The 144,179-nt window shown below is 45.0% G+C and overlaps 1 protein-coding gene across 4 annotated transcripts; it reads right to left on the minus strand.

Moving 5' to 3' along the window:
* Positions 1–433: 433 nt before the first annotated feature.
* NEMP1 (nuclear envelope integral membrane protein 1) lies at positions 434–57,895 on the minus strand. 4 transcript variants are annotated; one of them, XM_040425709.1, is made up of 10 exons: positions 57,734–57,895; positions 41,037–41,158; positions 38,608–38,824; positions 37,825–37,897; positions 35,745–35,838; positions 34,838–34,952; positions 32,388–32,613; positions 17,519–17,692; positions 6,149–6,211; positions 434–2,372 (listed from the first exon to the last, which is right to left on the minus strand). In XM_040425709.1, exons 1-10 carry the CDS (start codon positions 57,810–57,812, stop codon positions 2,162–2,164), a joined length of 1,374 nt encoding a protein of 457 aa, XP_040281643.1. In that variant the 5' UTR covers positions 57,813–57,895; the 3' UTR covers positions 434–2,161. The 4 variants fall into 4 exon arrangements, with proteins under 4 accessions (XP_040281643.1, XP_040281646.1, XP_040281645.1 ...); XM_040425712.1 differs by lacking the exon at positions 57,734–57,895 and adding an exon at positions 55,129–55,247; XM_040425711.1 differs by lacking the exon at positions 57,734–57,895 and adding an exon at positions 43,752–43,768.
* Positions 57,896–144,179: the final 86,284 nt, after the last annotated feature.

Below are 144,179 nucleotides of genomic sequence, written 5' to 3' on the forward strand. Positions count from 1 at the left end.
ACACAGCCAACAAGGGCATGGACTGCAAGAATGGGCTGAGGTTACCAGCAAGTAACGCAGACCCCAAGTTCCGCTGATGAGCAGTGATACCAGGCGTCAAACAATTCTAATGACACAATCATTGTTATTATATGGAAAACCCTTTAGGCTAGAATCACATACAGTTTTGGGGGCCAAACACAGGAGTATATTCAAAAATAGGAAAAGAAAAAAGGAAAGCCTGATAACGCCCCTCTTTTACATACACTACCATGTTAGGCCCAGAAACAACGTACGCAGTTCCAGCCAAAGGGTCCATTCACACGTCCGTAGTGTATTGCGGATCCGCAATACACCCGGCCGGCACCCCCATAGAAATGCCCATTCTTGTCCGCAATTGCGGACAAGAATAGGACATGTTCTAATTTTTTTTCCGGAGCCGCGGACCGGAAGATCGGCTGCGCGCTCCAGAAATGCGGAAAGCACATAGTGTGCTCTCCGCATCCATTCCGTCCCCATAGAGAATGAATGGGTCTGCACAATTGCGGAACAGATGCGGACCACAATTGCAGACGTGTGACTGGAGCCTTAGAGTCTAACTTCATTCTGTGATTTTTTTTTTCACATTTGTGTTGCCCAATAATATAACAGCTGCTGCATAATGTCCAATGTGGACAGTAATAGATTTTCACATACATGGCTGAAAACGGAGCAAGAAATTAAAAACAGAAATTATAGTTTTTGCTAGGTGTTAAAGGGCATCTGTCAGCAGATTTGCACCTATGAAACTGGCTGACCTGTTACATGTGCACTTGACAGCTGAAGGCCTCCGTGTTGGTCCCGTGTTCATATGTGTCCGCATTAGTGAGAAAAACAATGTTTTAATATATGCAAATGAGCCTCTATTAGCAACGGGGGAGTTGCCCTTACACTAGAGGCTCAGCCCTCTCTGCAACTGCCGCACCCTTTGCCCTTGATTTGACAGGGCCAGGCAGTATAAACTTCATTGCACCTTTCCCCGCAAAGTGCAGAGCCTCTAGGCGCAATGGCAACGCCCCTGTTGCTCCTAGAGGGTCATTTGCATATATTAAAAGTTTATTTCTCTCAGCAATGTGGACACATATGAACATGGGACCAACAGCTATGCCTTCAGCTGCCAAGCGCACATGTAACTGGTCAGCCAATTTCATGGGTACAAATCTGCTGACAGATGCCCTTAAAATATCAACGTTCATTCTGATTGTTATTCACAGCTGAGGTCAACAAGTGGCTGATGTGTCACAAAGATCCATACAAATCCTAACCCCCCCCCCCCGCCCCCCTCCCAAAAAAAATAAAAAATAAAAATTAAGTTGGAATCTGGCAGTAAAATTAGACATTAAAATGTGTAGGGCTATTGATAATAAACATACTTTAGCACAGAACTGAATAGTGAAGACATCCCTCACTCACTGCGCTGTCCTTATTGCCTCCCTCATATATATAAAGCTGTCTAGAATATAAATTTATATATAGCGCCAGCTTTATATATATATGAGGGAGGCAATAAGGACAGCGCAGTATATATATATATATTCTGTGTACTGCCCTGTCTAACATTGGTACATTGTCAGCAGTGAGTGCTGATAGTGGGCATACTCTGACACGCACTCATTGCTGACTGTGTACCAATGTTAGACAGGGCAGTACACAGAATATATATATGGGCATTGCAGTGATAAGGTACATAGCCCTTACGTTAGGGTGTCTCAACTATGGTTTTATTACATGGGAAAAAGGAATCTTGAAAGAAAGGAAAAAGAGTGTGTAGAGACAAGATTTAGCATGTTTGAGAAAAATCACACAAAAAAAGGAAACCAACAGCAGCAAACAAAACATACACCAACATATGGAGCTGCTGTGTTCAAGACACAACAATATACAGTTAAAATAAGATGGGACATGCCTTCTCCCTCTTCACTTTAGTCTCTTCTGCTGGTTGGATATTGCATAGCTGTGTAAAAAGTGCTGAATTTTCTGGGGAATAATCAGGACACTGATGTACTTTTTTTGGTAAACTTCTTTTATGAGGCTCCGGATCCCTGTCAAGTAGCTGGCTCAAATACCTGTGCGGCCAGGAACAGCGCAGACGAAGTGTGAAATAAATCTTAGGGCTTAGGAGCCAGGGATTTCCCTAGAAGTCTCAATGGTGCGGTGACCTAACTATGTTATTAGGCAGTTGTCGATGAAAATTGGAGTAGGACTCGTCACAGTCACCTTCAATGTCTGCATCCTCCTCTTCATCGTCAAAGAGCTCTTCCTCAAAGTAAGATCCTCCAATGCCATACTCATGTTCGTGAAGAGAAACCTCATTTGAGTTCAAGTGAGACGAACCTTCCACAAAATCAGCGAACCTGGGGGTTTCACAAAAACAATACATTTTGTTAGAATTTTCAAAGCTACAAGATAAAGTGTGCTATACTGTAAGAAACGAAGGCAAAAGCTTTTCACAAAGTTTGGTACCATTAAGGAATCTCAGTGTGTCCATAAAACGTAAAACTTTGACAACATCCAGCCCCTGCACCAATCTCTCCAGACCATTCCTGTTAACTGAGACTAAGGCAGAAAGCTTAAAGGGGTTCTCCGGGAATTCAGAAAACAAAATGACTGAAAATACTTAAATATTACTCTATTATAAATATATTCCCAACTACCTTTCATTAGTTATAATGGCTTGTTTTGTCTAGGGAGCAATCATAAGGAAAAATAAAATGGTCGCCGTCCTATTAGTTCACACAAAACCTGTCCTAATCACAGAGCAGGACCAGTTACTTTAGAAACACTAAGCTAAAGAGCTGCCTCATCCTCCTCTCTGTTCTACTTGTCAGGGATTGTGATCCTGAGTACAGATGATAAGATCTTCAGCTGAATCTCTGTAGGAATGGGGTTCATAAAGAGACATGAAATACAGAGAGGAGATTGGGATGTGGCTAATGAGCAGCAGCTCTTGTATGCAGTCTCCATTACCATAGTCTGTACTTCATGTCTCCTCAAGAACTCCACTCCTACAGAGATTCACCTGTTTTCAGTATCACAATGCCTGATAAGCAGAGTAGACAGGAGGATGAGGCAGCTCTTTAGCCCCAGTGTTGGAAAGAACTTGCTCTGCTGTGTGATTAGGGCAGGTTTTGTGTGTACTAATAGGATGACTGCCACTTTAATTCTCCTAGACAAAACAAGCTATTTTAACTAATGGAAGGTATTTGGGAATATGTATTTATAATAAATTCATATTTAAGTATTTTCAGCATTTTTATTTTCTTAATTCACGGAGAACCCCTAATGTATTGTTTTTATCCCTATGGCTTCCTTTGCTGGCTGGATTTATTTTTCCATCACATTATACACTGCTCGTTTCCATGGTTATGACCACCCTGCAATCCATCAGTGAGGGTCGTGCTTGCACACCATAGCAAAAAGTGCCGGCCTCACTGGTGGCCAGAACCATTGGGCGCACATAGGCTGGTGCTTTTTCCTATAGTGTGCAAGCACGGTCCTCGCTGATGGATTGCAGGGTGGCTGTAACCATGAAAATGAGCAGTGTATAATGTGATTGAAAAATTAATCCAGCCATCAAAGGAGGCAATATGGACAATCACAATACATTAGTAAGTGCCTGGTATTAACTTTTTCTACTTAATACATTATATTTACTGAGGTGAGACAAACCCTTTAAGAGAAGCATTCCTGTTTTGACTACTATGGGAGGGGAGGCAGAACTGTGAATACTAAAGGGAGGTGTAGTTGTGTTCTGATTGGATGGGGGACCGAGGCCTCTAAGCTGGGACTGCTGTGTGAGGACAGGAGGGCAAAACATGCTGTCACTACATGGATGGAAGTGTGTGTGTGTGTGGGGGGAGTAGTCTAAGGGGGTACACATTTCTTAGGGTACATTGACATGATAGGATAATGGTGCCGCTGGGAGGTACACCACAGCACAGTGCATGGCAATTGTGTGCCATGGCAAGGACACATGCAAATACAGCAAAAACAAAGAAGATAGTGATCGGCACTGCTGCGAGCGGATATGTCAAACATATACAAATACATAACGGGAATTCACTAAAGATCAGTGTTTCATGATCTGGTCTTAATCTACAGTGCTCTTCTGTAAGAGGCACATCCTCTTAATAAATTTGTCAAGTCTTCAGGCATATCAAGTGCCAAAACAGAAAATCTAGAAAATAAGCTGGTGTGTGAACTATACTAAATCTGTGAGGCCATGAGACACCGAACCTGCTCTGGCTAGGCCTTGGAATGTTCTTAAATAATGTGTGCCAAGATGTGCGGGTTTTTGAATGGGGAAAATGCCCCTGCGTCTTATGGGGTGAATACTAATGAGTGCTTCATTATGGAAGCCGACAGCAGGATGAAGAGGATCGCGATGTAGGTGAGGAGCGGCGGCATCCGGAGCAGGAGAGGTAAGTGTTTATTTTATAAAACATGAGGCAATATGGGTTTGCTGGGGGCTGATCTGGGGCAATATAGGGCTACTGTGGGCTGATCTGGGGCAATGGGGGCTAACATGAGAGGCAATGGGGCTACTGCGGGCTGCTATGAGGCAATGGGAGCTGATATGAGGCAATTATGAGAGGCAATGGGGGCTGCTGGGGACTGATAAGAGGCATATGGGGGCTGATGAGAGGTATGGGGCTCTAATCTGAGATCTGATTGGGGGTCATTCACATTGGGGTCTGAGCTGAGGTCTGATTGGGGGTCTGATTGCTGGTCTGACCTGAGGTCTAATGAAACATTTTTTTTCTTATTGTCCTCCTATAAAACCTAGGTGCGTCTTATGGGCCAGTGCGTCTTATAGGCCGAACAATACGGTAGTTTAAGTCCTCACCTGGCTCAGTAGGTACCTAGATCTCAGATTCACTCATGCCTTTATACTAGGATGTATAGCTACATACATGAATTATTATTGAGGAAAATGCTTCAAGCAGAAACATGACCACTGATAGAGATTTTAGGCTGATCTGCCAGTCTATAGAATATAATGGGAAAATCTGCCTATTATCTTCTTAATGCTAACAAACTGATTCACCAATCCAAAGGAAAGCAGGATCTGCATTAACTCAGGCAACAAAAATCATAAAATGTCATCTCTACTCACCAACAGTATACAGTTTTATAAACCCTTACTGGTTCTTAGCATACTTATGGGTTAAAACCCAGCGAATAAGTGCATGCAGATTCTCTGGTATGGTGAAGACTACTCCGATGGGGCTGAAGTCGTCTTGGCCCAGTGATGGCAAACCTATGGCATGGGTGCCAGAGGTGGCACTCCGAGCCCTCTCTGTGGGCACCCACACCCTGGAAAAAGTCAATTGTGTACCAATATGCCTTAGACTTTTTCTGCCATTCATCAGTACAGGGCATGCTATAAACAGCACAGGCAGTGCATTGAAAGTAGGCAGGCTATTATAGCTAAATGATAAAGTACATGGAAGATGCACTATATTGGACTGTAGTATTCAGGGTAAGTTGCCGCGTTGGCACTTTGCAATAAATAAGTGGGTTATGGGTTGCAGTTTGGGCACTCAGTCTCAAAGGTTTGCCATCACTGTCTTAGGCTTCTCTTCATGCAGGTTCAAGCAATTTGGTTAATTCCCAACACGCACAATTTTAGGCGTTGCCTAAGAAACACATCTTTTTAGGGTGACCTATCACATCTAACTTTTCTCTATACACCCCCCTCTTCTATCTCATCCTTCAAAGTCTGATCCATCATCCAGCACACCCCATGCACTACAGATATCAGCTGGTGACGGGCTCATCCAGCTTTCTATCTACTCCCCTATTGTGTTAAGGTGGCTGGATCATGGTGTGAAACATGCACTTGTTACCTTCTGTATCTCATCTATCTCCTCATACGTTGTAAGCTCTTGTGGGCAGGGCCCTCGTTCCTCTTAATTGTTGATTTGTTTGATGCTGTGTAATGTATGATTTTTTTTTGTACATGGACCCCCTGACCTTAAAGCGCTGCGGAATATGTTGGAGCTATATACGGTTAGGATCATGTAGCATAATAAAGCTACATGTATACATTGGTAGAATGTGCATGATGGTACCGACACATACAATCTAACTAAAGGACGACAAATGCCTCAATTCAAAAAGTAAGTACCATGTCCTCCCTTCCTCTTCTCTCTTTCCAGTGAGGGACATCATGGTCCTTGAATATTCTGACCTAGCGAGCAATAAGATGTTTACAAAGTAAATCTCACTGCTTAGTAAAGATGGTTATTAGTTCTCTTCATACATTTAATATTAAAAATAAAAAATAAAATAAAGATAACACTTGTGGCTATGCTTCATGTAGACTCATGTTCTGGGGACTATGTTTCATACTACTGAACAAAGGATGAGCAAAAGGCTACAAGTCTTCATTGATTCAAATAATGTCTCCTCTTCTTCTCCCCACCCAGAGAATACACATACTTAATGAAAACCGAGAAAGACAAAAACAACTCAGTTTAGGGCTACCCGTACACGACACAGTTCAGCCGCAGAATCCGCAGCAGATTACCAGTCACTGCCAGGCTGCACCTGTACTTGCTCGTACAAGTAGAGCCCAGCAAGTATAGGTGTGACCCGCCAATTAAAATGGTTTTCCGAGAACTTTATACTGATGACCTATCCTCTATATAGGTCATCAGTATCTGGTTGGTGGGGGTCTGACACCCGCGACCCATGACAATCAGCTGTTTGCCGCCTTCTCACAGCTTACCAAGAACAGCGCTGTGCAATGTATAGTGGTTGTGCTTGGTATCACACTCAGCCCCATTCACTTGCCTAGAAAAAGCTGCTCACAGAAGTATTTGTGTCTGATCAGCGGGGGTCTGGATGCTGGACCCCCACCAATCAGATACTGATGACCTATCCAGAGGACAGGTCATCAGTATGAAGATCTTGGAAAACCTCTAACGGTAATCCTTATGCAGATCCTGGGACCAGACCGCACCATGTACAGGCACCATAAAGTGTTAGGACACTTTACTACGAGTACATGCAGAACCTTCCATTTCATGAAAACCAATCCTGGATTTGAGCCAGATGGAAGTATTTAATAGGTTTGATTTTAAACACTTGCTGTCTAGGGACATAGATTTCGATTTTGATATCATATTAAGCCCTGAATCTCAGATTATCTGATATAAATTGAAAAGCTAAGTGCAGCACTCGCTTGAATTTGGGCAGCAGCATGAAAAGTTTTGCTTCCTGGTTCTGTGCATCAGTAGAAGGGAAGGGAAACTGCATGCGACATCAGAAATTTAGACCGCAGTCTGTCACTTTCATCTCTCCTGTACAAAGCCTCCAATGATCCCAGGGGGATACAGGAACTCCTCTTCAGGTTATCACTCGCCTACCATTCAGGGAGGATATGTGCCCTTTGGATTGGGGTATGGGGGGGGTGAATTATTTTTCTACTTAAAGGCTATGTACACCATTGGGTGCAATTTTATTTTTATGATTGTATTTTAAACATTTTGGGCTAAAAATATTTATTTTCAATTGGTCTTTATTAACAATATTCAGAAGTTCAGTCACAAAAGGGTTAACTATTTGTCTAGCTGTGTGAATCCTACTGCTCATCTAATGACCCTTATCTCTAAATTACTAAGAAGTCATAAACACTTATTTAAAGGGAACCTGTCACCAAAAAAACGCTTACTAAGCTGTTAATAGTACCTTATAGTGCTGCATAGTAGTTTCCTAATGCACTTTTTCATCGTTTAGCCGCATCTAGCCTCCTTGAGAAATCAATGTTTTATTCAGCCGCTGCCCCCTGCTTCAAGTTAGGTTTGAAGTCAAGGGGGCAGCGGCCTAGGCGTCTCCAATACTGTTCTCCCCGCCTCCCGTCTTTATTGACAAGCCGGATCTCAGTGCCGGGACCGCGCTGCGAGCCCGCATGCGCAGTAAAGGGCTGCTGTAGCGCGATCCCAGCTCCGGCTCGTACACTCAGCCGGCTTCAGTTTCGCTACTGCGCATGCGCCCGCCAGCCTTACATACTAGCACAGTTACAGAAGATGCCGGGCGCATGCGCAGTAGCGAAACTGAAGCCGGCTGAGTTTACGAGCCGGAGCCGGGATCGCGCTACAGCAGCCCTTTACTGCGCATGCCTAGTTGGGAGGCATGAGGAACAGTGGTTACGTGATGGCATGAATAAACAGCGAACAGGCTCTGGATAGCCGAGACAGACCACCAGTAGGGAGCATTGTTTGATCAGCCAACAGGCACTAGCAGCTCCCAAAGTTTCATTGCCCATCCAGACACGGATGGCACCTTCATTACACACCCCTGTCTCTGGCTGAATCATTTCCAGGCACTTTGCAAAAGGAAATATGGTGTGTCAGCGCCCATTACGTGTCCTTACAGCCAGCCAACATCACCTTTGTTTACCGTGGTGTCTTGAACAATAAACCTGGACTGCTGCGGACTGGAACCGTATGGTCTTTAGTGATTAATCCAGATTCTGCTTGGGATCCAACGATAGTTGGGTTCGAGCATGGAGGCCTCATGGTGAGCCCTTCAACCCTGCCTTCACTGTGGAACGACACAATGGAACAAAACAATAACAAACACAGGTGCACTCTGCAGTCTCACTAAATCCTCAAACTGATTTTAAAATTGAGAGATTAGTCAACATGTCCTACGGTGTAGAACATGTCTAAGCCCGGACACCACGACAAGGTTTCTCAAGTAGCCCGGGACCCTACACTCTCCTACCTGAGCCGTATGGGCGATACCAGGAGCCAGTGGGCAAATTACAGGAGCATAAGGCCGACTCACAAACAACTCACCAGTTACCTCCAGCATGTGGCCATGCTTGCAATGGGAGGAGGGAGGAGTCTGTGAGTCCCACTCAAGACTTGCTGATATGTCCCAGGCCTCACAGGTGCACCTAAATGTGACCTGTAGATGGAAAACAGGCACATTTAAATAGGAGTTTATACACCTCCAGGAATCTATATATACAAACTAAGAAGACAGGTTGGCATTAGCAGGAGGTGCTCAAACCCACATGCAGTTGTGCATATATATAGGGGAGCAAGTCCTGCACTTGTGGCCCGTTGCTAATGGCAATCCCCAGCAAAATGCATACAATGGAGGATGCCCGCGGCGAACCACAAGTGTTCTGTTATATTGTTATATTAATTATGACATCCGCACTTGTTACCTTGTGTAGGATGTCTATTGTGGTACTTGTGGTTTGCCGCGGGCATCCTCCATTGTATGCATTTTGCTGGGGATTGCCATTAGCAACGGGCCACAAGTGCAGGACTTGCTCCCCTATATATATGCACAACTGCATGTGGGTTTGAGCACCTCCTGCTAATGCCAACCTGTATTCTTAGTTTGTATATATAGATTCCTGGAGGTGTATAAACTCCTATTTAAATGTGCCTGTTTTCCATCTACAGGTCACATTTAGGTGCACCTGTGAGGCCTGGGACATATCAGCAAGTCTTGAGTGGGACTCACAGACTCCTCCCTCCTCCCATTGCAAGCATGGCCACATGCTGGAGGTAACTGGTGAGTTGTTTGTGAGTCGGCCTTATGCTCCTGTAATTTGCCCACTGGCTCCTGGTATCGCCCATACGGCTCAGGTAGGAGAGTGTAGGGTCCCGGGCTACTTGAGAAACCTTGTCGTGGTGTCCGGGCTTAGACATGTTCCACACCGTAGGACATGTTGACTAATCTCTCAATTTTAAAATCAGTTTGAGGATTTAGTGAGACTGCAGAGTGCACCTGTGTTTGTTATTGTTTTGTTATATTGTTATATTAATTATGACATCCGCACTTGTTACCTTGTGTAGGATGTCTATTGTGGTACTTGTGGTTCGCCGCGGGCATCCTCCATTGTATGCATTTTGCTGGGGATTGCCATTAGCAACGGGCCACAAGTGCAGGACTTGCTCCCCTATATATATGCACAACTGCATGTGGGTTTGAGCACCTCCTGCTAATGCGAACGACACAATGGCCAGCTGTTGGTGCAATGATCTGGGGAGCCATCGCATACGACAGTTGGTCACCCCTAATATTGATACAAGGGACACGGACACTGACAGCAAGGGTTTCTCAGGATTGTCTCGGCTAGATTGTAACGCTTCCATGGTCTGCCTGGTCGCCAGATTTATCACCAATCAGGCATTTATGGGAGCAGCTGAGACACCAGCTTCAGCAATCTACCATTCTGCAGGATGTACAAGCCCAGCTGTAACATCGGTGGGCAAATGTGCCACAGGATACCATACAGAACATGTATGCCTTCATGTCCAACCATATCTCATCTTGTACCCAGGCTAGAGGCAGCCCAACAGGGTACTAGAGAGTCTTTTCAGTTGTACAGTTTTCTCCAATAAACCTATCCTTCCGCTCTAATATTGTAATCACTTACATACAGTACAGACCAAAAGTTTGGACACACCTTCTCATTCAAAGAGTTTTCTTTATTTTCATGACTATGAAGGCATCAAAACTATGAATTAACACATGTGGAATTATATACATAACAAACAAGTGTGAAACAACTGAAAATGTCATATTCTAGGTTCTTCAAAGTAGACACCTTTTGCTTTGATTACTGCTTTGCACTCTCTTGGCATTCTCTTGATGAGCTTCAAGAGGTAGTCCCCTGAAATGGTTTTCACTTCACAGGTGTGCCCTGTCAGGTTTAATAAGTGGGATATCTTGCCTTATAAATGGGGTTTGGACCATCAGTTGCGTTGAGGAGAAGTCAGGTGGATACACAGCTGATAGTCCTACTGAATAGACTGTTAGAATTTGTATTATGGCAAGAAAAAAGCAGCTAAGTAAAGAAAAACGAGTGGCCATCATTACTTTAAGAAATGAAGGTCAGTCAGTCAGCCGAAAAATTGGGAAAACTTTGAAAGTAAGGGCTATTTGACCATGAAGGAGAGTGATGGGGTGCTGCACCAGATGACCTGGCCTCCACAGTCACCGGACCTGAACCCAATCGAGATGGTTTGGGGTGAGCTGGACCGCAGAGTGAAGGCAAAAGGGCCAACAAGTGCTAAGCATCTCTGGGAACTCCTTCAAGACTGTTGGAAGACCATTTCAGGGGACTACCTCTTGAAGCTCATCAAGAGAATGCCAAGAGTGTGCAAAGCAGTAATCAAAGCAAAAGGTGGCTACTTTGAAGAACCTAGAATATGACATATTTTCAGTTGTTTCACACTTGTTTGTTATGTATATAATTCCACATGTGTTAATTCATAGTTTTGATGCCTTCATAGTCATAAAAATAAAGAAAACTCTTTGAATGAGAAGGTGTGTCCAAACTTTTGGTCTGTACTGTATATCATTACATTCATACATAGAAAGTTAGACAGTCTAACAACTCCTTGGTGCGTTATTTTTTTATTTTTGTCTGAGTGTGTACTTTAAGAAAATATATGGGTTTGGGTGCTATAATTCAATCTTTGCAAGTCAAAAGTGTGAAGATTATTTTGCTAGCTGTTTAATTCCCTGCTACAAGTCCTTACAAAAGGGTATTTGAAGGTAACCATTAGATGAAGTACTAGTCTTCACCACTAGATGTCAATATTCTACAGCCATCTACTTATAGACTGTGTATATTGTACAGGTACTAATCACCACAACCATAGTCCAGCACCTAAAACCACATCGCAATAACGCACCCATTTCTGCATTACATAATGAATGTGCATACCTAACTCAATGTATGGGAACCAGAAATATTTTCTTTTTTGCATCCAATAAGATTTTGAACTTTCTAAGGGCTCTTTCACACCTGCGTTCTTTTCTTCCGGCATAGAGTTGCGTCGCCGGGGCTCTATGCCTGAAGAATCCTGATCAGTTTTATCCTAATGCATTCTGAATGGAGAGAAATCCGTTCAGGATGCATCAGGATGTCTTCAGTTCCGGAACGGAACGTTTTTTGGCCGGAGAAAATACCGCAGCATGCTGCACTTTTTGCTCCGGCCAAAAATCCTGAAGACTTGCCGCAAGGCCGGATCCGGGATTAATGCCCATTGAAAGGCATTGATCCGGACTTAAGCTAAACGTCGTTTCGGCGCATTGCCGGACCCGACATTTAGCTTTTTCAGAGTGGTTACCATGGCTGCCGGGACGCTAAAGTCCTGGCAGCCATGGTAAAGTGTAGTGGGGAGCGGGGAAGCAGCATACTTACCGTCCGTGCGGCTCCCCGGGCGCTCCAGAGTGACGTCAGGGCACCCCAAGCGCATGGATCACGTGATCACATGGATCACGTCATCCATGCGCATGGGGCACTCTGACGTCATTCTGGAGCGCCCCAGGAGCCGCACGGACTGTAAGTATGCGCTCCCCCGCTCCTACTATGGCAACCAGGACTTTAATAGCGTCCTGGCTGCCATAGTAACACTGAAAGCATTTTGAAGACGGCTCCGTCTTCAAATGCTTTCAGTACACTTGCGTTTTTCCGGATCCGGCGGGCACCTCCGGCAACGGAAGTGCACGCCGGATCCCAACAACGCAAGTGTGAAAGAGGCCTAAGTATTTCCACTTCAAACTGGCAAAGTCATAGGTTTTATAGCAGTGGTGTAAGTTGAAGCTCAGGGGCTGCAATGCAAAATCTGTACAAGGTCCCCACCCACCGTGTGCCATTTATGATGGAGTATTCTTCTAGGAAAGGGGGACTTTTTGGGGCCAGTGCCCAGGTACAACTACTACCTCTGCACCCCCTCTAATTACATCCATTTCAGAGAACTGATTTGACCACCTTATTCAATATAGCTTTACATGATAGAATTAATATTGGCGACGTTGCCTTGTGCATTATATCAACTTAAAATGGTCTATGCCTGCAGATTTAGACAGTACATACTTTCTCGTGCATGGCATTGGGGGACACAGCACCATGGGTATATGTCCAACTACCACTAGGAGGCGACACTAGACATAAAAAGTGTTGGCTCCTCCCCGTTGGGCTATACCCTCTCCACAGACACTAGGCAGCTCAGTTTTGTTCTAGTGTCCATAGGACGCAGACCTGACCTGCTTTTTTGTGCAGGTCATCCTGCTACTTTTTTATTTTATTTTTTCTTTAATCATTTTTTCTTTCTCTGCAGGTTTCGGCCTGCGGCAGGGGTGGCTCCATCGTGTTCCACTTTAGTTGCCCCCCTGCGGGCGCGTACTCAGGTACCTGGCAGCCACCCAGTCCCCAAATCTGCTTCCGCAGTGGAATTCCGGCAGTCCCACGGTTCCCGTGTTGAGTCCGCCGAGGGGGTGGTTACTGCTGCGCCTGAAGACGTCTGAGGGTGAGTATGTTAGATTAGGGATCCCACCCTCCTTCCCGGGCCTGGACGCGTTCCCCCCTCATGTTCCCTACCCGGATACATGATACAGCTATTATTGCTGTGTGGGACAATGCCTTGCCTCTGATAAGCTGCCTTGCCTCTGCTACATAGCTTGTGGGTTTTTTCTCTCAGCTGTATCCTGGGCCCTGAAACCCCTGGCCTTCCGTTTTTTTCTCTCCCTGGGGGTCTCTTCCTCAGCTCTCTCCCCCACCTGGCCCCCGTTTGTCGCGGCAATTCTGGGGCACTATCGCGGTCGCGGCCGTTCGCTCCCGGCCGCGCTCCATTACTTTAGTCCCTGGCTTTTTGTGCCTACTAGGCCGCAACTCCCCGCCCACTTTATTCTCTTCCCGGGCTTACTCCGTCTCCTCCCCTCCGTGGGGGGAGCCTGGGAGGGGCCTCTTCTGCCTGCCAAGCCGGCCCCAGGTTCTCTGCTCTCTCTCTGAGGGGCGGTTCTTTCTCCGGCTGTCGGCTCCTGCTATCTCCGGTCGCCAGCTTCTGCGCTGGGTGCGCTGCATAACTCCTGGGGTCCGGTAGGCAGCCTCTGGCTGAATTGCTCCACAGGCCCCTTCCCTCTCTCCCCTCTCTATTGCTGCATTCTCCTGCAGCCCTGCCACCTGCATGAGGTTTCCTGCCTACTATATAGCTGCTGCAGCACCTCTTGGGAACTGTTGTTTCCGGGGTTAGATAGGTCAGCCCTGCTGCTCTATGGGGCCTCCTCTCCCAGCCTCCGTATCGGATCGCCACGATTTTCGTGCGTCCGTTGTCTACGTGCAGCCGTTACACCTGTCGGGCTCTATGGTGTGCCATGCGGCCCTATTTCCCTCTTTTTAGGTGAAATAGAGGGCATTCTTCAGTTGCCATTGCACTTACCTTGTTGTGGTGTGCACCTGTCGTTCCTTGTGGTACCGTGTGGCCCTATTTTTCCCTTCCCGAGCGAAATATAGGTGCCATAGCTAACGTGGCAGCCGTTGCACTTCTCTGGTCCTAGGGTGCTCCATGTGGACCCTTCGCTCTAATCTTAGACCTAGTACCTCGGCCATCTCCAGATGCTGTACCCATTGCACCGGTCTGGTCGTACCTCTGCACTACACAGCCTCATGTCTACCTTACAGGTTGAGGACCTGTACCCTCCAAATGCGGTCGCATTCCTGGATGCTGTGGCTTTGTTTCCACCCTCCTTAGTGTGCAACATGCAGCCACTTTACCTCGGTTTTGGGCGTGTATTTTTAGTACCCACGTGCTGGGCCCTATGGTGCAATCTGTGGCCCATACATTTTCTGTATTACTGGGTGCTTCCTTCCCCGGGCTCTACTCTGTGCTGCGGATGTTGGTTACTTCCCTTTTCGGCATCCTGGTTCAGCACGAATATGGTAGCCATATCTGGCAGGGGTGGGCCAGCCCAACCTCCTCCTTGTCGGTCTACTTCTACTTCTGGTGTACCCAGTATATGACTGATCTGTTCTGATCTGGTGGGTGGTCCACATACAACCACGCTCCCTACACCATGGCCTGGTGGTTGTTGGTTTTTGTGCTAGGGTTGCTATTGCCATCCTTATCAAATACTACTTTCGGCTGCACTCCGCGTTCCACATATTATAAAGGAGTATCCGCGCTGTTTTCTATTACAGGGCGGACCATTCCTCGTGGAGTACAGTGATCTCCACTGGATCTTCTCCTTGTTGGGATACGTAGCTTGCTGAGCTCCGGCCGCTGCGGTAGTTTTTCGGCCATCACTTGATGTCCTCCGCCACACGGAATCCTCCTGGGGTCAGCGACATTTCCTCGCTGGACGTCCTCCCTGATGAGTCAGGGACAGAACCACTGAGCGTCACACACCTGCCTGGTAGGTGAATTTTCTGCTGATTGCTCTGACATAGGACAGGGTTCCGTAGTTCCTTCTGGGTCCGGGTTTTCCCTTATATCTATGCTTAGTTGTACTATCTAACAGAGGGCAGTCCTTTGGGACCTTGCTATTGTCCTCGCCCATCTGGTACTCTCTCCCCCTGGGAGCCTTCTGTATGTCGGTCGCAGCTGGTTTCTACATTTCGTGTAGTCACCCCCGCTTCTTTTATAGCGACTTCACCATTCCTTATGCATATGGGCGTCTGTTGTTTTAGTGGTACAACCCAAGCCGCTGTATTTGCCCTCCCCGGGACAATGTATGCTGATTGCTAGCCACTATTCTTGGAATGGCTAGTTGTCCATGGCCAATTCCTTCCCACAGGGTGGTTCTTTTCATTTTTTCTTGGATATTCTGGTTTTTGTTGTCCTCTGGTGGTTCAGTTCCTGGTTCCTTGTGAGCCCATTGCGGGTAACTCCTTTCTGGAGTCCCTGTCCCCGTTCATTTGATCACACAGATTCTGTAGGATTATCGTTGTTTGGGAGGGGCCTGGGTTGATTGTTCCCCTTGCGGGTTCCAATAGCCTTTTGGACCTCATGGGGTTCATGTCTGTCTTCCCATCCTCCCACTTCAAGTACCTGGTGTTGAGTGGTTTAGTGCTACGGTTTGCATTTCCACCTTATGGTATCCTTCGGGAGGGACTCCCCCTGTTTGTAGAGCCTTCCTCCTTAGACTTTTGGGAGTACTCTCCTTCTCCTCCCATGGCTCTCAGTCCAGTGTGTCCCTGCTGAGATTTCCTTGCCCTGCATTTCCCTGATACTTTATTTGGCCGGAGTTTTCTCCGGTCTTGCGCTTCTCAGCGATTATTTTATTTCAGGGGCTCGTTCCTCGTCTCCTGGTTTTAGGATGCAGGTCTTCTCTTATTTTTTTCTTTTTACCTGGCCTTTACTTCCTACCCCCTCCCTTTCCAAGGGTTGGCGGTTTCCCTTAGCGCCTTTGGGAGTTTTCTCTTTCCAATTGGACGTTTATCTTTATCACCTGCTTCGCGGGGGGGGGGGGGGGGGGGGGGGGGGGGAGTCCTGCTCCCTTCATATGTGAGCCTTGCTATGGCTTCCCTCTCTCCAGTGTGCCCCTGCTGAGATTTCCTGGGCTTGCATCTGGTTCCCTTCTTCCCTGATAATGAGTTTCGCCAGAGTTTCTCCGGTCTTGCGCTTCTCAGAGGCTCGTTCCTCGTCTCCTGGTTGGGGATGCAGGTCTTGTCTTTTCTCTTTTCCTGGTTTTTACCTACAACCCCCTCCCCTTCCAGGGGTTGGCTGTTTCCCTTAGCGCCTTTAGGATCTTTTCCTTTCAATAGGGCGCTTAGTTTTTTCACCTGCTTTGCGGTGAGAGGAGACCTGCTCCACTCACATGTGAGCCTTGCTATAGCTTCACTCTCTCGTTTGGCCTTCAGTGGTTCCAATTTCCCTTGCTCCCCTGGCCCTTCAGGGGTTGACCTCAGGGTGTTTGTGCTTTCGCCTGAGACAATTGGGATGTTGGGTAGATCCGATACGCGATGCTGTCCTACTTTCACTCCAGCCTTCGGCTGAGCTGGGTGTTCCTTGCCTTCTTCTTGCATTTGGGACCTTCTCCCAGGCATTTGTCCTGGGGTGCTGGCAGTCGTCACTGTGGCCTCCTTGGAGTTTCTCCCTTGTTATGAGGCGTCCTGCCTATTCCGTGCTTTTCTCCTGTTGGGTCACATGGTTCTCCCGCACCTGTATGCCCACAGGTGGCATGGTTGTTCTTCCCACCCTCGGGGACTGCTTTGGGACGTCCCATGGTGCTGTGTCCCCCAATGCCATGCACGAGAAAATTGGATTTTTTGTACTCACCGTAAAATCCTTTTCTCGTAGTAGGCATTGGGGGACACAGATCCCTCCCTATGTTGTTTTACTTCAGCTTCTCCGGGCTGGTCTCTTGATCTTTCCCGGTACGGGAGTTGTTGGTTCCTTGCCTTTCTTCTCTCTCCTACTGCTTTTGGTACAAACTGAGCTGCCTAGTGTCTGTGGAGAGGGTATAGCCCAACGGGGAGGAGCCAACACTTTTTATGTCTAGTGTCGCCTCCTAGTGGTAGTTGGACATATACCCATGGTGCTGTGTCCCCCAATGCCTACTACGAGAAAAGGATTTTACGGTGAGTACAAAAAATCCAATTTTCCTGACCTCGCCCATTGTAGCTATTCTTAAATTTACAACTGACTTCATAATGAATATTGTGTACCCCCTGTTGCTATTATGGTACTGTAGGGGCCATTGCCTCACTTTCTAAGTTCTCAACATCCAGACCGTTTACCTTTTTGGGGACTGGATACGTGAAATCACCTTCCAAGCTTGAAAATCTGGGCTACTGCAGTATTCCCGCAGGTCTTCCAAAGCTTTTTTTGTTTCCTCTTCCCCCTGTTTCCTGAATTCTTCCTCCGTCAATAGACGAGGCGGCTCGGGTTTCATTCTGGATTTAACAATGATTCTACATATTTCCAATGAGAAAATTTGCAGAAAATTAATTTTTCAAAATGCTTCTGGACTTCATCATCCACATTCAACTTAAATAAAAAAAACTAAAAAATCTCCATAGTGCTCTTAAAACCTCTTTTATCTATGTGAAGACTTAGGCTACTTTCACACTTGCGACTGCCCGCCAGATCCGCATGTGACTGAAAGCATTTGTGAGACGCATCCGGATGCGGATCCGTCTCACAAATGTCTTGTATCTTTTTTCACATTTTTACCGGAAGGACGGATCCGGCATTTTCAATGCCGGATCCGGCACTAATACATTCCTATGGGGAAAAATGCCGGTTCCGGCAAGACTTCAGTTTTTTTCGCCGAAGATAAAACTCTAGCATGCTGCGGTTTTATCTTTTGCCTGATCAGTCAAAATGACTGAACTGAAGACATCCTGATGCATCCTGAACGGATTACTCTCCTTTCAGAATGCATGGGGATATGCCTGATCAGTTCTTTTCCAGTATTGAGCCCCTAGGACGGAACTCTATGCCGGAAAAGAATAACGCTAGTGTGAAAGTACCCTTAGACTTGAAGCTGCAGACCATGGCGCACATTTACTAAAGAACTACTATGGAACTGAGCATGTGCGACCATCTCAGCAGGTGGACATGCATATTACTATACAGACTAAACACCAGGAGGCACCATTAAATGATGTTGATATCTCACAACTGGTGCATTTTTGTAACAAAGTAAATTACAAAATTAACTAGTTTTTCATGTTGAATTATATGAAATTAACATTTAAAGGAGAGAAAGGAGGAAAATAATTATAAGAACCAACCCACCACAAATAAAAAAAAGAACTACAGAGGTGACAAATGTACAAAAGATTCCAATGATCCCAATTAATAATAGATTTGAAATATTAGAAGAACATCATTTTTTAGATGCAACCCCACCACATCACGGGACACGAATACGACACAGAACACCACAATCACATCGCGAAGGACGATCACGCCAACGGACACCGCGCCAACGGACACCACAATCACCAGTAAAAAGACACAGGTCACAATACAATCACTCATACAATCTGAGACAACGATCACAGGATCGGAATCACAGGGAACAATATACACAGGAGACATACGCACCAAAATCACCGCCATATCGGCTGAGGAACAAGTATGCACAAAGACACCAAATAAACAAACACAAAAAACAAAGAAACCGATACGAAGGTGAGGAAGGAAGAAAACACCACAACAGATAACAGTAGACAGCACAGATGATTCCATCATTAATTTAAGTTCAATCACTCTCACTTCAGCACAGGCAAATCTATTAAACAAGGGACTAAAATTTGCACCTACTAAAAAATTAAATAAATTTGACACCTATATTGGAGTGGAGAAATACATTAGGAAATTGTGTTTGAAAAAATATTTCTTAAAAAATCCCATAAGTGTGGATCAAAAACAGGATATATACGTCCATACAAATCTGAAAGAAAGGTCTAAAAAATATCCCCGTCAAGAGATAAGTCAGGAGATAGCAGCATTTAGACAATGTGTGGAAACAGATTTAAGGAAATTAAATGATAGACCAAAGAGTCAAAATAATCTGAGCAAAAAGGAAATCGATGCGATTAAGGAATTACAATCCCATGAGATTGTTATACACCCGGCAGACAAGGGTGGCGCCATTGTAATCCAGGACCTTTTAAACTACAACAAGGAATGCTATAGACAATTATCGGACACTGACATAAAAAAAATTAAAAGGTAACCCCACGACTCAGTTTTATCAAGAACTATCAATGTACTGTGACAAAGGACTGGAAAAGGATATTTTATCAGACAATGAATATCATTTTATTCGCAATACAGAACAGAGAATACCGGTTCTGTACTGTCTGCCAAAAACCCATAAGGACAAAGACAATCCACCAAGCCGCCCCATTATAATCGGGCATAGGGTCACTAACGGCTAACCTGTCACAGTACATAGATAGTAGATTTTACCCTAGGTTGTAATAACCTATGTCGTATATTAAAGATACAACCCAGATAATTAAAACTATAGAGAACCTAAAATATGATCCAAGTTGGATCATAGGGACCCTGGATGTCCAATCCCTGTATAGATCATAAACAAGGGATTGAGGCCACAAGAACACAGTTGATCCAAGAAGGCAGGTTACATATGGAACCGATTGACTTTATAACAGAAGGTATACAGTTCATATTGGACCATAATTATTTTTACTTTGATTCCCACTACTACCTGCAGATATGCGGAACGGCCATGGGTACCAGGTTCGCCCCCAGCTATGCAAATTTGTTCGTGGCACATTGGGAATCCAACTCCATTGTTCCGAGGCTGGGGGTGGACCTGGTACTATGGCAACGTTACATTGATGATGTTATTTTTGTATGGAAGAGTGGTGAACAAGCACTTCTACAGTTTTTAGAAGAAATCAACAATAACACATACAATCTGAGATTCACCTCAAATGTCTGTTCGGAAACTATAGAGTTTCTAGATATCCAAATAATTAAAAATGAGGACAAATTAAAATGCAATACCTATCAGAAGCCCACAGCCAAAAATGGCTATATATTGTTCACAAGCTGCCATTTGTATAAATGGCTTTCAAATATTCCACAAGGGCAATTCTATAGGATAAAGAGAAATTGCACTGACGAGGAGACATTTGAGGTGGAAGCAGAAAAAATTAAGCAATCTTTTGTGAATAAAAAATACCCAATAAAACTGCTGGATCAATCATTGGCTAAAGTAAGATCCTTAGATAGAAAAACCTTCTTTGAGGATAACTTGGAACGTAAAGAGCAAACACTGGAGGACAACCAAATGAGGATGGTTCTACCATACAATACAGAAAAATTCTAAAGATTATTCAGAACCACTGGCACCACATACAAATAGACAAAATAGGTGCATTTGTCCCCCCAATACACAAGATAACCTTCTCTAGGGCTCCTAACCTAGGTTTAAAGGTGGCACCATCCATTAGAAAAAATGGTAAAGAAAACAAAATAAAAAAGTATTCAAAAATGGGCAGATATAACAGGCTTCTTTAGATGTGGGAAGTGCTCAAATTGCACTATAACATCATTCCCGAAGAAGACCGTAGAAGTAACATCAACTACGAATTCCCATACCCACCCTATTTCTGAATTTCTGACATGTTGCACTACCAGCGTAATATACGTGTTGGAGTGTCCATGCCAGAAGCAATATGTGGGACGCACAAAAAGGACATTTAAAACCCGTATCGCGGAACACATCTCAAATATAAAGAAAGGGTATATAAAAACACACAGTTTCAAATCATTTTAAAACTGTCCATAATTAGGATCCATCTGGCAGCCATAGAAAAGGTAGAAAATGATTGGAGAGGAGGTAATCATGTTCGCAGAATGTCCCGTTTGGAGTCACGGAGAATATTTGAATTTGACTCCATAGTACCAAAAAGCTTAAATGCAGAATTGGAGCTCTTTGGCTTCTTATGAGGAACAAATATAGGGGTGGGTGCCTCCCGTCGACGGGAAATGGATAGCCTATAAGTAGCTCGTTTTTCCCTCAGCGGAAGGTCCCCACCCTCATTACTACCTGTTCGTATGATCCTCCTGTTCTTTGTACATACTGACCAGATCTTCACGTATTTTAGAATCTATTTTATTATATATTTTAATGGATTTTATGATTGTATAAATAAAATGTAGATGCTCGTATGTGTGCATATGTAACTTTTCTGCAGCACGAACATTCGAATATAATTTTCGAATATATACAATCAAATGCTGTGGATACCGATTAAATCATGCTAACATTGCCACAGTACGAACATTCGAATATCATTTTCGAATATTTGAACGATTAGATATAGTCGAAGGTGTATGTTTATTCGCGATTATATTATATTATAGTAGAAAAATCGCAGGTGATTTACATATGATCCATTTCGATGTAGTCCGGGCTCCAGTTTTCGCATCGAGGATTTTTTTGTGTCGAATTACTCGATTTAATCGAGTAATCGTTTCAGCCCTAGAATCCAGGTGTTACCAGCGAGTGCCTGCTACTCCTTTCTTATACAATTACTTACACATACGCTTGGGTGAAGCCTAGCAAGTGCACCGCTACCATTAAGTCAGACGGTGGAGCCACCTTATTCTAGCCCCTATTCTTTATATAACATTTAAAGGGGTTATCAGTGCCTGGAAATGCCTCCCCCATATGCCCAGGCCCCTCATACTGATTTTACTTACCTGGCTCTCCACTCCCTGCGCCGCTCCTGGTCACAACACGGACACCAGTGCTTCTCCCCATGCGCCGATGGCAGCCAATGGTAGGCAGTGACGGGGACGATGCTAGGGAGGCTCGTCCCTGTCTCCCATTGGCTAGGATATGGGTCTAAGTTGGAAGTATAACTTGTAGCTCTCACGAAAATTAACCCCTTCCCGACCTTTCACGTACTGTTACGTCATGGGAACCACTGAGTTCCCGCAATTTGACGCAATAGTACGTCATAGTGATCGCGCGGGCACTGGAGCTGTGCGCGCGATCACTGCAGGGGCCCGGCAGTCAGTGGTAGCCGGGCCCCTGCTGTCCTGCTGTATCCGCTGGCATTGCTGTAAAAGCCAATGCCGGCAGATTAACCCCTTCTATGCCGTGGTCCGCGCTGACCACGACATAGAAGAGGTTTGTGTCAGGTGAACGATCGCATCGAGTCCCCGCGCTGCTGTGGCAGGGACCCGATGCGACACAAGGCAGCCTAAAGCCGTGCAGAGGCTGCCCAATGCCTTGCACGGCATCGGGAACTGCCTTCTACGGGAGCCGAGGAGATCCAGCATCAGGCTGGGTCTCCTAGGCAACCTGTTAGTGTATGACTCAGTGTCATACACTAACAGGCAATGCATTACAATACAGATGTATTGTAATGCATTGCAGAGGGGATCAGACCCCCAAAAGTGAATGTCATAAATAAAGTAAAGTAAAAAAAAAAAGTGTTTTTAATAAAATTAATAAAGTAATAAAATCAGAAAATTTATAATAAAAAACAGAAAAACAAAAACAAAAAAAACACACATTAGGTATCGCCACGTCCATAATGACCGGCTCTATAAATATATCACATGATCCACCCTGTACGATAAACACCATAAAAAATATAAAAACAGTGTAGAAAAAAAGGAATTTTTGTCACATTACATCACAAAAATTGCAACAGCAAGTGATCAAAAAGGCATATGCCACCAAAATAGTACCAATCAGACCGTCACCTCATCCCGCAAAAAATGAGACCCTACCTAAGAGAATCGGTCAAAAAAATAAAAAAGCTATGGCTCTCAGACTATGGAGACACTAAAATGATAATTTTTTGCTTCAAAACTGCTATTATTGTGCTAAAGTGAAAAAAATAAAAAAAAGTATACATATTAGGTATCGCCGCGTCTGTAACAAACAGCTCTATAAAAATATCACATGACCTAACCACTCAGGTGAACACCGTAAAAAAAAAAAAAAAAAAAAAAACGCCATTAAGTGACCAAAAAGGCGTACGTCCCCCAAAATAGTACCAATCAGACCGTCACCTCATCCTGCAAAAAATTAGACCCTACCTGAGAGAATCAGTCAAAAAATAAAAAAAAGCTATGGCTCTCAGACTATGAGACCCTAAAATATTATTTCGGTTTCAAAAATGCTATTATTGTGTAAAACTTAAATAACTAACAAAAAGTACACATATTGGGTATTGCCACGTGCGTAACGATCTGCTCTATAAAAAAAGTCACATGACCTAATCTCTCAGGTAAAAGCTATAAAAATAAAAACTGTGCCAAAACATCTATTTTTTTTGTTACCTTACCTCACAAAAAACATAATATAGAGCAATAAAAAGATCATATGTACCCCAAAATAGTAACAAAAAAACTGGCACCTTATCCCGTAGTTTCCAAAATGTGGTCACTTTTTTGAGTTTCTACTGTAGGGGTGCATCAGGGGGGCTTCAAATGCAACATGGCATCTAAAAACCAGTTCAGCTAAATTTGCCTTCCAAAAACCATATGGCGTTCCTTTCCTTCTGCGCCCTGCCGTGTGCCCGTACAGCAGTTTACGAACACAGGGTAATAAATATTGAATATTTATTTGGCTGTTAACAATTGCTTTGCTACTGGAAAAAATTGATTAAAATGTAAAATCTGCCCAAAAAGTGAAATTCTGAAATTTCATCTCCATTTTCCATCAATTCTCGTGTAACACCTAAAGGGTTAACAAAGTTTGTAAAATCAGTTTTGTATACCTTGAGGGGTGTAGTTTCTAAAATGGGGTCATTTTTGGGTGGTTTCTATTATGTAAGCATCACAAAGTGACTTCAGACCTGAACGGGTGCTTAAAAAGTGGGTTTTGGAAATTTTCCGAAAAATTTCAAGATTTGCTTCCATACTTCTAAGCCTTCTAATGTCCCCAAAAAATTAAATGTCATTTTCAGAATGATCCAAACATGAAGTAGACATATGGGGAATGTAAAGTAATTACTATTTTTGAAGGTATTACTATCTATTATAAAAAGTAGAGAAATTGAAATTTGGAAATTTGCCAATTTTTAAAAATTTTGGGTAAATTTGGTATTTTTTTATGAATTTTTACCACTGTCATGAAGTACAATATGTGACGAGAAAACAATCTTAGAGTTGAGGCTGCTGGAGTTAAGTGGGCAAAAGCCTGAGTATGGTGCCGCACAGTCATAGCTAGATCCTGAAACACATTTAACAGACTATCCATCTGATCACCCAGCTGCTTAGCAGGATCCATAGATTAGGCTGATTATTCTGTAATGTCAATGTAACAAAAAAGCCAAACAGACAAATGTGGTGTACCAGACACACTTTGCACAAGCAGTCACACTATGAACTACGGCTGCAGCTATCGACTATTTTTGTAATTGAGTATTCTATTAATCTAACGATTGACTACAAAAAAAAAAAACCTAATAAAAAGATCAGATCAGACCCCCCGCCCCCTCCAGTGGCATCAGCTGCCCCACCCCCCGCCACAATGCCACCATCTCCACAGCGCCAGTACTTACCTTTCCTGTAGGGGCGCAGCTCCAAAGCTCCTCCATAGTCTTCTCCGCACACTGCACTGTTGTCCTGACGTCACACAGCGTCGGGTCATAGTGCACTATTACGTGCACTATAACCTGACTATGTGTCAGAATACATTACATGCATCAAGGATTTTTTTTTTTTGTCAAATTACTTAATTCAATCGAGTAATCGTTTCAGCCCTACTCTGAACACCCTTGAGGGACGGGGTACTCTTCACCTGCCTCCAGCAGGAAGGGGGACTTTGGCAGAGCCTTTCCTAGGTATTAAATAGCAGGGCAGCTGGTGGCTGGGCACACTGCCCACAGTTGGGCAAAAAAAACCTAAGTAAATACCGTGACACTATGCAATGGTGAATAGGGAAACACGAGAATGGTCAGTAAACGTAAGCCAGGGCACAAGAACAAGAAGACAACCAAAACCAAAGCCAGAGTCAATAACCAGAGAAACCACTCACCAGATAGCTTCAGAGCCAGAGAAGTAACTGAATAATCAGCAGTGAGTGGGGAAAAAAGGAGATTTTTTTGTGAAACTCACCTGTAAAATCTTTTTCTCGTCTTTTCCATTGGGGGACACAGACCATGGGTATAGCTTAGGCCATTACTAGGAGGAGACACTATGCAAATAAGAAAAAACAGCTCCTCCTCCACTGGCTATAACCCCATGCTCCAACAGGAGGACCTCAGTGCGTGCAAAAGCAGTAGGAGAAGGAGACCAAAGACCAAATATTAACAAAGAACAACAGAACCTAGGAATACCGCCGTCAGGGCGTTAACCATAAGGTCCCAATAGAATAGAACCAACCCCTCCTGTAACAGACAAGAATGGGTGGGAGCTGTGTCCCCCAATGGAAAAGACGAGAAAAAGATTTTACAGGTGAGTTTCACAAAAAATCTCCTTTTCTCGCCCATTCCATTGGGCGACACAGACCATGGGACGTCCTAGAGCAGTCCATGGGGTGGGGAAGACCAGCACCTCCAGAGGTAAACGTCCAACGGTTAAACAGGAACCACAGCCTGCAATACCTTGCGCCCTAGGGCAGCATCAGCCGAGGCCAGAGTGCAGCTGGTAGAACTTAGTAAAGGTATGTAAGGACGACCAGGTGGCCGCCTTACAACGCTGTGATGTAGAGGCTCGATTGCGCCTAGCCCAGGAGGCCCCCACCGCCCTGGTGGAGTGCGCGGTAACCCCCGCTGGGGGAACCCTACCCCAGGACCTATAGGCCATGGCAATAGTGGACCGAATCCACCGAGCCACAGTGGCCTTGGCGGTCGCCAGACCCTTACGAGGCCCCTCGGGAACCACAAAAAGAGAGTCAGAGCGGCGAAACGGGGCAGTAACCGACAGGTACACCCGTAAAGCACGGACAACATCCAGAGAATGGAGAGCGCGCTCCTTAGGGTTCGCCGGGGCGGGGCAAAAGGATGGCAGGACTATGTCCTCATTAAGATGGAAGGCGGAGACCACCTTGGGCAAAAAAGAAGGGACTGGGCGCAGTACCACCTTGTCCTTGTGGAAGACCAAAAATGGCTCTTTAGAGGAAAGGGCGGCCAGGTCCGATACCCTCCTGATAGAGGTGATGGCCACCAAAAAGACCACCTTCCAGGTGAGAAGACTCAGGGAAATGTCCCTCAGGGGCTCAAAAGTAGCCGCCTGGAGAGAAGACAGAACCAGGTTCAGATCCCAGGGGGGCAGAGGAGGGACATACAGAGGGACAGAATGCGCCACCCCCTGCAGGAAGGTCCTCACCGGACCTAGCAGAGCCAGAGAGCGCTGAAAGAAAATGGCCAGAACAGAGACCTGACCCTTCAGAGAGCTCAGGGACATTCCTATCTCAAGACCCGACTGGAGAAAAGAGAGGACCACCGGGAACGGAGAAATGAAGGGGAAAAACGCCTATCTTCTCGCAAAAGGCAAGAAAGGCCTTCCAGGTACGATGGTATATCCTGGAGGAAGCCGGTTTCCTGGCTTTGATCATGGTCTTCACGACAGAGTCAGAGAAGGCCCTCCTCTTCAAGATGGCGGTTTCAACAGCCACGCCGTTAAACGAAGTGGTTGTAAATTCTGGTGGAAGAGAGGTCCTTGAGACAGCAGGCCCTCCCTGAGAGGAAGAGGCCACGGAACGTCCGCCAGCATCCGAGTGACCTCCGAGAACCAGGCGCGGCGAGGCCAATAGGGGGCGATGAGGATGGTCGGGATTCCTTCTGCCACGACCCTGCGAAGAACCTTTGGGAGTAGAGGCAGTGGTGGGAAGACAGAGGAGTGCGAAGTCTTGCCACAGAGACACCAGAGCGTCCACCCCGTACGCCTCCGGATCCTGAGCTCGGGCCAGGAACGTTGGAACCTTGTTGTTGAGCATGGACGCCATCAAGTCCACATCCGGGCGGCCCCAACGGCGACAGACATCCTCGAATACGTCTGGATGCAGAGACCACTCTCCTGGATCCACCCTGTTTCGGCTGAGAAAGTCCGCCGTGCAGTTTTCGACCCCTGGGATGTACACTGCAGACAATATTGGAACGTGAGCCTCCGCCCACTGGAGGATCCTCTTCACCTCCTGCATCACCAGCCGGCTGCGGGTTCCGCCCTGATGATAGATGTAGACCACGGCTGTGGCATTGTCCGACTGGATCCTTACGGGGATACCCGCTAGGAGGGGGGGTCCAATGAGACAGAGGAAAATTGCTCTGAGCTCCAATATGTTGATCGGAAGGCGGGCTTCCACTTCTGACCACACCCCCTGAACTGTCCAAGCCCGGAGAACGCCGCCCCAACCCAGGAGACTGGCATCGGTGGTGACGACTGTCCAGGAGATTGGGAGCAAGGATTTCCCCGATGTCAGATTCTGAGGGGACAGCCACCACTGGAGGTCCATGCGAACCCGAGGAGGAAGGCGGATCCGAGAGTCCAGACCCCTCGATGTTCCGTCCCAGAAAGACAGGATCGCCTGCTGCAGAGGCCGAGTGTGAAACTGGGCAAAGGGGACTGCCTCGAAGGAGGCCACCATAAGCCCCAGAACCTGCATGCACTCCCGGATGGAGAGACACGGGGAATGCAGAAGGCGAGACACCGACTCCCGTATCCGTGAGAACTTGCAATCCGGGAGGAATACCCGGGCTGCAGTAGTGTCCATAATCATCCCCAGGAAGGACACCCTCTGGGAAGGTTGGAGAGAGGACTTCGGGAAGTTGATCAGCCAGCCAAACTGTTGCAGAGTCTGAACAGTGATCCTGACGCTGTCTGGTCGCCAATGGCGAAGCGCAGGAACCTGTGGTGAGATTCTGCGATAGGGACATGCAGATAGGCGTCCCGGATGTCCACCTACGCGAGGAACTCCCCTGGAAGAAGAGAAGCAATAACGGAGCGGAGGGACTGCATCCGGAACTTCCACACCCGCAGGGACTTGTTTAACAGCTTCAGGTCTAGGACCGGACGCACTGATCCCTCCTTCTTTGGCACTACAAAGAGATTTGAGTAGAAACCTGCCCCCTGTTCCTCCAGAAGAACTGGGACAACTACTCCCCTGACCAGAAGGGAAGAAACTGCTTCTAAAAGGGCCGAGGCTCGGGCCGGATCTCCCGGAACACGAGACGGAAAGAAACGTTCCGGAGGTCTGGAAACAAATTCTATCTTGTAACCGGAAGTTACAATTTCCAGGGCCCAGGCGTCTTAAATGTGAGCTCTCCAGACATGCTGAAAGGAGAGCAGGCGCCCCTTCAGACGGAGGACTGCTTGGGAACCGCGGGGCGGGCAGAATTCCCCTGGAACTGTGCCCGCGGGCGCCAGGAAGGTTGAGGCTTAAAGGAAGGCTTCTTGCGGGAGTCCTGAGAGCCGCCGGAGGAGGCAAAGCACCAAAAAGGACTGGTTTCTAGAGCCAGAGGGCCGAGCTCTTAAGGCACGCTTGGATCTAGATTGGGGCAGGTGTGTACTCTTGCACCCCGTAGCGTCAGAGATAATCTCATCCAGCTTAGCCCCGAAGAGCCTGGAGCCCACAAAGGGGAGGTTAGTGAGGAAGCGTCGGCGTCCCAGACCTTCAACCAGACCTCCCTGCGCTGCGTGACCGAGAGGGCCGAAATCCGCGCAAAGAGAGTGCTGACATGCAATGAGGCCTCACAGAGGAATGTTTTCGCCTGGGACATCTGGAGGATGAAGTTCAGGGTGTCCGCGAGGTTCTGATGATGGCGCTGCAACCACAGAAAGCGCCCTGGCTACCCAGGCCGAGGCGAATGCGGGCCGCAGACCTGTGCCCGGAAGAGAGAAGATGGCTTTGGAAAGAGTCCAAACACCTGTCAACGGAGTCCTGTAGGGAGGACCCGTCCAGGACTGGTATTGCCGTATTCTAAGGCTACTTTCACACTTGCGTTCAGGGTTCCGCTTGTGAGTTCCGTTTGAAGGCTCTCACAAGCGGCCCCGAACGGATCCGTACAGCCCCAATGCATTCTGAATGGATAAGGATCCGCTCAGAATGCATCAGTTTGGCTCCGTTCCGCCTCCATTCCGCTCAGGAGGCGGACACCCAAACGCAGCTTGCAGCGTTTTGGTGTCCGCCTGGCCGTGCGGAGCCAAACGGTTCCGTCCTGACTTACAATGCAAGTCAATGGGGACGGATCCGTTTGACGTTGACACAATATGGTGCAATTGCAAACGGATCCGTCCCCCATTGACTTTCAATGTAAAGTCAGGAGTCCCTATTAATATACCATCGGATCGGAGTTTTCTCCAATCCGATGGTATATTCTAACTTGAAGCGTCCCCATCACTATGGGAACGCATCTGTGTTAGAATATACCATCGGATTTGAGTTACATTGTGAAACTCAGATCCGACAGTATATTCTAACACAGATGCGTTCCCATAGTGATGGGGACGCTTCAAGTTAGAATATATAAGAACTGTGGACATAACTGCCCCCTGCTGCCTGGCAGCACCTGATCTCTTACAGGGGGCTGTGATCCGCACAATTAACCCCTCAGGTTCCGCACCCGAGGGGTTAATTGTGCGTATCATAGCCCCCTGTAAGAGTTCAGGTGCTGTCAAGCTGCAGGGGCCAGACCCCCCTCCCCAGTTTTAAATTCATTGGTGGCCAGTGCAGCCTCCCCAGTATTATATTCATTGGTGGCCAGTGCGGCCTCCCCTCTCTCCCCCCCCCCCCCCCCAAATTAAAATCACCCCCTCTCCCCCATCATTGGTGGCAGCGGAGAGTTCCGATCGGAGTCCCAGTTTAATCGCTGTGGCTCCGATTGGTTACCATGGCAGCCAAGACGCTACTGCAGTCCTGGCTGCCATGGTTACTTAGCAATTTTAGAAGCATTATACTTACCTGCGCTGTCTGTGGCCGGGCGTTCCTCCTACTGGTAAGTGAAAGGTCTGTGCTATAAGCAATGCTTCTAAAATTGCTAAGTATCCATGGCAGCCAGGACTGCAGTAGCGTCTTGGCTGCCATGGTAACCGATCGGAGCCCCAGCGATTAAACTGGGACTCCGATCGGAACTCGGTGCGGCACCTGAGGGGTTAATTGTGCGGATCACAGCCCCCTGTAAGAGATCGGGTGCTGCCAGGCAGCAGGGGGCAGTTATGTACACAGTTCTTTTAGTATATTCTAACTTGAAGCGTCACCATCACCATGGGAACGTCTCTGTGTTAGAATATACGATGTGAAAACTCAGATCTGAAAAAACTGTTATGCAGATGGATCCGTTCTGAACGGATGCAAGCGTTTGCATTATAGGTGCGGATCCATCTGTGCAGATACCAGACAGATCCGCACCGAACGCAAGTGTGAAAGTAGCCTTAGCAAATCTGGCCACCGGTGGGTCGACCTTAGGACGAGAAGACCACTGCTGCACGTTATCTGCCGGGAAAGGATAAAGAGTATCCATACGCCTTGTAGCAGAAAAACGGTGATTAGGGTGTTCCCAAGGCTTAGAAAGGACCTTGGCGAACTCGCCATGAATGGGGAATGTGACTGCCTCCGGTTTTCTGGAATGGAAGAGGGGGAATTCCTGGCTACTAGTAGAAGGAGGTTCCCCCTGGATGTCAAAGGTGTCACGCACATAGCTAGTGGAGGAGTAGCTGTTTTTTCTTATTTGCATAGTGTCTCCTCCTAGTAATGGCCTAAGCTATACCCATGGTCTGTGTCCCCCAATGGAATGGGAGAGAAAGATCAGGTTTAAATATCCCTCCACAGGTCACCTGACACTGCTGAGGTCACACCCAATCTCCACCCTCAGCCCAGGTAAGCACAGGTGAGGGCTCAGTGTGCGCAGAGGAGGGAACCTCCCACCACATGTCTAAATCAGGAGACATGACAACAGAGGTTCCCTGCCAACAGTTGACGCTAGGGGTTCCGGTTAGGGGTGGGCGATATGGCCTAAAATCTATATTGCGTTATAATTTTAAGCATTTGCGATATGGGATATATATCGCGATATATTGTTTTCTAAATTGGGGGGGGGGGGTGTTTAAACTTTTTTTTTTTTTTTTACTTTTTATTTAACTATAAGCCTCCTTAAGGGCTAGAACCCTTGTCATATTCAGCCTAATAGGGCTCTGTTCCGCCCCCCAGCCCCTGATCCGCCCCCTCTGGTAACTCAAACCCACCCCCCCTCCCTCCCCAGTATTAATCACTGGTGGCAGTGGCCACAGGGTCCCCCCCCCCCCCCCCCCCCCATCATTGGTGGCAGTGGGCAGTTCCGATCGGAGTCCCAGCAGTGTAATGCTGGGGCTCCGATCGGTTACCATGGCAGCCAGGACGCTGCCATGGTAACCGATCGGAGCCCCAGCATTACACTGGAACTGCCCACTGCCACCAATGCTGAGACTGAAGAACATTCCTGGCACCCGACCTCTGACAGGACGGTGTGATCCGCGCGATTAACCCCTCAACTGAGGGGTTAATTGCAGCGGATCGCAGCGTGCAGTCATAGGGGCCGGGATATGGCCGGCACATGAACGCTACGTTGGTATTCAGGCATTCATTGGTGGCGCAGTGGCCACAGTCCCTCCCCTCCTCCTTCTACTCTGTTCTTATTAGTGGCCAGCGGCAGCCGCGCACAGTGGGGAGGGAGGGACTCCCTCCTTCTCCACTGTGCCGGCTCAGGAGAACATGGTGCGCGCCGAGAGCGCGGTCATTCACCACCGGTCATATCGCGGTCCGGCGATATGCACAAAATCCATATCGTGGCACAAATTTATATTGCATATCGCCCACCCCTAGTTCCGGTGTCCTGGGACCCCTGACCAGCACCAGGAGTGACGGAGTCCCGTCTCCCAGCAGCACCAAGATCCGGAATGGATCCTACAGAGTGACGCGAGCGTAAAGCGCAAATCTTTACTAGCTCCGCCCTCCCGGAGGAGACACCCTGCCCCTCGTGGCCAATGAGGGGTGAGGGATGTCCCACCGGAGGGCCTGAGACCCCCTGGGAGAATGAGAGACACGTTATCGCGTGGTGACATGCTTTCGGCGAGACTGTCTGTCTCACTGGCTGCCTGACATATCAATAGTCAAAAACAGATCATCACGCCTTGATTTTTTTAATCATTGAACTACATAGAAAATAATTCTTGCATAGTTACCTGTATAAGCTGTGCACCCATCGCACTGGGTACTCAATCTGCTTGGTACAAAATGCAACTACTATCATAACCAGCGCCACGTTACGCACTTGTATGCCAATGTACATCAGCAGCAATCCAATAAGCTGAAGAGTCCAGTTCAGCAGGTTTATACTCCGCTCATTCTCCAAAGGGCCATATTTATAGCAAACTGCAAAGCTTACAAAGCCCACGATGCCCAAATAGCCTGAGAAACAGAATGGTTGTGGTAAATGGAAAGAGTTAAACTTCTTTAAAGGGGTTTGCAGGAAATTTTATCCTATCCTGTCCTTACCTTACAATAGGTCATCAATATTTGATAGGCAGGGGTCTGACTCACAGCATCTCAAAGGGAGCCATGCTGCAGTAACTAGCTACTACACAGAAATGTGTAATTCCACCGCTGGACCTCATGCACAACAGCTGACTGGCAAGGGTGCTGCTAAGGATAGGTCACCAATATAAAATCCTAGAGAACCTATTTGAAGGGGTTTTGCGGGATTTTGATACTGATGACCTATGCTCAGGTGTTGAACAAACTTGTGTTTTAAGTTCGGAGTACAATGTTCGAGTTATCTAAGAATTCTGTTATGGATTCCGCTACCACGGACCATACCTTATGGTCAGTGGTAGCGGAATCTAGGGATCGACCGATTATCGGAAGTACCGATATTATCGGCCAATATTCAGGATTTTGTACATTATTGGTATCGGCATATAACCTTGCCGATATACCGATAATGCGTATAAAGCGAATACTAGTGAGGCATCAGGTGCCGGGAGCGAGGAAGAAGCGCAGCAAGCTCTTCCGATACTCACCCTCCCTGGTCTTCTTTGATGGGGCCTGGGCTGCACTGTCCTGACCCTGTACAGCGTCAGGACGTAGTGCACACACTATGGCCTGACGCTGCACGGTGATAGTGCAGCGCGGGCCGGAGAACACAGGGGAGCAAGACCCCGGAGAACACAGGGGAGCAAGACCCCGGACACAGAGATGAAGAGGAGTCGTGGTGCAGGAGAGGTGAGGAGTTTATTATTGTATTCATCTGAGGTCTGATAGGGGTTAATAAAGTCAGTGAGGAGGGGGGGAGATGGTGTGGAAATTGGCATTTGGCACTAGTATATTATAAATGTAAATTATAAATTGACTTCCAACTAAGGCTGAGTTCACACAAACCCGTGGCCGTGCTGTGACCCGTGCCCGTGCTGCGGGCCGCAATGCACAATCGCCGGCTGTAGGTCAGCCGCATCGGATCGCGGACCCATTGACTTTAATGGGTCCGCGATCCGCCCGTTCCGCAAAAAGATAGGACATGTTCTATCTTTTTGCGGAACGGAAGTACGGGACGCAACCCCACGGAAGCACTCCGTAGTGCTTCCGAGGTGTCCCGTTCCATGTGTCCGTTCCGCAATTCCGGACCCATTGAAGTGAATGGGTCCGCATCCGTGATGCGGAATGCACACAGAACTGTGGCCGTGTATTGCGGCCCGCAATTTGCGGGCCACAATACGGCCACGGATCACACACACACATTCGTGTGAACTAGGCCTAAGGGCTTTATTAATTTATAATTTACATTTATAATATACTAGTGCCAAATGAAAATTTCCACCACCTCAGTGACTACCAACTAATATAATATATATTATGAGTTATAAAATATCGGTATAAATTATCGGCCTGAATGTTCACAGATTATCGGTATCGGCTCTAAAAAAAAATCAATATCTGTCGATTCCTAGCGGAACCCATAACGTAATTCTTAGATAACCTGAACCTTGTACACCGAACTTGATATACAAGTTCGCTCATCACTAGTCATCAGTATCTGATTGGGACCCCCGCTGATCAGCTGTTTGAGAAGGCAGCCCACAGCCTTCTCGCAGCTTACCAAGCACAGCGCCGTACATCGCGCTCATCCCCATTCACTTTGGACCCCCACCAATCAGATACTGATGACCTATCTAGAGGATAAATCCTCAGTATCAAAATCCCGGAAAATCCCTTTAAAGTAACAGAGGGATGATTTTTTCCTGCTAATAATGGCATTAAAAAGCAAAACATAAAGAAAAGCATCTAATGTGAAAAATGTAAGTGACTGCACCAAGAAATGGGATTGTAATGAACAGGAAAATCCACTTCAGAAACTTTCCTGATTGTAATTATAGTCCACAATCCAGGCATTTAAATGGGTTGCCCAGATTTATTTTCAAAAGCTCCCAAATGTGTTAAAATAATACAAGATTGTATTTCTGTCCCCATCATTGCCAGCAGTCCTCACCTCCAGTCTGTGTTAACATGGCTGCAGTCGTGATGTAGCCATGTAAGACAGGTGACGGCGAAAACCACTGGCATACAGCAAAAGCAGTAAGAGCGTGTTAGCAAAGTTACATGATGATACAGGTCCAGGAGTAATAAAATACTCACATACCTAGTAGATACTGCCAATACTCTTTGCAGATTTCCTGGAAGTTTTTAAACACCAGCTGGATGATATACAGTGAGAAGGACCAACCTCCGACCAGTAACACATAGAAAGGGCTTTTCTACACGAAAGAAAGCAGGTAAAATATTCCTTATAGCACGCCTGGCTTAAAAAGTCAACACTGAACAGAGAAAATATTAAATATGATATGGAAGTGCACTCATCTGATGACCATATTTCAGCTGAACATTTTTAGCGAGCCTCTAAAAAGCAATAAGTCTAGACTACACCTGAATAGGGTCACAACAACCTCCCGCCAATCTTCCCCGGCAGAATGACTATTGGGGCGGAAGAGTCTGAGGTGAGTCCTCTTGTGACAAAGCGAAGCCTCCATGCCCATGCTCATCATTTATTCACCTCCTGCCAGAGGTCGGAAAAACACCTGTATATGCGTCATAGACTCCTGTATAGGCAGATTTACAAGTCATAAAAAGTCCTATGTGTATTTTTCTCACAAGACTTTATTTGGTCTGGAGTGCTGTCATAACGCAGCCAGTCTAGTCTATTTATATGAAAATGAGCCGTTTTGCGTACTAGGGGGCTGACCGGAGCCCTTGGAGCACTCCTTTCGTAATGACCCTATGCTGCACACAAAGTGGGGGAGTGTGTGGGGGGATTTAAAAAGCACAGAACCATTACAAAAGCAGTGCTCCAAAGATTCAGCCCCACCTCCTGGTGCTCCAACATATTCATTTGCAGACAAAAGAAAGGTATCATTTTAATCAGCATGATCAACCCTGCCAGGCAGTTGTCCTGGTTTAATAGGGATGATCAGACTGACAGATGCTCATTAACGCATTTACTTGCAGACAAACAGCAGGTTTTTTTTTTTATCATGAGGTGTTATAAGTACCTTAGGCAGCAGCCTGGAGAGCATGAACACAAGTATCAGTATTGAAGCCACCATTCCCACACTCATTCCTGTGCCATAGTAAAAAAGTTGACTTCTGTGGAAGGACAGGAAAAACAACAGAAGCGTCAAACGACTAATCAGCAGATGCCACCATGCCATGCAATGAAAGTGGCAAACATCTCTTGATACATTTAGTCTCTGTTCTGCGCCAGGGCTACATAGTGCTGCCTAACACAACGCAAAACATACTTGTCTTAGTATTATGTGCATTTCCGAAGTGCAGAAAATTAAATTTTATTCATATGCAAATGTGGTTTCAAGCTGCCCAGCAGGGCGTGCATGACTGTATAGGAGCCCAGGAACTCCTCTTTACTTGTTTCCTGTACCTCCCCATGCTCCATCCAGCCCCCCCCCCCTCCCCTCCACTGCGACATCACAATCCTCTCCTTCAGCTCCAGCTGAGCATTGTCCTTCACCGAAATAAACTGTTGGCACTTGCGCATTAAATGCCCTGCGGTGGGCATCAACCTCGCCATACTTGGTGCGCTTCCGCTGAGCCAGCCGGAGCTGAAGGAGAATAGTGACATCGCAGTGGAGGGGGCACGCTGGATGGAGCAAGAGGAGGTACAGAGAACAAGTAAAGAGGAGGGCTTGGGCTCTGGCAGAAGGCTCTTGAAACCACATTTGCATATGAATAAAAGTTAATTTTCTGCACTTCGGAAATGCACATAATACGAAGACAGGTATGTATTGCATTGTGTTAGGCAGCACTATGTAGCCCTGGACTGGGTCACATAGTTAATTCCCTTTAAAGCACCTTCACATTACTCAATTAACCCTTCCAATTGCAATATGTTGACGGATAAGCAGGATATGTAATAAAAATAAAAAAGTCTAGTGGTGCTGGTTCTTATCCCTAGAAGAGGAGCCTGGCATCTGGGCACAGAATGGAAAGACAGTGGGCATGCAGGTGCACGGTGTCCCTATTCACAGAAACAACCGGGCATGCTTGCTACTCCCATACAAGTGAATGGAGAGAGTCAAGCGCATGCACAGCCACATTTCCATTCTTTTTAAGCCAGGGGGCAGTACGGAGGACCCCTGTTCTGGGGATAAGTGCTGCTCCCAGAGTGGAACCTGCATTTCTCAGACATTTATGGCACATCTTGTGGACATGCTATGATGTGACGAGGGGTTTGGAGCAGCTTATACTGCCAGATGTTATAGAAGGCAGCGCTCAGGAATGGCTTCTTTCTGAGGAGGATATTGCTCAGTTGGAACACCTTTAGGCCACTTTCACAGTCAGTATTTTTATTAAAACATATGATCTTCTGATCGCTAGTCCCATACACCACAACAAAATAATATGGCTAATATTCCAGTCTATGAGATTCTGACACTCTGCCTGCTGAGCCGTGCCTTGTGCATGGCTTTACAGGCAGTCAACCATGACAGCCCTGGGCACCTTCAGAAGGTCACAGGCTGTCATGGTAACTGATCAAAGCCCTGCGATTTCACTGATATTTTCCATCAACGTAGCCCTATGAAGGCTTGTTTTTGCAGAAGTTGTACTTTTTAAAGTATACATAAATTCGGGAACAATTGTATTAAAATCTGTTCTAAATGTCACAATTTTTGTAATATAATTTTTTTTATGTTTTCTTTACAAAATTGGCACCTAGTGCTTATGGACACAGCTGACATGTCAGCAGTGTACGGGTGCACAGTTTCCACTGCAGTGAGCGATGTACAGGCAGGAACACAGGATCACTGGTCTAGGCGGTACTTTGATGCAATTTATCTGAGTACGGGGGTACAGGTCTAGAAGGCTTATATACCCCCTTATGTTTATTTCGCAGGGCAAAAACAAGCCGACAGGTTCAAGGAAGCAGTCTTAAGGAAAAAAGTATGATTTAGACCTACCGGTAAATGGTTTTCCAGGAGTCCGACATGACAGCACCCTCCATGTTGTGCTGTCATGGAGGACGTCCTGGAAAATATATTTCTTTCATGGCCTAATGATATTGTACAACAGAAATAGACATAAGTACAACAATTATCAATTATTATTAAAACCTACCGACTGAGAGAGTCTCCATAGAAAAACAAGAGGAGACCGATAAAGAAGGCGGCAAAGAGCTTGGGATCAAAGCCTGCCAAATAAAAGAAGAACATGTCACACAATGAAAAGTACACACAGATTAGGCTCTGTTCACATCATACAGTGGCAGTTGTCATCCATAAGGTACTACTGTAAAAAACACATATGTTAAAGGGGTATTCCACTCTAAGACATTAATGGCATTTCATCAATGCCACATAGGTGCCAGTCCCAGAGGTAAGAAGTGAAGGAAAGTGTACCGCACATATGCTGCGTGATCTCCATTCATCACTATGGGAGTTCAATGGCAGGCGATGCTAGGGAGGCTCGTCCCCGTCTGCCATTGCCTGTTCCCCCCCCCCCCCCCCCCCTTCCCCGACACCGGATGTTTTTAGGCAGCAGCGGCGGTGCAGGGACCAGAAGAGGCGCAGGGAGCGGGGTAAGTATATTCCCTCTGAGGGGCCCAGCACATGGGGGGGCTGTTGAATGATGTTGGATAACCCCTTTAAAGAGCCTCTATCAGCATGATCAACCCTATTAATCCAGCAGTTACGCTGCAGTTCCACTGGAGAAGAAATAGCAACTGGTTGGTCACTAGCCCAGGGAGAAAGCAAACAGCTACACCCTTGAGAGAACAACTGTAAAACTTTTTGTGTCTAACTTCAGGCGGATATTGATATGCAGAAACTATCTGCAATTATCCATATCAAACAGGTCACATGAAAACAACCAAATGCTGCTTTATGGTTACACGTAACTCACCTTTAGAAAGGACGACACTATAACGTGCATCTGCCTCATTTACATGCACTTTAATGCAGGTTTTGTTGCTCCGGAGGTCCACATTTATGTAGGTATCATTTAATTTCTCTCTAAAGAAGGAGAAGAGATCGAACACACTAAATGCATCCAATTCCTTCAGCTTCTCCTCGCTGTCCACCTGTGTCACTCTGATCATTCTGGTGCTTTTTACCCGAATCTACAGGAAAGAAGAAAAAAAAAGAAAAAAATTATATATATATTTTAATAATAAAATATTATTATATGAGTAGTATTATTATTATATGAGTATTATTATTATTATTATATGAGTATTATTATTATTATTATATTAGTAGCATTATTATATTCAGGAGGTTGGCCTTGAAGGATGATTTCGCGCCAAATGTATTGTAGCATAATATTAAAGGATATTCTCATTTCAGACATTTATGACATATGGCTACTGAAACAGCGTACTACAGCGTAGACCGGGCCACCTCTCGCAGATTTGACTGACTGGGACAGACAGTGGCAAAGTAGCAAGGGAGGCGCTGGCCGCAGAAATATTAGAAGGTTGGGTGCAACAAAAGCAATGGTGATGCCCTCATTGCCCCGAAGGCCTAATTTGCTTATTCAGAAAAAGTGGGGAACGGAGCCTTAAAATAAAAAGAGCATTTTAAAATCAGGAGAACCACAGGTGAGAGGCGCTCTGGGTAACCCTTCTTCACTCTGGCCAACACGTATGGTACAGAGGGGGCTTTTGACTTTGATCGTTATATTTGAAACTAGGGATCAGCGAATCGACTTCGGAAGAAACATCCGAAGTCGATTCGCATGAAACTTCATTCTAATACTGTACGGAGCAGGAGCTCCATACAGTATTAGAATGTATTGCCTCTGATGAGCCGAAGTTATTGCTTCACGAAGTCTCGCGAGACTTCGCGCAATAACTTCATAAATTAATTTGTACTGTAAAAAACCATTTCCCGAACTGGGGCTCGTTTCCAAGGTACCACTTGGAAGCAATAACTTCGGCTCATCGGAGTCAATACATTCTAATACTGCACGGAGCTCCTGCTCGGTACAGTATTGGAACAAAGTTTTATGCAAATCGACTTCGGATGTTTCATCTGAAGTCGATTCGCTCATCCCTATATGAAACCCTTATGATTTGGAACATCTGCAGGTTTCAATGCATTACAGCGTTTGCCCTCAGCCTTTAGCCTGTCAATATAAAACTGTCAGTCCTGGCGGTCACAATGGGGGTAGTCCAGGGAACCCCCCTGGTATGCACTCCTTGGATGCTGAAACGTTCAGTTTTAGTGGGAATTAGAGCAGCCGTTAGAAGTGTGTACAGGGGAAGGTGGTTTACATTTTGAGAGAGGAGAACTGAGCACAGGAGGGAGGTTTTCGGTGGAGAACACAACATTACCAAGTGAAATTCTTGAGAATTTAATTTCCACTTTTGGTGACAAGGCCTGGTATGATATTAATAAATGAAAGCAGCCATTGTACCTAATTTCTTCCCACAGTAAAGCATTATATCATATCTTTTAGCTCAAACCAGAAGACCACTATGATTATGACACGCCAGAAGTTGTCCATCCACGAGCCGAGACGCAACCACTTGCTCCAGCTGATCACAAAGTACACCAAATAGGGGTAGTAGTAGTAGTATCAATTAATAGCTTAATTTCCATACACATAGATGATTATATTAATAAACTGTTTCTTCATGATTTCTTTTCAGTCATCAGAAAGGTCGTTATGTAGCTGGCTGACATTAGCGATGTGCTAATGTCAGCAGAACATAACTGTATGACTTATATCTCCCTGCCTGCCGCCGTTTGCGCTAAATAATGACTTTCATAATATGCAAATGAGCCTCTAGGTGCTATTGGGGCGTTGCTGCAGCACCTAGAGGCTCCGTCCTCTCACCGTTTGGCACGCCCTTGTAAAGGTGATTGACGTCCTTGGTCTCCTCTGTGCCCCGCAAATCCCGCACCGTCCATTTTTGTATTAGGCGCAGGCGCAGTGAGTGAAGGACAGCAGCAGACGAGCGTTCTTCACTCACTGAGCCTGCACATAATACTAAAATGGACGGTGCAGGATTTGCGGGGCACAGAGGAGACCAAGGACGTCAATCACCTTTACAAGGGCGTGCCAAACGGTGAGAGGACGGAGACTCTAGGTGCTGCAGCAACGCCCCAATAGCACCTAGAGGCTCATTTGCATATTATAAAAGTCATTATTTAGCGCAAACGGCGGCAGGCAGGGAGATATAAGTCATACAGTTATGTTCTGCTGACATTAGCACATCGCTAATGTCAGCCAGCTACATAACGACCTTTCTGATGACAGAAACCCTTTAGGAAAACTCTGAGAACAAAAGGAACATTGACAAGGCAATACACAGGGTCAGCGCCTACCTGCACTTTGGTCCACACTTCGGACCACTTTGGATCTGATGTTTTTTTATAGCAGAAATTCTGTGATGTATTGTAGATGTCAGATCTTCCTTCTACAAGCTGGATCACATGTACTGGTGTGCCTTAAAAAAAAATGTATACACACATTTCAGACATGTAAATGAATAAATATTTTAGAGGGTGGTACATAGGAAAATGGCATAAGGGCATTCATAATCCAAATAATGTGTAAGGTGCACCAAAAAATACAACCAAGTGTTGTGTATCCAGCACTCGCACGATCAGGTTATGGCCACAAAGGGGCGAATTGCACAGCGGATTGATCACAGAATTTTGCAGCACTGACAAAGAAATATAGAAAGGCATTCATCTATTAATCACCACTCTGTTCCAGCACTGAGGCTCCCTACCCCACACCTTCCAACCACTGGCAGATTAGTGTGACATCCCTCCCGTGGTCACGTGTACCGCTGCAGCCATTCACGGACGTGTGACTGCTGAGCCTCTGTGGTCACATGACACTTGGGGGACACATCACTGCTGAGGTCAGTGAAAGGCTGCAGCGGTGCATAAGACCACAGAAGGGACATCACATTTCTGATTCACCAGGGACAGGAGCCCCCGACATTGGAACAGTGGCAGTTATTAGGCAAGTGCCTTATTAACTTTATGTTAAACGCTTTCTAGACTAAGTAAAACTGGTTTTGGGGTCAGATGACTCTTTAAATTCAGGAGCAGGTTTCTCTGAAATCCACCACCGCATAAAATACCCAAAATGGGCTGTTTTTTCACAGCTGCATTGCAAGGCTTGAAAGGCACAAGTAAAACCCACAGCATAAACCGACATACTGCGGATTAAAAACCTGCTGCAGTTTACACCGTGGATTTTCTCTGCAGTGGATGGGTGAGATGTCTAAAATATATATATAAAATACACTGCTCAAAAAAATAAAGAGAACACTTAAACAACACAATGTAACTCCAAGTCAATCACACTTCTGTGAAATCAAACTGTCCACTTAGGAAGCAACACTGAGTGACAATCAATTTCACATGCTGTTGTGCAAATGGGATAGACAACAGGTGGAAATTATAGGCAATTAGCAAGACACCCCCAATAAAGGAGTGGTTCTGCTGGTGGTGACCACAGACCAATTCTCAGTTCCTATGCTTCCTGGCTGATGTTTTGGTCCCTTTTGAATGCTGGCGGTGCTTTCACTCTAGTGGTAGCATGAGACGGAGTCTACAACCCACAGAAGTGGCTCAGGTAGTGCAGCTTATCCAGGATGGCACATCAAAGCGAGCTGTGGCAAGAAGGTTTGCTGTGTCTGTCAGCGTAGTGTCCAGAGCATGGAGGCGCTACCAGGAGACATGCCAGTACATCAGAAGACGTGAAGGAGGCCGTAGGAGGGCAACAACCCAGCAGCAGGACCGCTACCTCCGCCTTTGTGCAAGGAGGAACAGGAGGAGCACTGCCAGAGCCCTGCAAAATGACCTCCAGCAGGCTACAAATGTGCATGTGTCTGCTCAAACGGTCAGAAACAGACTCCATGAGGGTGATATGAGGGCCCGACGTCCACAGGTGGGGGTTGTGCTTACAGCCCAACACCGTGCAGGACGTTTGGCATTTGCCAGAGAACACCAAGATTGGCAAATTCGCCACTGGCGCCCTGTGCTCTTCACAGATGAAAGCAGGTTCACACTGAGCACATGTGACAGACGTGACAGAGTCTGGAGACGCCGTGGAGAACGTTCTGCTGCCTGCAACATCCTCCAGCATGACCGGTTTGGCATTGGGTCAGTAATGGTGTGGGGTGGCATTTCTTTGGAGGGCCGCACAGCCCTCCATGTGCTCGCCAGAGGTAGCCTGACTGCCATTAGGTACCGAGATGAGATCCTCAGACCCCTTGTGAGACCATATGCTGGTGCGGTTGACCCTGGGTTCCTCCTAATGCAAAACAATGCTAGACCTCATGTGGCTGGAGTGTGTCAGCAGTTCCTGCAAGATGAAGGCATTGATGCTATGGACTGGCCCGCCCGTTCCCCAGACCTGAATCCAATTGAGCACATCTGGAACATCATGTCTCGCTCTATCCACCAACGTCACATTGCACCACAGACTGTCCAGGAGTTGGCAGATGCTTTAGTCCAACTGGGGCTCAGCTGACCCAACCTCACTGTGACTTCCAGCCTTCCTGAGGACTGTATCATAAGATCAATATGATGCATTGATGATGGGTCAACTGAGCCACAGTGAATCTAGGAAATTCAGCCACGACATGGACAGTATCTCCAGGACCGCACGCATGAGACTGGCCTTAAGGAGTATCCCAATCTTTACACATGGTCTACTTTCCATATACCCATCACTCTGCTCCGTCCGTCCCTCTTTCTGCTGACACCCCTATCCGACAACATACCACCACAGCAGAGGTCGCACTCCTTTTTTTCAGGAATAGCAAAAATACTCCTCTTAGTATTTATCAGGGGTATTTCCAGCCAAGGAGGAGTACGAAATAAGATGCTGGTTGCTGGATTTTTTTTTTATAGCCATAACTTTTTTAAATGTAGCTGTATGAGGGCTTGTTTTTTGAGGGGCAAATTGTTTATTTTTTAGTGACACCATTTGGGGTACATGTAACCTTTATGACCTATATCACTGTCAGCAGTGAAATCAGTGAAACACGTTTCTACTTTCATATTTAACTGCATTACCTGCCATCCTGATTTCTATATCTCCAGATGTAATGGATATAACGCAGAAACTGGCAATGTCTAAAAGCTCAGGATGCCAATATCTCTAGCCGTTACCAAGCCCAAGAGATGAGCAGCTAAAGCAGCCCCCCCAGTCTGGTTTGCTATGGGTACTGGGACCAGTAAACCCCGTCCAGCCGGGCACTTGGGAGCCATTTTTTTCAGCAGAATAAAAGCACTTTTCCTGGACATGGAATAAAGATAAAGGGGGTCATTTATGATCAGAAATACCCCTATAATTAGGCGTATTTCTGGAGAAGATTGGGGAGCAATCTGCAACTTTTCACCACTCACGCCAGGTCTAAGAAAGTGGGCGTGGAAGTGGATGGGCCACAGGTCTGTCGTCTCATTCATCATTTTCTACACGTGTTTTAGGTATAGAAAACATAAATTAGGTAATAGTTTTTCTTGAAACCCATGACAGCACCCATGTTTCTATGCCCAAGTAGTAGCTACTACCCTAGTTGAGCAGGCCCCAAACCCCTCTGGAATGGGCAGACCTCTCGCCGAATAAGCACAAGATATGGCAAACTTAACCCATCTTGCAATCGAGACTATGGAAGCTTTTTTTCCCTTACCAGATCCCTGAAACTGGATCAGGAGATTTTCATCTATTCTCCAATCCTTAGTGGATTCCAGGTAAGTGATTAAACATCTTCTAACGTCTAGACAATGAAAATTGTGTTCTCTAGAATTATTAGGATTAACATAAAGAAGGTAGAATTATGTCCTGGTTTCTATGGAAGTCAGAAACCACCTTAGGCAAGAAAAAAGGTAAAGGCCTTAAAATGACTATCTACCAATGTATTTGTATAAGGAGGGAAGGCCTGGATCTCAGAAACTCGCCTAGCAAATGTAATAGCTAACAAAAAAGTCATTTTTTAAAGTGAGCATCTTGATTGGTATCTCCTTGATAGGTTCAAATGGGGAATAAGTCAAGGCAGATAATACACTTTACTCCTCCCCGGCAGAGACCGGGGAGGAGTAAAGTGAGAAGAAGGCAGAGCAGCCTGGGCTCCTACACACTGAACGCCGCCCCTGGGCACTTGCGAGTGCTCATTTGCATATGAATTAAACTTTGTTTTTCCTGCTGGTGCAAGTCTAGAGAAAAGAACAAAGGTACCGTTACAATCCTGTATAGGTGTGCTACAGAGCCATGTAAGCACTGTATATGGCCATATGGAGGTGACAGACTCCCTTTAAATCCCATGGGGGAGACAGAGGTCTTAAAGAGGGCAGTAATCTGGAGGCTGCTGATAGAAACCTTTTCATCCAAAAATGCTCTGCTAGTTTAAAATCTTAAAAAAAAAAAAAAAAAAAAAACTCAGGGCCGCTACTTGGACTTTTAGAGTTGTACTTTTTAGATTCTTGTCCAGGCCTGCTCGCAAAAAAATTTGTATGTCCGGTACACGAGGTGCCTGCAAAGGGTCAGGAAAGCTTCCCAAAAATTTAGAGAATGTATCCCAAATCTTAACATACTTTTTAGCCGTGACCTCTTTCCTACTGGCCAGTAAAGTGGAAACTACCTCATTCGACAAGCCCCTCCTAGCGCATATTATCCTTTCAATTTCCAGGCTGCTAGTTGTAAAAAACCTGGTCTGGGGTGAAAAACTGTCCCACACTGGAAGCATCCATGGGGGTTCCGTCGCTAGGTTTTGTAACATTGAGAGCCAGGCTCTTTTGGGCCATCTTGGAGCTATTAAAATCAAAGAAGCCCTCTCCTGGATAACTTTCTTCAGGACTTTGGGAATGAGTAAATACGGAGGGAAGGCATATCCGAACTCCTGATCCCATGACTGGGTTACTGTGTCTATCCCTGTTGGGAAGTCCATTCTGTTGAGTGAAAAAAAATAATCTGTCCACCTTTTTGTTTTCCCTTGTTGCAAAAAGATCTAGTTGGTAGACCCCACTTCTGTACTATGAGCTGGAAAATTGAATTGTGAGGCACCATTCTCCCTGCTTTAACTCTTTCCTGCTAAAAAATAAATAAAAAATCGGCCAGGGCATTGTCCTCTCTGAGATGAACTGCTCTGACAATTAACTGGTTCCTCTCTGCAATTTTAAAAATCTCCTGGGATAACGTCAATAGATCTCTTATTCTTGGTGGTTTATACAAGACACTGTTTTTGCATTGTCTGAATATATTATTAAAGTTCTTTCTGCCAATGTCGATGGGATTTTTTAATATAGCCTCTTTTATTGCACTTAGTTACTTGTAGTTTGAGGAACGGTTTCTGGACTGAATGTTCCATCTTCCCTGCCAGAAGTCTCCCCCTGAATGGGCTCCCCATCCCCAAGGGCTTGCGTCCATGGTGATTGCTATCAGATTCTGAGACAGCCAAGGGCATCCCATGGATTCGTTGGGATTGTCCACCATAGTAATGACATCCTTGCTACTGAACTAAGATGGAAGTTGTAGTCCAAAGACAGAGGAGAACCGTGCCAGTTCTTTAGAATGTCTTCCTGCAATGGTCTTGAATGAAACTGAGCATAGTTTACCGCCAGGATGGTAGATGTCATTTAACCTAGTACTGACATAGCCTGTCTCAGGGAACACCCATAAGGGCTCTTTCACATGAGTGGATCCCGTGCTGAGAGAGCCAAGCCCCGTTCCGGACAGCAGAGACACGGAGCATTAACATGATTGATAATGCTCCGTGCCTCTCTGTGATCTTTTTACTACAAAATCACAGTGAGATAAAATTGTCACCGTGATTTTGTAGTAAAAAGATCACAGAGAGGCACAGAGCATTATCAATCATGTCAATGCTCCGTGTCTCTGCTGTCGGGGACGGGGCTTGGCTCTCTTTCACGCAGCGGATTACCCGCACGGGATCCGTTCTTGTGAAAGAGCCCTAACTGAGAAAGAGATCCTGTATTTAACATCACCTTCTGTTCTGGCAGGAAAGATCTCTGATTCTGGGAATCTAGTAGTATCCCCAAAAACACGCATCTCTGAGTAACTTGGATTTTTTCCAATTTATCTTCCATCCTAAAGATTCCAGAATTACACACAATTGATCTGTCTCCTGCTTCAAAGACAATTCTGTCTGGGAAATGATTAAAAAGTCGTCGTCTAAATAAGGGACTAGAATGATTCTTTTTACTCTTACATAGGCTGCTACTTCTGCTATAATCTTGTTAAAGGGAACCTGTCACCAAAAAAAAACGCTTACTAAGCTGTTAATAGTACCTTATAGTGCTGCATAGTTGTTTCCTAATGCACTTTTTCATCGTTTAGCCGCATCTAGCCTCCTTCAGAAATCAATGTTTTATTCAGCCGCTGCCCCCTGCTTCAAGTCAGGTTTGAAGTTAAGGGGCAGCGGCCTAGGCGTCTCCAATGCTGCTCTCCCCGCCTCCCGCCGCCTTTATTGACAAGCCGGATCTCAGTGCCGGGACCGCTCTCCCAGCCCGCATGCGCAGTAAAGGGCTGCTGTAGCACGATCCCGGCTCCGGCTCGTACACTCAGCCGGCTTCAGTTTCGCTACTGCGCATGCGCCAGCCAGCCTAACATACTAGCGCAGTCACAGAAGATGCCGGGCGCATGCGCAGTAGCGAAACTGAAGCCGGCTGAGTGTACGAGCCGGAGCCGGGATCGCGCTACAGCAGCCCTTTACTGCGCATGCGGGCTGGGAGAGCGGTCCCGGCACTGAGATCCGGCTTGTCAATAAAGGCGGCGGGAGGCGGGGAGAGCCGCATTGGAGACGCCTAGGCCGCTGCCCCTTAACTTCAAACCTGACTTGAAGCAGGGGGCAGCGGCTGAATAAAATATTGATTTCTGAAGGAGGCTAGATGCGGCTAAACGATGAAAAAGTGCATTAGGAAACTACTATGCAGCACTATAAGGTACTATTAACAGCTTAGTAAGCGTTTTATTGGTGACAGGTTCCCTTTAAACACCCGAGGATTCTTGTTTAATCTCTTTAAATACAAGATTACTCTGAAGGAGTCTGTTTTTTTTTTTACAAAAATAAAAAGCAGAGAATAGAACCTGTTTCCTTTTTCCCCCTCGGGAACTAAACTTACAACCCCTTTCTGAAGTAAAGAAAAAACTTCCCTTTGCAAAATTAAAGATTTTTCTGCTTCTTTTGGATTCTTGGTTATTATATAAAAAAAAATAATCTTCCTGTGGTGCGAGGAATTCTATTTGAAACCCTCTTAAAATGATGTCTAAGATCCATTTGTTTTTTGTAATTTCTTTCCAGGCCGGGTAAAACTTGGAGAGTCTTCCCCCCCACCTGGAGTCAATCCTGCTTATCCTTGGATTTGGAATCATTTGAGACTCAGAGCCCCCAGAAAGTCTGGGTTTTTGTTCAATCTTTCTTTTCTGGGTGTCGGAACCTCTGTTTACTTTGAAAATTTCTAGACCTTCTGAACCCACTTATTTTCTGAGGTACCGGAAATCCCTTTTTTCTGTCAGATGATTTTTCAAGAATGTCATCCAAGGAAGACCCAAATAACCTCTGACCCTCACATGGTAGGGAACAAAGCCTTGCTTTGGAACCCTGGTCGCCCTTCCAAGATTTAAGCCTGATGGCCCGTCTAGCAGCGTTAGATAAAGTCGCTGATCGAGCAGAAAATCTAACGGCATCAGAAGCGTCTGCCAAAAAATAATAATCGGCCGCTTTTATAAATGTTGGAAGGAAGGCCAAAAGTTCACCTCTAGGGGTTTTATCTTTAATATGTGACTGCAATTGTCCTAACCATAGCTTTAAAAGTTAAAGACCTAGATACCCAGGAAGCAGCAATACTAGGCCTAAAACTAGTAGCAGCAGATTCCCAGACTTTTTTAAAAGGGTTGTCTCATCATGGACAATGGGGGCATATCGCTAGCATATGCCCCCATTGTCTTATAGGTGCAGGTCCCACCGCTGGGACCCGCATCTATAATCGAGAACAGATCCCTGCAAGGTGGTGGTTGGAGGACTCTGGTCCAGCCACCACCAAGCAGGCTCCCCATAGAAGTGAATGGGAGAGTACCGTGCATACGCTGCCCCCGCTCCCATTCATTGCTATGGGGCCGACGGAAATAGTCGTGCAAGTGCTCAGCCTCAGTGCCGGGTTGATCGAAATCTGTGAAAGATCCAACAGCTCCTGCACTCTCCGGCCCCGGCGGTCACATGACTGCCGGGCCGGAACAGGAAGCACATAGCGCTTCCGGCACTGTATACACAGCACTTGGGGAGCGCTGTGTATACAGCGATCTGGAAGGCAGGGACACCTGGGAACTGTCCCTGCCTTCTCTAAGTGTTGCCCTGCTGTCACTGACTGGCTAATCGTGCAGCTGCAATCTCTGAATGGACGTTCCAGAACGTCCATTCAGAGATTAACAGACCGCCCAAGGACGTTTATATCCTATGGGCGGTCGGGAAGTGGTTAATAATGGCTCCGTATCTTCAGTGGGAAAAAGTGCTCTGCAGAAGAAGAAGAATTGCTCCCCACATCACTAGACGCATCAAAATTCCATTTATCTTCATCTGAAATATCTGAATTAGGATCCACATTCTGTCTAGTGCCACATGAAGATTGAGGAAAGAGCTGTTTTAGGGGTTTAAGTGAAGCTCTAACCTCTGATTTTACCAGAGCCTTGATACTTTTTCACATAGATTGAGACTCTTCCAATACTAACTTTTCAATGCAGGATTGACAAATTGTTTTCAGGTGAGAAACAGGCAGCATACTTCTACAAATAGAACACTCTCTGTGCTTAGTCTTTACAGTAGTTTTTTTTTTTTAGGAATTCTAGGCACCTATAATAAATAGCCAAAAAGAATCCAATCAGCAATGCAAGAGAAAAAGGAATTATTCCTACCGTTAATTCAGTTTCCACTAATCCTTCATGACGGCACCAAAATGGAGGTTGCTCCCCTTGTCGCTCTAGGGACAGGAAACAGAGAGGGTTAAAAGGGCCCCGCCCCTCACACACCACAGTGCTTCTTAAAATCCTACCAGGATGTGAGATAACAAGCCCAACACCAAAATGATAGGGTGGGAGTTACGGTGGTGCCGTCATGAAGGATTAGTGGAAACCGAATTAACGGTAGGAATAATTCCTTTTTCCACGGTATCCCCCTTCATGACGGCACCAAAATAGAGCCATACCAGATAAGTAGCTCTAGGGAGGGACCACGGCCTGAAGGACCTTGCGTCCAAAGGAACAGTCCTTGTTGGCCAACATGCCCAGTCTGTAATGACGGGTGAATGTGTGAAGGCTTGACCATGTAACCGCCCTGCAGATCCGATCTGGAGATGCGTCTGCTCTCTCGGCCCAGGAAGAAGAGACTGCTCTTGTGGAGTGTGCTTTTATTGCAAGAGGACAATCCTCCCCTTCTGCCTTGTAAGCCTGTATGATGGCTGACTTGATCCACCTACCAACCGTGTCCTTTGAGGCCTTCTTGCCTCTATTCTTACCCCCATACTAAACAAAAAAGGTTCTCATCTCAGCCGTAGCTTCTAGGTAGCTGAGAACTGTTCTAACATCGATAGTGTGAAACACCTGTTCTCTCTCATTTTTAGGGTTCTGACAAAAAGAAAGTAAAATAATATCTTGGCTTTTCTGAAAATAAGAAGACACCTTAGGGAGAAAATCTGGACGGTGTCTGAGAAGAATCTTCTCATCCGAGACCCTAAAAAAAGGTTCTCTAATAGAAAGGGCTTGGATTTCCCCAGAAACTGCAACTAAAAAAGCCACTTTCCATGAAAGAAATTTAATTTCTGCCGCTGAAACAGGGCTCAAGGGGCTTCTTGTTAGTCCTAACAGCACTAAGTTGAGATCCCAACTGGGCACAGAGGGCCTAGACGTAGGTTTAATAACACTGACACCTTTGACGAACCTCTTGACTAGCTTATCCTCATCTAGAGACACCCCAAGGAAGCTTGACAGAGCCGACACCTGTACCTTGATGGTGTTATAACTAAGGCCCTTCTGCAGACCTTCCTGCAAGAAGTCCAAGAGGGGGATACTAGGGTTGCCTATGTCAAAGGGTCTATCCAGCAGCCAGGAATTAAACCTGCGCCAGGTCCTAGAATAGATGGAAACTGTAGAAGGTCTTCTCCCTAACTGGATAGTCGAGATGACTGGGTCTGACAGACCCTTCTGCTTTATGATCCACCATTCAGGATCCATGCTGTGAGATTGAGTCTTCCTACCTCGGGAAACCAAAGGGGACCCTGCTGGAGCAGATCTGGTCTGGACGGAAGTGGAAGAGGAGGAGCTATTGCAAGGGACTCTAGCAGAGGGTACCAATTCCTCTTGGACCAAGCTGGAGCTACCAGAATCACTTTCCCTTCCCTTATCTTCTTGAGAACTGCTGGGATAAGGGGAAATGGGGGAAAGGTATAAGCCAGGTTCCAATGCCAGTCCTGGCGTGGGGAATCCAGACCTGTGGGGAAATCTCCCCTGTTCAGGGAAAAGAACAAGGGGACCTTTCTGTTTTCCCTGGTAACGAACAGGTCCACCTGAGGATGACCCCAGTTCTGGGCTATCATCCCGAATGCAGCCTTGTGGAGCTCCCACTCCCCTAAGTCTACTCTTCTTCTGCTCAAGAAATCTGCCTGGACATTGTCCACGCCTCTCAGGTGTACAGCTGTGATGGAAAGGACTGTCTTTTCTGCATAGGAAAATATCTCCTTGGAGAGATTCTGAAGATGAGGGTGACACGTCCCACCTTGATGCCTTATGAAGGAGACTGCTGTTGTATTGTCAGAGTAAATCCTGGGATGTTTCCCAACTAGCTGACCCTGAAGGGACCTTAGCTGCTGGTCTAAGGGTACCGGGATGATGGCTCCCAGAGACAAGTCCAAGACCCCCTTCTCTAACTGGGCTGACTCTGCCGGGGAGGGGAAGGTTGTGACCTGAAAATTGATGCGTACTACTTGCAGAGCCCAAGGGTTTGAGGTCACACTGGCCCATTGGGGAGTCTTCCCCCAACCTGATCGTTGTAATTTTTTTTCAGGGGCGGGGTCAGAACTAAAGTTGGAGTTGAGGATAAAATTTTCCCCTTTACCCCCTTTTGGTTTTTCCTTTTCCAGCAGAATTTCTGGAAGGGAGTTTGTTGCCGCAAAAGGACTGGGTTTTCCTAGGAGCTCTCTCAACTGGAAAGCCCTTCTTTTTATCTGCAGCATCTTCCAAAATCTTGTCCAACTCTGGCCCGAACACCAGGGACCCCTTAAAGGGAATTGAGCAAAGTCTATTTTTTGATAAGGTGTCCCCCGACCAAGGCTTAAGCCAGAGTGCATGGCGGACAGAGTTAGACAAGGATGAGGATCTGACGGCAAACCTCACAGATTCTGCAGAGGCATCAGCCAGAAAACCTGTGGCCATTTTAAGGGGGGGAAAGGACTAAGATCCTATCCCTTGGAGTACCCTTCCTAAGATGGTCCTCAACTCTGTTAAGCCAAACAAACATTGACTTTGCAACAGAAGTGGCTGCCACATTAGTCTTAATGGAAATGGCCCTTTTCTCCCATAGTTTCTTAAGTAACCCCTCCGACCTACGGTCCATGGGGTCCTTAAGTTGGGAGGCATCCTCAAAGGGAATGGATGTACGGTTGCCTACTTTAGCGACCATTACATCTATTTTAGGGATTTCATCCCAATTTTTTGCATCTTCAGGACGGAATGGAAGTCTATTCCTGAATTCTCTAGGGACCAAGAACCTTCTATTAACATCCGCCCACTCATCCATGATGAGTTCCTTCAGATTTGGGTTTACAGGAAAAACTTTACGCTTCCTGGCTCTCAAACCCCCAAACATCTGGTTCTGAATTGAGTGAGGTTGTACCTCCTCTTCAATGTCCATGGTATTACAGACGGCGGACAAAAGGGAGTCTATATTAACAGAATCAAAATAGTATTTCACTACTGATTCTGAGTGAGAGTCCTCCCTTTCCCCTTCCTCACATACTATGTCTGAGGAACCACCGACAGCCACAGGGGTGTCATCAGCATCGGAGGAGGATTCAGCAGAGATTCTAGGGCGCTTAGCGGGAGCAGCGCTAGGGCACGGTTCAGCAAGGGAATGTTTTTCGGCCATAGAAGAGCGAATCTCTTCCCTAATCATGGACCTAAAGTCCTGCATCATAGCTGACCGTTCCTCCCTAACTACAGTCCCTATACAGGTGTTACAGATAGGGCGCCTATATGAGTTGGGTAAAGGAATACAGCACATAGGAGGCAGCCCAGGTTTTGTTCTATCTCCTTCCTCCCCCCGCCCCCCCCCCCCCGAAAGGCTCCTTGACCCCCTGGAAAAAGGGACAGAGAGAACCTTATAAGAAAACAGCGATGGGAAGGGGAACGGGTGGATATACCACCTTACTCACTGTTACAGACGTCTTCCGGGTTTCTGCAGGGTCGGCATGATCCGCTTCCATGGTGCCTGTAGTCTGAGCTAGCATGGAGCAAACACAGACTGAAGAGGCGTTCCACGTGTGGAAAGGAATCCCTCTACCACAGCACCGCCCTCCGCTTTAATTGCACCCACCTGCCTGGCAATTAGCTTCATTCAGGCCGGCTGCTGCAGCAAGCTGCAAACAGCGCTCCAAGCCCTGCCGGCCACGTGACTCCCGCAGCCTGCTCAGAGCCCCCCCGAGCAGCCGAACTGGTTCGGGGACGTCGGACCCAGGACAGGGGACTCCCAAACGGTGAGAGTACTGGCCTGGGGGGGGTTAACGCCAGGAGGAAGGAGACCACAGGAGGTCCGATCGACCGGCCCCCTTCATCCGTGCATCCTCTCGTCCTGTAGGGACAGGAAAACACTGGGGTGTGTGAGGGGAGGGGCCCTTTTAACCCTCTCTGTTTCCTGTCCCTAGAGCGACAAGGGGAGCAAACTCCATTTTGGTGCCGTCATGAAGGGGGATGCCGTGGAAAAAAAAGGAATAATCTCACCCTCTTGGTAGCTGTCCCCCACTCCTTAGGCCAAAGTACCGGGCTTGATGGTCTAGAGGGAACAATAGGGTCGGCGCGGACCGCATCTCCCGTCCATTCTTAGGAGGAATCCTGCACAGCACTGTGTGCAATAAGGTTGGCTGGCTGCTGTCCCCCACTGCCCATTTATATACTGCGTGCCAAGCACTCTCCGCTGCTACTACAGGTCCCAGAAGCATGTGTCCCCAGTTTGATCCGGCGCGGGCCTGTGCTGCCGACGTCAAGACGCTGCTCCGTCGTTCTTACTGTGCATGCCCAAACCAGATGCCGCAGCCATCTTTAAAAGTCCTCCACACTGTGATCAAACCGGAGCCACCTGGCACGGCCACAGCGGCTCCAAACATTGGGGAAACTGGGAGGTGAGGTGGAGTAACAGCAGTCTCGATGAGTGGCTCCCCAAAGAGTCTTACGTCGCCATAGGAAAGGTCACCCACGGACTAAAAATCTGGACCCTCCACAGCCATCTTGGTGTGAACTTCTTCAGAGGTAGGTTCCCCAGGAAACCTGAACTGAGGTGTGAACTTTTTTATATCCTCAGGTTTCCTGTCCTGGATGGGAGGTCCATCACGCATGGGTGCTGTCATCGGTGAGGCGGAAAATGGTCTAAATGTAAGCCAGCCAGGAAGCGGTCTTACATTTAGAACTGGTGGAGGATCCATGGAAGTTATGGAGAGGCATGCGCCCCTTCATAACTCCAGCGGATTCACCACCAGCTCAGGGGTTTATTAAGACCAGCATCAAAGTACTTACAGGTTTGGAACACATTTGCAATCTTCTGTGGGCCTTATTTTACATTGAAATGCACTAAAACCGGATCCGCATGTGCAGACCTTTAAAAACTGGAAAAAGATAAATACCGGATCCGTTTTTCCAGAAGACAACCGGAGACACGGATCCGGTATTGCAATACATTTGTGAGACGGATCCGCATCCGTCTACAAATGGTATCCATATATCAAGGGGAGAAAAACCGAACTGGATTGCACATCCACAATGCTATGCTTAGATCTAATTAAACTCGCTTCTCAGCACAATATTAAAGTGTCCAGCCCCCCATACTTCATGCTGTACAAGAGGCATTCGTGTACGTTTTGATCAAAAGGCATAAGCCCACTCACCACGACAAGGTCGCCTCTGAGTGAGACCTACTCTGACAAAAAGGCGCAGCACAATGCGGTGACAAAGCGTTGTGGATCTGCGATCCAGTTCTGTTTTTCTTCCCTTAATATATACAAATGGTATCTGTTTGCATACAGATTGCCGGATCCGGCAGGCAGTACTGCCTGCCGGAATCCAGCAACGCAAGTGTGAAAGTACCCTAACTAATGAGCGCTTCCATTGTGGAGTGCTCATTAGTACAGCCTTTAACCCCCCCTTCCCAACCCCCTTGTAATAACAAAAAAAAAAACTCACCTCATCCATTTGATGGAGCCGGGGTCAGGACTTGCAATCCAGTGTGATAACGTTTCACAGCCTTGACTGGAAGCAGCAGGACCTGTGAGACGTCATCACGCTGGAGCGCAAATCCTGTCCTGAGCTTCCAGTGAGCAGCAAGTGTTCACCGCAGTGACATCAAATTATTATTATTAAATTTTTTTTTGCACAAGCAGAGAAGGGGGCATTATAAATATTGCAGGACACTAGTGGAGGCATTACTATTACTGGGGGGCACTAATGGACACTCCCTGAGGAAGAACAGCGTCTGTTCGAAACGCGTCGGAGTAAGATACCTGGCACGGGTGGTCATTGATGACCGCTGTAAGTGACGTCACTCACAAGCTCCAAGTGAGCGCTAACCACTCCTCTGCATACACCTCCATCTGCGGCAGCAGCGCGCCACCGGCCGGGGCATGAGGCAGCACGCCAAACCATACTACATCTGGACTGTTCCTGACTCCCAGCATCAAGAAAGACCGAGCACAGAAATAAAAGCAAAGAAGAATACACTTCTATATCGAGTACGGGGACGCGAACAGAAGCACACTAATAGAAGCCTTCATCTCAGGTACACTGTTTAAAACCAGCTAAGTACCTGTATATTGATATACCTTTGTGTGCCAGATATTATATATCTGCAATACCTGTACACCAATACTTATCATAATATGTCCTTAAGCGCAGTATTATAATATATTACATTGTCTCCCCTTGTGCGGCAGATTTTTGTGGTTCTGCCGCGATACCGCTGCTTCTACATATAGCATCCACTGAGCGCCACTGTAGCAACCCTTTATCTCCTAGGCATTACTATTACTGGGGGTCACTAATGGAGGCATTACTATTACTGGGGGTCACTAATGGAGGCATTACTATTACTGGGGGTCACTAATGGAGGCATTACTATTACTGGGGGTCACTAATGGAGGCATTACTATTACTGGGGGTCACTAATGGAGGCATTACTATTACTGGGGGTCACTAATGGAGGCATTACTATTACTGGGGGTCACTAATGGAGGCATTACTATTACTGGGGGTCACTAATGGAGACATTATTATTACTTGGGGTCACTAATGGAGACATTACTATTACTGGGGGTCACTAATGGGGCATTACTATTACTGGGGGGCACTAATGGAGGCATTACTATTACTGGGGGGCACTAATGGAGGCATTACTATTACTGGGGGGCACTAATGGAAGAATTACTATTACTGGGGGGCACTAATGGAAGAATTACTATTACTGGGGGGCACTAATGAAAGAATTACTATTACTGGGGGGCACTAATGGAAGAATTACTATTACTGGGGGGCATTATTAATACTGGGGGCACAAATGGGAGCATTAATATTACTGGGGGCTCTAATAATTCTGGGGGGCACTAATGGGGGCATTATTAATTTTGTGGGGGGAGCTCTAATTGGAGCATCAAAGAGGTTGTCCAGGCTTTTTCTATTGATGACCTATGCTCAGAATAGGTCATCAATATCAGATCGGTGAGGGTCCGACACCCCCGCCAATCAGCTGTTTGAGGAGACGGCACGCACCGTCTCCCTTCTCTCATCCTGCTCTGCCGCTGTATGCCTATAGGACAGCAGCAGCAGACAGGAAAAAAGAAGGCGCATCCGCACGCCGTCTCCTCAAACAGATGATCCTGAGAATATATCCCTTTAATATTACTGGGGGGCACTAATAGGGGCATTACTATTACCAGGGGCACTAATGGAGCGCATTATCTAATGGGGCATTACTATTACTGGGGGGAACTAATGAGGGCATTATTAATACTGGGAGCCACACTCTTGGGGTTCAGCTTAACATTGTCAGTATTTTTTGTTGGGAAAGATGGCAACTAGAGATGAGCGAAACGAGCTTCGGATGTTACATCTGAAGTCGCTTTGTTCAAAACTGCGGAATACTACTGTGCGGAGATCCATCTCCGTACAGAACTAGAATGTATGGGCTCCGATGAGCTTTAGTAAATTATTTGCGAAGTCGCGCATGACTTTACTTAACTCCAGTAATACATTTTTAGTGGAAAATCAGCTTTGGTTCCGAGGTGCCAGAGTTCGGTTTCAAGTGATTTTCCACTTTAAAAGTCAATTACCGAAGCTATTCAATGAAGTTATGCGTAAGTTATAACTTACTTCGGCTCATGGCAGCCCATACATTCTAGTTCTGTACGGAGACGGATCTCCATGCAGTATTGGGTGCAGTCACACGACCGGAAGTGTTTGAGGTCCGCATCTTTTGCGGCCCCGTTGAAATGGACGGGTCCGCACCCGTTCCGGAAAATGGATGCAGACCCAGAATTTCGGTCGTGTGAATGAGCCCTTAATCCAAAGTTTTGAACAAAGCAAGTTTAGATGCAACAGCTGGAGCTCGCATGGCTCATCTGTAGTAACAACCCTGCTAGCACCGCATATATCTGGGGCTTGTATGAGGCACGTGTAGTTTTATGGTCTACTTTCCGTCAGGCAGCCATTACCCGGGAGTTGCCCTATTCTTTGAAAATCAGGGACCCTGCATGCCGCCTCCAGTGTGTACAGGACGCAGATGCCGACTCCTCATTACCTGCTGCCGCAGCACATATCGCTGGAGCCAGGAGCAGCACTGTCACCATAACTCCAAAACCAGCCATTTCTCCCGCCATAACTGCAGACTCAAATGTCTCATCCAACTGAGACTTGAAACGCAAACACTTCCAGACCGGTGTTCCGTGAGAGTTCCCTACTCTCGTCACTTCCGGCCGCACCGGACATGACGTGGGGTGCTGCGCAGGCGCACAACGATGGGGTAGGGAAATTTCACAGCCGAGTTAGCTGGACATCGGCCGACACTGCGCATGCGCCATGAGCCTCACCAGCGGTTAGGGTAGGGGAAAATTACGGGCCAGTGCGCAGGCGCGGTGATCGGATGGCTGTTTTCAGCTGGACACTGGCCGACACTGCACATGCGCTGGGAGCCTCACCAGTGGTTAGGGTAGGGAAAAATTCTGTGCTTTATCCCTACCCTAACGGCTGGTGAGGCTCCCAGCGCATGCGCAGTTTCGGCCGGTGACCAGCTGAAAACATCCATCCGATCACCGCGCCTGCGCACTGGCCCATAATTTTTCCCTACCCTAACCGCTGGTGAGGCTCCTGGCGCATGCGCAGTTTCGGCCGTTGTCCAGCTAACACTGCTGTGAAATTTCCCTACCCCGTCGTTGTGCGCCTGCGCAGCGAGGCACACCTCACGTCATGTCCGATGCGGCCACGTCACAGCAGAAAGTGACGAGGTTAGGGAAATCTCACGGGTAGGGAAATCTAACGGAACACCGGGTATTCTGCCAGATTTCTATACCTTGCGAAAACTCTATACCGGAAGTGACGCGGCCGCACAGGAATCAGCTGGAGGAGTGTGTGCGCTGCGCAAGCGCACATACACTGGCTTAGCAAGGAATCATTGCAGCGCCACGAGAGAAGGCCTTAATGCGCATGCGCGAAACTGTACACCACGCCTGCGCACTTAGGGGTAGATAGATTTTCCAGCGCAAAATGTTCCATCAGATCTCCCTACCCCTGAGTGCGCACAGGCACAAATCATCAGGAGCAGTTCATCCTTACCGTAGAGCTGAGTGCTGGATATTGAGGTCACCACATAAGCGGTGTCCCCCAGTATCCAGCACTCAGCTCTGCTATCTGGAGACGTAAGGATGAACTGCTCCTGATGATTTGTGCGTGTGCGCACTCAGGGGTAGGGAGATCTGATGGAACATTTTGCGCTGGAAAATCTACCTACCCCTAAGTGCGCACGCGCTGTGTACGGTGGATGTACGCTTGCTCAGCGCCACACACACCCTTCTCCAGCTGATTCCTGTGCGGCCATGTCACTTCCGGTGCGGTCGCGTCACTTCCAGTATAGAGTTTTCGCAAGGTATAGAAATCTGGCAGAACACCGGCCGCTACGTGTCCATAAAAGTTGTCAAGCAGTTTGATGAGGTCGCGGTCATGTGATCGGGCATAGGGGCGGCTGTTTACACCACGTGACCACACAGCTACCCTATCACTAGAAGGACGTGGAGTTCTGTGATATGAATGGAGCCTGTAATCCCCCAGAGGCTCGGGCATGGAGCTGCAAGACGAAGGCTTCAGGGGGTCTCATAGTAGAAAAACAGACCAAAGGGTCTTATATTTACATTATTACCAGTGTGCCCGTGCCTAGACTTTTCTGTGTACCATCTGTGCCAGGTTTTCAGGAGATCATGTGATCACTACAGAGAAATACTGCGTTATGACCTGCTGTCATTAGTGATGAGCGGGAGGTGCCATATTCGGTTTCGCGATATTTCGCGAATATTCGCATGAATATTCGTGTTATATTCGTCGAAATCGAATATTCGCAATTATTCCAATTATCGCGAAATTATTTTTCGCATATTGCGAAAATTTATCTTGATAGTATAAGGCAACGTTCCTATGCTAATGATTATGGCTAAGCTAATATGTGTATATTACGAAATTTCGTAATATTGCTCTAACTTCGTCTCTTAGAATATTACGAATATTCTAAAAGACGAAGTTAGAGCAATATTAAGAACATTTGCAAAAGTCGAAATTGCGATGCGAGTAATATAACACGAAATAGTCGCATGAAGATTTAAACTTAGCACTGCTATATTCCATATTCTAGCCTAATATGGAATATAGCTGTGTTAAGTTAGCACTGCTATATTCCATATTAGGCTAGAATATGGAGTATAGCTGTGCTAAGTTGAAATCTTCATGCGACTATTTTGTGTTATATTACTCGCATCGCAATTTCGACTTTTGCAAATGTTCTTAATATTGCTCTAACTTCGTCTTTTAGAATATTCGTAATATTCTAAAAGATGAAGTTAGAGCAATATTACGAAATTTCGTAAAATACACATAGATTGTATTTAAGCTAATATACTGCTATAGTAATAATTTTTAATAGTGTACATATTTTACAAAACTTAAGTTCAGAAGAGGCAAAAAAAATTACAGGAAAAAAAAGGGATTATAGCACTATATTAGCTAAATTACAATCTATATGTGTATTTTACGAAATTTCGTAATATTGCTCTAACTTCGTCTTTTAGAATATTCGTAATATTCTAAGAGACGAAGTTAGAGCAATATTACGAAATTTCTAAAAGACGAAGTTAGAGCAATATTAAGAACATTTGAAAAAGTCGAAATTGCGATGCGACTAATATAACACGAAATATTCGCATGAAGATTTCAACTTAGCACAGCTACACTCCATATTCTAGCCTAATATGGAATATAGCAGTGCTAACTTAGCACAGCTATATTCCATATTAGGCTAGAATATGGAGTATAGCAGTGCTAAGTTGAAATCTTCATGCGAATATTTCGTGTTATATTACTCGATGCGTTATATTAAATTGCGATGCGACTAATATAACACGAAATATTCGCATGAAGATTTCAACTTAGCACAGCTATATTCCATATTAGGCTAGAATATGGAGTATAGCAGTGCTAAGTTGAAATCTTCATGCGAATATTTCGTGTTATATTACTCGATGCGTTATATTAAATTGCGATGCGACTAATATAACACGAAATATTCGCATGAAGATTTCAACTTAGCACAGCTATATTCCATATTAGGCTAGAATATGGAGTATAGCAGTGCTAAGTTGAAATCTTCATGCGAATATTTCGTGTTATATTACTCGCATCGCAATTGCGACTATTGCGAAATTTCGTAAAATACACATATAGATTAGATTGTAATTTAGCTAATATGGAATATAGCAGTAAGTTGAAAGCGCCACTGACTGGAGCAGCCAGGAAGCCAGGAATCCAAAGGACAGGTAAGAACAACTTTAGGGAAGTGGGAAAGAAAAAAATATAATAAAAAAAAAAAAGAAAAAAAACGAATATTCTATTTCGCGAATATATAGAACGATATTCTAAATATTCGCGAAATCTCGAAATTGCGATATTCGAGAAAAAAATTCGCAATTCGAATATTCGCGCTCAACACTAGCTGTCATTTGTACTAGACAGGACTGATTACCAAGTTTACACTGGACTGTACACTGACTGCAGCATTTACACTAGACTGTACACTGACCGCAGCATTTACACTGGACTGTACACTGACCGCAGCATTTACACTGGACTGTACACTGACCGCAGCATGTACACTGACTACAGCATTTACACTGGACTGTACACTGACCGCAGCATTTACACTGGACTGTACACTGACCGCAGCATTTACACTAGACTGTACACTGACCGCATCATTTACACTGGACTGTGCACTGACTGCAGCGTTTACACTGGACTGTGCACTGACTGCAGCGTTTACACAGGACTGTACACCGACTGCAGCGTTTACACAGGACTATACACTGACTACAGCATTTACATTGGACTGTACACTGACTGCAGCGTTTACACTGGACTGTGCACTGACTGCAGCGTTTACACTGGACTGTACACTGACTGCAGCGTTTACACTGGACTGTACACTATCTGCAGCGTTTTTATGTTATACTGTGCTTATCCACACTTTGACGGACTGCAGAATTTACACTAGACTGTACTGTAATGCTGCCTTATTTGCCTTCAACACAGTATAATGCCCCCTTATGTGCTCCCATAAATTGTAATGTTCTCTTATGTTTCTCAAGCAGTGAAATGCCAATTTACAGTACCAGTGAAAAGCGTTGACATTCCTTTTCATTCCATGGTTTTTATTTTATTTTTTGCATTTTTATTTTCTGCATTGTAGATTCATATCAAAGACATGAAAACAAACACATACTGTATGTAATTAAGTGGTAAGCGAAAACATGTAAGAGTTGCACGACAATTATTGTGCCCAGAGATTGCAGTATAGCGGTCCTAGCATAGAAATGAATGGAGTTGCAGCGCAACAGTGACCCCAGAATTCATAAAATCCGCAGATGTCGCACGACCAAGATTGCCGTATAGCCGAACCCTAAAACAAGCCAGAATGTTTTATATTCCTCAAAATAGTCCGTTTTGACTACAGCTTTGCACACTCTTGGCATTCTGTCAGTCATCTTCATGAGGTGGTCACCTGGAATGGTTTTCAGTAAACAGGTATGCCTTGTCAAGAGTTAATTTGTTGAATTTCTTGTCTTCATAATGTCTTTGAGACCATCACTTGTGTTGTGCAGAGGTAGGATGGTGCACAGTTCCATACAATGTTCAGCCCTATTCTAATCCACATTATGGCGAGAACCACTCATCTAACTAAAGAGAAACGACAGTCCACCATTACTTCAAAGGGTCACTGAGTTGTGAAACTGGTAATATTTCATAGAGATATATCTAAAGTTTTTATTGGTGGGGGTCTAAGTGCCGAGACCCCAATTAATTGCTAAAAGGAAAGAGAAGCGTGTGTATATAGCGCTGTCTCCTTGTTGATGGAGATTATGAAGAGTCAGTTGCACCTTTGGCGCAAAAACACAACCAGTGCGAGTGAAGGGATAAATTCTTTATTTGAAACTTCTATTTGAAGTATAGACTGGATGTCTCAAAGTGAGATGGTCGTGTTCACCTTTTTGTGTTGTGCTAAGTTAGGCACAACACTAAGGGAAAACGTATTGATGGTAATGGTCGGTGCTACCAATATCATTCTGGTCCGCGCTGCATGGGGGGCTGGCCCTCTGGCGCTGAAGAACATATATAGTGTGGGTGGATGAAGGAGCTTCAGATCCATATGTTTGAAGACTTTCCAAGGCTGTCCTGTCAGGACCAGTGCGAGTGAAGGAATAATTTCTTTTATTTTTAAACCTCTAAGATAACACGTTTCAGAGTATAAAGGCTCCTTTTTCAAATCTAAAAGGTGATAGAAAGCCAGTGTATGGACACTTGGTAAAGAATCGGCATAATAAGCGCAAAATAAAAAGTGATACTTCGGCTCAAAAAGACGGGTTAAGCTGTAGGCAAGCAGTAGACATCTTCATAGGATACAACAAATGTGAAAATATAATACTACAATGAAAACATTATAAATGAAAACAGCCATGAGTATAATGCATGGATTAGGGCACTTTCACACTAGCGTCAGGGCTTTTATTCTCAGAGAAAAGGTGGTGGAACTCACCCCCCCCCTCCCCTGGCCACGCCCCTACCCACCCCTAGGACCGCCCCTTTAGAGAACAGGGATGCAAGTAAAATTGCCAGTGACGGTCGTGACAGCCAGGCTGACAGTGCCCGCGGCAGTGGCGACTCTAGGAACAATATATAGGGGGGGCACAAAGATACCACAGTCAAAAATGGGGGGGCAAAAACAAAAAAAAGAAGATATAAATAAGATTACAAAATACCAGAGAATTGCGGTATGCAGGGATACATTTATAATAAAACAATTTACTTACAAAAGAAGCTATTCAGTCGTCTGCTGTGCCGTCCTCTGCTTGCTTCCGCGGATTCTTCCCCTTCTTTCTGTCTCTCGTCAGTGCGCAGGCGTACTGTTATGGTGGATCTGTGGAAGACACACTGTTATGGGGGCATCTGTGGATGACACTTATTATGCCTCTCATTAGCCCTCATTATGCCTCTCATCACTCCTATATCAGCCCCCATGCCTCTCATTAGCCCCCATATCAGCCCTTATGCCTCATTAGCCCCCATTATAAGCAATTATACCTCATTAGCCCACATTATGCCTCTTATTAGCCCCATTATAAGCCATTATGCCTCATTACCCCACATTATGCCTCTTATTAGCCCCCATTATAAGCCATTATGCCTCATTATCCCACATTATGCCTCTTATTAGCCCCCATATGCCTAATTAGCCACCATTATGTCTCTAATTAGCCCCCTTTATGCCTCATTAGCCCCCATATGCCTCATTAGCCCCCATATGCCTCTAATAGTCTAATTAGCCGCCATTGTGTGTCTAATTAGCCCCCATGATGCCTCTCACTAGCCCCCATTATGCATCATTAGCCCCCATATGCCTCATTAGCCCCATATGCCTCCAATTACCCCCCATATGCCTCCAATTAGCCCCATAGCCCCCATATGCCTCCAATTAGCCCCCATATGCCTCCAATTAGCCCCCATATGCCTCCAATTAGCCCCATATGCCTCCAATTAGACCCCATAGGCCTCCTATTAGCCCCCATATGCCTCCAATTAGCCCCCATATGCCTCCAATTAGCCCCATAGCCCCCATATTCCCCCATAGGCCTCCAATTAGCCCCCATATGCCTCCAATTAGCCCCCATATGCCTCCAATTAGCCCCCATATGCCTCCAATTAGCCCTCATATGCCTCCAATTAGCCCCATAGCCCCCATATGCCTCCAATTAGCCCCCATATGCCTCCAATTAGCCCCCATTATGCCCCCAGCAGCCACATTTTTTATAAAATAAAAAAACACTTACCTCTCCTGCTCCTGAACGGACGCCGCCTGCAATTTTCTTTCTCCTCAGTCGACTGTGCTCTGAACTGGCGCGCACAGCGTGAGGTCACAGAGCGCCCTCACGCTGTGCGCAGCCCTGCACAGCCGACAGCCGAGGACCAGGAAGTGGTACAGAGCGTTCACCACTTCCTTGTCCTTCGGTACACTAATGAGCGCTTCCATAATGGAAGCGCTCATTAGTATTCACCTGGGAGACTCAGCGGTGGGGCACCCGGGGGGGGGGGGGGGGGGGGGCGGAGTCAGAAAAAAAGCCCTGACTAGCGTTATTCTTTTCCGGCATTGAGTTCCGTCCTAGGGGCTCTATACCGGAAAAGAACTGATCAGTTTTATCCCCATGCATTCTGAATGGAGAGCAATTTGTTCAGGATGCATCAGGAGGTCTTCAGTTCAGTCTTTTTGACTTTTCACGACGGAGATAATACCGCAGCATCCGTCCTTCCGGTCTGCGCATGCACAGACCGGTAAAAATGTGAAGAAAATATATAACGGGTCTGTTTCTCCGGATGACAAACGTAAAGACGAATCCGTTCTTGCATTGCGATCCGGATCCGTCTACAAATGCTTTCCGTTTGCATGCCGCAAGTGTGAAAGTACCCTTATATAAACTCACAAACCACAGTGAGAATAGGGTTAAATGGTATAGTATAATAGATGATAATAATGAATAAAATAATTGGGTAGCGTAAAAATATTTAGCTCAATAGGATTGCTAAGGGCACTTTCACACTAGCCTTAAAGTGTTCCGGTATTGAGTTCCGTCCTAGGGGCTCAATATCGGAAAAAAACGCTTCAGTTTTATCCTAATGAATTCTGAATGGAAAGCATTCCGGTCAGTATGCATCAGGAGGTCTTCAGTTCAGTCCCTCTTACGGTATTTGGCCGGAGAAAATACTGCAGCATGCTGCGGTATTTTCTCCGGTTAAAATTCCGGAACACTTGTATTAATGCCGTATCCGGTACCAAGTTTTCCGCAGACCTTTAAAAGTGCAAAAAATATAAATAGGATGACACCAGAGAGACGGATCCGGTATTTCAATGCATTTTTTAGACAGATCCGCATACGGATCCAGAAACAAATGCTATCCGTTTGCATACGGATTTCCAGACTCGGCAGGCAGTTCTGGCAACGGAGCTGTCTGCCGGAATCCTATAACGCAAGTGTGAAAGTAGCCTAAGAAGCATGGGGCCTCATTTATCAAAACTGTCTAACAGTTCTCATTGCCCATAGCAACGAATCAGAAGTCAGCTTGAATTTTTCCAGATAAGTTTAAGACATGAAAGCGGAGCCCTGATTGGTTGTTATGAGCAACACAGAGAGTCTTATTATTAGATACTCTTGATAAATGAGGTCCATGGTACCTATTTTAGGGTCACACTGTTTCCTTTATGATTTAGCATAATTGCTTCTGTTTCCTACTCACCTGGCAACTAATTGTTTTACAAGGGGTTATTCTACAGACTTCTGTCCACTTGTCTGTACTTAATAAGTTTCCGGTTCCTTTGACTAGCCCACTTTTTCAGAACTGTCTTGACACCATGTGTCTTAGCAATCCTATTGGGCTACATATTTTGTATCACCATTTAGTTTTGAGAAAGGAGTTTTTATACTCTGAAATGCGTTATCATAGAGCAGTGATGCCCAACCTACGGCCCGCAGGCCAAATTCGTCCCGCAAAGCTGTGTCATGCAGCCCGTGCGACTCCCTGTAAAAATACACCTTAGACTTTTCCCCCACATTCATCAGCGCTGTGAACAGCACAGGCAGCGCAGCGATGCTGCCTGTGCCTAAAATAACCAATAGCAAAGCGCCTTACAGCAAGGAGCTTTGTTATTGGTTGATATAGGCGCGCGCCGGAGCGATACAGGTTAGCAGGGAAGTCGGCGGAAGCTGGAAGGAGGAGGGGCCGGCTCCAGGGGTGGCTGTTGTAAGGAGAGCGGGGCACGCTGCCCGAGGACCCCGGGAAACATGACAGGGCCGCTGGAGAGGTAAGGAGCTGTGGACTCATGTGACTGGTCCCCGGTGACCCTGCTCCCCCTTCTCCTGTCACCCCACTAGTGACCCTGCTCCCCCCCTCCTCCTGTCAACTCACTAGTGACCCTGCTTCCCCCGCCTCCTGTCACCCCTGATGCAACCCTAGAGTAGAAACTCCATAAAAGTGACCCCATCTAAGAAACTACACCCCTCAAGGTATTTAAAACAGATTTTACAAACGTCGTTAACCCTTTAGGTGTTCCACAAGAGTTATTGGCAAATGGAGATGAAATTTCAGAATTTTAATTTTTTGGCAAATTTTCCATTTTAATCCATTTTTCCCAGTAACAAATCAAGGGTTAACAGCCAAACAAAACTTAATATTTATGGCCCTGATTCTGTAGTTTACAGAAACACCCCATATGTGCTTGTAAACAGCTGTACGGGCACACGGCAGGGCGTAGAAGGAAAGGAATGCCATACGGTTTTTGGAAGGCAGATTTTGCTGGACTGTTTTTTTTGACACCATGTCCCATTTTAAGCCCCCCCGATGCAACCCTAGAGTAGAAACTCCAAAAAAGTGGCCCCATTTTAGAAACTACGGGATAGGGTGGCAGTATTGTTGGTACTAGTTTAGGTTACATATGATTTTTGGTTGCTCTATATTACACTTTTTGTGAGGCAAGATAACAAGAAATAGCTGTTTTGGCACCGTTTTAATTTTTTGTTAACTACAACATTAATCTGACAGGTTAGATCATGTGATATTTTTATAGACCAGGTTGTCGCGGATGCTGCGATACCTAATATGTATACTTTTTATTTATTTATGTAAGTTTTACACAATGATTTCATTTTTGAAGCAAAAAAATCATGTTTTAGTGTTTCCATAGTCTAAGAGCCATAATTTTTTCAGTTTTTGGGCGATTACCTTGGTTAGGGTATGATTTTTGCGGGATGAGATGACAGTTTTATTGGCCCTTTTTTGGGGTGCGTGTGACTTTTTGATCGCTTGCTATTACACTTTTTGTGATGTAAGGTGACAAAAAATTGTTTATTTAGCACAGTTTTTATTTTTTACAGTGTTCATCTGAGAGGTTAGGTCCAGTGCAGTTTCTAGGTAAAATTTCTCTCAGGGCGAGTGTAAAAAAAACCCCCCCCCCCCCCCCTCAAAACTGCTCGATGAAATAAGTGTCTCCCCATTGTAAAAAATGTGGAACCACATTGCACGGACGGTCACAGTGACGCATCCAGTGACCCACTGTCCCACAGACTCAGGCTCTCACTCACAGCAGGCTTCTTTCTCAGCACTGCTCCGGGCGGGCGGTAACAGGCAGGCAGTGCGGGCGGCGGTCCTCACCTCACTACTCTACGTCACGCAGTGCGTGAGGTACAGTGAGTGAGCGCCGCCGCCCGCACTGCCTGCCTGTGGGGGGACATTATTTTTAATAAGGATCACTATGGACATTATTTAGAATGGAGGCTGCTGTGGGTGTCATTATAACTGTATAATGTCTGATAGGCCTAGTCCTGAGTTATATTACCCTGCCCTGTATAATAATGTACCCTAATACCCCTTAGTTATATTACCCCAGCGGGGTAATATAACTAAGGGGTATCAGGGATGGGTACATTATTATACAGGGCATGGGCAGGGTAATATAACTCAGCTCAGGACTAGGCCTATCAGACATTATACAGTTATAATGACACCCACAGCAGCCTCCATTCTAAATAATGTCCATAGTGATCCTTATTAAACGTAATGTCCCCCACAGTGACAGTGGCCCCCATTTTCATGTCTCCCACAGTGGCCCCCCATTGTAATTAATGCCCCCCCCCATTGTAATTAATGCCCCCCCCCCATTGTAATTAATGCCCCCCCAGACCATCACTCACCTCACAGCAGGCATCAGCACTGCTCAGGGGCTCAGGGTGGGCGGTAACAGGCAGGCAGTGCGGCGCTCACTCACTCACTGTACGTCACGCGCCTGCGCCACCTAGTGGGAGGAGCAGGCGCGTGACGTCAGTAAGTGCCGCCCGCACTGTCTGAAGCTTGAGAGGACTAGTCGGCACTCGGGCGCAGGTCAGGCGAGATGTCAGAGGGAGGGAGCCAGGGCGCATGGCAGAGAAACGACAAGAGGGCGCCCCTGCTAGCGCCCCCCTTCTGACAGCGCCCCGGGCGGACGCCCGTCCCGCCCGCCCCTAGAAACGGCCCTGGTTAGGTCATGTGATATTTTTATAGAGCCAGTCGATACGAACGCGTCGATACCAAATATGTATACTTTTTTTTTTATTTATGTAAGTTTTACACAATAACAGCTTTTTTTTTTTTTTTAAATGACGTTTTAGTGTCTCCATATTCTGAGCCATATTTTTTTTATTTTTTGGGTGATTGTCTCAGGTAGGGGCTCATTTTTTGCGGGAAGAGGTGACGGTTAGATTGGTACTATTTTGGGGTGCATATGACTTTTTGATCGCTTGTTGTTGTACTTTTTGTGATGTAAGGTGACAAAAAAATGGTTTATTTAGCACAGTTTTTATTTTTTACGGTGTTCATCTGAGGGGTTAGGTCATGTGATATGTTTATAGAGCCGGTCGATACGGACGCGGCGATACCTAATATGTATACTTTTTTTTCCCCCTATCTTTTACCAATTTTTTTTTACTTTATTTGGGGAAAATGACGTTTTTGTTTATTTTTACTTGAAACTTTTAATTTTTTGGGGGGAAAACTTTATTTTTTCAACTTTTTTTTCACTTTATTTTTTGTACCACTTTGGGACTTGAACTTTTGGAGGTCTAATCCTTTACAATGCATTCCAATACTTCTGTATTGGAATGCATTGGCTGTATGAGTAATACAGTGTGTATTACTCATACAGCTTCCGGCCTGTAAGATCCAGGGGGCTGGATCTCACAGGCTCGTCACCGGAAGGCAGCGCAGATGCCTCAGGAAGGCATTGCGCTGCCTTCCATGCCATCGGGTCCCCCCCACAGCCCCATGGGGACCCGATGGCACCACCGCCGCCGCATCAGGTAAAAGCCGCAAACCGCAGGTCTGAATTGACCTGAGGTTTGCCGGCGATCGCCGAGACGGGGGGGGGGTCACGGGACCCCCCCGCGCATTTAGCCGAGGTGCCTGCTCAATGATTTGAGCAGGTACCGTGTTCCGATCACCGCCTGCCGGGCGGCGGTGATCGGAATAACACATGACGTACCGGTACGTCATGGGTCCTTAACCCCTTAAGGACACAGCCTTTTTACACCTTAGGACCAGGCCATTTTTTGCCAATCTGACCAGAGTCCCTTTAAGTGCTGATAACTTTAAAACGCTTTGACTTATCCAGGCCGTTCTGAGATTGTTTTTTCGTCACATATTGTACTTCATGACACTGGTAAAATGAAGTCAAAAAAATTATTTTTTTTGAACCAAAAAATACCTAATTTAACAAAAATTTGGAAAAATTTGCAAATTTCTAAGTTTCAGTTTCTCTACTTCTGTAATACATAGTAATACCCCCAAAAATTGTGATGACTTTACATTCCCCATATGTCTACTTCATGTTTGAATTGTTTTGGGAATGATATTTTATTTTTTGGGGATGTTATAAGGCTTAGAAGTTTAGAAGCAAATCTTGAAATTTTTCAGAAATTTACAAAAACTAAATTTTTAGGGACCAGTTCAGGTCTCAAGTCACTTTGCGAGGCTTACATAATAGAAACCACCCAAAAATGACCCCATCTAAGAAACTACACCCCTCAAGGTATTCAAAACTGATTTTGCATACGTTGTTAACCCTTTAGGTGTTGCACAAGAGTTATTGGCAAATAGGGAGGAAATTTGAGAATTTCATTCTTTTGTCTAATTTTTCATTTTAACCCATTTTTTCCACTAACAAACCAAGGGTTAACAGCCAAACAAGACTGTATCTTTATTGGCCTGACTCTGCCGTTTACAGAAACACCCAATATGTGGCCTTAAACTACTGTACGGCCACACAGCGGGGCGTAGAGTGAAAGGTGCGCCGTTTGGTTTTTGGAAGGCTGATTTTTATGGACTGGTTTATTTACACCATGTCCCATTTGAAGCCCCCCTGATGCACCCCTAGAGGAGAAACTCCCTAAAAGTTACCCCATCTAAGAAACTACACCCCTCAAGGTATTCAAAACTGATTTTACATACGTCGTAACCCTTTAGGTGTTGCACAAGAGTTATTGGCAAATGGCGATGAAATTTGAGAATTTCATTTTTTTGCCTAATTTTACATTTTAACCCATTTTTTCCACTAACAAAGCAAGGGTTAACAGCCAAACAAGACTGTATCTTTATTGCCCTGACTCTGCTGTTTACAGAAACACCCCATATGTGGCCGTAAACTACTGTACTGGCACACAGCGGGGCGTAGAGTGAAAGGTGCGCCGTTTGGTTTTTGGAGGGCTGATTTTGCTGGACTGTTTTTTTGGCACCATGTCCCATTTGAAGCCCCCCTGATGCACCCCTAGATTATAAACTCCATAAAAGTGACCCCATCTAAGAAACTACACCCCTCAAGGTATTCAAAACTGATTTTACAAACTTTGTTAACCCTTTAGGTGTTCAAAAGATTTAATGGAAAATAGAGATACAATTTCAAAATTTCACTTTTTTGGCAGATTTTCCATTTTAATATTTTTTTTCCAGTTACAAAGCAAGGGTTAACAGCCAAACAAAACTCATTATTTATGGCCCTAATTCTGTAGTTTACAGAAACACCCCATATGTAGTTGTAAACTGCTGTACAGGCACACGGCAGGGCGCAGAAAGAAAGGAATGCCATACGGTTTTTGGAAGGCAGGTTTTGCTGGACAGTTTTTTTTTACACCATGTCCCATTTGAAGCCCCCCTGATGCACCCCTAGAGAAGAAACTCCATAAAAGTGACCGCATTTTAGAAACTACGGGATAGGGTGGCAGTATTGTTGGTACTAGTTTAGGGTACATATGATTTTTGGTTGCTCTATATTACACTTTTTGTGCGGCAAGGTAACAAGAAATAGCTTTTTTGGCACCGTTTTTATTTTTGTTATTTACAACATTCATCTGACAGGTTAGATCATGAGGTAATTTCATAGAGCAGGTTGTCACGGATGCGGCAATACCTAATATGTATACAATTTTTTTTATTTATGTTGTAAGTTTTACACAATGATTTCATTTTTAAAACAAAAAAAATGTTTTAGTGTCTCCATAGTCTAAGAGCCATAGTTTTTTCAGTTTTTGGGCGATTATCTTAAGTAGGGTCTCATTTTTTGCGGGATGAGATGACGGTTTGATTGGCATCTATTTTGGGGTGCATATGACTTTTTGATTGCTTGCTATTACACTTTTTGTGACTTAAGATGACAAAAAATGGCTTTTTTTACACCAATTTTATTTTTATTTTTTTACGGTGGTCATCTGAGGGGTTAGATCATGTGATATTTTTATAGAGCCGGTCGATACGGACGCGGCGATACCTAATATGTATACTTTTTTTATTTATGTAAGTTTTACACAATGATTTCATTTTTGAAACAAAAAAAATCATGTTTTAGTGTTTCCATAGTCTAAGAGCCATAGTTTTTTCAGTTTTTGGGAGATTATCTTGGGTAGGGTATGATTTTTGCGGGATGAGATGACGGTTTGATTGTTACAATTTTGGCGTACATGCGACTTTTTTGATCACTTTTATTACCTTTTTTGGGAAGTAAGGTGGGCAAAATTTCAATTTCATCATAGTTTTTTATTTTTTATTTTTATGGCGTTCACCGTTCGGGTAAAGTAACATAACCGTTTTATAGATCGGGTCGTTACGGACGCGGCGATACAAAACATGTGTAGGGAATTTTATTTTTTTCATTTTTAATCAGTGATAAATGTGTTTTTTGATTTTTACTTTTTTTTCACTTTTATTCACTTTTTTTTTTGACCCAGACCCACTTGGTTCTTGAAGATCCAGTGGGTCTGATGTCTGTATAATACAGTACAGTACAATATATATTGTACTGCACTGTATTTTACACTTGTCTAAACAGATCCATGCCTTTTAGCATAGATCTGTTCAGCACCATGGACAGCAGGATGCCTGAGAGACGTCCTGTTGCCATGGGAACCTTCCCCGTCTGCTCAGTACTGGTCAGAACTGCGCAGACGGGGAAGGGTAAGGGTAAGGAGGGGATCTGTCGGGGGGCTGTCTGGGGGCTCTCTCCCTCCCCAAAGGCACAGCAGCCCCCCGATGGGAGAGGGAGGGAGCTCCCTGCGCTGTTAACCTTTTCCATACAGCGGTCCGTACGGACCGCTGTATGGAAAGGGTTAAACGGCTGACATCGCATCGCAGATGTCAGCCGTTTATACCAGGGTGCCAGCAATGTGCTGGCACCCTGGTATACCCACTAGAAACCAACGATTATACAAGGGGAGGCGGGCGGGGGATCGCGATCCCGCCTGCCGCACCGCCCGCCTCCCGCACCGCCCACACCGCTCGCAACCCTCCCCCTGCACCTCCCGCCACCATAAAATTATTCGGGGGTGCAGGGGGGGTTAATACAATGTTATTTTAGGCATATAAAGTTTCTGCAGAAATCGCAGCAAACCGCAGGTCTGAATTGACCTGCGGTTTGCCGCGATCGCCGACATGGGGGGGTCACGGGACCCCCCCGCGGCCAATCAGTGAGCTCCTTACATTCTGGGGTGGCTTGCTTTATAATCGGGGAGGCATTATGTCCGGCCGATGCTTTATAATCGGGAGTGATTATGTTCGGCGAATGCTTTATAATCTGGGAGGCAATACGGTATGTTCGGCCGATGCTTTATAATCGGGGAGGCCTTATTTTCGGGGGGATGCCTTATATTACAGCGATAGGCAAAACTAGAGGTAGGTCTTATTTTCGGGGGATGTCTTATTTTCGGGGAAACAGGGTATCTTCCAAAACAGAATGCATTATTCCGTTCTCTCAAGAAAGGACCAAAATTTAGTGACCTTAAATGATTAGGTCACTAATTTCCAGGCATAAAGGGGTTTTACCATGAAAAGTATTTTACAGTTTTCAAATCTGAATTCTTTTGTAATTGCATGTAATTAAAAACTTAACATAGCCACCAAGCTATTTAATAAAATGTATCTGTATAGCGCCACCTGCTGTTTTTTTCTTATTTCTTTGTCCTGCTCACTGAGAAGGCCGCACATGCTCAGTTTCATCCTTCAACTGCCTTGTGAGCTGTGATAGGGAGATCATGGACACGCCCCCTTAGATGTAGCATAAAAGACACGCCCCTTGAGCTGTCAGCTTGATATGAGTCTAGCAGAGAAATGAATGGGGAGATCTCTGGATCCATGTGAGGTACAGGGCTGGTTCTAGCTTTGGTTAAAACAGATTGTCATGTACTATATGATGTCTGATTTTTATATATTTTTTTTACATTAGCTATGGGAGAACCAATTTGATGATTACATTGATCAATAAAAGGTTAAAAGTATGGTAAGTTATAATCTTCATGATTATATAAATATGATTATTCATGTTAAAAAGGAAGTTCTGTTATGTAGTACATGACATTTGAAGCCATATGAACACTAGAGGGCATTCTCTCCAAGAACTGTAAACGTCACTGTGAAAATGCAGAGCATTGTGCAGGCAGCATGTTATAGAGCAGATTGGTATATAGTTTTAATAGAAATGATTCAGTATAAGGTCAGACACACACGAGCAAGTTAAATATGATAAACTCGCAGGATGTGTCAGTGAGAGGTCCCATTCTGGCCTCCGCTCCTCTGACCAGATCACACAGCATTAAACAGATTTATAATGTTGTGTAACCCTTACAGTCAGTGTAATACACCATATTTCAGGACTCGCAGGGTCGCACTGCTTTATAAATCATTAGTTGATGACGGGACCTCACACTGACACATTCTGCGAGTTTAACGTATTCTACTCGCTCGTGTGTGTCTGGTCTTACTTGTATTTTGTTCATGTGAATCCTTGCTCTTTCTAAGCTTAGGAGTCATGTGGTCGGTCTTATTGTAGCATCCTGCTCCAAGAATCGTATTAGGGTACTTTCACACTAGCGTTAAAGTTTTCCGGTATTGAGTTCCGTCATAGGGGCTCAATACCGGAAAGAACCGCTTCAGTTTTATCCTAATACATTCTGAATGGAAAGCATTCCGTTCAGTATGCATCAGGATGTCTTCAGTTCAGTCCCTTTTACGGTATTTGGCCGGAGAAAATACCGCAGCATGCTGCAGTATTTTCTCCAGACAAAATTCCGGAACACTTGCCAGAATGCCGGATCCGGCATTAATTTCCATTGTAATGTATTAATACCGGATTCAGTACCAAGTGTTCAGGAAATTGCCGCATTGACAGATCCGGTTTCCGGTCTGCGCATGCGCAGACCTTTAAAAATGTGAAAAAAATAAATACCGGATCTGTTTTTCCGGATAACACTGGAGAGACTGATCCGGTATTTCAATGCATTTGTCAGACGGATCCGCATCCGGAAACAAATTATCTCTTTGCACACGGATTTCCGGATCCGGCAGGCAGTTCCGGCAGCGTAACTTCCTGTCGGAATCCAACAACGCTAGTGTGAAAGTAGCCTTATACTGCAAAGTGCAAAAATATATTTATCACTGTGTATTTCTGTAAGTACATGGTGATCACAGGCCATATCTTTAGCCACCAGTAGATGTGGCTGGTGTCACCCTGTATGTTATAGAGGGCAGAACATTCTAGAGCCAGTGTACTCATAACGTGGGTTGCCAGCACCCCGGGCAAGCCAAAAATTGTGCCCCCCCTACCCCGGGCATGCCCCTTTTAACAGATACTGTAGTAGATCACTAGCAGTCCTATGTAACACCACAGATAACAGTGGTAACTCTCTGTGTACAGATGATGCAGTAGATATCACTTGCAGTCCTATGTAACACCACAGATAACACAGTGATAACTCTGAGTACAGATAATGTAGTAGATGCTCCCTTCAGTCCTATGTAACACCACAGATAACACAGTGATAACTCTGAGTACAGATAATGTAGTAGATGCTCCCTGCAGTCCTATGTAACACCACAGATAAGCGTTAATTTTTAACGTAAATTTGTTTTCCCTTAGTCCTAACAGCAGCACAAGTGGGGAGTTCTCCCCTGTGAACTAGTAGGACAGGTGGAATTTTTGATGACAATAAATTTCCTACCAAGCACTAATTAAATAATTAGTAAAAACCCACCCCTATAAAGGGCAGACTGCCCATATTCCAGTGCTTTATATCAAGTAGAAACTAAAACAAGGGTGGGAAATTTGTGTGCTGCTGTTAGGACTAAGGGAAAACAAATTTACGTTAAAAATTAACGCTTCCCTTACGTCCTAACCAGCAGCACAAGTGGGGACCTAGCAAGTGACACAAACAAATTGGGAGGGTCCCTTAATAGGTACTCAATACCACTTTTTTTTTTTATGAGAGGGCGGCAGACAGAATGGTGCGTCCGAATGCTACCCCCTCAGAGCGCCTAGAGTCTAGGCGATAATGTTTAACGAAAGTGCTGTGGGAGCTCCAAGAAGCCGCAGCACAATTCTGTTCTAGCGGAACTAGACCTTTTTCCGCGAAGGAAGTCAATATTGTCCTCGTGGAGTGGGCGGTGACAAAGGATGGAGGAGCCAACCCCTGGGTTAGAAAGGCTTCCCAGATTGCCTCTTTTACCAATCTACTTAGAGAGGGTTTGGAGGCTTTTAGACCTTTGCTTTTACTGGAGAAGGAGAGCAGTAGGTGCTCTGATTTTCTAAAGTCCGCAGTCCTGCTCAGGTAGATTTTGAGTTTCCTGGAAATGTCCAGGGAGTGAAGGGCTTCCTCTTCAGGAGATGACGGAGTGGGACATAGGACCGGCAAGGAGATGGTCTGATTTCGGTTACTGAAAGAAGGAACTTTGGGAGCAAAGGTCGGCAAAAAATCTCAACAGGACACAGTCATGGAGAAAGAGGGTATAAGGCTCAGCGGCTGCTAAGGCCTGTAACTCTCCAATCCTTTTGGCCGATGTTATGGCCAGTAGAAATGTGACCTTTAAAGATAGGAATCTAAGGTCTACATTCTCTAGGGGTTCAAAGTGGGGAGAGGATAGCCCCTTTAGAACAATGGATAAATCCCATTCAGGGATAGGTCTCAGGATTCTAGGTTTTAATCTTTCGGCTCCCTTGAGGAACCTCCTGAGTAGGGGGTCTTGAGATAGTGGTCTACCTAAAAAGGCAGAGAGAGCACTGGTATGGAATCTGAGAGTAGACGGGCTAAGACCCTTGTCCAGGCCGTCCTGCAGAAATTGTAAAATAGCTGAAAGAGGAGGATCTGAGGGTACTACCTCTTTTACAGCACACCACTGAAGAAAGATCTTGTGAATTCTTGAGTACGCCTTGTTTGTAGACTCCGCACGGGAGTGTGAAATAGTTCTCAAGACCTCCGCAGAAAGCCCTCTAGCTTCTAGTAGGGACCTGTCAATCTCCAGGCTGTCAGATTGAGTTTCCTCAGATCTAGGCAGGGGCCTGTGTCCTGATACACAAGGTCCTGTGTTAGGGGAAGTATCCAATATGTGCCCTGACTCATCTTCATGAGCTGGGTGAACCAAGACCTCTTCGGCCAAAATGGTATTATTGCAATGACCGGGGTCTGGTCTTGTTTGATTTTCGTCAATACCCTTGGTATCATGGAAAGTGGAGGGAATATGTATGCCAGCCTGAACCTTCATGGAATGGACGGGGCGTCTATCGCCAGAGGGTTGTCCTCCTTGTAGAGGGAGCAGAACTTGTCCACCTTCGCGTTTAATCGGGTCGCCATCAAGTCGATCTCTGGAGTGTCCCAACGTAGAGTGATCTGGGAGAAGATGTCTCTGTTCAGTGACCATTCGCCTGGAACTGGTAGACCCCGACTGAGTTGATCCGCAACTATGTTGAGATCTCAGTAATATTGGACCGGCACGCAAACATATGGGTTCACGCTGAGCAGTATAGTTTTGTAAATAGTGCAATTTAATAAAACATTAAATACATATAAAAACATATGATACACACAATAGTGGGGTATGAGATAATGGTTGAATTAACTCGTAATAAAGTCCATACAATGCAGTTGGTAAATAGTTAATGTCCCATTATTCTACGATTAAGTAGATAGAAAAAATCGAGAGAAAATATCGAAAGACAAAAAATCCAAAGGAGAAAATCAATAGCAAGCAGTCTTTGACTACAGGGAGTGCAGAATTATTAGGCAAGTTGTATTTTTGAGGATTAATTTTATTATTGAACAACAACCATGTTCTCAATGAACCCAAAAAACTCATTAATATCAAAGCTGAATATTTTTGGAAGTAGTTTTTAGTTTGTTTTTAGTTTTAGCTATTTTAGGGGGATATCTGTGTGTGCAGGTGACTATTACTGTGCATAATTATTAGGCAACTTAACAAAAAACAAATATATACCCATTTCAATTATTTATTTTTACCAGTGAAACCAATATAACATCTCAACATTTACAAATATACATTTCTGACATTTAAAAACAAAACAAAAACAAATCAGTGACCAATATAGCCACCTTTCTTTGCAAGGACACTCAAAAGCCTGCCATCCATGGATTCTGTCAGTGTTTTGATCTGTTCACCATCAACATTGCGTGCAGCAGCAACCACAGCCTCCCAGACACTGTTCAGAGAGGTGTACTGTTTTCCCTCCTTGTAAATCTCACATTTGATGATGGACCACAGGTTCTCAATGGGGTTCAGATCAGGTGAACAAGGAGGCCATGTCATTAGATTTTCTTCTTTTATACCCTTTCTTGCCAGCCACGCTGTGGAGTACTTGGACGCGTGTGATGGAGCATTGTCCTGCATGAAAATCATGTTTTTCTTGAAGGATGCAGACTTCTTCCTGTACCACTGCTTGAAGAAGGTGTCTTCCAGAAACTGGCAGTAGGACTGGGAGTTGAGCTTGACTCCATCCTCAACCCGAAAAGGCCCATCTTTGATGATACCAGCCCAAACCAGTACTCCACCTCCACCTTGCTGGCGTCGGACTGGAGCTCTCTGCCCTTTACCAATCCAGCCACGGGCCCATCCATCTGGCCCATCAAGACTCACTCTCATTTCATCAGTCCATAAAACCTTAGAAAAATCAGTCTTGAGATATTTCTTGGCCCAGTCTTGACGTTTCAGCTTGTGTGTCTTGTTCAGTGGTGGTCGTCTTTCAGCCTTTCTTACCTTGGCCATGTCTGTGAGTATTGCACACCTTGTGCTTTTGGGCACTCCAGTGATGTTGCAGCTCTGAAATATGGCCAAACTGGTGGCAAGTGGCATCTTGGCAGCTGCACGCTTGACTTTTCTCAATTCATGGGCAGTTATTTTGCGCCTTGGTTTTTCCACACGCTTCTTGCGACCCTGTTGACTATTTTGAATGAAACGCTTGATTGTTCGATGACCACGCTTCAGAAGCTTTGCAATTTTAAGAGTGCTGCATCCCTCTGCAAGATATCTCACTATTTTAGACTTTTCTGAGCCTGTCAAGTCCTTCTTTTGACCCATTTTGCCAAAGGAAAGGAAGTTGCCTAATAATTATGCACACCTGATATAGGGTGTTGATGTCATTAGACCACACCCCTTCTCATTACAGAGATGCACATCACCTAATATGCTTAATTGGTAGTAGGCTTTCGAGCCTATACAGCTTGGAGTAAGACAACATGCATAAAGAGGATGATGTGGTCAAAATACTCATTTGCCTAATAATTCTGCACTCCCTGTATATTGAGTAGAATACTCACTTATTGCGCAGTTCTGTGGCGTCCCACGTGTAAGAGCGCTTACCTCGTGTCGCTTTAATCAAATACCGGTGGCAAAGTGTAGTTACTTAACTGACATCCTAAAATCAGATCTCCATATGATCGCTTCGATTTTCGCGAGGTGAGCTGTTTCTTTTCCTTTTTCTTTTCGGATAATACAGACTCTATCAATCGCGGTTAAAGTTGTAATGAAGCTTCGATCTTTTGGATCATGAACTTTTGTCAGTCACCAGCCGTTAGTGAAATCGATCACCAGACAGTTTGCCTGCATTAGTTTCGGATGATAATTTCCAAGGTCTCTTTCAATATTGCATGGCCATGCTTCAAATTTCGGACTCTTTATGAATATCCCATCGATCCCAGACGCGTTTCAAAATAGATCCCTATTTCTTCCTCAGTGGGTATGTCCATATTCAAGAGTCCAAGACCTTATATACCTGTCTGTTGATTGCTGGGGCGGAACCCAGCAAATCAAACAGAATGTGCAGCACATGGGTGGGTCAGCGCTAATTCACCACCTATTTTCTGTAAAAAAAATCGCATTGCGGTAATAGTGCGTTTTCGATGCGTTTTTTTCACATACATGCGTTTTTTCGGGCATAATTGCAGAATAACATATTAATATTAACCAATAAATCAAAAACATATTCCCACTTTTAGTTTTTAAGATAAACAATTAAATATGAATATATTGCACTTAATGTCAGTAAAATCTATATGAGCACATACACTATACTGGTTGCAGATCTTCCTACGTACAGAAACATAATAAAATTTACATAAAATTATAAAATTTGTAAAAATGGTTTATAAAATTTGGAGTAGCTTCTACGACGGTGATGTGTGGAGGTGTCCATCACCAAGGGGACACCCCAGTGCTGATGAACAGCCAAACATGGGATATCCCCTCAGCAAGGGGCACCAACACAATACTTTTAACTTATTTTTTACTCATTTTTCACAGAAAACGGCATTTAGTCATGCAGGTGATACACTGCCAAACTCAAATATTCGTCTATGTCGCAAATGTCAATCCCCTTGGGTCCTGATGATGGAAATCTTTAAAATGTTTAGATAAAGGATGAGTTAACATTCCTTTTTTAATGTTATTGATATGTTCGGCCAAGCGTACCCTCAAGAGTCGCTTAGTTCTGCCGACATATTGTTTTTGACACGGACACTGGATGATGTAGACAACACCGGAGGAATTGCAAGTGAGGCATTCTTTAATGTCCAGGACGAAATCATTTTGGGTCGACGTAAATTTGATAGTCTTCCTACTGAATGTAGTGCTTCTGCAGGCGACACACCTACCACACCTGTAAAAGCCCTTAATTTGTACCCAATTTTGAAGAGAAACTGTTTTTTTAATGTGATTTTTTACATTAGGTGCTAATTTAAGCCCTAAATTGGGTGCCTTTGTAAATGTTATGAGGGGAGATGTGTTTAGTAGGGGTCCTATAACCTTATCCTTTAGCACAAAATGCCAGTGTCGATTAATGATATGTCGTATTTGTTTCGACTGTGCGCTATATAGTAAGATCGTTCTCAATTCTGCCTCTATTGGTTTCTTTTCACTTGGTGTGGGTGTTGAAGTGAAGAAGGATTGTCTCTCCATCTTTCTCACTTTCTCCAAAGCATTATCTAAAATATTTTCGGGGTAATCCTTACTTTTAAATTGGTCAATCATCTTTTTTGCTTCCTCTTCAAAGGTGGTATTGTCGGTACAGTTCCGTTTAATACGATGAAGCTGGCCGACAGGAATGTTTAAATGGATCGGATCCGCAAAACACATATGGACCTCTAAATGGAGCCAGCCTTACAAGGGGGTGATCAATGACAGGGGGTGATCAGGGAGTCTATATGGGGTGATCACCCCCCTGTAAGGCTCCATTCAGACGTCCGTATGTGTTTTGCGTATCCGATCCATGGATCCGCAAAATACATACGGACCTCTGAATGGAGCCAGCCTTACAGGGGGGTGATCAATGACAGGGGGGTGATCAGGGAGTCTATATGGGCCATATGTCATTGATCACCCCCCTGTAAGGCTCCATTCAGACGTCCGTATGTGTTTTGCGGATCCGCGGATCCATGGATCGGATCCGCAAAACACATACGGATGTCTGAATGGAGCCTTACAGGGGGGTGATCAATGACAGGGGGGTGATCAATGACAGGGGGGTGATCAATGACAGGGGGGTGATCAGGGAGTCTAATATGGGGTGATCAGGGGTTAATAAGTGACGGGGGGGGTGTAGTGTAGTGGTGTTTGCTGCTACTTATTACAGAGCTGCCTGTGTCCTCTGGTGGTCGATCCAAGCAAAAGGGACCACCAGAGGACCAGGTAGCAGGTATATTAGACGCTGTTATCAAAACAGCGTCTAATATACCTTTTATGGGTTAAAAAAAATCGCATCTACAGTCTGCCCGCGAACGATCGCCGCTGGCAGGCTGTAGATCAGATAGTTTACCTCCGGTTCCTGTGAACGCGCGCGCCTGTGTGCGCGCGTTCACAGGAAATCTCGCGTCTTGCGAGAGGACGCGCCAGCGCGTCCAGGAGGAATAACAGGGCCGCCTCCAGGACGCAATCCTGCGTACGGCGGTTCTGTAGTGGTTAATACCTACAGTACACTGCGCACGCAATACACTACACACTACACTACAACAATACAGTACTATAAATACAGCACTAAACTACACTACACGGTTCCCAAATTCCACCCACAAAGCTATCTAATACAGTACACACACACATATATTGGCAGCCCACCCCACCTGGTTCTAATCCTATCCCTAAGGGAACAACAAGGGTTAACGGTGGCGCTGCAGGGGTGAATGCAGGCCACAGACACAGAAATACAGTCAGGGGTACAGAATAGGGAGCAGGGATGCTCCTGCAGGGTTTAGGGTAGGGGATTGGTGGTAACTGAAGGGTAGGAGTACAGCAATGCAAGGGTTAATACCCTGCAGGTGAATGCTGGGGTACAGGGGAATCAGGGTATATGAAGGTAATGGGAATATGGGCAGGTATGGATATGAGGGTAAAATATGGGTGGTGGTCATTGGTGGGATAGTGGTAGGGGTTAATCAGGGGGATCCGTTGGTGGGATAGGGTAGGTGTATTCGTTGGTGGGACAGGGTAGGTAGGGGTTAATATCCTTGGTGGTATAGGGGTTAAGTATACTCAACGCTCGTTGTTCAGGGGGTGCTCGTCCGTCTAGGGGTGATCCGGCTCTTCTCTCTAGTGCAGGGGCCGCTGGATATTTATATCCGGCGGCCCGCACTGCCACACCGCCCACACTCAGGGACACGTGGGCGGCGCAGTGAGATGACGTCACTGCGCCAGCCCGCGCGTCCCAGGACGAGCGCATCGGGGCCGCGCCACTTGATAACAGGCAGGAGAAGCCTTTGATCTCCTGCCTGTAGCACTTTGCATTCCGGGCATCGCGATGGTAATCGCGCTGCCGGAATGCGCATAATAGAAGGAGGGGAGGTTTCTCCCTCCCTTCTATCATGCATAATTATCTCCAGCAGCGCTGGAGATAATTAAAACAGAGGACTCAGATTCGGTTGAATCTGAGTTCTTTGTAGTCATCAGGATTCTGATGCAATCAACCAGATTGCATCAGTGTGAATGCTTGGGGCACATTCACACCGATGCAGGTACATATAATGGGGCCTATGGATATGGGGGATATAGGAATAAGAAGGGGACACATATATATACATATGGGACATATGAGGGGGCACATATTCCCCACGGGGGCCACAATGAGCCCCTGTGGACCACCAAGGGCAGATGTGCGCAGATGCTGGGCACATCTGCGCACATCATCCTATAATGTGCCTATTAATGCATGCATATATATACATGCATATATCTCAACCCCTCCTCAACACCCTGTATATTATAATGGCCCCCTCTTTATTATTAATGTAATGGCCCCTCTTTATTATTAATATAATGGCCCCCTCTGTATTAGTATTGTTATTAATATATTGGCCCCTCTTTATTATTAATATAATGGCCGCCTCTTTATTATTAATATAATGGCCCCTCTTTCTTATTAATATAATGGCCCCTCTTTATTATTAATGTAATGGCCCCTTCTTTCTTACTAATATAATGGCCCCCTCTTTATTATTAATGTAATGGCCCCTCTTTAATAACAAAGCGGGCCATTATATTAATAATAAAGAGGGGGCCTATACATTAATAACAAAGAGGGGGCCATTATATTAATAATAATGTATTAGCCCCCTCTTTATTATTAATATATTGGCCCCCTCTCTATTATTAATATAATGTCTCCCTCTTTATTATTAATGTAATGGCCGCCTCTCCACTCTTATTAGTATGATGTCCTCAGTGGTCCTCCTCTTTCTGCTCCTCCCCCACCCCCATAGTGCCCCAGTGCCTCTGCAATTAGGGTAGGGTACATAAAAAAAAAAAAATTAATACTTACCTCTCTCCATCACAGCTTATGGCATCCCGGCGCAGGCGGTCACGAACGCCTCACTGTGCCTTCCCGCGCCGCATCATCGCGTCATCTGCGTCGCTCTACTGCCTTATAGGCTTCAGGCTAGTGGCCTGAAGCCTATGAGGGACAATGGAGGGGACGGGAGCCATAGGCTCCCATGGCCCTCATTGAAATTTCTGCTGCCTGGCCGGGGCAACGGCCTCCCCGGCCGCCCCACGCTACGCCACTGCCAGCTACTACAGCCTAGTAAGGGCTAGAGAAAGGGCATGGATGTATGAAGGACATACCAGAGCTGGCGCACAAGGATATACTGGCTAAAGTCTCATTTTAACACCAGTGTGAGGGTTTAGTCAGATTTGGTTGATTGCATCCACCAAAGCAGTGCACCTACTCTTGTAAATGTTTATTTCATATAGTCAATTACATCCACACATTTTGCTATCTAGTGTAGAATGTCTTCGTGGCACTTGTGGTCCGCTGCGGGCATCCTCCATTGCAAGCCTTTTTTGCTGGGGATCTCCATTAGCAACGAACCACATGTGCAGGATTTGCTCCCCCGGGTATAGATGCACAACTGCATATGGGGTTGAGCATTTCCTGCCTCTTAAGACCACGTTATTTTGTCAATTAGTTTGTATATGTATGCCTGGAGGTGTATAAACTCCAAATTTGAATGTGCCTTGATTTTCATCCATAGGCAACATTTAGGTGCACCTGTGAGGCCTGCGTCATATCAGTCAGCCATGGGTGGGACTCACAGCCTCCTCCCTCCTCCCATTGCATGTGTGGTTTCACACTGGAGGGAACTGGGAGCTGTTTGCTGTGAGTCGGACCTTACGCTCCTGTAATTCGCCCACTGGCCTTTGGTAATGCCCATACGGCACAGGTAGGTTAGTGTTAGGTCCCGTGCCACTTGAGATACCTTGACAGGGTGTGCGGGCTCTGGTATGTTCTTCATACAAGGATATACTGGCTAAAGTCTCATTTTAACACCAGTGTGAAGGTTTAGTCAGATTTGGTTGATTGCATCCACCACACCAGTGCACCTACTCTTGTAAATGTTTACTCCAATATAGTGGCTCCAAGTATCTTTAATCGCCTTTATAGTAGCTCCAGTAGCTGTTCTACTGCCACACAGGCTTCAGGCCTAGTGGCCTCCGACCTATGAGGCTGAACAGCGGAGACAGGGGCCATAGGCTCCCTTGCGCTGCTGTAAACTGCCGGCTGGAATTCCCATCTTGCTCCATGGCTGATGGGGCCCTGCATATAGACAGCAACAATCCCCCCTTAGTCTCACTCTAACTTCACTTTGCAATCCTCTCAAATAACCAGAGGCATGCAATTCCTTTCTCATTACCTCTTTCTGCCGTTTGCAGGGTGCAGATCCTAGATCCAGATGACCAGTCGGTCTCAAAGTGAGTCTTGCCTCTAGCTCTGCTCAGCTAAGACTCTTCGCTAGCCAGGGTCCAGGACCAGCCTGTCAACCTGGAAACTAGGCTACAATTGCCAGTGTTAACTGTTTGTTGTCCATACACAACCATTTAGGATACAGCGTGCATAGACAAGTGATTGAACATTAACACCTGGCAAACAATTAACCTTAAGCAGTAATCTGCTGCATCACTGCATATGCCACAGGTTTACAGTATGTATATACAGTCGTGGCCAAAAGTTTTGAGAATTACATAAATATTGGAAATTGGAAAAGTTGCTGCTTAAGTTTTTATAATAGCAATTTGCATATACTCCAGAATTTTATGAAGAGTGATCAGATGAATTGCATAGTCCTTCTTTGCCATGAAAATTAACTTAATCCCCAAAAAAACTTTCCACTGCATTTCATTGCTGTCATTAAAGGACCTGCTGAGATCATTTCAGTAATCGTCTTGTTAACTCAGGTGAGAATGTTGACGAGCACAAGGCTGGAGATCATTATGTCAGGCTGATTGGGTTAAAATGGCAGACTTGACATGTTAAAAGGAGGGTGATGCTTGAAATCATTGTTCTTCCATTGTTAACCATGGTGACCTGCAAAGAAACGCGTGCAGCCATCATTGCGTTGCATAAAAATGGCTTCACAGGCAAGTATATTGTGGCTACTAAGATTGCACCTCAATCAACAATTTATAGGATCATCAAGAACTTCAAGGAAAGAGGTTCAATTCTTGTTAAGAAGGCTTCAGGGTGTCCAAGAAAGTCCAGCAAGCGCCAGGATCGTCTCCTAAAGAGGATTCAGCTGCGGGATCGGAGTGCCACCAGTGCAGAGCTTGCTCAGGAATGGCAGCAGGCAGGTGTGAGCGCATCTGCACGCACAGTGAGGCGAAGACTTTTGGAAGAAGGCCTGGGGTCAAGAAGGGCAGCAAAGTAGCCACTTCTCTCCAAAAAAAAGATCAGGGACAGATTGATCTTCTGCAGAAAGTTTGGTGAATGGACTGCTGAGGACTGGGGCAAAGTCATATTCTCCGATGAAGCCTCTTTCCGAATGTTTGGGGCATCTGGAAAAAGGCTTGTCCGGAGAAGAAAAGGTGAGCGCTACCATCAGTCCTGTGTCATGCCAACAGTAAAGCATCCTGAGACCATTCATGTGTGGGGTTGCTTCTCATCCAAGGGAGTGGGCTCACTCACAATTTTGCCCAAAAACACAGCCATGAATAAAGAATTGTACCAAAACACCCTCCAACAGCAACTTCTTCCAACAATCCAACAACAGTTTGGTGAAGAACAATAGATTTTCCAGCACGATGGAGCACCATGCCATAAGGCAAAAGTGATAACTAAGTGGCTCGGGGACCAAAACGTTTACATTTTGGGTCCATGGCCTGGAAACTCCCCAGATCTTAATCCCATTGAGAACTTGTGGTCAATCTTCAAGAGGCGGGTGGACAAACAAAAACCCACTAATTCTGACAAACTCCAAGAAGTGATTATGAAAGAATGGGTTGCTATCAGTCAGGAATTGGCCCAGAAGTTGATTGAGAGCATGCCCAGTCGAATTGCAGAGGTCCTGAAAAAGAAGGGCCAACACTGCAAATACTGACTCTTTGCATAAATGTCATGTAATAGTCGATAAAAGCCTTTGAAACATATGAAGTGCGTGTAATTATATTTCACTACATCACAGCAACATCTGAAACAAAGATCTAAAAGCAGTTTAGCAGCAAATTTTGTGAAAACTAATATTTGTGTAATTCTCAAAACTTTTGGCCACGACTGTATATATATTTTTTTATTTGATGCACATATATATCGCTGCTATATTCCGCAGCACTTTACAGACATCAGCATCAAGCTGGCCCCAGTGGGGCTCACAATCATTCAAAGAGGGCTAGGACTATTGTTGACAAGCTGACGCGAGTTACAATTGCGCTCAATAAGGGACAATGTCAGATATTACAGCAGAATTTTCTGTAGATCTTTACTTGAGATCTAATGGAAAAAAAACAACATTTTATTTCTAAAGGCATTGTACAACTTCATATTGTTTTTTTCAAATATCCCTCCACCCCACCTCCCATTGGGACCTGTCGAGGGAAGCATGCTTTAGCTGCTCCCTTACGCTTAGTTCCGGCTCCATGGATCCACCACTGTCTTTACTCTTTCTGTCCCCACATGTAAACTTTCGGCACAGATGGGGGTCACGTGCGCATCTGTAACCAGTCATTGGCTGCAGCAGCCTATGTAACCCTGGTCCGTGCTAGAAGTTTACATGCATGGACCGAACCACAGTAGCGACAGCAGTGGACCCACTGAGCTGTAATCGAGCGTGAGGGTGCAAGTAAGTATGCTTCCCTCTACAGGTCCCACTAGGGGGTGGGGGGGTTATTTAAAAAAATGATGTGAAGTTAGACAACCCTTTTAAGCTGCCAACACTGCAGACCATCTAACCACCATGTAGGATGCCTGCTGAAACTCCCCCGATGGCAGATGTCAGGGGAGAGAAATGTCGGGCTTGTTGGATTTCACCATGCTTGATTATTTTGTTCTCTGGCAGATAAACCACCCACCAGGGGTGTCTCGCACTCTTATAAGAGAGGAAAATAAGCTGTTTTTCTTAAGGTTTTTGCCGCTCAGTTACTTTCTAAAAATTAACAATTTATCATGTTGACATCTCATTTCATGCAGCGAGAGTCTAATCCGGTGGTACAATCATAGTTTCAGGTCATTGAGGGTTACACATGTGGGCAGTTATTCACGTCACGCACATGCTAAATATACCAGCTTTTGTCTTACGTGAGTTCAGTCAGGGCCTTTGCGCTTCCTGTTTGCATGCAAACTCCTTGGGAATTTAGTCATCCACTCTGCCCACTCCTTTTAGTACTACCTCCTCATCCTTTATCATCATCCAGTGTGGTTTCATCTGTATCCTTACAGTGTGGAGATACATTTTCAGTCTACTTAGGCTTTGCCCTTACAATTACCTGCATTGACCATTATATCGGCCTGAGAATTTACATGCTGTTCACAAATGAAAGCAATGCTTGGAAATGTTGACAAGTAGCAGCATGTTTCTTTCCTTAAAAAAATGCCAAATGACTTTCACTAATACATTGCATTGTTTGTGCCATCAATACCACACACTCAGCACCAGAATTACATAGTTCCATGGGCAGTGGACATAGCTGATCACTGCAGTGCGGCTCACATTCACTTCAGTAGGAGCAGCACTGAAGTAACCAGTAGTGTTGATCACGAATATTCGAATTGCAAATTTTTATCGCAAATATCAGCACTTCGAGAATTCACGAATATTTAGAATATAGTGATATATATTCGTAATTTCGAATATTCAAGATATTTTTTAAAACAGTATACATGATCCCTCCCTGCTTCTAGCTTGTGGGCCAATGAGAAGGCTGCAATATCTTTGACTTTAGGAGTAGTGTTGATTGCCTATTTTTGTACTGCAAATTTTTATCGTGAATTTTTCAATTGCCGATTTACGCAATCAAGAAGATAATGACTGAGATAACGAATTTGTGAATATATGGTGAATATTCGCCCAAATATTCGCGAAATATCACAAATTCAAATATTGCCCCTGCCGCTCATCACTAGTAACCAGCTCCGTCTGTTCTGTCTTCTTACACGTTCACACAGTGTGCAGTCTGACATTCAGCATAAACCATTTCTGTCTTCCAAATAAGACAGTATTTTCAAGGAGTATTTGATCAATTGGTAAATCAGATATGCTTTTACCAGGATGATGGATTTTAACCTGTTCCGGACATTTCCCTATCCTTAAGGACACAGGGCGTACCGGTACGTCCTATGTATTTCTGATCACCGCCGCTTGGCGGGCGGTGATCGGAACCCGGTGCCTGATCAAATCATTGAGCAGGCAGCTTGGCTAAATGCGAGTGGGGGTCCTGTGACCCTCACGTGTAGGCGATCGCGGCAAACCGCAGGTCAATTCAGACCTGCGGTTTGCTGCGTTTCCGGGTTATTCAGGTCTCTGGGGACCCGATAACCCAGAACAGGATGGTGATCGGTGGTGTGATAATACACCACCAATCACCATCCTGCGATCCTGAGAGGTGATGGTGACATCACCTCTCAGGATCGCTCTCATTGGTCGGCTGCAGGGGCGGGAGGTTCAAATTATCGCAGCGCTCTTCTCTTCATCCTTTTCAGTCCGGGAGCCCGAGGAGAGAGGAGCGCTGCGTCGTGTCTCAGAGCCAGCACCCCCCATCTGTGCAGAGATCAGGATCCATCCAGCACCCCATCTGTGCCTCAGCACCCCCAGCACCACCAGGTATTTAGGGAAAGGCTAAGGACAAGTTAGATTAGGCAGGGATATTTAGGGAAAGTTAGTTGAAGAAAAAAAAAAAAAGAGTTACTGATTGCATCACCATAAATCGGGTGTCTGGGGTCCACAGCACAGCTGTGTGACCCTAGACCCCCCAGGGGTGCTGCAGCTTACCACCCTCCCCCCCACAACTTTTTTGGGGTGCAGGCAGTTTTTTTTTTTTTTTTCGGGTCCGCGGATCCACAAAACACGGACACCGGCAATGTGCTTTCCGCAATTGCGGACAAGAATAGGACATGTTCTATATTTTTGCGGAACGGAAGTGCGAACCCGGAAGTGCAGATCCGCAATTCCGGATCCGAGTGGGACAAAGTCTGTCCCCATAGAAATGAATGGGTCCGCAATTCCGTTCCGCAAAATGCGGAACAGAATTGCGGACGTGTGAATGGGGCCTAAGGATCCCTTATTACCGCCAGTTAGTTAGCTACTTGTTAGGTAGTTAGCGCCCACCGCACCGCAGTCACTGATTAGTCGCTGATTAGCATCATCGCTGTCGCTAATCAGCACTAGTACTATATAGTATCTGTAAATGATCAAGACTGATCGCAATCAGATCTATATCAGTACATTAGGGTCACCTTAGGCTTTACAAAAAACGCAGTGTTTGCCCGATCAGGCCTGATCTTGTGCGCACACTTGCGTTCAGTCCGCCCCACCGCAGTGACAGAATTTTTTTTTCTGATCACTGCAAAAACACTGTAAAATCGCTGCGGCGCTATAAAGATCACTTTTGAGCTTTTTGGATCTTTATTAGCGATCGCAGCTTTACTTCGCAAGCACTCCTATGTCCTTTCCCCTCTTTTTTTTTTTTGCACATTTTTTGGCAGAGATTTTTTCATCCACATCGATCGATGGGAATGAAGAAATCTGTGGTGTTCATTTTTTCTTTCAGCCCAGAGGCTGAACGGAAAAAAAAAATCTCATTACCCGTATGCTCAATATAAGGCCTCATGCACACGACCGTGCCGTTTTTTGCAGTCCGCGGAACGGAACGGGCGCCGGCAATATAAATGCCTATTCTTCTCCGCAAAGCGTGGACAAGAATAGGACATGCTATATTTTTTTAGTGGGGCCGCAGAACGGAGCCACGGATGCGGACAGCACACGGAGTGCTGTCCGCATCTTTTGCAGCCCCATTGAAATGAATGGGTCCGCATCCGAGCCGCCAAAACGGCGGCTCGGACACGGACCCAAACAACGGTCGTGTGCATGAGGCCTAAGGAGAATAGCAGATACTCCTAATGCTGGCCATACATGTAATGATTGCGGAGACCCTCAAATGCCAGGACAGTACAAACACCCCACAAATGACCCCATTTTGGAAAGAAGACACTCCAAGGTATTCACTGAGGGGCATATTGAGTCCATGAAAGATTGAACTTTTTAGGGGAGACTTTGTGAGAAAAAAAAAAAAAAAAAAACAATTTCCGCTAACTTGTGCCAAAAAAAAAAAAAAATATATGAACTCGCCATACCCCTCACGGAATACCTTGGGGTGTCTTCTTTCCAAAATGGTGTCACATGTGGTCTATTTATACTGCCCTGGCATTTTATGGGCCCTAAAGCGTGAGAAGAAGTCTGGAATCCAAATGCCTAAAAATGCCCTCCTAAAAGGTACTCATTGGCCCCTTTGCACATCTTGGCTGCAAAAAAGTGTCACTCATGTGGTATCGCCGTACTCAGAAGAAGTAAGGCAATGTGTTTTGGGGTGTATTTTTACATATACCTATACTGTGTGTGAGAAATATCTCTGTAAATGACACATTTTTAATTTTTTTTATACAAAGTTGTCAATTTACAGAGATATTTCTCTCACCCAGCATGGGTATATGCAAAAATACACCCCAAAACCCATTGCCCTACTTCTCCTGAGTACGGTGATACCACATGTGTGACACTTTTTTGCAGCCAAGGTGCGTAAAGGGGCCGAAAGTCCAACAAGTACCTTTAGGCTTTACAGGGTTGCTCACAATTTAACCCCACCCAAAATACCAGAACAGTAAACACACCCCACAAATGACCCCATTTCGGAAAGTAGACACCCCAATGTATTCACTGAGGGGCATAGTGAGTCCGTGGGAGATTTTTTATTTTTTTTTGCCAGAAGTTAGCAGAAATAGAAACTTTATTATTATTTTTTTTTCCTCAGAAAGTGTCATTTTCCGCTAACTTGTGAAAAAAAAAATCATACATAAACTCACCATGCCCCTCCGCGAATACTTTGGGGTGTCTTCTTTCTAAAATGGGGTCATTTGGGGGGTATTTATACTATCCTGGCATTCTAGCACCTCAAGAAACATGACAGGTGCTCAGAAAGTCAGAGCTGCTTAAAAATGCAGAAATTCAAATTTTTGTACCATAATCGGATAAATAACTGGTTCTCAGACTTGAGACATAAACTAAAAAAATTTGACATATTGGGTATCGCCGCGTCCGTAATAATCTGCTCTATAAAAATACCCCCCCAACCCCTTCAGATGAACACGGTAAAAAAAAAAAACGGTGCAAAAAAAGGTATTTTTTTGTCACCTTACATCACAAAAATTGTAATAGCAAGCCATTAAAAAGTCATATGCCCCCCAAAATAGTGCCAATGAAACCGTCCTCTCATCCCGCAAAAAATGAGCCCCTACCTAAGATAATCGGCTAAAAAAAAAAAATTACTCTTAGACTATTGAGATACTAAAATGTATTTTTTTGTTTATAAAAAGAGAATATAGTGTAAAACATAAAAAAAATTAAAAAAGTTGACATACTAGGTGTCGCTACGTCCCTAAGAATCTTCTCTATAAAAATCCCCCCCCTAACCCCTCAGATGAACACGGTAAAAAAATTAAAACGGTGCCAAAAAAGCATATTTTTGGCAAATTTTCCATTTTAATCCGTTTTTCCCCAATAACAAAGTAAGGGTTAACAGCCAAACAAAACTTATTATTTATTACCCTCATACTGCAGTTTACAGAAACACCCCATATGTGGTCGTAAACTGCTGTATGACCAAACAGCAGGGTGCAAAAGGAAAGGAACGCTGTATGGTTTCTTGAAGGCAGATTTTGATGGCCTTTTTTTTTTGGCACCATGTCCAATTTGAAGCCCCCTGATGCACCCCTAGAGTAAAGACTACATAAAAGCGACCCCATCTAAGAAACTACCCCCCTCAAGGTTTTCAAAACTGATTTTACAAACGTTGTTAACCCTTTAGTTGTTCCACAAAAAAGTTATTGGCAAATGGAGATGAAATTTCAGAATTTCTATTTCTGGTAACCTTGCCTCACAAAAATGTAATATAGATAAACCAAAAATCATATGTACCCTAAAAATAGCCCCCCCCCCCAAAAAAAGCCACCTTATCCCGTAGTTTCCAAAATGGGGTCACTTTTATGGAGTTTCTATTCTAGGGGTGCATCAGGGGGGCTTCAAATGGGACATGGTGTAAATAAACCAGTCCAGCAAAATCTGCCTTCCAAAAATCACACTGCGCACCTTTCCCTCTACGCCCTTCTGTGTGCCCGTACAGTAGTTTATGGCCACATATGGGGTGTTTCTGCAAACTACAGAATCGGGGCAATAAATATAGCACTTTGTTTGGCTGTTAAGCTTTGCTTTGTTACTGGAAAAAATTGATTAAAATGAAATTCGAGAATTAAAATTTTTGGGCAAATTTTCCATCTCCATTTGCCAATAACTCTTGTGCAACACCTAAAGGGTTAACAAAGTTTGTAAAATCAGTTTTGAATACCTTGACGGGTGTAGTTTCTTAGATGGGGTCACTTTTATGGAGTTTCTACTCTAGGGGTGCATCAGGGGGGCTTCAAATGGGACATGGTGTAAATAAACCAGTCCAGCAAAATCTGCCTTCCAAAAACCACACGGCGCACCTTTCCCTCTATGCCCTTCTGTGTGCCCGTACAGTAGTTTATGGCCACATATGGGGTGTTTCTGCAAACTACAGAATCGGGGCAATAAATATAGCATTTTGTTTGGCTGTTAAGCCTTGCTTTGTTACTGGAAAAAATTGATTAAAATGGAAAATTTGTCAACAAATTGAAATTCTCAAATTTCATCACCATTTGCCAATAACTCTTGTGCAACACCTAAAGGGTTAACAAAGTTTGTAAAATCAGTTTTAAATACCTTGAGGGGTGTAGTTTCTTAGATGGGGTCACTTTAGTAGAAACTTATGGAGTTTCTACTCTAGGGGTGCATCGGGGGGGCTTCAAATGGGACATGGTGTAAATAAACCAGTCCAGCAAAATCTGCCTTCCAAAAACCATACGGCACACCTTTCCCTCTACGCCCTACTGTGTGCCCGTACAGTAGTTTACGGCCACATATGGGGTGTTTCTGCAAACTACAGAATCAGGGCAAAAAATATAGCCTTTTGTTTGGCTGTTAACCCTTGCTTTGTTACTGGAAAAAATTGATTAATATTGAAAATTTGCCCAAAAATTTAAATTCTCAAATTTCCTCCCCATTTGCCAATAACTCTTGTGCAACACCTAAAGAGTTAAAGTTTTTAAAATCAGTTTTGAATACCTTGAGGGGTGTAGTTTCTTAGATGGGGTCACTGTTATGGAGTTTCTACTCTAGGGGTGCATCAGGGGGGCTTCAAATGGGACATGGTGTAAATAAACCAGTGCAGCAAAATCTGCCTTCCAAAAACCATACGGCGCACCTTTCCCTCTACGCCCTACTGTGTGTCAGTACAGTAGTTTACGGACACATGTGGGGTGTTTCTGAAAACTACAGAATCGGGGCAATAAATATAGCATTTTGTTTGGCTGTTAACCCTTGTTCTGCCTCTCCAATCTAAGCATTGAAAGTGTGATCTCTGTAACTTACAGTTGTGCTGAGATAGCGGTAACCATCAATCTTAGGTGAATTGGCTGACAGTGACTCGATCCAAACGACACCTTGTAGATCGTGAAGAAGTTTATTCCAAACTGTGCAGATCATACACCGATGAACAAATGGATAGGTCAAAAAATCATGCTGTGAGCAGCTAACAGAGCAAGTAGCTGAGATGAGGGGTGAAGCCAGAATGAAGAAGAGGGGAGGAGACAAGAGAGAGAGCAGAAGCTAGGGGAAGAGAGAAGGGACACACATAATGAAAAGGCAAACCATGCATGTGTAACATGATACTCCCCGTCGAAATCTATGATTTCTAATAACATTTATAACAATAATAACCTTGTTCAAGTCCATGAAATATAGATGTTTTTCTACTGGAACACCTGCAACAAAAACAACAAAGGAACATAAACAAGAAAACATTACTTCAATACTTGTAGAAAAGCTCTTGAAGTGTGGAACGGTAGGAAGTAGATAGTTCCTTAAAGGGAACCTGTCACCGGGATTTTGTGCATAGAGCTGAGGGGATGGGTTTCTAGATGGCTGCTAGTAAATCCGCAATACCCAGTCCCCATAGCTCTGTGTGCTATTGTGTAAAAAAAACGATTTGATGCATATGCAAATTAACCTGAGATGAGTCAGGGAAATTTTCATATGTATCAAATCGTTTTTTTCTACACAATAAAAGCACACAGAGCTATGGGGACTGGGTATTGCGGATGTGCTAGCGGCGATCTAGCAGCCCATGTCCTCAGCTCTATGCACAAAATCCCGGTGACAGGTTCCCTTTAACCACCTCAGCCCCCAGTGCTTAAACACCCTGAAAGACCAGGCCACTTTTTACACTTCTGACCAACACTACTTTCACCGTTTATTGCTCGGTCATGCAACTTACCACCCAAATGAATTTTACCTCCTTTTCTTCTCACTAATAGAGCTTTCATTTGGTGGTATTTCATTGCTGCTGACATTTTTACTTTTTTTGTTATTAATCGAAATTTAACGATTTTTTTGCAAAAAAATGACATTTTTCACTTTCAGTTGTAAAATTTTGCAAAATTTTGTATTCGCTGATGGGCATAGTGAGTTCATAGAACTTTTTATTTTTTGTCACAAGTTAGCGGAAAATGATGATTTTTTTCTTTTTTTTTTCTTACAAAGTCTTATATTCCACTAACTTGTGACAAAAAATAAAAACTTCCATGAACTCACTATGCCCATCACGAAATACCTTGGGGTCTATTCTTTCCAAAATGGGGTCACTTGTGGGGTAGTTATACTGCCCTGGCATTCTAGGGGCCCAAATGTGTGGCAAGGAGTTTGAAATCAAATTCTGTAAAAAATGACCTGTGAAATCCGAAAGGTGCTCTTTGGAATATGGGCCCCTTTGCCCACCTAGGCTGCAAAAAAGTGTCACACATCTGGTATCTCCGTACTCAGGAGAAGGTGGGGAATGTGTTTTGGGGTGTCATTTTACATATACCCATGCTGGGTGAGAGAAATATCTTGGCAAAAGACAACTTTTCCCATTTTTTTATACAAAGTTGGCATTTGACCAAGATATTTATCTCACCCAGCATGGGTATATGTAAAAAGACACCCCAAAACACATTCCTCAACTTCTCCTGAATACAGAGATACCAGATGTGTGACACTTTTTTGCAGCCTAGGTGGGCAAAGGGGCCCATATTCCAAACAGCACCTTTCGGATTTCACAGGTCATTTTTTACAGAATTTGATTTCAAACTCCTTACCACACATTTGGGCCCCTAGAATGCCAGGGCAGTATAACTACCCCACAAGTGACCCCATTTTGGAAAGAAGACACCCCAAGGTATTCCGTGAGGGGCATGGCGAGTTCCTAGAATTTTTTATTTTTTGTCGCAAGTTAGTGGAAAATGCTGATTTATTTATTTTTTATTTTTTTCATACAAAGTCTCATATTCCACTAACTTGTGACAAAAAATAAAAACTTCCATGAACTCACTATGCCCATCAGCGAATACCTTGGGGTCTCTTCTTTCCAAAATGGGGTCACTTGTGGGGTAGTTATACTGCCCTGGCATTCTAGGGGCCCAAATGTGTGGTAAGGAGTTTGAAATCAAATTCTGTAAAAAATGACGAGTGAAATCTGAAAGGTGCTCTTTGGAATGTGGGCCCCTTTGCCCACCTAGGCTGCAAAAAAGTGTCACACATCTGGTATCTCCGTATTCAGTAGAAGTTGGGGAATGTGTTTTGGGGTGTCTTTTTACATATACCCATGCTAGGTGAGATAAATATCTTGGTCAAATGCCAACTTTGTATAAAAAAATGGGAAAAGTTGTCTTTTGCCAAGATATTTCTCTCACCCAGCATGGGTATATGTAAAATGACACCCCAAAACACATTCCCCACCTTCTCCTGAGTACGGAGATACCAGATGTGTGACACTTTTTTGCAGCCTAGGTGGGCAAAGGGGCCCATATTCCAAAGAGCACCTTTCGGATTTCACAGGTCATTTTTTACAGAATTTGATTTCAAACTCCTTACCACACATTTGGGCCCCTAGAATGCCAGGGCAGTATAACTACCCCACAAGTGACCCCATTTTGGAAAGAAGAGACCCCAAGGTATTCGCTGATGGGCATAGTGAGTTCATGGAAGTTTTTATTTTTTGGCACAAGTTAGTGGAATATGAGACTTTGTATGAAAAAAAAAAATAAAAAAAAAAAATCATCATTTTCCACTAACTTGTGACAAAAAATAAAAAATTCTAGGAACTCGCCATGCCCCTCACGGAATACCTTGGGGTGTCTTATTTCCAAAATGGTGTCACTTGTGGGGTAGTTATACTGCCCTGGCATTTTCCAGGGGCCCTAATGTGTGGTAAGTAGGTAAATGACCAGTGAAATCCGAAAGGTGCTCTTTGGAATGTGGGCCCCTTTGCCCACCTAGGCTGCAAAAAAGTGTCACACATCTGGTATCGCCGTATTCAGGAGACGTTGGGGAATGTGTTTTGGGGTGTCTTTTTACATATACCCATGCTGGGTGAGAGAAATATCTTGGCAAAAGACAACTTTTTCAATTTTTTTATACAAAGTTGGCATTTGACCAAGATATTTATCTCACCCAGCATGGGTATATGTAAAATGACACCCCAAAACACATTGCCCAACTTCTCCTGAGTACGGCGATACCAGATGTGTGACACTTTTTTGCAGCCTAGATGCGCAAAGGGGCCCAAATTCCTTTTAGGAGGGCATTTTTAGACATTTGGATACCAGACTTCTTCTCACGCTTTGGGGCCCCTAGAATGCCAGGGCAGTATAAATACCCCACATGTGACCCCATTTTGGAAAGAAGACACCCCAAGGTATTCAATGAGGGGCATGGCGAGTTCATAGAAATTTTTTTTTTTTGGCACAAGTTAGCGGAAATTGATATTTTTTATTTTTTTCTCACAAAGTCTCCCGTTCCGCTAACTTGGGACAAAAATTTCAATCTTTCATGGACTCAATATGCCCCTCACGGAATACCTGGGGGTGTCTTCTTTCCGAAATGGGGTCACATGTGGGGTATTTATACTGCCCTGGCATTCTAGGGGCCCTAAAGCGTGAGAAGAAGTCTGGAATATAAATGTCTAAAAAATTTTACGCATTTGGATTCCGTGAGGGGTATGGTAAGTTCATGTGAGATTTTATTTTTTGTCACAAGTTAGTGGAATATGTGACTTTGTAAGAAAAAAAATAAAATTCCGCTAACTTGGGCCAAAAAAATGACTGAATGCAGCCTTACAGGGGGGGGGGATCAATGACAGGGGGGTGATCAATGACAGGGGGGTGATCAGGGAGTCTATATGGGGTGATCACCCAACTGTCATTGATCACCCCCCTGTAAGACTGCATTCAGACGTCCGTATGATTTTTACGGATCCGATCAGTCTATCAGTGGATCCGTAAAAATCATGCGGACATCTGAATGGAGCTTTACAGGGGGGTGATCAATGACAGAGGGGTAATCAATGACAGGGGGGTGATCAGGGAGTCTATATGGGGTGATCACCACAGTCATTGATCACTCCCCTGTAAGGCTGCATTCAGACGTCCGTATGATTTTTACGGATCCGATCAGTCTATCAGTGGATCCGTAAAAATCATGCGGACATCTGAATGGAGCTTTACAGGGGGGTGATCAATGACAGGGGGGTGATCAGGGAGTCTATATGGGGTGATCACCACAGTCATTGATCACTCCCCTGTAAGGCTGCATTCAGACGTCCGTATGATTTTTACGGATCCGATCAGTCTATCAGTGGATCCGTAAAAATCATGCGGACATCTGAATGGAGCTTTACAGGGGGGTGATCAATGACAGAGGGGTAATCAATGACAGGGGGGTGATCAGGGAGTCTATATGGGGTGATCACCTCCGTCATTGATCACTCCCCTGTAAGGCTGCATTCAGACGTCCGTATGATTTTTACGGATCCGATCAGTCTATCAGTGGATCCGTAAAAATCATGCGGACATCTGAATGGAGCTTTACAGGGGGGTGATCAATGACAGGGGGGTGATCAGGGAGTCTATATGGGGTGATCACCACAGTCATTGATCACTCCCCTGTAAGGCTGCATTCAGACGTCCGTATGATTTTTACGGATCCGATCAGTCTATCAGTGGATCCGTAAAAATCATGCGGACATCTGAATGGAGCTTTACAGGGGGGTGATCAATGACAGAGGGGTAATCAATGACAGGGGGGTGATCAGGGAGTCTATATGGGGTGATCACCACAGTCATTGATCACGCCCCTGTAAGGCTGCATTCAGACGTCCGTATGATTTTTACGGATCCGATCAGTCTATCAGTGGATCCGTAAAAATCATGCGGACATCTGAATGGAGCTTTACAGGGGGGTGATCAATGACAGAGGGGTAATCAATGACAGGGGGGTGATCAGGGAGTCTATATGGGGTGATCACCACAGTCATTGATCACTCCCCTGTAAGGCTGCATTCAGACGTCCGTATGATTTTTACGGATCCGATCAGTCTATCAGTGGATCCGTAAAAATCATGCGGACATCTGAATGGAGCTTTACAGGGGGGTGATCAATGACAGGGGGGTAATCAATGACAGGGGGGTGATCAGGGAGTCTATATGGGGTGATCAGGGGTGATCAAGGGTGAATAAGGGGTTAATAAGTGACAGGGGGGGGGGTGTAGTGTAGTGGTGCTTGGTGCAACATATTACTGAGCTGCCTGTGTCCTCTGGTGGTCGATCCAAACAAAGGGGACCACCAGAGGACCAGGTAGCAGGTATATTAGACGCTGTTATCAAAACAGCGTCTAATCTACCTGTTAGGGGTTAAAAAAATCACATCTCCAGCCTGCCAGCGAACGATCGCCGCTGGCAGGCTGGAGATCCACTCGCTTACCTTCCGATCCTGTGAACGCGCGCGCCTGTGTGCGCGCGTTCACAGGAAATCTCGCGTCTCGCGAGAGGACGCACCGGCGCGTCCACCCAGAACAACAGGACCGCCGCAAAGACGCAATCCTGCGTACGGCGGTCCTGAGGAGGTTAAAGGGCTTCTGTCACCCCACTAAACTCATATTTTTTTTTTTGTGTACTTATAATCCCTATCCTGCCATATTGCCATACATTATGTTATTAATCATTTTCGTTCAGTAGATTTAGCAAAAAACGTACTTTTATGATATGCTAATTACCTTTCTACCAGCAAGTAGGGCGTCTACTTACTGGTAGCAGCCGCAGAAAACCGCCCCCTCCTTCTGTTGATTGACAGGGCCAGCCGCGATCTCCTCCTCCGGCCAGCCCTGTCAGCATTTCAAAAATCGCGCGCCTGTCTTCATTCGGCGCAGGCGCTCTGAGATAGGGAGGCTCGCCTCCTCAGCACTCCCTCAGTGCGCCTGCGCCGATGACGTCACCGAAAGAGAAGACATCATCGGTGCAGGCGCACTGAGGGAGTGCTGAGGAGGCGAGCCTCCTTATCTCAGAGCGCCTGCGCCGAATGAAGACAGGCGCGCGATTTTTGAAATGCTGACAGGGCTGGCCGGAGGAGGAGATCGCGGCTGGCCCTGTCAATCAACAGAAGGAGGGGGCGGTTTTCTGCGGCTTCTACCAGCAAGTAGACGCCCTACTTGCTGGTAGAAAGGTAATTAGCATATCATAAAAGTACGTTTTTTGCTAAATCTACTGAACGAAAATTATTAATAACATAATGTATGGCAATATGGCAGGATAGGGATTATAAGTACACAAAAAAAAAAAAAGAGTTTAATGGGGTGACAGAAGCCCTTTAAGTCCATCTTCAGAGGGGAAGGCAGCAACAGCACCAGTCCTTCTTACCTCCCTTTAACAGGTTGCCTTGAAGGTCTGTCTTCAGAGGGGAAGGCAGCAACAGCACCAGTCCTTCTTACCTCCCTTTGTATCAACCTGGTGTGAGGAGTTCTTTACAAATGTGCCACTTATGACACTCTTGATTTGCGCCATCCATGTTTGCGAAGTGACGAGCAATGTGAATAAGACGTGCAGTCGCTCCCACAGCCGAAGACCACTTAGAAAACCGTTCAAATCGACGAGATTTCAGTTTTACCTTTGCTTCCACAGAGGTGTTAAGTGTAACTGTAATGGTCTTGATTTCCTTATCAGCGTCCGGCTGGACAAGTTCAAAGATAGACTCTACAGGCCTTGAGTTGAATTCTTCATTCAAGAGTACTGGTGGGGATATCTATGATATATCCAGAAATGTAGTAGCAGGCACTGCACGACTGCCTAAGTCGGCAGGGTTAAGGTCGGTGAATACATAGTGCCATTGCTCTGGCGTGGAGAATTTCCTGATGCGTTCCACTCGATTGCCGACATACACATGGAATTGTCTTGTTTGATTATGTATGTATCCTAGCACGATTTTGCTATCTTTGTAAAAGTCAAAGGAATCAATGTCAAGGTCTGATTCGTGCTCTATAAGCTCAGCAATTTCAACAGCTAACATGGCTGCACAGAGTTCAAGCCTTGGGATGGTATGTGCAGGCTTTGGAGTTAGCTTGGTTTTGCCCATGACGAATCCTACTCCTATTCCACCGTTAGAGTGTACAGCTCGGAGATAAGCTACAGCAGCTATGGCTTCCATGGATGCATCCGAAAATACATGGATCTCTAGTCTGGTGGCATGGAGGGGCTGCTTCCAGGATTCTCACCTTTGTTGTTTCTCCTTGGGTAAAGGGGTATCCCAGTCAGTGTTCTCTGTAGGGAGTTGTCTGAGTAATATCTTACCCTGAATAGTAAAGGGTGCTATGAATCCCAAAGGGTCGTAGATACTGTTCACTGCAGACAATACTCCTCTTTTTGTGAAGGGCTTGTCGCAAGCTGATGTTTGAAATGTGAACGTATCTTGCTTAACATCCCACAGCAATCCAAGGCTGCGTTGTGTGAGGGAAAGGTCAGACTCTGGTTGGAATTCCTTGGCACTGACAGCATGATCATCGGAAGGAAATGCTCCCATTACCTTATTGCTGTTGGAGATAATTTTGTGTAGTCTGAGGTTGGCAGTGGCGAGCATGTTCTGGTTTCTGGTGAAAAGGTCAATGGACTCTTCTTCCGTAGGTAGGGACTTAAGACCGTCATCCACGTAGAAGTTCCTTTCCACAAACTGACGTGCATCCGTCCCGAACTCCTGTTCGCCTTCTTGGGCAGTTTTTCTCAGTCCATAAATGGCAACTACGGGGGAAGGGCTATTGCCGAACACGTGAACTTTCATCCGATAGTCTATGACCTCGTTGTTGACATCATTATTGCGATACCATTGGAACCTGAAGAAGTTTCTGTTATCTTCACGGACGATGAAACAATGAAACATTTGTTGAATGTCGGCCATAATGGCAATTGGCTCTTGTCTAAAGCGGAGTAGGACTCCCAAGAGGTTGTTGTTCAGATTGGGTCCAGAGAGAAGATGGTCATTGAGAGAAACGCCTTCATAGCGAGCGCTTGAGTCAAAGACCACTCTAATCTGGTCAGGCTTACGAGGATGATAGACACCAAAACACGGTAGGTACTAGCATTCTTCTCCTTGTATAAGAAGAGGTGCAGGGTCAGCATGATCTCTCTCAAACACCTTCTGCATAAAGTCGACAAAATGTTTCTTCATCTCCGGTTTCCGGTTCAGGTTGCGCTCTAAAGAGATAAACCGTGAATCTTCGTGTTGTCTATTATTTGGAATTCTCTTTCTTGGAGTGCGGAATGGTAGCGGCGCCACCCAACTGTTAGAATCATCTTGATAGAACTCTTTACTCATGGTTCTCAAGAATTTCTTGTCTTCCATTGTGGCTGCTAACTCATTGTCTTTTGTGGTTACTTCAAACACTGTGTTACCAATGTTGTCATCCCGAAAGATAAATGCTTTCCTATCATCGAGTATGATGCGCTCTGGCGTACCTTTGACACACAGTCTTTCTTTCACACTATAGTGATGTTGTTGTCTTGGAAAGCAAGTAGTGCGTCCATTGGGCAGGACATGAGTTTTAAAGGAAGAAACAGAGAGAGGTTTCCTGGCGTTGCTACGACAGATGTTGCCAATAATAACCCAGCCTAGATCCAGATGCTGGGCGTAAGGTGCATCATGTGGGCCGTTGATTTGATGGCGCACCTTGTGCACCCTTAGGATGTCTCTCCCGAGTAGCAACAGGATATCAGCATTCTCATCAAAGGCTGGTAATTGATCAGCTATGTCCTTCAAGTGAGTATGGTGCAAGGCAGCTTCAGGAGTAGGAATCTCATCCTTGTTAGTTGGGATCTGATTGCACTCAATGATAGTAGGCAAGGGTATTTCCAAGTTGCCGTTGAGAGGAGTAACTACAAGGTCACTGGCTCTTCTACCCCAGACTTCTGTAATCCCTGTATAAGTACCTAGGGTATAAGGTAGAGCACCTCCTGTTATGCCTAAGAGATCAAAGAACCTTGTACTTGCGAGAGATCGGTTACTCTGGTCGTCGAGAATGGTATACAGTCTTACGGCCCTTTCAGGTTTGCCCTTTGCATATACGCGAACCAAGCATATCTTAGTGCAGGATTTCCCACAAAGTCCTTCCCCACAGACTTCAGTGCATGTTGAGAACACTGGGGTGGAGGTTGCTGTTTGTTCAGCGTGCTCCCCGCCAAGCTTTGCCCCGGGGAAAATGTCAGTGGATGGAGTAGTGCTGTGTTGGTACAGATGAAGGGCTTGAACGTGGTTGTCACTACCGCATTCCATGCATTTAATGATGGCCTTACAGTCTTTTGCCAGGTGTTCTGAGGAAGCACAGCATCTGAAACAAACTCCAAATTCCTTTAAAAGTTCCTTGCGTTCCTGTAGAGGTTTCTTTCTGTAGCCGATGCACTTCTTAAGTGGGTATGGCTTGTTATGTATGGGACATTGGCGATTCAGATCCTCAAGTTTCTTGTTTTGTCCAGTCTTTGGAAGAACCGTAGCAGGTGCAGGTTGAATATCAGTCCTTTTCACTGACACTGGACCCCTGTGGTCTCTGTGCGTTATGCGCGTGTTTGCAAGTCCTGGAGAAGGTGGACTAAGAGGGTTACAGTCACCGTAGAAGAAACTTGGGTCATTCTTAGAGTCCGCAATTTCCTTTATGAAGGTACAGAAGTAGGAAAAGGGAGGAATGGCTACTCCATACCTTTTCTTGTAAGTAGATCCTTGACTAACCCATTTTTCTTGGATGCCATATGGTAGCTTAAGGACAATAGGGTTGATGCCACGAGGGGTGTCAAGGTAACTAAGACCGGGTAGGTGGGTGTCAGCCTTAGCTAGTTGAAGCTCTAGTAGAAGATCACTAAGTTCTTGAAGCTTTAGATTGTCTTTAGCTGTCATCCTTGGGAAGCCTTGCAACGTTTTGAGTAAGGCATCTTCGATGGCCTCAGAGCTGCCAAAGCTATGATCAAGTCTGTCCCAAGCAGCGTCGAGACCTTGATACGTTCAGCTGACTGAGGACCTAGCCACCTGATGAGTAGATCCAATTCTTCTGCAACAGTGATATCTAATTCGCTGATTGTTGCTTTAAAGGTGAATTTCCAGCCTCTGTAATTTTCAGGTTTGTCATCAAACATGGTGAGGCCCGTCCTAGTGAGTTCTCTGCGAAGGATGTACTTGGCAAACTGCGACATGTCTGTGTTTTCAGACTTTGGGTATACAATTGCAGGCGGAACAAAATTAGTTGCAGTAGCTGGTACATTGACGTTGAGTGACTTGGGAAGATAAGATGGTGCTGAGGCATTTAACACTGGAGCTGGTGTACGGTCCAAAGGTGTTTTGGCTTGTAGCCGCATAATAGTGGATTGGTTAGAGGGTGGCAGGTTAGTGCGATAAGGTGGTAGGTAATTTCTATTCGTACCCGTTTCTGCCACTTGAGAAGGTGTAATAGATGTAGAGACAACACCTTGGTTAAGTTCTTTAGCTGCTATGACAGAGTGATGGAGTTTTGATGAGGTCTGTGATGACACTGATGCATAAGATAAAACAGAGTGATGGCTACTGACACTTCTTTCATTGTCACTTACAGCCTGCTCTAAGACTCTTAGTCTTGCCATGTCTTTGGCGTGCTCACATTGTTTTTCTAAGACTTCAATTTCTGCTCTCTTCTTTGCAGCCTCAGCTTTCTTCTGTGCAGCCTCAGCTTCCATTTCCGCTTTCTTCTGTGCAGCCTCAGCTTCCCTCTGTGCAGCTTCAGCTTCCATTTCCGCTTTCTTCTGGGTGAAAACTGCCTGGATTTTAGAAGCTTCTGCATCAGCGCGGGCTTTGATGAGTCGTTGGCTGAGAGTAGAAGATGTTGATCTTAAGGATTTGGAAGATCGTGTGGAGCGCTTAGAAGTTGTGGAGAGATGGGATCTAGATTCATGGAGATGTGCGATTTTTACATCTGTTTTTGTCCTTGTTTGTATTACTAGATCGTCTCTTTCAAGATTGAGCTCATTCAATTCCTGTAATTTTTTTAAGGAATTTTTTGTGTTGTACAGCTTTAAGAGATCAGCATATTTAGCAGACAGTCTTTGGTAGTTCTCATAGGCAGCATTCAACTGCTTAACAGCGCCCTCTAGCTGCAATACCTTATGAGTTGGTTGAGACAGAGCTGACATGCATTCAATAGTTTTAGACCATGAGTGGCTGATATTCTGCAGCAGTTATTCTCTGTCAGCCTCATAGTTCTCTTGGACTTTCCAGGTTGGCTTCACTAAACGTTTTTGTTTTATGTGGCCTTGAGGATCTGACTCCTGAGCTGTTGGAAGTTCAGGTTCTTGCTGTGTTTTAGGTTCCTCAGATTGTACATTGCCTTGCTGGTGCATTGTGATGGCAAGCAGAGGGTTAAATCACAAGGTATGTGTTTGCATAGAAATGTATCAATCTTCTGGCTCTGGGAGAGGGTTTCCTAGGCAACCAGTGGGAGGGGGAGTCAGAGAGAAGTTTAGCAATGGCTGATGCAAAGTTAGTTTTGATTGCATACAGAGCTTAGATTGACTTGCAGGCAGAATGCATGTGACAATACAGACAGTCTAGGAGCTGATTAAATAACAGTTGCATGAACAGTTTCTTCAATAATCTGTGCAGAAAACTGATGAATCTTATGCTGAGATTTACTTGCTAGCTGGAGTATACAGGCTTGTACATATATTCTGCTATATTCCAGTGTCCATATACATCTCACTATACATGCATAGCTAGCAAGGATCCCTTGAAAGATATTTTGCAGATCTTGTAAGATCCCTTCACTGATTTTTTGACTGTTCTGCCTCTCCAATCTAAGCATTGAAAGTGTGATCTCTGTAACTTACAGTTGTGCTGAGATAGCGGTAACCATCAATCTTAGGTGAATTGGCGGACAGTGACTCGATCCAAACGACACCTTGTAGATCGTGAAGAAGTTTATTCCAAACTGTGCAGATCATACACCGATGAACAAATGGATAGGTCAAAAAATCATGCTGTGAGCAGCTAACAGAGCAAGTAGCTGAGATGAGGGGTGAAGCCAGAATGAAGAAGAGGGGAGGAGACAAGAGAGAGAGAAGAAGCTAGGGGAAGAGAGAAGGGACACACATAATGAAAAGGCAAACCATGCATGTGTAACATGATAACCCTTGCTTTGTTACTGGAAAAAATTGATTAAAATGAAATTTGAGAATTTAAATTTTTTGGCAAATTTTCCATCTCCATTTGCCAATAACTCTTGTGCAACAGCTAAGGGGTTAAACAAAGTTTGTAAAATCAGTTTTAAATACCTTGAGGGGTGTAGTTTCTTAGATGGGGTCACTTTTATGGAGTTTCTACTCTAGGGGTGCATCAGGGGGGCTTCAAATGGGACATGGTGAAAATAAACCAGTCCAGCAAAATCTGCCTTCCGAAAACCATAAGGCACACCTTTCCCTCTACGCCCTACTGTGTGCCCGTACAGTAGTTTATGGCTACATATGGGGTGTTTCTGCAAACTACAGAATCGGGCCAATAAATATAGCATTTTGTTTGGCTGTTAACCCTTGCTTTGTTACTGGAAAAAATTGATTAAAATGGAAAATTTGCTAACAAATTGAAATTCTCAAATTTCATCCCCATTTGCCAATAACTCTTGTGCAACATCTAAAGGGTTAACAAAGTTTTTAAAATCTGTTTTGAATACCTTGAGGGGTGTAGTTTCTTAGATGGGGTCACTTTTATGGAGTTTCTACTCTAGGGGTGTATCAGGGGGGCTTCAAATGGGACATGGTGTAAATAAACCAGTCCAGCAAAATCTGCCTTCCAAAAACCATACGGCGCACCTTTCCATCTACGCCCTACTGTGTGCCCGTACAGTAGTTTATGGCCACATATGGGGTGTTTCTGCAAACTACAGAATCGGGGCAATAAATATAGCATTTTGTTTGGCTGTTAACCCTTGCTTTGTTACTGGAAAAAATTGATTAAAATTGAAAATTTGCCCAAAAATTGAAATACTGAAATTTTATTTGCCATTAACTCTTGTGGAACACCTAAAGCAGGGGCGGGCTGGGCCGGGGGGCAGGGAGGCAATTGCCCCCCAGGCCGCCCGAAATAAACGGCCACTGGGCCGACCGTCTTAAAAAAAAAAAAAAAAATTTTTTTTTTTTTTTTTTAATTCTTCAGGGCCGCACCGCCGATCATCACCACAGGCGGCGCGGCCCTGGATGTCATTGCGGCCGTGCTGTGTGCTGTGGGGCAGGGGAGGGAGAGGCGTGTCCCTCCCCTGTTCTTCTGATAGGCCGCAGGCACTAATGCCTGCAGCCTATCAGAGGCCGGCTCAGGCAGAGCAATGACGTCATTATCATTGCGACGCCTGAGCCAGCACACAGCAGGGACACAGGCCAGAAGAGGCTGCATCGCTGCTGATGGAGGTAAGTATTAGTGTTGTTTTTTTTTTCTTCTTTGCAGGGGGCTGGCACTATTGGGGGGGGATCTGGCACTATAAGGGGGGCTGGCACTATGGGGGGGATCTGGCACTATGGGGGGGGGGATCTGGCACTTTGGGGGAGCTAGCACTATGGGGGGGCACTATAGGGGGAGCTGGCACTATAGGGGGGGCTGGAACTATGGGGGGCTGGCACTATGGGGGGCTGGCACTATAGGGGGAGCTGGCACTATGGGGGGCTGACACTATGGGGGGCTGACACTATGGGGGCTGGCACTATGGGGGAGGAGCTGGCACTATGGGGGGGCTGGCACTATAGGGGGGCTGGCACTATGGGGGGGGGATCTGGCACTATGGGGGGGATTTGGCACTATGGGGGGATTTGGCACTAAGGTGGGGAATCTGGCACTTTGGGGGAGCTAGCACTATGGGGGGGGGGCACTATAGGGCTGGCACTATGGGGCAGCTGGCACTATGGGGCGGCTGGCACTATGGGGGGCTGACACTATGGGGGGGGGCTGACACTATGGGGGGGGGCTGACACTATGGGGGACTGGCACTATAAGGGGGCTGGCACTATGGGGTAGGAGCTGGCACTATGGGGGGGCTTGCACTATAGGGGAGCTGGCACTATGGGGGGGGCTGGCACCACGGGGGGGGGCTGGCACTATGGGGGAGCTGGCACTATAAGGGGGCTGGCACTATGGGTGAAGTGGCACTATGGGGGGGCTGACACTATAAAGGGGCTGGCACTATAAGGGGGCTGGCACTATGGGGGGGGCTGGCACTATGGGGTAGGAGCTGGCACTATGGGGGGGCTGGCACTACGGGGGGGGCTGGCACTATGGGGGAGCTGGCACTATAAGGGGCTGGCACTATGGGTGAAGTGGCACTATGGGGGGGCTGACACTATAAAGGGGCTGGCACTATAAGGGGGCTGGCACTATAAGGGGGCTGGCACTATAAGGGGGCTGGCACTATGGGGGGGGGGGTGGCACTATGGGGTAGGAGCTGGCACTATGGGGGGGCTGGCACTACGGGGGGGGGGCTGGCACTATGGGGGAGCTGGCACTATAAGGGGGCTGGCACTATGGGGGGCTTGTACTATGGGGGGAGCTGGCACTATGGGGGCATTTCTTGCTGGCACATTATGGGGGGGCACCATGGGGGAGAGGAGCACTATGGGGGTATCTGGGGGCTCTAAAGGGGCTTTTTTTTTAATTATTGGCACATTCTGGGGGGGCACTATAGGGGAGAGCAGCACTATGGGGCATCTGGGGTTACTATAGGGGCATTATTTGGGGGCACTATGGGGAAGTGGGGGCTCTAAAGGGGCCTTTTGTATTGGAACATTATGGGGGGCACTATGGCATTTGGTAGCACTAAGGGGGCATTTTTTACTGGCACATTATGGCAGGCACTATAGGGGAGAGCGGCACTATGGGGCATTATTTGGGGGCACTATAGGGGAGTGGAGCACTATTGGGGCATATGGTGGCACTAAGAAGGGAATTTTTTTTACTGGCACATTGTGGGGGAGAGGAGCACTATAGGGGCATCTGCTGGGGGTACTAAGGGGCATTTTTTTACTGGCATATTATGGGGGACACTATGGGGAAGGGGGAGAGGAGCAGTATGAGTGCATTTAGTGGGGCACTATATAGGGGTATTTTATACTGGCATACATTATGGGGACATTAGCTCAACTGCGGGCACTAAGCGGGGGTATTTCATGTACTGTCATATTATAGGGAAAATTAGTACTACTAGGGGGTATTATGGGGAGCTTTACTACTACTGGGGGGCTATGAGGAACATGATTACTAGGGCACTATTGGGGCATTATTACTACTAAGTGTGCTCTGGCAGATAATTATTTCTATTGGTGGGATTTTGGGGGGCACTGTTACTTTGGGGGCACCCTAGCACAGTATCAGCTTAGCACAATTATTTTTGGGGGACATTATCTTTATACTATTAGTGTCTGGGCGCAGTTATTTTTTAGAGCACTGTGTGCCAATAATTGTTTAAGGGGGCACTATCTGTGTGGTAGTAGTATTCCCAGGGGTACTGTTTCTGCAGTATAGTATTGGGGGTGGCAGGAAACTAATGTCTGTTTCTCAATCTCTGCAGAGACGGGAGATGGCTGAAAAATCATCATGGCGGTCTGGTCTGAATGGAGAAGATGAGGAAAAAGAACGTCTACAACAAAGGTGACATTGGATGTAAGAGGTATGTGGTGCTATGTAGGAGAGGAGATGCTCCGGCTCCTCCCCCTGCCATTTGCAGAAGGAGGATTCAGAGCTGGGTGAGGATGACGAAAGGGGGCAGCAGGCCACGGGCGGGTGGCAGATGGTGGGGGGGAACCACAAGCCTTAAGCAGGATCTGGGGAGGGAGGAGAGCGGAGGAGCTTCCTGGCTGTAGCTTGTTGTATAAGCAGGCAGTGCAGCCAGGACAGGTCCTCCCCTCTTCGTATGATGTGTAGACAGGCCTCAACTATAGAATGTCAGCTGTACAGTGTGTGTTGGGAGTGGCCTATTAAATGTAGGAGGGGCTTTTAATAATGGGCGGGGCTAAAAATGGGCCACTTGACTGGATTTGCCCCCCAGGACTAAGGCTGCCAGCCCTCCCCTGACCTAAAGGGTTAACGGCGTTTGTAAAATCAGTTTTGGGTGGTTTCTATTATATAAGCCTCACAAAGTGACTTCAGACCTGAACTGAAAAACTAAAATGTAATTCCCAAAATGATCCAAACATCAAGTAGACATATAGGGAATGTAAAGTAAGAACTATTTTTGGAGGTATTACTATGTATTATAGAAGTAGAGAAATTGAAACTTGGAAATTTGCAATTTTTTACAATTTTTTTTGTAAATTTGGTATTTTTTTTTAAATAAAAATGATTTTTTTTTTTACTTCATTTTACCAGTGTCATGAAGTACAATATGTGACGAAAAAACAATCTCAGAATGGCCTGGATAAGTAAAAGCGTTTTAAAGTTATCACCACTTAAAGTGACACTGGTCAGATTTGCAAAAAATGGCCTGGTCCTTAAGGTGAAATAAGGCTGTGTCCTTAAGGAGTTAAGAAGGAGACATGCAGGAGGACAGCTCTGTAATGTGTCCTGGAGACTTCTCTTTCCCAGGATGCTTTGCACTCCCACAATGCTTTGCATCACCCACAATGCAGCAGTCTTTGTAACAAGAAAAACAATGTGCAATACAATTTAACACCGCTAGATGGTGCTATAACCACACTAATCACTACAGAAATAGCAAAACTGAGGAAAACGTGATCTGTAATAATTTTTCCTAACTCTGCTAGGCAGAACACCATCCATTGTCCATCGGATGGAACAGTATAATTCTGGTGTAATGGATGGGGCTGTGTAGTTCCGGCACCTTTTATACATTTACTTTGTGTCCAAGAGGGGCTTGGATGTATTTCTGGAGTGTAATAATATTACAGACTATAGCTACAAGAGAGGGGTTCTTGATCCAGGGAGTTATTCTGATTGCCTGATTGGAGTCAGGAAGGAATTCCCCCCCCCCCCCTTAAGGCTCCACTCACACATCCGCAATTCCGTTCCGCATTTTGCGGAACGGAATTGTGGACCCATTCATTTCTATGGGGCCGCACGACGTGCTGCCTGGATCCGGAACTGCGGACCCGCACTTCCGGGTCTGCAATTCCGATCCCGGAAAAAATAGAACATGTCCTATTCTTGTCCACAATAGCGGACAAGAATAGGTATATTCTATTAGTGCCGGCGATGTGCGGTCCGCAAAATACGGAACGCACATTGCCAGTTTCCGTGTTTTGCGGATCCGTACAAGATGAGAAGATGATCTGAACTCACCCTTTTATCGTATACCATAATCTGGCCATAGAACTTATGTAAATTAGACAGCTTTTAAGTGTTCACTAACCTTTCAGCAAACTTTGCATAAATCAGTGGTACAGCTAATTATAAGAAATATTGTAATAAAGCTTATCAGAGAAAAATCCCTCTTTTTGCACTTATCAGGCCTCTCCTAAACTAGTGGTAGGTTGTGGTGGCTCACTAGCAAGTAGTTACAGTATGGTGCTGCAAGCTCATATAGAGGGAATCACCCCACCCTTTCTTAAAGGCAAATGTAGTAATAGGAAAATGAGCGAGCACTCATACACTTGGCAACCAGATTGACATATGCAGAAAATATTTATTAAATCCCCATAAAATACAAGTAATAAAATTTATAAGAACAATGTAGCAATAATATACAACATTACAGTCACATATTGTGGTAGATATGATCGACACTATATTCATATGACTCAATAGTGTCGATAAATTCAATAGTATATATCTCACCAAAAAACTTCAAGTATATGCTGTTATTTGGGAAGAGGGGGTATTATCTTCTAGCGCTCTATCCCAATTTGGGAAACTGAATGTCACTGAAAATGTTGTAGGTGTATTCACTAGGAGCGCAATATGTTCATAAAGTGTCCACAGGAATCCTGATAATGTGAAAAGTCTCTTATAGCCTATCCTTTTAAGCTCGATATGAGCTTTGGATTGGAGAAAACTTTAAATCAATATTTGGCTTACCGTCTAGCGTCTGCTGTCTCCCTATTGCTTCAATGGAGCTTTAAATATTTGCCGGCTTATTCAGTCGCTCCATACAGCAAGCTGGTTTAAATTTCGCGGGAGTTCCAAAGATCGCAGGAGTTGCCACTCTGTTCCGCAATTTCCTTTGGTGCAGCTTTCGACGATAAGAATAGTTAATCCTTTACTGTAGAGATTTTCTTCTGTATGGCCATACAGTATTATCGGAGGCTTTTCAATGCAGGTACATCACTTGTTTCACCATACGCGTTACGGGTAGATTCACTCTCCCTTCCTCAGTGGTCAAGTGTCTGCCTGCTCTGCCTCCATTTTTATCCATTCCTTTGATTGCTTCCCAAATCTCGGACACCTGTTGTTCATGCTACTCCCAGTTTGCAAGGGAATCCTCCCACATAATCAGGGGATAATTCTAAACAGCCTTGATTTAAAAAAAAAAATAATAATTTTTTTTTCTTTTTGTTTTCATTTTTTTTTCTTTTTTTTTTTCCCTCTTGCAGTTTCCATGCGTTTTTTATGCGTTTTTTGGGGGACACATGCGTTTTTTGGCCCAGATCATTGTGTGAAATATAAACTTGATATCTGATTGCTAACACTTATAAAATGACTTTTTATAATAAAATATTATTAAATACATTTTCAAGATTAAAATATCAATATAAGAATATAAAACAATAAATAATAAATGTGAGGAATCTTGAAAGTTTCATAGGAATCTTAGAGTTTGATACAATTATTCGGATTCGGAAACTAACATTTTCCTTTTTGTATTAAGAGAACAAAACTAAATGTCAGTTTACTAATGGTATGTTCACATTGAGGATTTCTGGTGCCGATTTTGGTGCAGACTCAGTGCCTAAAAATGTATTAAAAACACATGCAGAACTTTTCCATTGTTTTTAATAGGTAGTCTGCATAGTAAATGATACAGCACTTTTTTTTTCCAGCTTGCAGATTTAAAAAACGTACCGTATCGTTTCTGTCCAACTGCTGCAGTCAGGAAAGTGCCTAGACTTATTATTATTATACTGTGCATATGTTGTAACCCTTCTTTTGCAGCAAAATATCAAGAGAAAGGAGCCTGCTCAACTCTGCATCTTTGAATGTATGCATACTGAACTGCAGAGGAATTGTCAAGAATGCTGTGTATGGCTTATCTCACAATAGAGAGTGGAGTAGCCCAGAAGGAGGTACTTGAAAATTGATTCATGTTGTATAACGCAACTTCTGATGTCTAGCAACCCAGATAGATCTGTTTGGATCAGTCAGGATTAACAATCCTGACTCTGCCACTATAGGAAGCTAGGTGATGGACTTAGGTCCGCCCCTAATTCAGTCAGTGAATCTACTGGTAGCTGAGGAAGTTAGAAGAGCTACATGTGCTCACTCCTTGGAGCTTTGCATCAAGAAAACCATCTCTACTTTACAGTACTCCAGGAAGAGAGAGAAAGGAAGAACTAGAAAGTGCAGAATTTGCAAGGCCATGTATTGGAGTCAGTCAGCAAGGTATTCGCTGTTTATGGTCGATAAAAACTTTACTGCAATAAGAGGGACATTGCTTATACACCCTTCCACACTTTGACATGGTCCCCGCCAGCCTAATCTTAATCCTGTACCCCTCAGCTGGGAATTACAGACAAGTTTGCAAGAACCTTATTGCCAGCCTTAGATTCTGCAGAGGGAGAGACTTTAGAGAGATTGAGGAAAGGAGTACTACAACCACCATCTCTGCTAATATCCATACATTGCTATCAAGTAAAATTTGCACTGTGAATTGTTTGGAACTAGGTTTGATACCATTGAATTTAGTGCAACTCCCATTCTGCACTTTAGTAAAGAGAGACCTATATATTTTCTACAATTGACATTGTTACTCCTGTACTCCTGTACCATTAGCTGGCCACAGCACCTATATTTCTTGCTTTGCACCCATAAAAAATTCATAACATCAAGGGCACTTCAACCACCATCAGGCAGGAGCCCCAACATCAGGGTGTGCCAGAAGGGAAGAAAGAGTGCGCTCTTCTGTCAGGTGTGAGGTTTGCCACTGAGAATAACTGTTGCAGTGAGAGCCACTACCACTTTCATCCTCCGCTCTGGAGAAGAGCGCTGGTCCTGGTAGGGCCATATCTATTGTAGTCAGCTTGGGAACTGGTGCTGCTCCTAAGGCTCCTAAGGCAGACACGAAAAAACCTCTGCCGTGTGCAATATCTGTATGGGCATTTGAACACAAATATAAAGTGAATATAAAAAGTCTACACACCCCTGTTAAAATGTCAGGTTTCTGTGCTGTAAAAAAGTGATTTCAGAACTTTTTCCACCTTTAATGTGACCTATAAACTGTACCACTCAATTGAAAAACAAACTGAAATCTTTTAGGTGGAGGGAAGAAAAATAAAACCCCGAAAATAATGTGGTTGCATAAGTGTGCACACCCTCTTATAACTGGGGATGTAGCTGTGTTCAGAATTAAGCAATCACATTCAAAATCATGTTAAATAGGAGTCAGCATACACCTGCCATCATTTAAAGTGCCTCTGATTAACCCCAAATAAAGTTCAGCTGCTTTAGTTGGTCTTTCCTGAAATTTTCTTAGTCGCATCCCACAGCAAAATCCATGGTCCACAGAGAGCTTCCAAAGCATCAGAGATATCTCATTGTTAAAGGGAGTCTGTCATCAGCATTTCACTTTTTTAACCCTTCCCATAGCTCCCTAGCATGCTTACATTTAATAAAAACGTTACCTCTGGCATCAATCCTGGACTTATAGAACCATCAAAAACGATCTTTATAACTTATGCAAATGAGGGCTCGCAAGTGCCCAGGAACGGCTCAGCCTTTTATTGCGTCCCCCCGCCCCTTCCATCCTTTCCTTCTGACCGCCTTTCTACTAACTTGTTATTCCGCCGAGATCCCGCGCCTGCGCAGTCAGTCCGTCGGCCGGCGCATGCGCACTGTGATGCCCATTCCTTGTATGGCATCACAATAATTAATGCGCATGCGCCGGCTTCGCGCCGTTAGCTGGTGCATGCGCAATAGTTACTGTGATGCCGTACAAGGAATGGACTGACTGCGCAGGCGCGGGATCTCGGCGGAATAACAAGTTAGTTGAAAGGCGATCAGAGGGAAAGGATGGAAGGGGCGGGGGGACGCAATAAAAGGCTGAGCAAGCAGGGCACCTATGAGTGTAACGCCGCCCCTGTGCACTTGCGAGCCCTCATTTGCATAAGTTATAAAGATCGTTTTTTGATGGTTCTATAAGTCCAGGATTGATGCCAGAGGTAACGTTTTTATTAAATGTAAGCATGCTAGGGAGCTATGGGAAGGGTTAAAAAAAATGCTGATGACAGACTCCCTTTAAAAGGTATCAGTCAGGAGAAGGGTACAAAAGAATTTCCAAGGCATTAGATATACCATGGAACACAGTGAAGACAGTCCACTGGCGGATCCAGGGTTGGGGGGCAATGGGGCAATTGCCCCCCCCCCCCCCGAGCTGCTCAGAAGTGGGGGACAGTGGCCGCAGGGCATAGGGAGATGAGTGCTTCCATTGTGGAAGCACTTCATCTCCATAGTCATCTGTTTCGCCATCCTCAGGACAGCGATACAGATGGCTGTGCTTGGAGTACGAACTGGCAGGGGAGGGAGAGGAGTGTCCCTTCCCCTTCCTCTGATAGGCTGCAGGCACTGCCATTTTAACAGGGGTGTGTAGACTTTTTATATCCACTGTAGGTACTATAGCTCTATTGCAGCACATGGGGCGGCATCAACGGATCCAGTAGGAAAACAGAACTGGCCAGCATTCCGAATCGGAACAAGTCTGTCTTCCTTTTCCCAGTCTTCTTTGTTGCTGCCAGGCCTCATCCCAAAGCAGTGAGCAGTACAGTGTCCTTGTCATCATCATCATCAGCTGCTTCTTCTCCTGCTCAGACTCCTCCTCTTGGTCCTCCACTCAATCGTGAGACATCCAGTATGTGGCCATGAGAAGACTGTTCTCGACCAGCTTCTGTGCAAGCTGAACTCCCATCCGGGCAAGTTGCTGGTTAGTGCAGTTGCTGCTGTACCAGTTAGTTGTGTTAATTGTTGGGCAGTTCTGTTCCTTCAACAAAATAGAATTATTGTCTAAAACTGAACTCTCTTTATTATTCCATCCATCAGACTTTTGGCTAGGTGTTCATTGTAGCACAGTTCCGTGCCTTTAACAAAATGGAATTCTTCAAAAAATTTTAATTCTTCTCTATGCTGTGCCACCAATCAGACTTTTTGCTAGGTGTCCATATTAGCAATTCTGTGCCCTCAGCAAAATTTAATTCTTCTGAAAAATTGAATTCATCTCTGTACAATCCATCTGTCAGACTTTTAACCAGATGTTCATAGTGGTGCAGTTCCACACCTTCAATAAAATTGAGGGAGTCATTTAATTTACCAATTTTTCACCTATTTCTGGTGAAGATTGCGGAACAATCTGCGGCTTATGCCCACTCACACCAGATCTAAAAAAGGGGGCATGGTGTGGGCCAGCAGGCCTGTCTCATTTATCATTTTCTACGCCTGTTTTAGGTGTAGAAAATGGTCTAAATTAAAGCCAGTAAGGAAACTGTTGTAGATTTAGACTGGCGGGGAATGTGCCGCAGTTATTTAGAGGCTGGCTCCTCTTCATCATTTCGTCGGATTCACTGTCAGTGCACGGGGTTATTAAGACCGGCGTCTAAAACGCCAGTCTTAATAAATGAATTCTTCTCTAAAATGGAATTCTTCTCTATCTGTCAGACTTTTGGTCAGGTATCCATAATGGCTCAGTTCTGGGCTTTTAACAAAATGTAATTCTTCTCAAAAATAGAATTCTTTTTGATGCTATGCCATCCAACTGACATTTTGCATAGTGGTGCAGTTTCGCACTTTCAACAAAATTTTATTATTCTCAAAAACTGAATTCCCCAGGTGTCCATCATAGCACAGTTCAGCACCTTAAAAAAAATGTAATTCTTCTCTAAAATTTAATTCTTCTGTTTCCAATCATTTGGACTTTTTGCCAGGCAGGAGTCCATATAATTGTCTGATTGTCCACAAAATTGACTACTTATGTATGTCATCAGCTGGACTTTTTGCCAGGTGACCATAAAAATTTTCTTAGTAAGTCCAATAGGTCTGCACAGCAGGTAAATTATTCATGGTGCTCGCGTCCTAGGATTGGCATCCCACGAAACAAGAACAAGAAAGGACCGGCACTCACTGTAAGTTGTCTGCAAAAGTTCTTGTTTATTGTCACATAATCCTGTGACGCGTTTCGACACTCGCAGGTGTCTTTATCAAACAGCAACCTGCGAGTGTCGAAACGCGTCACAGGATTATGTGACAATAAACAAGAACTTTTGCAGACAACTTACATACAAATTGTCTTGTCATGATGGAAATGTGGCTCAGTTTTGCTATATGATATTTGTGCTTCATTCATTTGTGTGTGTATAAATACAAGCAGGCATTCTGCCCCTATTAAGGCATCATTTTTAGATACTTGTTCCCAATAAGCCACAGTTTTTTTTTCAACACCATGTTAAAACAACATCTACCCCCAATAAGAGACAATTTTTGGAACATTTCTAATATTAAAAAGCTTAACAAATACAACGGTGAAGTGTGTTTTTAGACAAGCTGTTTAAGATTAAGACCATCAACCATGTGTTTACCCATAACTATATATATCAGTATCACTCTGACATTACTTGCTTTTGCTGTCATTGCATTAAAAAGCTTAAAAGGAGGAAGGGGGGGGGGGGGATAATAAAATACAAAAACAAGGGAAAGAATGACAAGAGAGGAAAAAAAATCTGAATCCTACAACATCTCAAAATGTTATATATAGCTGGCAGGCACAGGGTCTTGATAGGATAAGGCAGACTCGTTAGATGGTATGTAAGCAAGGACTGCGGTATCCAAAGGGTTAATCTGCTGGCATTGTAGTTTTCACCACTGCCTTCGGATACAGAAGGGGCCCAGATGTCAGTCCCTTCCACTGATCGTGGGAATATAGCTCTTGCACCTGCCCAATCAGAACAGTTGGGCTTTCAGACACTGCCCACAGTGCAGGACATGTACGTTGCAGGTCCCTTACGGGTTAAACTGTTGAATATCTCAGCAATGGCAATATTTATATGATACTCCTGTCTTCACACTAATATTTAAGACTGGGGCTGCACCTAGACATTTATGTAGTGCTTTTGACTGATTTTTAACCAGTGGTGTGCCTAACATAGAGGCAAACCACACAACTGCTATGGGGTCCGAGGGAAGGGAACTACAACTACTGCTCCTGAGATAGATTCTCTGCATTTTCCATCAGTCATCACTAGGCGGAGATGAGTGCAAAGACATTCACAGCTTCTATTGAAATCAATGGTAATTGTATACATTTCTATGCACTGAGCTCCCCTTGTGGATGTCTAAAGACAGCAGTTTTATAATATACTGTAACCTGTGATGTCTTGTATTGGATTTTAATCTTTAATAAAGATTCCACCTTTTGCATCTTGGAAGCTGGATTTTTCTTGGCTTTGGACTGTATGAGGGAAGCAGGAGAAATGTGTTTATATCAGTTGTCTGGTGTAAATACATTAAGAAATATGATGTTTCATCTGTAGGTGGGGACGTGATGACGTGAGCGTGTAGCGTTGTGCTCTCCCTCCTCCCTCAACGTTGGATTACCCCCGCAGCATGTAGAGGACGCCGTGCTGGATTGCGTCCCTGCAGAAATCTCTGACCCCTTTGCGGCATCTCCTGGAGGTGCGAGTACATCGTGACGGCCTGCTGATCCTCCGCAGCGACACTGGCTCTGTTTAGATCCCGGCTTCACAGCGCTTTTGACGGCTCCATCGGTGGATCAGTCCTCTGCTTATGTTCCTACCGACCGGTGTTTGCAACTGTCTGGCCATCTGGCGGGGCTCTCCCTGATTCGGGCTCTGGACTAAACTAGAGTAAAAGACCCTGGACTGGTGAGATCTATCCAGTTACTCCCCCCCCCCCTTCTGGACTGTTTTTCTGCTTATCCTTTCTCCTTGTTTTTCGTGTTGTCTCTCTGCCTCACCTAACCCTATTAACCCTTAATTAACCCCACTGGACAGTAGTCTTAATCTCTATTTCCCAGTTTCTTCAGTTAATGATTAAATACTAACTCTCTCTATGGAAGATTCCCCCCTCTATGGAGGGGGAAAAAAAAGGAGATATTAAAAGCTATACTGGGATAGAGGAAAGGGAAAAAAAAAGAAATAAAGGTGGTGAGGAGAGAGAGTGAAGAGAAAAAAAAAAAAAGGAGAATTTAAGAAGAAGGAAGAAAGAAGGAAAAACAAAAAAAAAGGGGGGTAGCTCCTAAACAAAATAGACGTTCAGCGGACTTGACTTTGGCTAAACCAGGACAGAAACAAATAGAGTCCTCCAGAATTGATACATTTTTGAGATCACCAAATTTAAGTACCAGATCGGGTCTAAAAGGAAGGCAGGACATTAATATAAGAAAAAATAATTCCGAATTTAGCCCGGAGGAGGGATGGTCCTAGTTAAGAGGTCTGTTTCCTTTAGTTACGGATCAAAGGGGGATTGAGGTTGCTGGGTGGGGGGAGGGTGGGCTATGGTGCGTCTTCTTTGCGAGGTGGAGAGGGAAGTGAAGCCTGAGGATTCTATTAGCTGGATGTTTGAAGATTAATTAATGAATACAAGAATATTAATATGGAATGTTCGGGGTCTTGGGGAGAAGAGAAAAAGGCAGGCGGTTTTAGATTTGATTGCTGTAAACTGATACTCCATGTGAGTCTGCCCCTGGAATATACTCTGCACAACAAATAAAGAAACGTGAACACGGATGGTGAGTGCGATTCATCTTTTCATTTCGCTTCTCATTATACGTTATTATTAGCCTGGTGGATACTCACTTTACAAAGGATACAAATTTTTTAACTTGGGGGAGGTGGGCTACAGAGGTATTCAGCTCTACGTATATTAGATATTCTAGAGGAGTCAGCGTTTTAATTCATATACACATTAATTTTCAATGTTTGGCATCCTCTGTTGATAGACAGGGGAGATATGTTTTTCTTCATGGTAGGCTAGAAGGAAAGTTGTGCATCCTGGCCTTTATTTATATCCCCCCCCCACCTTTCTCTATGCAAATTCTCACTTCCTTGATGGCATTTGTGGACCAGTGGCCTGAATGTTTACTTATAGTCAATGGGGATTTCAATTGTGTGATAAATTCAGAGGTGGACAGGATCTCTATGGGGGGACGGGAATGGTTACTCCCCGGCCCAGGGGTCCCCCTTGGCTCGGTTTTGCCAAGATGTGGGCCTCGTGGATGTTTGGGAGTACCTATTCAAAGGAAAAAGAGCTTATTCCTGTATTAGTAAATCTGGAAGCTATATGTCTAGAATTGACCTGGCTCTGATAAATAAGGGATACTTGAATTGTATTAAACGGATGAAATATGAGACCAGATCCGTTTCTGATCATGTTCCCTTTGTAATAGAGCTTTCTATGATCAGGAATAATACTAGACTGAAACCCCCATTTAGACTGAATCCCCACTGGATATTAATAATTGACAATCATAACCAGATAGAAAAATAGATGATTTCCTTTTGGGAAAAAAAACATTCTTTCCGCCAAATCTCGATATGTCTGGGACGCATTTAAAGAGGTTATGAGAGGGATTTTTATTAGTACAATTGCTAATTTAACCAAATGCTTTGCAAGGAAGGAGAAAGAACTAGAGGAAGCAGCTGCGGCTGGAATGGCTGGATATGTTAGACTGAGAACAGAGGAAGCCAGAGAGATTATGCAGAGGACAAGTCAGGTCTACTCTGACTTTCTTCTGGATAAAGCCCAACAAAGGTTATTCTTTAGAGGGTGTAAATCTTTCTCAAAGGCAGGACGTCCTGGGAAGATGCTGACCAGGGTAATAGCTAGCCAGGACCCAAAGAAAGAGATTCGTAGTATTTGTGCTCCGGATGGGACCATTGTTGAAGATCAGGAGGGAATAATTGAAATATTTATAAACTCATACTTGGAATCCATTTCTCTTCCAGTCTTGGCAGATAGTCAAAAAGAATGTCTCTCAAGAGTCTGAGCACAGACTGTCATATAGCTATATACACACAGTGATTCAATATCTAAGGTCCTGCATGTATTTGATTTTTTGAAGAAACTATACGTCGCACAGAACCTGTATGTGTCATATTATAAGCCATCTACTCATGATTATTACAATCTGAAATACAGCTGTATACACGCTGTCCAGGGTAGATTACGCTTTATCATATTAGCTGTGATCCAAGGGGTCATCCCCATTGGGAGGATACGGATGCAGCTCTCTTGATATAGCATACCTTGGAGGCGACGTCTTTGTATTAATGTAAGACTCTGGTCCTGGATATATCCACATTTTCCTTTTTATATATTTTATTTATTTTATTTAATGTATACATGTTGATGTAGTATAATAAAAAATTTTTTATCCTATTTCCACGTGATTTCCAATTGTTCTGAGTGCCGGTTCAACTTCTCAAACCAAAACGGCTTTATGCCTAATAAAGGGACCCATTACAATCTTCATCGTCTTTTTGCCAATTTACAGACATCTGGAGAGCCCACACGCTCTATTTTGTCTATAGATGCCTCTAAGGCCTTTGATAGGGTTGAGTGAGGGTTTCTCTGGCGAGTGCTCTATAAGATGGGCTTTGGGCATAACTTTACTAACATGATTAAACTTCTGTATAGATCTCCTACTGCAAGATTGAATATAAATGGTAATCTTACAATAAGTTTTTCTATGACTAGAGGCACTCGCCAGGTATGCCCACTCTCGCCTCTTTTATTCGATATTTATATTGAGCCCTTGGCCGCGAGAGCTAGACAAGATCCTATGATTTTGGGGTTTGGGGTATCAGGAACGGAAGACCGTATCTCTCTGTATGCAGACGATATTCTATTTTATATGCAACAGACTCAATCTACCTTGTTGAATATTATACAAACGATAAAGCAGTTTGGAGAAGCTTCCGGTCTGGATGTGAATTGGGAAAAAACTACCCTTATGCCACTGGACAATATGACCCTGCCTCTGGGTGGATTTGCATCTTCTGAGGATGCCCCCCTTAACATTTTGAAAATTTCTGAATCCTTTGAGTACTTAGGTATTACAATCTCTCCTAGGGTGGAAGATTTTATTCCGCTGAACCTAATTCCATTGATTAATAGCTTAAGGTCAAAAATAACAAAATGGCTTTGCCTATTTCTATCTAAAGCTGATAGAATATCTTTAGTTAAAATGGTGATTCTTCCCCAGCTACTCTATCTATTTAAGAACTCTCCAGTTTGGATAGAGGACAGGTTTTTCAAATTAATTGAAAGAATTATTAATGATCTACTTTGGGGGAGGAAACGTGTAAGACTTAAATTAGAGCATTGGTACTCTCCCTTGGAGAGGGAAGGAGTTAATCTCCCTTGCTTCAAGGGTTATTTTTTAGCCACACAGTTCTCTTTTTTTCGGGAGTGGAAGGAAAGTCCACTTTGTAAGCATTTTGTATTTTGTATGTCTCACAGGTAGTGGGTAGTGGGGATATAGTTTCATTCACGATATTATCATACAGAGAAAAATCACAGAAACTTTTATGGTTTCATTATTTAGAGTTAAGATCGGCACTTCTAAGCATTAAAAAAAAAATTGGCTTGAAATACACACTTCTACTCACTTTAATGATTTGATAGGGAATTTGGAGCAAAGGATGAAGATCACCCAATTGTATAAAAATTTAATTATAGCACGATATGCAGATATTTGCTTTTCTGGACAGAGGGCTTGGAAAAATAAATGTTTAATGATTCAACTGGATGATAAGGAAAAGGTAGTTCAGGATTTAAAAGTGGTGTCACACAATTTTAATCACGTGGTGGTGCAGTTTAATATTCTACATAGACTTTACGTCACACCCACTTGGCTTAAGAGATGCGGTATTAGGAGTGATTCCATCTGTCCTAGGTGTAATATTCCTGATGCGGATTATTTGCATATGTTTTGGTTCTGTGCAGAGCTGAAACAATATTGGAAGACTATTCATGACTACATAGAGGGAAAATTGAATGTGTGGATTCCTTTTACTGCTGAATGCTGGATATTAAGGGATCTCGCCAAGGTGGGCTGTCAGCAATATAAAAAAAGTCTTCTGTTTAAAGAGGACCTTTCACCGATTATTACACTATGAACTAACTATACAGACATGTAGAGCGGCGCCCGGGGATCTCACTGCACTTACTATTATCCCCGGGCACCGCTCCGTTCTCCTGCTATGCCCTCCGTTATCTCCGCTCACTAAGTTATAGTAGGCGGAGATTCCAGTCACTAAGTTATGGTAGGCGGAGTCTGCCCTTGTTCTGCTCTAGCGCTGGCCAATCGCAGCGCAGAGCTCACAGCCTGGGAGGTTATTTTCTCCCAGGCTGTGAGCTCTGCAATGCGATTGGCCAGCGCTACAGAAGACCAAGGGCAGACTCCGCCTACCATAACTTAGAGAACAGAGATACCAGAGGACATAGCAGGAGAACGGACCGGCGCCCAGGGATAATAGTAAGTGCAGTGAGATCCCTGGGCGCCGCTCTACATGTCTGTATAGTTAGTTCATAGTGTAATAATCGGTGAAAGGTCCTCTTTAAGATAATGTTCCTGGCTAGACTCCTAGTAGCTCGTTTCTGGTTTGCGTGTGATGTCCCAGCTGTGAACACATGGCTAAACCTGACAAATATTAATAAGAGATATGAATATATATTGTATAAGCAAAGAAAGAAGGAGATAAAATGGTTTAGAATCTGGGGAGATTGAAATCCCTAGAGCTTCCCCCTTTTTCTCCAGCCTTCCCCATCTCGCCTCTGTTCGGTTATGGAGGGGAGGTGGCGAAGAGAGGACGCATTATGGAAGGGGTGGGGGAGGGAGTAGGCGGGGATTTTGTTTGTAAAAATGTAAAGATTTATATGGTTCTTTGTCTTTTAAAATTGATTGTTAATATTGGATCTTTAAATAAGGAAAGTGAATAATTAAAAAAAAAAAAAGAAATATGATGTTTAGAATGAGCACCATATTTGTGAAGCACTTGTTCCACTTTTTTCAACATAGAAGTTGGATAAAGTGGATGTGGTGGAAGGGTGATTTTTTTTTCTTTTTTATTACAAATTTTTTTTAGACATTTTTTGTAAACATTTCTTTCATTTAATTAAAAAATCATAAATTCTTCAGAAACTGGTTCACACTTTGAACTCCACATTAACTGGGACTGTTTGATGCACACATACTGGGAACCTGTGTGGTCCAGGGGGAGACAAACTAATGACTGATATGGGGCCCTTGGAGATCTGTTTACTCCCCTGAATTCAACTGACATTCAAGTGACAGTTGCAGGCACATTGCACAATACTGCATACAAATCACTTAAAGGCTATGTACACCTTCGGGGTCATTTTTTTATGATTGCACTTTACTAATTTATGGCTAAAAATAATTTTTTCAGTTGGTCTTTATTAGCCATTCTGTCACAAAGGGTTGACTGTTTTTCTAGCTGTGTGCATCCTACCTTCACTTTCACTTTGGGTCATCTAATAACCCATATCTCTAAATTACTAAAAGATCATAAACACTTATTTAAACCACATTCTTACCAACAAGATAAGGATTGAGCTTTAATGAGTGTTTATAAGGTCTGTGAGCAGAGATAAGGAGCCATCAGCTAGCTTTCTGATGAAGCTGGAAATTCAGATCCTGCTAGTAGAGCATCTCAGCTCTGTATAGAGAGAAAGACTCCATATTTTTAATAAAGACCAATTGAAAAAATAATTTTAGGCTCATAAAATGAGTACAATCCACTAATAAAAAAAACTGCCCCCAAAGGTGTACCTAGCATTTAAGTTATAAATCCATTAAAAGTGCTACAGAAACTCTAGCCCTGGCTTAAGGAAGCGTCTTATTTTCTCTTATTTTTTATTTTTCCAATGAAAGACATCAGATTCACTCTCATATCCATAGGACTATAAGCATATAAGTCTGGAATAATCAGATCAGATGCAAATATCCCAACTTGGGCAACTAGTTGGAAACTAAAGGGGATATTGCAGCAGTCCAGAAGGCAAAAAACGTGACATCCGGATGTTCCATCCGAACATTCATAACCGGGTGTCACTGCCAAAACGCTGAATATCACCCTAAGAGCAGGGTTTACAGGCTCACTGGTTGGGGGGCAACCAAGGCCCCAAGTAGCCTAATGTGAGCCAGTATCCTAGCAGAGCATGTGTGGCATAAATGCACCTTAAATGTCCAGGTGCAGTGCAGCACAGCCAAACGCTAGTAAACACACCATGAGCTGCCTATTAGGAACTAGTAACCTACATCTAAAGCGTCATACTCGACGCGTTTCATTGGTGGCAAATCATCAGGAGTACATAGAATGCGCTGGTAAGTTAAGAAGCTAGTAGGTGCAGCTGTCATACTGAAGGTGTGTGACAGCCCTCCGACGCTGGAATGGGTGTAAAGCGGCCACTCAGCGCGCCGGTTTTTAAAGGCTAAGCTCCGCCCCCTAAAGGAAGGGGCTAATGATGACGCGCGAGCGGACAACACTACTCAGGAGACTAAGCTCCGCACCAAAAAGGGGAGGGGCTAATGAGGACGCATGAGCCCGCAGCACTGCTCAGAAGGCGGCGTAACAGCAGAGAGCCCGCCCGGCAGCACTGCCCCGATGCCTAGAAAAGTAATCTGCCCCATGTAAATAGAAGTAGAAAGGGATGGCTATTTTTTTAAACAGGTACCTGCCAGGAAAGGAAGGGACCAGTAAGTGGGGGATAAGTAAAAAGCCACCCGGTAACCTGTGGCTATAGTCAAAGGGGCCATGATGACAAAGACCCTAATAAATAAAAACAGTGACATTGTGTATGCTCTAAAAACAGAACCTACCAGGAAACCAGGCAAATAGCTGTATAAGACCTGCAGGTGCTAAGCGCAACAATGTGACAACATCAATATGAAAATAGAAAAAGTAATACTCATAAATTATAAAAAGAGTGCAAACCACTGCACAATTAATCAAAATAACTGGCAGAGTGTATGCTTGTACAGCAGGAGCAACCCCAAGGGAATTTATCCCAGGGGTCAACTACTGCAAACAGTAAAGAGCAAACAGAGGCTAACAAAAAGTGTACCAACGGGACAAATATTGGAAGGAACACTGTCCAATGTAGGTATATAAAAAAGACCAGCCAGACCCCTTCAGCCAAGAGAATAACTCTAGATAAAGGGAGGGCTGCATAATGGCTATTCAATAAAACAGGCAAATGAAATGTGATCATTCAAACCCTGATGTCGGACAATGCCCAGCCTAAACGTCCATTGGGCCTCCTTCTGGAGAACCCTCTGGTCGAGATTACCTCCTCTGGGGGATGGTCTGACCACTTCTACCCCCTGGAAGGTGACCACACGGACATCACCTGCATGTAGTCCATTGACATGACGTGCGATTAGGGTGTCCGCCTCCTTTCTAATGTCATTAAGGTTTTCCCCAATCCTACGGCGGAATTCGCGGATAGTTTTACCCACGTATTGCAACCCACATTTACAGGTGGCCAGATATACCAGTCCGGACGACCTACAGTTCACAAAAGATCTGATACTGTAGGACTTGTGTGTGACTGTACTGACAAACACTTTCCCTGTTTTAATGGAGTTACATGCAATACAGCCACCACAACGGAATGTGCCTGCTATTGAGCCCTCAAGCCAGCTGACTGAGCGTTGGGTTTGAAAAAAGCTATGGACAAGTCGGTCCATCAAATTGCGGCCTCTATGAAACGTAACAGCTGGGGCATCTCCGACAAGGTGTCCCACATCCTTGTCCATCTGGAGAATGTCCCAATGTTTACGTAGGATGTCCATCACCGGGCCATTGGCAGCATCAAACGTCGCAATTAAGCGAGTCTGTTCTTCATCATCCTCTCTCGTCCTAGGATTGAGAAGGGATTCCCGAGTACAAGATACAGAGTGCTGGTACGCCGAGGACACCACCCTCTGGGGATACCCACTGGAGAAATCTCAACTCCAAATCAGTAGCTTTCTCCCTGAAATCCAAAAAAGAGGAGCAATTGCGACGGACACAAAGAAATTGCACCCTGGGGATGCTTCTCTTTAGGGGGAGAGGATGGCAGCTCTCCCAATGTAAAAAGCTGTTAGAGGCAGTCTTTTTACGGAAGAGACTAGTGTGAATTTTGCCGTCAGTTGCTTTGGGGATGGTCAGATCTAGAAATGTGATCTGCACTGGATCGATCTCAGAAGTAAAGAACAGACCACAATTGTTAACATTAATCGTCCTTGGCGCCATTCCAGAATATGATCACATCATCTATATATCTAAGCCACAATGTTAAAGGGGGACCACATTGCAACCTAATCCCCAAACACCATTCTCTCCCACCAGCTCAGGTACAGATTGGCGTAAGACGGTGCACATGGACTCCCCATGGCCATGCCCCTGAGCTGGTGGTAAAAACAAACAGGAAAACACTATGATACAAAATGAATTCCAGGAGAAAAGGAACAAAACAATTGTGGAAGAAAACTGCAGCATCGTGTCCAATTTGCAGGTTAAAGCATAATACAGTAGCTTTGTTTACCAAATAAGATGTCCTCTGCACCACTGCTACTAAATAGATAGCCCAACCCCTGAAGCTCCTTCAAAAAGCTGATTCGTAAGGGTGCTAAGCCGGACACCCATCTGGGATCGCATCGCGCCTGCGCACAGTCTCATTCTCAGAGGCAGCCTCTGAGAATGAGACTGTGTGCAGGCGCGATGCGATCCCGGCCAGTGAGGGTGCCGGGCGCATGCGCTGAAGATAGCCGGGGACACTAGTAGCCGCCTAGCGCCACCCAGCGAAGTGAATATTGATGAGCTGGGCGGCGCTTCAAACGGCAGTTGTGGCGAGGCTGGCTGGGCGCAAGCTGAGGTGAAGCACCGCCCCTTGGGCAGATTGAACCCGATTCCAGCAGGTTATAAAACTTCACATTACTGTAGTTATAAGGTGGACAGGGGGGGTACTTACATGATTCTTATACACTTTATAAGACCTGTACGGTCATATATATACCTTAATATGCTTTTTGGCCCTGTCAGTGTCCCTTTAAGGTTGCCAGTTAAGCATATCTGTAAAAACTTGTTTGCTCTTCTCTCTCTTTCTCTCTTTTATACCAAGATGGCTGCTGTTACAGTTTGCTGAAATGTTTTGTATGTTTGGAACTTAATCCACACAAGTAAACCAAGTTCTGCCTCATCACAAGCTACTAGTGTCTTCTCTTATACATAACCAACAGGTTATGGGCCCAGCTCTAGACACTAGAAAAAGGAAAACTACAAGCAAGTAAGTGCTGCATCTACGATCCTACCAAATCCTGTGGAAACAAGAGCTGCATCCATTTCACTGAAAGATGGCAAGTGCTTCAGATATTCATTTTACAATAGCAAAGCTTAACAATACCAACTACCAACTATGGAAGTCTAAGCTTGAAATGTTGTTATCCAAAGATTACTTGTGGCAGGTACTAGATACACACAGACCCAATGACAACCCGGGAGAATGGGACAGGAAAAACAGGCAAGCAAAAGCAGTCATAAGCCTGTTAGTGGAGGATGATCAACTCATTCATATAAGGAAAGAAAACACAGCTAAAGGTATGTGGACTGCATTACAAAAACTGCATGAACGTGCAAGCCTAAACAGTAAACTATATCTGCTGCGCAAACTGTATAAGATGAGGCTGAAAAAAGGGCAGGAAATGGGTGAACATATAAAGGCTATGCTAGGGATTGTGGACCAGCTGGATGCAATAGGTGAAGAAATGTAAGACAATCACGTAGTATCATTACTGCTATGCAGCCTTCCAGAATCATACAGTGCCCTTATAAATGCTCTAGAAACTAGACTGAAAACTGAATTGACGCTAGAATAAGTTAAGGGAAAATTAATTGATGAATACAGCATCTGCATAGTGAAGAGAACGAGAGATCAGAAGCAGCTCTGAAGGTGCATGAAGGCATAAGACAAACAAAGAAACCAGGGTATGTTTTCGCTGCAAAAAGGCCGGTCATCTGAAAAAGAACTGGTCAATCTGGAAAGCTGAGCAGCGAAAGCGGGAGCTACCCACAAAAGAAAGAGCTAAAGCAGTCATGAAAGAAAATGAAAGTGCATCATGGAGTGGTACTTTTAAAGTGACTCAGAATAGTACCTGACAAGCATGGTACATTAATTCAGGGGCAACAAGTCACATGACAAGCGACGAAACATTTTTCACAGAAATTGATTTTAGTGTAAAAGACAGTCTTCTTAGCAAATGGGAAAAGTATTACAGCGGAAGGTAATGGTCAGGGATTTCTGAACTGCAAAATGCCTACAGGGGGCAAGCAGAGCATCCTTGTAAAGAATGTTCTGTATGTTCCAAGTCTAGAAGGAAGCCTCCTATCAGTTAAAACCCTTGCAAGCAATGGACTTACTGTCCAGTTCACAGGTAATGAATCAAAATGGAAAGCAAATTCTAGCACGAGGAAGGTTAAATGAACATCTGTACAAACTCGTCACTGAAAGTGAGAAGGGTAAAGCGGCAACTCATAACCCACATGACAAGTGCATCCACCTGTGGCATAGAAGATTGGGGCATCGAAACCCAGAAGCTATAAAGGACATTGCAAAGAGAGGTCTATCAGAAGATATGAAAATATTGCCTTGCCACACACTCAGCAAGTGCACATGCTGCATCAAAGCAAAGCCCACCCGAACCTCTCTTCCGCAGACCAGTCAGAGAAAAAACACTAAACCCATGGAACTGATACACAGTGATGTGTGCGGACCAATGAAAACCACCACACCCGGTGGGAACAGATATTTACTGACTTTCATCGGCGATTATTCCAGGTACACAATAACGTATCTAATGAAGCACAAAAGTGAGACATTAGAAAAACTTCAAGAGTTTCTAGCTATGACAAGCAACAAGTTTCAAAGGAAACCTGGAATAATAAACACTGACAATGGGGGGGAATATATGAGTACAGAGATGGAATCATACCTAAAGAAACAAGGTATTATACACTAAACAACTGTACCATACACTCCTGAGCAAAACGGCGTAGCAGAAAGAAAGAATCGCACTCTTGTAGAAATGACCAAATGTATGATTTCAGATGCTGCATTACCTAACAAATACTGGGGAGAAGCGATAATGACTGCAACATACCTACAAAACAGGCTCCCATCAAAAGCTATTGAGAGTACACCATATGAAATGTGGAATGGATCAAAACTTAACGAAGGCCACATCAGACTGTTTGGCTGTAGGGCATATGCCTACATTCCAAGTGGAGAACAAAGCCATAGAAGGCATTCTGGTGGGCTACAGTGAGCAGAGTAAGGGATATAGAATCCTTTGTCCAAAGACCAACAAGGTCACAGTAAGCCGCAGTGTTTATTTTGATGAAAGCGAAGCACCAGATAATACAACTCTTGAAAAATGTGGAGAGGATTTGCGCGCTGAATCAGTAAGAAACACTGACCCATGCGAAGCAGGACAAGAGCCAGAACAAGAAGTGGAACCTACAATCAACGAGCTGGTAGAACTCACTGAACAACAAGAAATCAGAAGATCCTCTCGGATGACAAAAGGGATACCACCCCTCAGGTTATCATACGCTGCTAAAACACATCAAACACAGGATGCATAAAGCTCACACACTCTGAGAAGATTTACCCAAGAACCGAGCACATTGATTTAAGATATCATCTACTCAGGGATATGCAAGAACAAGGAGAAATCGACATCCAGTACTGTCCATCAGAGGAGATGACTGCAGACGCACTCACCAAGCCTTTGCCAAGGAAATGTCATTGTTTTCTACAAAAGAGACTGAATGTTGTATAATTATGCACATGCCGTTGAGAAGGGGTGTTGGGGATGCAACAGCATGTACCATATACAGTACTGTGTATTAATATCACTTGACCAGTAGATGGCACTGTATGTTAAGGTTACCAGTTGTGTATATCTGTAAAAACTTGTTTGCTCTTCTCTCTCTCTTTCTCTCTTTTATACCAAGATGGCTGCTGTTACAGTTTGCTGAAATGTTTTGTATGTTTGGAACTTAATCCATACAAGTAAACCAAGTTCTGCCTCATCACAAGCTACTAGTGCAAGCATGTCAAACTCAAAGGCTAACATGGGCCAAAAAAACAAAATTTAAGTTTATGTGGGCCGCATCAAAAAATGGATTGCAAATGGATTCCAAAACGGAAGTGACGGGAAGACGCAGGTGTCGTTATGACGTAATGATGCTCGCAAAAATATTGTGGTTACTAGGAAACCAGCTAAACCGCAAGACCAAGCCGACGTGGCAACTAGGTAATAAATCAACAAATATCAAAAAGTGAAAATGTATTCACGATAAAACCACCAAGGAGGAATGATTATTATATTTATATTTATATATATATATATATATATATATATATACAAATATTAAACTTCACTATATGTATCAAGACCCCCAACCCCCCCCTGTACAATACCCCAACCCCCCCTACACAATACCCCATGCCCTCCCTGCACAACACCCCATGACCCGTTTGTACAACAACCCATGCCCCCCTGCATAAGACCCCATGACCCTTTTGTACAACACTCCATGCCCCCTTTGCACAAGACCCCATGCCCCTTTTGCACAAGTCCCCATGCCCCCTTTGCACAAGTCCCCATACCCCCTTTGCATAAGACCCTATGCCCCTTTTGCACATGTCCCCATGCCCCCTTTGCACAAGTCCCCATGCCCCCTTTGCACAAGTCCCCATGCCCCCTTTGCACAAGACCCCATGCCCCCTTTGCACAAGTCCCCATGCCCCCTTTGCATAAGACCCTATGCCCCCTTTGCACAAGACCCCATGCCCCCTGCACAACACCTCATGCCCCCCTTCACAAGACCCCATGCTCCCTTTGCACAAGACCCCATGCTCCCTTTGCACAAGACCCCATGCCCCCCAGCACAACACCTCATGACCCCCTTCACAAGACCCTATTCCCCTTTTGTACAACACTCCATGCCCTCTTTGCACAAGACCCCATGCCCCCTTTGCACAAGACCCCATGCCCCACTGCACAACACCCCATGACCCCCTTCACAAGACCCCATGCCACCCTGCACAGCACCCCATGACCCCCTTCACAAGACCCATGACCCCCCTTCACAAGACCCCATGCCCCCCCTTCACAAGACCCCATGCCCCTTTTGTATAACACTCCATGCCCCCTTTGCACAAGACCCCATGCCCCTCCTTCACAAGACACCATGCCCCTTTTGCACAACACCCCATGCCACTTTTGCCCCCATAACCCCCCTGCACAAGACCCCATTCACTGTTTTAAAAAAACAAAACAAATTCAAACGACAATATTAGCATTCATATTTACTTTTCTTACCTTGTGAATCTGGTACCCTGCGTCTATAGCCGCAATGGCGCCGTCCGCAGCGCAGCATGTGTCAGAACTCCTTCAAGGTGGAGCCTGATGATGTCACATCAGGACGTGACGTTGACCTCTGCGCACCTCCATCCTCTCCTGGACCGCCTCCGCCAGCCTCCATCCTCTCCTGGACCGCCTCCAACTGCTCCCGGACCGCCTCCGCCAGCATCCATCCTCTCCTAGACCGCTTGTCAGCTACTGGACCGCCTCCAACTTCTCCTGGACCGCCTCCGCCATCCTTCAACCGCTCCTGGACCGCCTCTAACTTTTTTATTTTATCTCCGCCCGCCTCCAGGTAACCAGAGCAATGAATATCTTTGCCGGGCCGCAAAGATATTCATTGCGGGCCGCATGTTTGACACCCATGTACTAGTGTCTTCTCTAATACATAACGAACATTTTGTTCCTGAAGGGTGCACTACTGTTAATTGAGCCCTACTTCTAGGGGGATCTGTAGTTTCCCAAATTTTTTTTTGCTTTATGTCTACTGATACAAAACTAAATTCTGGGACATTAATGGCATATTGCTAGGATATGGCATCAATGTCAGATAGGTGTGAGTCCCACCTTTGAGACCCACTGCTATCTCTGGAACAGGGCCCCCAAAGTTAAGGAGAACATATCACGCATGCTATCTGACATTGATGGCATTTCCTAGCATTGGGCCATCATTGTTCCAGATGGGCATACCCTTTTAAATGTATTATGCCTAGTAAAGAACCATAGAGGACAGTACATGACACAATGGTTTCAAAAGTGTACCAAGTTACCTGTATTATGCATTACCTCCTCCACCACAAGTGTGCCTTTAATGAACTGTGCAAAATAAAGGACTCCTGAAAAGTCCTATGATGTTAAAAATATTAATGTTTTTCCCTTGTCAGCTTCCACATCTGTAACTAATCTGTAACTGGTTCCGCTTAATCGTGCGGCCAGCCAACACCCTTTTTTCATTGTTCTGTTTTCTAAAGCTAGGGCTATATGGCGACTTCGTGTTGCAGAAAATTTGCGCAACATTTTTTATAATGATAGGCAATGGTGTCGAACTGTGACATGCGACATGCTGCAACTGTGACACAACAGTCGCAAAAAATCCATCCAAGTTTGAGTTCTGTGCTACAATCGCGTCACAGTCGCATATCACAGTGTAACACCATTATAAAAAATGTTGAGCGAAATTAGTGTGACACATGTCGCAATGTAGTTGTGCCCTTTTTGTCGTGCGACACATGTCATCATGTAGCCCTGGCCTAAAACCCCTCCTTGTCCAACTTAGACAAACAAATAAAAATTTTGTGATCAAATGCTGTATAATGTTTGCATTTTGATGTAAAAGACCAGTGTGGAGTTTACAGGCCATAACCTCCATCCCACTAGATTGGGCTGTTTACCCTCTCTCCATAAGGGAAGAGGAGCTAGTCCTAACCTAGTTTAGTTCAGTCTAGACTCTGCCTGGTCTGGTACAATGTACTGGCTTAGCTGAATCCTTCTCTGGATTGAACCAGCCAGAGTTATCCACACTAGATATCAAAGTTGAGGACAGCTCCAGTGCTAGTGCCAGATGCCAAGGGGATGCATGGTGAAGTCTGTGGAGAACTGCTGTCTGATCAGGACCTCTAGCCTCCATAGCCCTGTATCAAAAAGTTTAAAGTCTTATGGTGCCTAGACACATCTCGCTGAGTACATTTGTGGAGCATTTGTACTGTGAGTACGACAACCTGTCTAAAAAGTTGCAACACTATGTCTGACGTTGGGGACAGCCCCGTGGTGGCATTTTCTCACCTATCCTTCTAATATTGCATTCCCTTATTCTTGGATACTTTAAAAACACGTCAGCTAGTGAAGTGCAGCGTGAGCATAACAGCTCCAAAGAGAAAACCATGCCTATTAACTTCAATTGCAGCCGCGTAACCTGTGAGAACTGTGACAAATTGCAGTATGTATAATGAGAACTTTAAGCGTATCATTTGCTGGTTCTACTTCTCATCTTCTTGCTGTTGATGTTCCTCGGGGCTCAGTCCTAGGTCCTCACTTCTTATCTCTCTACACAGCTCCTATTAGACTATTAGCAGTAGTGATGAGCGGCAGGGGCAATATTCGAATTTGTGATATTTCGCTAATATTTAGGAGAATATTCGCCATATATTTGCGAATTCGAGAATTCGGTATCTCCAGTCATTATTTTCTTCATTGCGGAAATCGGCAATTGAAAAATTTGCGGTAAAAATTTGCATTACAAAAATTTGCAATCAATGCTACTCCTAAAGTCAAAGATATTGCAGCCTTCTCATTAGCCCACAAGCTAGAAGCAGGGAGGGATCATGTGTACTGATTAAAAGAAAATCTTGAATTTTCGAAATTATGAATATATATCACTATATTCTAAATATTCGCGAAGTGCCGATATTCGCGATAAAAATGCACAATTTGAATATTCGTAACCAACACTAATTAGCAGATTTGATTTTCAGTATCATCTTTACGCTGATGACACCCAACTATATACTTCATCCCGTGACCTTACCCCTGCTGTACTACAGAATACCATTGACTGTCTGTCTGCTGTCTCTAACATCATCTGCTCTCTCAATCTAAAACTGAATCTTCCAAAAACTGAATTACTGGTGTTTTCTCCATCTACTAACCTACCTAAACTTAATATCTCCCTCTCAGTGTGTGGCACTACTTTAACTCCTGGGCAGTACACCTGCTGTCTCAGTGTTATGTCTGACCTTCACCCCATATATTCAAAAACATCTCTAGAATCCTTCCCTTTCTTACTGTGGAACAAACAAAAACTCTGCCCCGATCCATTCTCATCTTGATTATTGTAACTCATTAGTAATTGGTCTTTCCATCACTTAACTCTCTAATATAGGCTGATTGCAGCAGCCAGGCTCATCTATCTTGTCTACCCTCTACACTGATGCCTCCATCCAGTGCGAGTCATTGCACTGGTTTCCCATACAGTACAGAATTCCATTTAAACTGCTCATTCTCACTCACAAAGTTTTCCACAGCACTGCACCCCCTACATCTCCTCCATAATTTCTGTCTACCATCCTACCCGTGCTTTATGCTTTGCAAATGATTTATGACTAACATCCACCATAATCTGAACCTCTCACTCCCATCCCCAACACTTCTCCTGAGCTGCACCAGTTTTATGGAATGCCCTAACCCTTGCTATTAGGTTAATTCTTAACATCTACAATTTTAGACGCTCCCTAAAAACTACTTTTTAGGGCGGCTTGTCAGATCCCCTAATCTAACTCTTCTCCATTCACCCCCCTCTTCAATACCATTCTGAACCTGATCCATCATCCATCTGTATCCACCACAACCCATACCCTCAGAGGCACTACAGATATCATCCGGTGACTGGCTCATGCAACTTTTTATATACTCCCCTTTTGTGTTAAAATGGCTGGGACATTGTACAAAACAAACACTTGATAACTTCTTAATCACCCCATCGCAGGGACCTCATTCCTCTCGTTATTATTGTTGACTTATTTGTGCTGTGTAATGTATGACTCTGTACTTGAACCCTTTGATTGTAAAGTGCTGCGGAATATGTTGGCGCTATATAAATAAACGCAAAAACACAAATGCAATAGCACTCTGCAACCAGCACTCTGCCCTGCCTCTATGCTGGATGTTGAATGAGGCATTGGTGTACATTTTGGCCAAAGCGTAATAAGCCACTCACCACGTCAAGGTCGCCTCTATGACTGAATCCCCCACATTTTTGATATATAAATAAAGATTATTATTAAAGGGGTTTTACATACAATGAACACAGAACAGCCTGCCGGAAGATTTTAGCACTAATGGGAAACAAGCCTAATCTCATACTTTTTGCTGATACTGTATTATGCTGTGGTTTTTCTGTATGAGATTTGTACCTATAAAAACTGGCTGACCTGTTACATGTGCACTTGGAAGTTGAAGGCATCTATGTTGGTCCCATGTTCATATGTGCCGGCATTGCTGAGAAAAATGAAGTTTTAACCCCTTAGGGCCCGGGCTCCTTTTCACCAGGCAATTTTTAGCAAATCTGACCAGTGTCACTTTATGTGGTGATAACTTTAAAACACTTTGACTTATCCAGGCCATTCTGAGATTGTTTTTTTTCGTCACATATTCTACTGGTAAAATGGAGTCTACTGTCAATGGTAAAATGGAGTCAGAAAATTTCTTTTTTATTTATAAAAAAATACAAAATTTGCCAAAGCTTTGGAAAAATTAGCAAATTTCCAAGTTTCAATTTCTCTACCTCGATAATACATATTAATACTTACAAAAATAGTTATTACTTTACATTTCCCATATGTCTACTTCATGTTAGGATCATTTTGGGAATGACATTTTATTTTTGGTGGACGTTACAAGGCTTAGAAGTTTAGAAGTAAATCTTGAAATTTCTCAGAAATTTTCAAAAACCAACTTTTTAAGGACCAGTTCAGGTCTGAAGTCACTTTGTGAGGCTTACATAATAGAAACCACCCAAAAATGACCCCATTCTATAAACTACACCCCTCAAGGTATTCACAACTGATTTTACAAACGTCGTTAACCCTTTAGGTGTTCCACAAGAATTAATGAAAAATAGAGATACAATTTCAAAATTTCACATTTTTGGCAGATTTTCCATTTTAATATTTTTTTTTCCAGTTACAAAGCAAGGGTTAACAGCCAAACAAAACTCAATATTTATGGCCCTGATTCTGTAGTTTACAGAAACACCCCATATGTGGTCGTAAACTTCTGTACGGGCACATGGCAGGGCACAGAAGGAAAGGAATGCCATACGGTTTTTGGAAGGCAGATTTTGCTGGACTGATTTTTTTGACACCATGTCCCATTTGAAGCATTAGTGTGAGGACGCCGGCATGCTCTGCGACCTCACGCTGTGCGGCGTCCAGTCACAGCACGGAGTGATGATATCAGCGTCCGGAGCAAGAGAGGTAAATTGATTGGTAGTCTCCTAAACATTGGGAGTCTTACAAAAATTGGGCATCTGATCTAAGGTTTGATTGAGGGTCTGATTTAAGGTCTGAATCAGGGCCTTATTAACATTGGGGGTCTAATCTGAGGTCTGATTGGGGATCTTATTAACATCGGGGGTCTGGTCTTAGGTCTGATTGGGGGTCTTATTACCGTTGGAGGTCTGTTCTGAGGCCTGAATAACATTGGGGGTCTGACGGGAGCTCTAAGCTGAGGACTGATTAACATTGGGGGTCTGATTGAGGCTCTGAGCTGAGATCTCATTAACCTGCTCAGGACCGCCGTATGCAGGATTGCGTCCTGGCGGCGGCCTTGCTCTTCTGGGTGGACGCATATACGCGTCCTCTCGCGATAGCCGAGATTTCCTGTGAACGCGCGCACACAGGCGCGCGCGTTCACAGGATCGGAAGGTAAGCGAGTGGATCCCCAGCCTGCCAGCGGCGATCGTTCACTGGCAGGCTGGAGATGCGATTTTTTTAACCCCTAACAGGTATATTAGACGCTGTTTTGATAACAGCGTCTAATATACCTGCTACCTGGTCCTCTGGTGGTCCCTTTTGCTTAGATCGACCACCAGAGGACACAGGCAGCTCAGTAAAGTAGCACCAAACACCACTACACTACACTACACCCCCCCTGTCACTTATTAACCCCTTATGAACCACTGATCACCCCATATAGACTCCCTGATCACCCCCCTGTCATTGATCACCCCCCTGTCATTGATCACCCCCCTGTAAGGCTCCATTCAGACGTCTGTATGATTTTTACGGATCCACGGATACATGGATCAGATCCGCAAAACACATACGGACGTCTGAATGGAGCCTTACAGGGGGGTGATCAAAAACAGGGGGGTGATCACCTCATATACACTCCCTGATCACCCCCTGTCATTGATCACCCCCCTGTAAGGCTCCAGACGTCCGTATGATTTTTACGGATACACGGATACATGGAGCGGATCCGCAAAACACATACGGACGTCTGAATGGAGCCTTACAGGGGGGTGATCACCCATATAGACTCCCTGATCACCCCCCTGTCATTGACCACCCCCCTGTCATTGATCACCCCCCTGTCATTGATCAGCCCCCTGTCATTGATCACCCCCTGTAAGGCTCCATTCAGACGTCTGTATGATTTTTACGGATCCACGGATACATGGATCGGATCCGCAAAACACATACGGACGTCTGAATGGAGCCTTACAGGGGGGTGATCAATGACAGGGGGGTGATCACCTCATATACACTCCCTGATCACCCCCTGTCATTGATCACCCCCCTGTAAGGCTCCATTCAGACGTCCGTATGATTTTTACGGATACATGGATCGGATCCGCAAAACACATACGGACATCTGAATGGAGCCTTACAGGGGGGTGATCACCCATATAGACTCCCTGATCACCCCCCGGTCATTGATCACCCCCCTGTAAGGCTCCATTCAGACGTCCGTATGATTTTTACGGATCCACGGATACATGGATCGGATCCGCAAAACACATACGGACGTCTGAATGGAGCCTTACAGGGGGGTGATCAATGACAGGGGGGTGATCACCTCATATACACTCCCTGATCACCCCCTGTCATTGATCACCCCCCTGTCATTGATCACCCCCCTGTAAGGCTCCATTCAGACGTCCGTATGATTTTTACGGATCCACGGATACATGGATCGGATCCGCAAAACACATACGGACGTCTGAATGGAGCCTTACAGGGGGGTGATCAATGACAGGGGGGTGATCACCTCATATACACTCCCTGATCACCCCCTGTCATTGATCACCCCCCTGTAAGGCTCCATTCAGACGTCCGTATGTGTTTTGCGGATCACTTTATGTGGTGATAACTTTAAAACACTTTGACTTATCCAGGCCATTCTGAGATAGTTTTTTTTCGTCACATATTCTACTTCATGACACTGGTAAAATGGAGTCAGAAAATTTCTTTTTTATTTATAAAAAAATACAAAATTTGCCAAAGCTTTGGAAAAATTAGCAAATTTCCAAGTTTCAATTTCTCTACCTCGATAATACATATTAATACTTACAAAAATAGTTATTACTTTACATTTCCCATATGTCTACTTCATGTTAGGATCATTTTGGGAATGACATTTTATTTTTGGTGGACGTTACAAGGCTTAGAAGTTTAGAAGTAAATCTTGAAATTTCTCAGAAATTTTCAAAAACCAACTTTTTAAGGACCAGTTCAGGTCTGAAGTCACTTTGTGAGGCTTACATAATAGAAACCACCCAAAAATGACCCCATTCTATAAACTACACCCCTCAAGGTATTCACAACTGATTTTACAAACGTCGTTAACCCTTTAGGTGTTCCACAAGAATTAATGAAAAATAGAGATACAATTTCAAAATTTCACATTTTTGGCAGATTTTCCATTTTAATAATTTTTTTTTCAAGTTACAAAGCAAGGGTTAACAGCCAAACAAAACTCAATATTTATGGCCCTGATTCTGTAGTTTACAGAAACACCCCATATGTGGTCGTAAACTTCTGTACGGGCACACGGTAGGGCACAGAAGGAAAGGAATGCCATACGGTTTTTGGAAGGCAGATTTTGCTGGACTGATTTTTTTGACACCATGTCCCATTTGAAGCATTAGTGTGAGAACGCCGGCATGCTCTGTGACCTCACGCTGTGCGGCGTCCAGTCACAGCACGGAGTGATGATATCAGCGTCCGGAGCAAGAGAGGTAAATTGATTGGTAGTCTCCTAAACATTGGGAGTCTTACAAAAATTGGGCATCTGATCTAAGGTTTGATTGAGGGTCTGATTTAAGGTCTGAATCAGGGCCTTATTAACATTGGGGGTCTAATCTGAGGTCTGATTGGGGATCTTATTAACATCGGGGGTCTGGTCTTAGGTCTGATTGGGGGTCTTATTACCGTTGGAGGTCTGTTCTGAGGCCTGAATAACATTGGGGGTCTGACGGGAGCTCTAAGCTGAGGACTGATTAACATTGGGGGTCTGATTGAGGCTCTGAGCGGAGATCTCATTAAAAAAAAATATATATATATTTTGCGACCTCTAAAACCTAGGTGCGTCTTATAGGGCAGAAAATACAGTACGCAGTTGGGATCTCAGCATCGGAAGTCTGCTGAGTCTAAACTATGTATTCACTGATTCAACCATCACTGCCACATATGTGAGATTATGGTCCACAGTAACAATCTTTGCTCCAGAAGCCAGCCAGAGAGCTTACTTCTGACATGGAGCAGAGGCAGAAGGGGCCATTGAAGAGACAATCAGTTAGATATGTGCTGTAGTAAAATTCTGCTATAGGACTGCACAACAGATTTCTAGCTCTCTCGGTACAGATAAGGCTATTTTTTTACATTCGCGTTTGGTGCGGATCCGTCATGGATCTGCACAAACGCATCCGTTCAGATAATGCCACCGCATTCATCCGTTCAGAACGGATCCGTTTGTATTATCTTTAACATAGCCAAGACGGATCCATCTTGAACACTATTGAAAGTCATTAGAGGACGGATCAGTTTTCTATTGTGCCATATTGTGTCAGTGCGGCACCTGAGGGGTTAATTTCCAGGAATCGCTGCGCCATTTCATAGATACCGCTGCCAGCACCTGCTGCCTACACTTAAATTAATGTGTTAATTATATTCATTGGTGGCACAGTGCACCCATCCAGTATTATAACTATTATGGCGCCCCTCTGCCCATTGTTATATTCATTGGTGGCAGTGGCCACAGGGTCCCCTCCCCTCCTCCTCATTGGTGGTGCAGAGTTAGCTTCCGATCTGAGCCCCAGAAGTGTATTCGCGGGGCTCCGATCGGTTACCATGGCAGCCAGGACGCTACTGAAGCCCTGGCTGCCATGGTAAGCTCCCTGCTGCTGTGTGCACAAAGCACAGGGCAGCAGGGACAGTGTAAAGTCTTATTCACCTTAATAGAGCTCTATTAGGATGAATAGAACAAGGGATTAAAATATCCCAGAAAGCAGATTGTGAGGGGTGGTGCACGGAGAGCGGTCTGTGTAGAGGGGGATGTATGGAGAGCGGTTTGTATAGAGAAGGATGGACGGAAAACGGTCTGTCTAGAGGGGGGAATGTATGGAGAGCGGTCTGTGTAGAGGGGGTGTATAGAGAGTGGTCTGTGTGGTCTGTGTAGAAGGGGGATGTATGGAGAGCACTCTGTGTAGAGGGGGGATGTATGGAGAGCGCTGATGCCTGCTGATGTGGTCACTGGTTTCAGTGGCGCCTCCCTTTAAGTGATTGACTTTTAAGGAGTGCAGTGGGGATAGTTTATTTTAACCCATTCTGTGTCACATATAGAAGAATAAAATAAGGGGTTGGGTCAGCACAACCTGCCTGTAGGTGCACATCACTATGGCGAAATACATATACAAACGGAAAATGCAAATGTGATCGCACACTACATCCAGCACTCTGCCCTCCATGCTGGATGAGACATTGGTTTATATTTTGGCCAAAGCATAGTAAGCCACTCACCGCGTCAAGGTCGTCTCAATTGAGTGGTCCCTAACTCTTGTTCCTACCTGTTCATGGGCCATGACAGCCACATAAAATCCAGGGAATGCAGGTCAGCATGCAAGCCAAGTACACTTTGCTTGTAACCCCGTCCGGTGCCATTACAGCTTTCATCGGATCCAGGGATGCAAGTACCAACATGCATGCTGAACCCACCATATACTTCTCCTGGAGCCAGATGGCTAATGGTAGGTTCTATACAAGCAGACTCAGTTTTATACTGACTTTAAAACCAGCCTCAAGGACAGATTAACTGGTCAGGTGTGCAATGACTCCAAGGAGATCGCCACGCCTCCAATATATACTACAAAGAAAAAAATAAGGGGTTGGGTCAGCACAACCTGCCTGTAGGTGCACATCACTATGGCGAAATACATATACAAACGGAAAATGCAAATGTGATCGCACACTACATCCAGCACTCTGCCCTCCATGCTGGACGAGACATTGGTTTATATTTTGGCCAAAGCATAGTAAGCCACTCACCGCGTCAAGGTTGTCTCATGAGTGGTCCCTAACTCTTGTTCCTACCTGTTCATGGGCCATGACAGCCACATAAAATCCAGGGAATGCAGGTCAGCATGCAAGCCAAGTACACTTTGCTTGTAACCCCGTCCGGTGCCATTACAGCTTTCATCGGATCCAGGGATGCAAGTACCAACATGCATGCTGAACCCACCATATACTTCTCCTGGAGCCAGATGGCTAATGGTAGGTTCTATACAAGCAGACTCAGTTTTATACTGACTTTAAAACCAGCCTCAAGGACAGATTAACTGGTCAGGTGTGCAATGACTCCAAGGAGATCGCCACGCCTCCAATATATACTACAAAGAAAAAAATAAGGGGTTGGGTCAGCACAACCTGCCTGTAGGTGCACATCACTATGGCGAAATACATATACAAACGGAAAATGCAAATGTGATCGCACACTACATCCAGCACTCTGCCCTCCATGCTGGACGAGACATTGGTTTATATTTTGGCCAAAGCATAGTAAGCCACTCACCGCGTCAAGGTTGTCTCATGAGTGGTCCCTAACTCTTGTTCCTACCTGTTCATGGGCCATGACAGCCACATAAAATCCAGGGAATGCAGGTCAGCATGCAAGCCAAGTACACTTTGCTTGTAACCCCGTCCGGTGCCATTACAGCTTTCATCGGATCCAGGGATGCAAGTACCAACATGCATGCTGAACCCACCATATACTTCTCCTGGAGCCAGATGGCTAATGGTAGGTTCTATACAAGCAGACTCAGTTTTATACTGACTTTAAAACCAGCCTCAAGGACAGATTAACTGGTCAGGTGTGCAATGACTCCAAGGAGATCGCCACGCCTCCAATATATACTACAAAGAAAAAAATAAGGGGTTGGGTCAGCACAACCTGCCTGTAGGTGCACATCACTATGGCGAAATACATATACAAACGGAAAATGCAAATGTGATCGCACACTACATCCAGCACTCTGCCCTCCATGCTGGACGAGACAT

The sequence above is a fragment of the Bufo bufo genome, chromosome 3 (genome assembly GCF_905171765.1).
Source record: "Bufo bufo chromosome 3, aBufBuf1.1, whole genome shotgun sequence".
In the NCBI taxonomy this organism is placed as follows: Eukaryota; Metazoa; Chordata; class Amphibia; order Anura; family Bufonidae; genus Bufo; species Bufo bufo.

Excerpts from the sequence above, each read along its gene's own strand:
- NEMP1 (XM_040425709.1), bottom strand. The coding sequence starts at position 57,812 with ATGGCGGGAGAAATGGCTGGTTTTGGAGTTATGGTGACAGTGCTGCTC. Across the intron at positions 34,953-35,744 it reads TCTCCAGGCTGCTGCCTAAG|AAAAGCCCTTTCTATGTGTT; the intron begins GTACTTATAACA and ends TCTTTCGTGTAG. Across the intron at positions 32,614-34,837 it reads GTATTGGCAGTATCTACTAG|GCTATTTGGGCATCGTGGGC; the intron begins GTATGTGAGTAT and ends TCTGTTTCTCAG.